At 39.0% G+C, this 144,179-nt stretch overlaps 4 protein-coding genes and 2 pseudogenes across 5 annotated transcripts; 2 read left to right on the forward strand and 4 right to left on the reverse strand.

Annotated features, from left to right (window-relative positions):
* Positions 1-3,728: 3,728 nt before the first annotated feature.
* On the reverse strand, positions 3,729-11,492 carry Psma4 (proteasome 20S subunit alpha 4). Its single transcript, XM_077799485.1, has 9 exons — positions 11,389-11,492; positions 9,850-9,875; positions 9,567-9,609; positions 8,804-8,966; positions 7,262-7,339; positions 6,730-6,818; positions 6,154-6,284; positions 5,292-5,415; positions 3,729-3,954 (listed from the first exon to the last, which is right to left on the reverse strand). The coding sequence occupies exons 2-9, from the start codon at positions 9,850-9,852 to the stop codon at positions 3,800-3,802; spliced, it is 786 nt and encodes a 261-aa protein (XP_077655611.1). The 5' UTR covers positions 9,853-9,875; positions 11,389-11,492; the 3' UTR covers positions 3,729-3,799.
* An 829-nt stretch (positions 11,493-12,321) lies between these two features.
* On the reverse strand, positions 12,322-40,679 carry Hykk (hydroxylysine kinase). 2 transcript variants are annotated; one of them, XM_026400583.2, is made up of 5 exons: positions 40,525-40,679; positions 35,860-36,210; positions 34,368-34,507; positions 26,195-26,378; positions 12,322-12,344 (listed from the first exon to the last, which is right to left on the reverse strand). In XM_026400583.2, coding segments are annotated over exons 2-5 (672 nt in total). In that variant the 5' UTR covers positions 36,206-36,210; positions 40,525-40,679; the 3' UTR covers positions 12,322-12,342. The 2 variants fall into 2 exon arrangements, with proteins under 2 accessions (XP_026256368.2, XP_026256366.2); XM_026400581.2 differs by lacking the exon at positions 12,322-12,344 and adding an exon at positions 14,304-16,171.
* LOC144255352 (acidic leucine-rich nuclear phosphoprotein 32 family member D-like) lies at positions 24,057-25,334 on the forward strand. Its single transcript, XM_077799848.1, has one exon. It carries the CDS (start codon positions 24,179-24,181, stop codon positions 24,944-24,946), a length of 768 nt encoding a protein of 255 aa, XP_077655974.1. The 5' UTR covers positions 24,057-24,178; the 3' UTR covers positions 24,947-25,334.
* A 4,706-nt stretch (positions 40,680-45,385) lies between the features above and the next one.
* Positions 45,386-98,073, reverse strand: Ireb2 (iron responsive element binding protein 2). The gene is made up of 22 exons (XM_077799685.1): positions 97,937-98,073; positions 96,466-96,555; positions 78,321-78,486; positions 76,811-76,948; positions 75,741-75,959; positions 72,396-72,465; positions 71,717-71,900; positions 70,375-70,514; positions 66,464-66,635; positions 65,155-65,252; positions 62,726-62,842; positions 60,909-61,068; positions 59,575-59,710; positions 58,221-58,305; positions 57,745-57,901; positions 56,904-57,028; positions 54,782-54,886; positions 54,546-54,688; positions 51,872-52,019; positions 51,666-51,788; positions 49,171-49,356; positions 45,386-48,448 (listed from the first exon to the last, which is right to left on the reverse strand). The coding sequence occupies exons 1-22, from the start codon at positions 97,953-97,955 to the stop codon at positions 48,338-48,340; spliced, it is 2,892 nt and encodes a 963-aa protein (XP_077655811.1). The 5' UTR covers positions 97,956-98,073; the 3' UTR covers positions 45,386-48,337.
* LOC113190941 (non-histone chromosomal protein HMG-17 pseudogene) lies at positions 88,788-89,165 on the forward strand (annotated as a pseudogene).
* A 4,003-nt stretch (positions 98,074-102,076) lies between the features above and the next one.
* Positions 102,077-102,818, reverse strand: LOC113190955 (proteasome subunit alpha type-7-like pseudogene; annotated as a pseudogene).
* Positions 102,819-144,179: the final 41,361 nt, after the last annotated feature.

The following is a 144,179-nucleotide window of genomic DNA, read 5'->3' on the forward strand; positions in this document are numbered from 1 at the left end:
GTTAAGAGCGGAAGATGTTTTACTCGACCATATATCTTCATCACCAAAAATGACCAGGAACACACCCAAGTATTCAACAAAGAAATGAATCTACTTTCGGGTTATATTTTGGTGTTTTTGTTTCCCCCGGAGTCTGGAATATTTTTGCATTGCTGCAACAAATACTTTCAAGGAACTTTCAAAGTGCTAGACTAGAAATTCCAGAGCCTCACTTATTTTCTAATTACCACAAGTAAAATTATACACAGGAATGTGATTTTTCCCCCACATGGCTTATTTTTAAAAGCATGATTTTAAAACTTAGCTCAAGATTTAAAACCTAGCTCTCTTTGGTTTCCTACTTATTCACATCAAGGTGCTTCCAAGCTGGTAGCGTCTCTGTGAAAACCTACTGAGTTTTGCCCAGATCAGAGAATGAAATGCTTGCTGTTGGTGGAGGGCCCATTTGGATGAAGATTGCTAAGGATACATTGTTTTTTTTGTTTGTTTTGTTTTTTGGTGGTGCTGGGGATTGAAAGCAGGGTCTTATGCATGTGAGGCAGGCACTCTACCAACTGAGCTATATCCCCAGCCCACTAAGGCTACATTTGGGATATGTCAGAAAATACCCTGGAAAACAAAGGGTCCTGCCATCTGGGCCAAAAGCATGCCCAGAGTAGAGGAAAATGGGATCTGGTGAGATTCTATGCTAAGCTGATAGCCCCAAAATAGGAAAAAATCCCACAAGTTACTCAGTAGCCTTTGCTCCAGGCTACCTTTTGCTATTTTTCTAGTATGAATTTATCTAAACAAAAGGGGGACTACATTGAAAATTGTCCATTGTTAGGAAATTGAAGATTTTATTTTTGTTTTTAGCTGCAGATGGACACAATACCTTTATTTTCATTTATTTATTTTTATGTGCTGCTGGGGATCACACCCAGTGCCTCACTCGTGCTAGGCAAGCACTATACCACTGAGCTACAAACTTAGCCTTTGAAGACTTATTTCTAGTGTGGCTTATTTCTACTCTGGGCTCTTATCTACTGTAGCACTCAAGATATTGTTCTAACTTTAGGAATGCAGAAGGTGTGGTCAGAATATAGAAACCCACAAGTTCTGACCTGGATGGAAAAGTGGTGTTTAGGATTTCACTCCAGCATATCAAGGGGCTCTATTTAATCATTCATGAGTTTATTTGTTGCCTAATATGTTCCTGTTTTTGTTCCCACTGGGACACAGTTGCTGAATGAAAACAAAGTCCTTCTGCAGTGTCTTGGAGAAGAGTTCATCAGGGTAAGGGGCAGAGAATGGGGGAGTAGATTGTTTCTTTAGAGAAATAGTCAGATAAGGTTACATTCAAGTGGAGACCAGAGGGGATGAGGGTGTGGAAAATACATATAACCCATGGGAAGGGCTTTCCTAAGGCAGAGGGACTGGCAAGTACATAGGTCACGTGATGAAAAGGGCTTGATGGGTTCGAGGACCACCAGAAGACTCATTTGGATGAATAGTGAGGAAGGGAGCACTTGATATGAAAGGTGACAGTGGAGCCAGAAGCTAGGATGCCTCATAAGCCAGTTGAAGAATTTAACATTTACTGAACAAGATGCGAAGAAGTCATTGGAGAGCTTTGGGCAGAGAAGTAGCACAATCTTTTTTTTTAAAAAAATATTTTTTTAGTTGTAGATGGATGTAATGCCTTTATTTTTATGTTTAGTGCTGAGGATCAAACCCAGAGCCTCACACATGCGAGGTGAGCACTCTACTACTAAGCTACAGCCCCAGCCCAGAAGTAGCACAATTTTTAACATTTAGAAAGGATTCCTCTGGCTGTTGTTGAGAATTGATTATGGGAGAGGAAGTGGAAGTAGAGAGACCAGTTAGGAGGCTGTTGCTATTGTTCAAATGAGAGACAATGGACCAGATCATCCCTGGTCCCCTTAGTGGTAAATGGCTGGATTCTGGCTATCCAGAATGGGGTCAACAGGGTTTATTGATTCACTTTTCCATCTGTCTTTAATTCCAGGTGCAACAAGATTGAGGGTCATTTAAAGATGTAGAACCGATCTTTATTTGTAGATTATATATATATTTGTGAATTTGCCTACTCTTGGAAATACTTGCAGTGCTTTTGCAGTCATTTGTGGACATATGCAGATTAGTGAAAAAGTCTGGGAAGCCTGAAGAATACATTCCTAGACGAGTCTAATAAGGCAACACTTCTAGTTTCAGCTCATACTTTTATGAGTGTTCCGACGGTCTCTCTTGTACCATATTTTTTGCATTATTGTGCCTTTTATTGGTGATTTCACAGTTTAAAATGGTCCTCACGTATTGTGCTATTATTGAGTGTTCCCAAGAACATGAAGGCTGTGCTATGCCTTATTAATACGTTCAGATATAGCTGTTGGCAGGGAATTATGCTAAAGAATCAACAGTATGTATCAAATAAGGTGTCTTAAGTAGAAACACATTAAAAAGGAATGAATTGATCAACTGATGAAAATGCTGTCACCAGTGGCTATAGAACCTATCCCAATATTTCCCTTAGGTACAACGGTTCAGTATTTGTTAATTCAGCATCTGTGGTGATTTTATAGAACATATAACTCTCAAGAACAATGAAAATCAGCTATATAAATTACAGTGAATTAATTTAGACAGTTCAAAAGTGGATCATCCAAGAGCTCAGAAATGCCTTTTAGACTGCGCAGAAAACTGCAATTACTTTTTTTTTTTTTTGACATTGATAGACTTTTATTTTATTCATTTATTTCTATGTGGTACTGAGAATCGAATGCAGTGCCTTATACACATTAGGCAAGTGCTCTACCACTGAGCCACAACCCCAGTCCCCAAAATTGCAACTATTACTCCCTAAATACACTTAGGAGCCTTTAGGCTGGAAGCCCATACATGGTAGTGTAACCACTATGGAGCAAAGGGAAGCTCACTGAACTGGTTCTCACCCAGGATGCCAATGGAATTACCCCTGGGGACTTTAAATTTAGGTATATGTAAGAATCACCTGATGTGTTTGTTAAAATGGATTACCATGCACCCCCAGACACTTTAATTCAGTAGGTCTGGATGTCAGAATTTGCATTTCTAGGTGACACTGAAGCTGTCTGTCCAGGAATTACACTTGAAATAAGACCACTCTATATCACTTGTATCAAGTCATAGAAACTTAAGTGAATGGGCTGAGCAAAGCCCAGCAATGGAACTCCCTTCAGCCAAAACAAAACTGTTCTTATCTCTTGGTTCCACTTTTCCTGTGTGGCTTTAATTTCTCCCATTCCATCTTCCATATGGCTTGGGCTATGACTCTGTGCAGTCCTAACTGCAGGATCCTATACATTCTTTCTTCATGTGTATACATCAGTGCTGGCTTTGCTCAGCGCTCTCATTCATTCTCTAACCCATCTCTGGAGACAGAAATGATGGACAGCATAAAGGGATATGCCCCACCTTTGTGAAAGGAATGTAAACCACAGCGTACATAGCCTGAGGAAGGTAAGAGCCTTATCAATCCTGTTGTTTTTAACAATTATCGCTACAGATAACTTTTTCCTTCACCATCTCCGTTCTTTTCAAGTTTTATTCCAAAAAAAAGTGTGAAATTTAAGATGTCCATAAAGAATAATCATCATTACAACAAAGTATTCAATTGAGCAGAAATGACAAAGACCCAATTCAGTATGGAATGTCCTATTTCCCCACCTGCACAAGTTTTTGAAAAAGCCTTCTCAGGTGGAAGAGTAGAACAGCCTTTACACTGAAATGGTGCCCCAAATGGGTTATAAAATCCCTGGTTCTATTTGTCCTTTTCTTTCTGTTCTTTTTCTTTCTTCTCACGCTCAGCTTTAGCTTCTTCTTCCTCATGTTTTTTGATCAACTGCTCCACTTCCTTTTGTTTGAGAACTCTGATCACCGTCTTTCCATTCTCTCTTGTAAGTGTGGCAATTTCCACTAAAAAACAAACACAAACACAAACATTTGTATCAGAGGCAGGTACACTCAGCAAATAACTTAACATATGTAAGCCTCAATTCACTACTTTACCATGTTTTATGGTTAATGATTCCTGGATACTTTTACAGGAAGAAAATACCTTTGGTCTTAATAATATTTTAATCACGATTTTTACTTAAACATCTTCCCTCTTTTAACCCATCCCAACTTTTTAGCAACCATTATGTTGTTCCCTTAGTAAAGTACAGTCATCCAGTGGCTTGAGAGGCTGAGGCAGGAGGATTGAGAGTTCAAAGACAGCCTCAACCATTTAGCAAGCCCCTAAGCAAATTACGAAGATCCTGACTCAAGATAAAATATAAAAAAAAGGCTGAGGATGTGTCTCAGTGGTTAAGCATCCCTGGTGCCAAACTAACAAAAACAAAACAAATACCAACAACAAAAAAACAGCTATTCTAGCTGGCCTGCTATTAGTTTGCTGACCAGAAAGAACCACAATCTCCTTGTTAGAACCCCTGAATGCTAAGCTGGAATCTTCAACCAATGATAACACTTTTTATGGAATTTTCAAACCTCTTTTCAAAATAACGGTATGAAAAACGGCTTCTATGGCTCTGGGCAAGGGAAACACACTGATACATATAGCGGAAAGAGTATTTGTGTAGGGGAAATTGACTAGGGCCTCTCTGAAATTAGATGACAACAGACGTCAGTCTATAGATAATGGCATTTTCTAAGAAACACAGGGAGCTAAGTGTACTACATTAAATCAATGTTAATCAACCACAATTTTGGGAAAAATTTTTATGTCATACAACTTAAGTTGAATAAAGTGAAATTATTAACATGAGTTTAACATAAGAGTTTAAAAGACCCAGAAAAATACAACAGGGTACCATGACTGATGCAAGTGCTCTATCTCTCGTAAAGTATATCATAACCCTGTAGAAATACATGTAGTTTATCACATACACACACAGAAGCATAGATATCACTACCAAGAGGTCTTGATATGATTACTATTAACTAAATTAGCATGGAGCAGGGTCTCTGAATTATGAGTACTGGGAACATTCTAGCTCAGGTCATTAAGCCCAGCATGCAGTGTGGCATTATGGCTTCAAAAGTTATCAATGCTCATTCTGATCTTTGTCAAGTCACTTAACCCTAGTCATGGCACCCCAGTGTCCTCGTTTAGGAAACAGGTATAAAGCTACCTAACTTATAATGGTGCTGCTTCTATGAATTAAGCAACAGGTAAAATGCCTAATACCAACAGCTACTCAATCAGTTCCCCTCACTCAAGCAGACAAATGAAAGAGGACATGTGTTACCTTTTTCAGCAGACAGTTTACTAACATCCATGGTCTTATTTAGCACTTTGATAGCTAAAGCAAGTGCTGACTTCAAGGTCATTTCTCCTTCTTTGTAGTCTTGTTTCAACATTGACACAGCTGCCTATAAAACAAGAATATATAGAATTTTAAGTTTTTACGTTTTTTCTTTTTTTTTTTAGGAATATGGATTGGTCTAGAAGAATGTTTGACTATTTTTTTGAGATGGGAGTCTCAAAATTTTTTTGAGGTGTTGCCTAGGCTGATCTCGAACTCCTAAAGTGATCCCATGTGCTCAGCCTCTGAAGTGCTGGGACTACAGGTGTATACCACCACACCCGGCTTAATGCCTGCCTTTTAAATGGCACTACAACCAGTATAAACAATTTGGATGGCAGGAAGGGTAGACCTGAGATGGGGTAACAAGAGAGGATACTGATGCTCTGTCAAGGGAGTTTTCTTTTTTTTTTTTAGGGGGGATCAAAGTCAGGGCCTCACACATGGTAGGTAAGTGCTCTACCGAGTTATATCCCTTGCTCCCCTAAGGGAATTTTTAATCTAGGTCCTCCGTTAACAAAGGAGTCCATCCTAGAACTTAGAGGGTAGTGAATAAAGGTATGAAAAATAATGTATCTTTATTTTCACAAATTTTAATTTAAAACTAGCATTTAATTATAAATGAAGGCAACAAACTCCAATATATTAGCAGTATCTGCAACTTTGTCACCAACAGAAATCATAGATAGCTATAACAACCTTGATGTGGTATGGAACTATCTTAAAATACTGTTCATCTTTACTTCAAAAATTATGATAGTTATTAGATCTTTTTCTAGCTTTTACACACCACAAAAATACTCACAGCGCTATTATTTCCAATGCAGGTGGCTTTCCATCCCCCATAATTTCCACTAGGATCACTTTGATAGAGTTGGAAACCATAGTGCTTATCCCAGCCAATGTACAGCAACGAAACACCAAAGGGACGTTTTCCTTTAACAAAGAAGAAAAAGCCAAACATCAACAATCTAAATTTGGTATCACTATAGTTACTAGAGCTCAGAGAATGTGGCTGAATGCTTTTCTGTGAAGTTAAGCATTCATTAACTGCTCCATGTTCTGGCTATCAGAGATAAGCTCAATCACAAATTCCACTTTTGTTTCTAGGATTTGGACATAGCCAGGAGAGGAAGTAAGGACATACACCAGTGCTGAATTTCATTATTATGTAAAAAGAATTTGTTTCCAAATTGGAAAATGTTATTTTGGACTTTCAATATATTATTAATAAAATATATAATCTACATGGTAGAAGCAGGCTTGCTCAAGATGCAGGAATTATGGACTGATGATTTTCAATTTCCTTTTACTACCTTGAAAAGGTTATTACTTATAATGTTTTAAATTTTCAGAATAACAATTCTAAAAAGTTCAGTACCTCCAAACTGTGTATAAGCTTGTTTGATATCACACAGTGCAGTAACCAACTGCTCACAAGGAATTGGCTCCTGATATTGTAATAAATACCTAGGATAAAAAGATTGGCATATTAATAGTTTTTTTTTTTTTTCTAAAACACATAAAATCTAAGGAAAATACCCTGTGGAAAAAAAATATATGCCATAGAGACAACATAATAGTCACTTATAATTTGAAGAGGAGGAGGGGGGAAACTTGTTAACATCCTATTATCTTTATAATAAATGACATTTTATAAATTTGATTTAAAAAAACTATAATTTCAGGCTGTGACTGTAGCTCAGTAGTAGAGTACCTGCCTAGCACATGTGAGGCACAGGGTTTGATCCTCAGCACAACATAAAAATAAATAAATAAAATAAAGGTATTATGGAAAAAAAACCTGTCATTTTCAATTAATAGACTTTTAGTGACTAATCTTTGCAAAAGTGAGTTTTCCTTAGAAACATTAAACTAACTTCTATATCATTAGTTATGCTATTATTCCATACCTTTGAGCAATGAGCCTCAGTTCATTAGTCAGAACATTAGCATCAGAAGTTATGCCTGCCACACTGCAAGCCATGTCCCTTGAAGGAAAAAAAAAAAAAAAGATAGTGATCTATAAGCGGGGATATTAAGAAGCACCAAGTCTTATTAGAAATCTTCCATGTTTGCTTCACAGTCTCTATGCCCTTCTGAAAAAAAACACAGAGATTTTATCTTTATAGGAGACATTTACTTGACATCATTCAACAAGAAAGTTCTCTTACCTCCCAAGGGCTGGCTTGTTGGGAGTGAGGATGAAAAAGCAAAAGGGCAGAGAAGTTCACAAACTGAAGTTCAAGGCTAGGCTCTTCCTGGAGGTACATTTTCTTTACTTTACCTATTCCCTGAGGGCTACCCTGTTACCACTGTCATTATATCTCACCATCCTGCAAGCTGCTGAGTGGGCCTAAAAAGTGGCTCTATGGAGAAATGACACTACCTCAGATAAGTGTAGCAAAAGGCCTGACCAGGTGGCTGGGGTTGTAGCTCAATGGCAGAGCACTTGCCTAGCATGTGTGAGGCACTGGTTTCAATCTTTTGTACCACATAAAAATAAAACAAACAACAAAGGCATGTTGTCCATGTACAACTACAAAAACAAAACAAAACAAAAAAAAACAGTCTGACCAGCATTTAATAGGCCCACTGCTGAAGAGAATCTTTTTAACAATCAGTTCTCCACTAATTGCAAAGTTCTGCACAACCAAATTGAATAGAGACCTCATAGGGTGTGCAAACAGTATAACTAAACTGGGCATATGCCTATAATCTCTGCAATTCAGGAGGCTGAGGCAGGAGGATCACAAGTTCAAGACTAGTCTCAGCAACTTAGCAAAACCCTGTCACAATTTTTTTTTTTTTTTTTTTTAATTTAAAAACCGTGGGAAGGTGCTGGAAATGTAGCTCAATGGCAAAGCACCCCTGGGTTTAATCCCTAGTACTGCAAAAAAAAAAAAAAAAAAAAAGAAGTAGTTAAAATACTCAAATATTCTCAGACTTCCAGGAGACCTGTTCTTTGGTAAAGATTTACTATAATTTAACAAAATCCCTCAGTAGATATTCCAAATAATACTTTGAGGATCTGCTATATACCAGATACTGTGCTAGTTCATTTCATTCATTTTAATTTGTTTTATCAGACTTCTACAACCATTCTAAAAGGCTATGAAGCCCTAAGAAATTAAATAATTGATGCAAGGTCACATTGCTTGTATGGGGTTGGAGCCTGGATTTGTTCCCAAATCTCTGTTACTACTAAACCTATACTTTTATAACTATACTATGCTGTTTTCCCACTAAATGTTTAGCTCTGTACTTTAAACAAATAACACATGGAACTGGACCTCAAAGTAGTTTCAAGCAAAATGAAGTAAAAGCACACATTTTTACAAGTAAAAATAAACTGTTAAATTCTACTAATGTCACATGAAGAACCTTTCAAAATAAGCAGATCTCATTTATGTGAGAAAGTGATGGTTAAAACTCTTCTCTAAGATCTCACTTACTCATTGAGTTTATAAATTTTTTCAGAAAAAAAGACTTCATCAAGAAGCTTGTGGATGTTGCGTCTCTCTGCTGCAAGCAAAACACCATCATTTGCTAAAATTCCCAAACAGGTTCCTGCATGTCCAATAGCTTCCATGGCATATTCAACTTGATATAAGCGACCTACAAAACACAAGCAGAGGGGCTGGGGTTGTGGCTCAGTAGTAGAGCACTTGCCTAGCACATGTGAGGCACTGGGTTCAATAAATGAATAAAATAAAAGCCCATCAACATCTAAAAAATATTAAAAAAAACAAAACCAAAACAAAACAAAAAAACAAAAACCCCACAAAACACAAGAGGAGAGAAGCCAAGACTCTCCTCTGTGTTCCTGTATACTGTTCCAAGAGAAATCAGAAATGACACTAGTAGGCTACAAGCAATGGTCCTATTTTTACTCTTCCATAATGCATATGCAATCAGGCTAGTGACCACAATTAATTCACAAGTACAAAAAGCATGAACTTAGTAATTCCAAAAATGTTTGTAGCTGGGGATGGTGGTGCATGCCTATAATCCCAGTATCTCAGGAGACTGAGGCAGAAGGATTGTGAGTTCAAAGCCAAGGCCTAACTAAGCAACTCAGTGGTTGAGTGCCCCTGGGTTCATTCTCCAGTATCAAAAAAAAAAAAAAAAAAAAAAAAATTTTGTAGAGTTTTTTTTTTCCTTAAAATTTTAACACTTAAGTCTTTACTTGAGGCAGATTAAGAAATTTCTATTTACCTTCTGGAGAAAATATAGTGGTCCTGGAGTCATATCTTCGAGACTGCAAAGGAAAAACATATAAGTGATTCCTATCTGCTGCAGGTAACCCAATTCCTCCAAGCCCACAAATCATTTTATAAAATGTATCCTGGTGCACAAAGTTCAGTGTGTGGGAAGAAGCTGTTATAAGGAATAAGTCACTATCCCATCTCTTTTTCCATTTCAATTACCACATGTAATTCTGTAAATTGAGTACAAGCTTCAACACGCAATAGTTTACTGGCATGTTTTATTAACTCACCATGGTTTCTGAACTTTATATAATTCCTGTAAAAATAAAATAGAATCATCATTAAAAAAATTCATAATTTAAAGATGCATTTTCTCACTTTCAAAATCTGTCTTATTCACTCTCTTCATTCAGCTAACATTTGTTGTGTACTTGCAAAGAGCCAGATACCATGCCAAATGCTGGAACACCAAGATATGCAATACCAATCCCTGGCAGTCAGGAAAGAGGAACAGACATTGATTATAACGTGGAAAAGGCAGTGAGAAACCTGGCTGGTGGTGCACCCCTGTAAACCCACTAGTTCAGGAGACTGAGGCAGGAGGATCGAAAGTTCAAAGCCAGCCTTAGCAACTTAGGCCCTATCTCGGGGCTGGGGCTGTAGCTCATTGGTAGAAGCACTGGGTTCTATCCTCAGCACCACATAAAAATAAATAAAGATACTGTGTCCAACTACCACAAATAAATAAATACATACATACATAAATAAATAAAGGCCGGGGATGTGATTCAGTGGTTAGGTGCCCTTGGGCTCAATCCCTGGGATAGAAAAAAGCAGAGTGAGTAGGAATCAGAATGGAGGGAAAACATTTTTTTGGAGACACTGATACAGAAAGTAAGAATAAATTAGAGATGGGGGAAGCAGAAACAAGTTGAAAACCCTCAGGTCTAAGAACAGGGAAAGGAAGAAGGGAAAGGCGTTCCTGGAAGAGGAGAAAGCATGAGCAAAGGATACCAAAGGCAGAAAGCTCAATGGGCAAGATGTAAATTGCTCAAGTTGGACACCGGGTTCTGAACTTGGGGGTGGGTATGGTAATCTTGGGCATCATTTCAATCCTCACCAAAGACAACACTGGGGTGCGTGATTTAGTAGAAAAACTAACCTCAGAATCCAAAGCCCGTATTCCCGGAATATTAGGAATTAAGACTGGAAAAGTAAGCAGGTATCTCAAGGGCCCACGTAAAAACTGAATTTTGTCTCTTAATTAAGTAGGCTCCACCGAATGATTAAGAGTCGCAAAGCCACAGGAACTGACAGGCAGTTTAGAAAGACATGAGGCTGGTGAGAGGCTGAAGGCAGGGTAACTAGTCAGGTGTGCCGTTCCAATAGGCAGGTGCATGGGAAGAGTGGTCCAGACAAGAGCAGACAGGAGGTCGCAAAGACAGAAGACCTGCCGGGGGGCGGGATCAAGATCACCGAGCCTGACGCCGGGTAAAGCACGAGTTTGAGGTCACCGGCACATCCAATAGCGCTTTCACGTACTGTACGCAGGGGACCAAAGCCGCACAGACCACTACGACCTGCCCACCTGCGCCCGGTGCCCTGCACTGTCCCGCGGCCCCGGCCCAGGGCCGGGTAACCCGACGGCGGCCGGCGGGGGCCAGTCCCGGACCAGACCGTCACCGAGGCCGAGGAGGCGGGTGCAGAGTCATCGTGCCCACAGTTCCTCAGCAGCGGCTGACGGCGGAGACCCGCTATCTTTACGCTCACAACCCCCACCCAACGGACAGCGACCAGGCTTCCGCCGACCACCGGGGACCAAGGCTCACCAGAGAGAAGACACTGAAGAGGGGAGATCTACAGAGACGGAAATAGTCTCGGGGAGAACTACCACCGTCTCACGGCGTCCGCTGCGAATATGGCCCCCGCGCGTGCGCAGAGCAGCAAGGGGCGGGGCGGTAAGGATGCGGAAGTCCTCCTGGAGGCGGGGCGAGAACTGGTGCCCAGGAGAAACTGAGATTTGCTGCAGGTCGGCTCAGGCTGGTGTCTTCCGCGGCGCTGGGGCGAATTGTGCAGCGTGGAAGGCGGGCTGGCGACCCCCGCCTAAGGATCAAGTGGAATTATAGCGGATTTCCCCTTACGCTTTGTTTTCATTTTTACTTTCTCCTCTTTACCACTGTTGGTGGACCTAGGATAAGTATTAATGTGGACTTGCTACCCACCATTCCAGCCCTTTTCCCCACAATTGTCTCAACCAAATCAGAATTTACCCTTCGTTCTGTTACGGTCCCCCTTCTAAAATCTGGTTTCCACTTTTATTATTAATATATGAACTTTTTGACATATAAAGCAAATTGTATTGGGAATCACACCTATGGGACAACTTTCACTTTCATTTTTATCTCCCCCCACCAACCTAGTTTAAAGGAGAGCCCTACCATCACCAGATATACACAGCATATCTTTGCTGAATTTGTCATGTTTTCTAGTTTATATTGTTGCCAAAATTTCAGTCCTTTTTCCTGATGCCAATCCAATGAGGAGGACATGGTTTTGAGAAAAAGGAAAAAGGTGGTTTATTGTTTTGCTAACAAAGGAGAAACCCGGGACTCTCAAAGGCAGTGATTCTGCCCATCATCAGGAACAGGGGGCTTTTTTAAAAGAGGCACTTCAAAGGCTACATTCCAGGTGTTCTCTATTGGAGTTGTGATTCATCTGTTAATTTGGGAGATGGTCATTTCTGAGATCTTCTGGTAGTATCCCCAAGGTCTGAGTTACTTCATTCCTATGGTGGGTGTGTACACAAGGACAGATTAACTCTGACTAGGATGGAGAAGAAAGGTAATCCTGTTCTCCCCTTCCCCCAAGATTAGCAGGGGGAGAGGAAGAGAATGAAACATGTCTACTTAAAGAAATAAGTTGGAGGGGCAGAGCAGCAAGGTTTATAGTCAAAGCATAAAGTGGACCATTATTACAGTACGTTCATTATCTTACACTGTTACAGTATGTTCATATCCTTTCCATCCTTTTACTTATCCAGCTTCATCCCTACTATACATGTTTAGGCTTTTGGGGGATAGTAGGTTGACTATGTAGTTATTTCAGTCCATTGGACAGGGACTTTGTCCTTTATAGGTAGGCTGTGTAAAATTATTGGTCTGGGCTTTGAAAAGGAGGTAGAAATGAGTTACATTTGGAGGTCTCTTCTGTCATCTCTATTTTTCTAACATGGTGGGGGGTAAGCCAAGGCAAAGTGGTAAAGGGAACATCCAGACAGGTGCTCCAAAAGCACCCTCAAGTGTCACAATTTATGGCACCTCTGACAGCGATGCATGCCATCTTAGTTCAGGCTGCAGAATTCAGCAAATACTGAGTGAGAGGGAGGATTTCTTAGGTCAGAAGAAAGGGTCAGTTGAAATTAAAGTGCATAAGAATGAATCTGACAAGTTTCAGTGACAGAGTAGTTCAGTATGGCCTAAATGGAGGAGAAAATATAGTAAATAAAGGACAAAAGACATTTGAGGGAAGACATTTGAGGATCACAAGTTTGAGGCCAGCTTATAGAGTCCCTTCAATGTCAGAGTCTTTTTTTTAGAGAATTTTTTAATATTTATTTTTTAGTTTTCAGTGGACACAACATCTTTATTTTTATATGGTGCTGAGGATCGAACCCAGGGCCCTGTGCATGCCAGGCAACCGTGCTACCACTTGAGCCACACCCCCAGCCCAATGTCAGAGTCTTAAAAAAAAAAAATTTTCCCCCTTCTCAGAAACAGGAGGAGAGGATAAATGTTTCAGGATGATGAGGGCTTAAGATATCCCATCCCACACATTTCTTTCACAATGCCATTGATAGTTCCCATTGACAGGGTCCATGTCACCCATCTGGGAAGCAGGATGAGCTTGTGACAATAATGGAAGTGATATCATTTGACATGAGAGTAGTTAAAAAATAACATAATTTATTTTTTTCTTTGGGGAGGGTTCTTATTAGAACCCAGACTCTATGCCATGAAGAAGCAAAGACCATCTGGAGAGGCATTTGGCCAATTGCACATGAGGTGCCAGCATTACTAGCCACATGGGTAATCATTCCTCCAGAATCACAGTTCCTAGTGATTGAGTTTCTCACAAGCATTAAAGCTCTCCCAGCCTAAGCCCCAGACATCAGGGAGCAGAAGCAAGCTATCCCAAGGTTCATCTGAATTCATGCCCCCACAGAAACAATAAGATAATAAAATTATCATTGTTTGAAGTCACTAAGTTTTTAGTTGAATTGTTACACAGCAATATATGTAACCAGAATTCTTATCTGGCATTAACTTAAAGGATGTAAGCTGGGAAACTAATGATAAGAAAACCAGACTATAAAGCTATTGCAGTCATCCTCTCTAGGATAAAAGTCTGAATAGAAAAAGACATGCAAAAGCAAGGAATGTTCCAGACATTTGGCATTGATTTCTAAATCCCAAACTGGATTTTCTCTTTGGTTGAAAAGATGAGGGCCTAGGACTTGTAGAAATGTGTACATTCTTGCACTTCATTCAATACATATTTACTGGGGATCTGCTAGGGAAAGGCATGGTGCTAGGTTCTAAAGATGATATGAACTAAATTTTATTCAATTTATGCCACTGTATTAAGATTCTCTAGAGAAATAGAACCAACAGGACAGACAGATCTGAGGGAATTTATTATGGAAAGTTACATGGGAACTTATTATTTTAAGACAGAGGCCAAGAAATCCCACCATACTCCATGTGCAAGCTGGAGAACCAGGAAAGCCAGTGGTATAATTCAGTGTGAGTCCGATGGCCTGAGAACCAGGGGAGTTGATGATATAACTTTCAGTTTGAGACCAAAGGCCTGAAAACCAGGGTGGGGGGGAGCTGTGGTATAAGTCCTGGAGTCTGAAGGCGAAGAACTTGGAATGTATATGTCCATGGGCAAGAAAAGATGGAATGCCAGCTCCAGATGAGACTGAATTCATCTTGCCTCTGCCTTTTTGTTCTATATGGGCCTCCAAATGATTAGATGATGCTTACCCACATTGGTGAGAAGAGATCTTCCTTTTTCAGTCCACTGATTCAACTGTCAATCTCTTCCAGAAATACCCTCTCAGACATACCCCAAATTAATGCTGTCTGGGTATCCCTTAACCCAGTCAAACTGATACTTAAAATTAACCATCACAGCCAATGAAGAATGTATAAACTACATGGAATTGATTGATTAGACATAAGCTAGAACAAACTCCAAATAGTAAATTATCAACATAATGCAGCATTATTTAAAAACTGAAATAGTGGTCAGCAATATTTTCACTAGGATTCAGTGAAAGAATGTTAGTAAGAGCAATCAAGAGGAAAATCTGCAGGATTTTGTTATATAACAGGATGAACACAGGACTAGGAGTAAAATCAAAGTTTCAGTCTATTTTTCTGGTCCCCAATTTCTTCAGTGGTCAGATCAGATAAAAACCACAATCCCTTAAGTTTGAGAAGCGTAAGTGCTTTCATGTGAATGATCTCATTTGTTCCTCTTAACACATGTTGGGGAAGGTAGAGGTAGGGGCTGAGATGGAGAGACCAGAGAGAAGGGAAAAAGTAGAGTATGCTCTATTGAATCCTGTAGCGATTAGGAACATAGGCTATATCAGAAAGACCTGATGTAAGCTGTGGGTCTCTTTGACTAAATTAATTCAACTTCTTAAGCCCTTATTTCCTTATCTGGAAACAGGAATTCATCATAACAATATTTCCTTCATGGACTAGTTATGAAGATTAAATGATAAAGTGCATGTAAAATACTTAGTGCTCATTAAATATTGGCTTATATTATATCTTGTTAAAAACTTAATGAGGCAGGGCCGAGTGCAGTGGTACACACCTGTAATCTCAGCTACTTGAGAGGCTGAGCAGGAGGATCACAAGTTTGAGGCCAGCTTCAGAAACTTAGCAAGACTCTCTCTTAAAAAATATAAAGGGCTGGAGATACAGCTCAGTGGTAGAGTGCCCCTGGGTTTAATTTCTGGTATCTTTTCTCTGTCTCTCTCTCTCTCACACACACACACTTCAAATGCACATAGTTAAAAGTGAACTGATCCGTTTCATCAATTCATTAACAGATCAATTCATTTTTAATTATGTAGTCACAAAGAGATCCCAGATTCATAGGACTTGGCAGTTTCAAACCAGATTTCTTCTACTGCTTTCTGGCCCATGTCAAACATTTGCTGTAAATGCTTCCACCCAGTTTTTGCAGTAATCATGAGATACTCTTTATTCTCTGGGTGTAGCTGGCAAGAGTATGCAGCCATGACAAGTGACTGACAAAATCGACTACATACAAGTAAAAACAAAGCACTCCTCTCTACAGCTGTCAGTGGGATTATACTTTCAAACCCTGCAAGAATGTGACCTCCTACTTGTATAGGATTCTTGCTTTCAATCATCATGTACATGATGGTGATTGCCACTTCAAACACATAGTAGCCATAGCTCATGTCTCCAAAGTCTAAAATCCCAGATACTTGATATACAGCATCTCCAAAGGCTGACTTGCTGGACTCTACTAAAATGTTATGGTCGTTAAGATCGCCATGATTGATACCTGAAAGTAGAAAAATCATGTAAAAACAGTTATTTAATATCCCAATTCATTCTCTTTCCATTTCTTTTTCTTAGGCAAGGCTATTCAAACAATTTGAAGAGCAGTCAGGGATAAAGGGTCAAACCCAATTTTATTGAAATAAAATAATTTTCTCTGAAAAGGACAAATGCATATAATTTTGTGCTGTCTGCATTTGCTTCTCATCTATACAAAACCAGAAGATGGAGAATGCAGTCATTGCAAATATTTGATTTTGACTGCTAGAAGAGTAAATCGAAAAAGAGTACTACTCAAAGCCAGAAAAGTTTAAAAAGAATATAAACATTTTCAAATTACTGTAGAAGGCAAGGAGTTCTAGAATGGACCAAAGAAACCTTTATCTGCATCTGGGGTTTCAAAACATTTTTTGTTTTTTATGAGGACAAGGCATTGCTGATTTCCCATTTTTTGATTACTGGAATAGATGCTGGTATTTTAAGTCAATACCTCTTAACATGGAGTCTGTGGCCAGTGCTGGCCTACAAAATGTTACTATAACATGAGATAAGAACAGAAACTGAGAGTATTTAGAAAGTTTTATAGTAATTTGGGCTAGGGTTGTGGCTCAGTAGTAGAGTGCTTGCCGAGACTATGTGAGGTACTGGGTTTGATTCTCAGCACCGTATATAAATGAATAAAATAAAGGTACATCAACAACTAAAAAAATATATTTTAAAAAATTTTATAGTATTTGACATTTAAGAGTATGATCAGTGACCTTATCTCATTGAACAGAGTGTAGATCAATTTAAGTTTTACCTAACAGGGATAGTTGGATATTGCTTGAGCTGTCAACTAATCATTCACAGTAGGACCATGTAATGCACAATGGGTTGGGGGAAAGAACCCTCAAACTTGTTGTTTACCATGTACAGTTTGAGAAGTACTGATTTAAGCCACTGACTAAGGATTAAGATAAGATTAGGGTGTCCATGAGCAGTGAACCACTGAGAAACAAACTTTATAAAGAAAATGCTAATTTCTTCTATATGATTCAGGATTGTCTAAATCATGCTTAAATTACATAGCACAGTGACTGGCACACAGAACCAATGAACATTACTATAAATCACAGATGTTAAACCACACATTTCTGAAATTTGTATCATATAATTGTTTCAAAATATATAAAGCAAAATTTGACAGAAATACAAGCAAAGATAGACAATCCACAGTCATAGTGGGATATTTTAAATATACTTTACTCAGTAATTGATAAAACAAGTGAAAGGTATAGAAAATTTAAACATGATTAACATATTTGACCTTCTGGGCATAGATATAACTCCATATTCGACAACTACAGAATATACTTTCTTTTCAAGCACATGTGATCTATTTATAAAAATTTACCAAATACCATATTATAAAGATTTAAATCTGCATCATAAAGTAAATTTCAAAGGACTGAAATCAGATAGCAGGGCTCTGTTTTATATGGTAGCCACTAACAAATATGTAGTCATTTAAATTTATTAAATTTAAATAAAATTGGGCTGGGGATGTGGCTCAGTAGTAGAGTGTCTGCCTGCCATATACAAGGCCCTGGATTTGATCCCCAGGACAAAAACAAATAAACAAACAGCAACAACAAAAGATGAAACTGAAAACTCATTTCCTTAGTTGTAGTAGCCACATTTCAAGTACTCACTTGCCACACATAATGGTTATTGTATTGGACAACAGATATAGAACTATTCTTTCACTGACTAGAATCCTACTGGACAACATTTATTAGAGTATGTTCTCTAACTACAATGAAGGGACAGCAGAAATCAATAGTAAAAAGATAAAGGTTTAGGAAAAAAAAAGTTTAGCTGGGCACAGTGGTGTATGTCTGTAATTCTAGCAACTTGGGAGGCTGAGGCAGGAGGATCATAGTTCAAGGTCAGCCTCAACAACTTAGTGAGACCCTTAGCAACTTAGCAAGACCATCTCTCAAAATAAAAAACAAAAAGGACTAAACTGGGGTGACAGCCCCTGGATTCAACCCCCAGTATTAAAAAAAGTTTATCATATTCTGGGAAAAGGATTTATAGATTCAGGTGAAAAGAAGAAATTATAAGGTGAATTACAAAATATTTTAAATTAAATGAAAATGAAAAACTATGTATCAGTACTGGGGATGTGCAGCCTGTAAGAGATTGATAGCTACATTCTCACATAAAGTGCTTCAAACAACACCCAATTAGGAATGAGAGTTCAAACTCGAAGTTGCTAGGACTTTCCTCAAATGTCTGTGCTGATGTAGGCCTCAGTTCCTAGGCTGAACTCAGCAGATTGGCCCATGAAAATTTCTATATTGAAACAGAGGAAAGGATCCATCAAAAACTAAACCTCTATTATCCTGGGCTTGGCAGCAAGAAGAGGATAGTAGGGGAAATTCTGCAATCTGAAAAGCAAACTGAAAGGTGACAATATGGAAGGAGGTGTAACATTCCAGCTCCTAAATCTAGAAATAGTAGTAAGAACCCAAAACAACTTAATAGAAGACCAAGGATCAGAATTCCCAGAAGAAGACTGTTCATAAGAAGAAAAAAAAAAAAAATGAGACCATTATAACTCATCAGCAGCTGCATAGCAGGCCATGCAAAATGGTGGAAAGAACAAAAATTTTCCAAAGAATCCAAACTGGAATGCTACATTATTAAGTCCCAGCTTGCTTTTTAAGTTTCAAGCTAACCAAAATGATGCTGGAGCCAAATTTAGTGAGCTACCTACCATCACCCAATGTTTTTCCCAAACCACCAAGACACTGGGTTCCTGTTAACTTTAATCCTTCAAACAGGGAAATAATGACATCTCAAAACTGTACTTAAAGGCCAGGCAAAAGATAACATACATGTTAAAACTTAGTTTTGTTTACAAATAGTTGTCAGTTGGTCTGTAACAAATTACAAATTTACTTGGGAATTAATCTATTTGTATGAAACTGCTAATTAATGTAAGACTATTAATCAGACTGCATCTCATTTGTTTTATGTATTGTGTGTTCTCTAATGTAATAGTAGTTATATGTGAAACTTAAAATAACTAAATAATTGTACCTGATAGTAAGTGTTCTCAATTGAATAACTTTTAAGTGAAAACCATTCAAGTTAAGGTTTGGGAAATGGTAAAGAAGTTAACTTTTTCTATTGTTTACTTGGGGAAATATAGTAATTTAAGATTCATGGATCAGTAATTTGCTTAGTGAATCAGACAGAGTAAGCATCTAGCTGAACCAAGGATTGAAAACTAGGTGGATATTTGAAGGTTTAATGACCTAGAAAGCCAAACTACTAAAGGGCCAACAACTTAATGCACTGCCAAAAGAAAACATGAATTTTTCTTAATACCTGTATTTTTAAAAATATTTTTTCAATGTTGATGGAGCTTTATTTTTATTTTATTCATTTATATGTGGTGCTGAGAATTGAACCTAGTGCCTCACACTTGCTAGGAAGTGCTCTACTACTGAGCCACAAGCCCAACCCAATAGCTGTATTTTTTAAACAGCACAGTGGTGAATGTGTAAAGAACACTTGGAGCTTATTCAAATGAGGCACAGTATACACCAATAGCCCTGTTTCTTAAACACAGTAGATAGGTGTCTGCTAACAGATGCATCAAAACCATTTCTTATAGAAATAGTGTTGAAGCTTTCAAAATACATTTTTGTATTACAATACTGCACAATCTATTTGAACAGTATTTGGCCTCATATTCTTTGCAAAGCTTAAAATTGGGAGTTGTGTTATGTGGAAATTTTAAGTATCTAGGGAAAAAGAGCCATGTAATAAATACATGTAATAAATACACATACTGTGTCATAAGTAAAGTTTATTTTGGCCATTTTCCTACAAAAATGGAGATGTTAGTATGATTTTGCTGAATGTAAGATCATGCACTGTTTTTTATACTCTGGCCTAATTTTAAAATCCAGAATTGTTTTTAAGGTTTGCCTTTATGCTAAAGTGCCGTGTATATATGTCATAATTGATTTGGTCATAAACTATATTACCCAATGTAATACATTTTGTTCTGTAACTAAAAAGGTTTAAGCTGCTAAAATATTTCCTGTTTTTATGTAAAATGCAATACAGGATTCTCTACTCTCCAGCCTATAAAACCAAAGATTCACTTTGGCTTTCACCAATTCTTATTTTTTTAAAACATTTATTTTTTAGTTGTAGTTGGACACAACACCTTTATTTCACTTGTTTATTTTTGTACGTGGTGCTGAGGATCGAACCCAGGGTCTCGCACATGCGACGTGAGTGTTCTACTGCTGAGCTACAACCCCAGCCCTCACCAATTCTTATAACCAATAAAATACAAAAAGTGTTTGGTGCCAGTGATCTTGGGTTTTTTGGTCATGAGTAAGTACAACCTCAGGGACCACTAACGCAAAAGGCATAGTCTCTTGCATAATATCTCTTACGTGTTTACCAACCTTAGGAGAAAATGCTAAATATAACAGTTAACCTAATAGCAAATTAGAAAAAAGTGTGTGGGCCAATTAAAAAAACTCTGATTGTTAATGCCCTATTTTCTAATTTGGTACCTTTTTAAAATCTACATATATTTTTAGTTGTAGATGGACACAATACCTTTTTTGTTGTTTATTTATTTTTATGTAGTACTTAGGATTGAGCCCAGTGCCTCACACATGCTAGACAAGGGCTCTACCACTGAGCTATAACCCCAGCCTTTTGGCATCTTTTTTGATGTTTATAAGCAGAATAGCTAAGTTGTATTTCTCCAAATGAACTCAGATGAAATATTACCCAAATCAAATGTTGAATACACCAAAGACAAAGCTTATGCAGTATTTATTGTATATGGTAAAAATTTGAAACATAAAATTCAAACTAACCCCCGCCCCCCCCCCCCAAAAAAAAAAGATTAAGAATGGCATATACCCAAATAAGCTGTTGAAAAAGTAGGGGGTTTAGCAATAATGTCAGAACAATTATCTTTACAATATGAAACAAACGAAAGCAATGATAAGAAACAAAATGAGGAGGATATTTTCCCTCTACTAGACCAGAAAACTAGCCTAACAAAAATGCACTTCCACGTTTTGTTCTTTAAAACAATAGGAGTAGCTGGGCAAGGTGTGCTTGTAATCCCAGCTACCTGGAAGGCTAAGGCAAGAGGATCTCAAATTCCAGGCCAACCTGGGCAATTTAGTGAGACCTTGTTTTAAAAGAAAAAAGGGCTAGGACATACCTCAGTGATAGAAGGCTTGCTTAGCATGCATGAGGTCCTTGGTTCAATCCCTGGTAACACAATCAGTCACACACACACACACACACACACATACACACACCCCTAATGAGCTAAATTTTCATCTTAAGGAATTAAAAAAAAAAAAAGCAAAATAGGCCAAGAGAAAGAAGAAAATACTAATTTTAAAATATAATAAAGAGGGTCTTCAGAAAAACTAAAAATAGATAAATCTTCATTAAGATTGATCAGGAAAACAAGAGACAGGAATCTAATAATCATTACTGAGAATAAAAAGAATCACCAAAGATCTGGCAGACTTTAAAAATAAATAATAAGGGCTGGGGATGTGGCTCAAGCGGTAGCGCGCTCGCCTCGCATGCGTGCGGCCCGGGTTCGATCCTCAGCACCACATACCAACAAAGATGTTGTGTCCGCCGAGAACTAGAAAATAAATATTAAAAAAAATAAAAAAATAAAAAATAAAAATAAATAATAAAACAATAAAATGATAAAAAAAATAAATTATGGCAATAAGTATATAAATTTGGATGAACAAATTACTAGGAAAATATAACTCCCTAAATCTGACAAAATAAGTAAAATATAAATAAAAATAGTACTATAAATATTAAAGAAATTGAATCATTTATTTAAAAATTTCCCCTATAGGAAATCCAATATCAAATGGCTTCATCATAAAATTACTTTCAAATGTTAAAAAAGAAAAAAAATCCCATCTTCCAATCTCTGAGAGGACAGAAAAACTAACTCATGTTATGAGGCTAACATAAAACCCAAAAGGGCACCTTGAGAGGAAAACTATAGGTAAATTTTACTTGTGTACCTGGATGTGAAAATCATAAATAAAATGTTTTCAAACCGAATAAGATGATAAGAAAAATGTATATCATGTCCAAGTTGGGTTTACACCAGGAATGCAATGTTGATTTAATATTAGAAATAATGGGCTGGGGATGTAGCTCAGTTGGTAGAGTGCTTGCCTCACATGCACAAGGCCCTGGGTTCAATCTCCAGTACCACCAAAAAAAAAAAAGAAAGAAAAAAGATGTTCAGGTACAATTTTGGGGCTGGGGATGTGGCTCAAGCGGTAACGTGCTCGCCTGGCATGCGCAGGGTACTGGGTTCGATCCTCAGCACCACATAAAATAAAATAAAGATGTTGTGTCCACCGAAAACTAAAAATAAATAAATATTTAAAAAATTAAAAAAAAATAGAAATAACACCAGTACAATTTTACCATATCAGAGAAAAATAATGACCATCTCAATGGATGTATAAAAATTTTTAATAAAATTCAACATGTATTCATGATATAAATTCTTTTTATTTTATTTTTTAATTTGAGACAGAGTCTCACTATATTGTCAACTGATCTTGAACTCTAAACTAATCTTTCCACCTCAGCCTCCTGAGTAGCTAGGACTACAGGCATATGCCACCATAACTGGCTCATATGCATGATACAAATTCTTAGTAAACCAGGAATAGAGGGGACTTCTTTAATCTTGTGAAGGCTATCAACAAAATAACTTATAATAATCCCCACAGGTAACAGGGAAAAACACAAAGGCGTCCAGTAAAGTAAAGCAAAGCAAAGAAATACAAGGATTGGTTTTTTTTTAAATAAAAGTATAATTATTTATAGATGATACATACAAAGAAACTTGAGGAGCATTTTGAAATAAACATTTGAACTTAAGTTGCTGAGATTAGTCTTGAACTTGCAATCCTCCTGCCTTAGCCTCCTAGGTTGCTCAGATTACAGGTGTAAATTTAAAAGAATAGAAAAAAAATGGATATTACAAAATGCTGTTTCTATATACTAGCAACAAACAGAAAGTGAAATTTAGGATAACATTTAAATTAGTATTTTAAAAAATCAAGTACCTAGTAATAAATCAAGAAAAGAAGTATAAGACCTCTCTGGAGAAATTTATAAACTTTAATATCTATTTATCTGTCTATATCTTAAATTCTAATCCATGAACACAGTCTCTCTTTTTTTTAAAAAAAAAAATATTTTCAGTTGTAGACGGGCACAGCACCTTTATTTTGTTTATTTAAGGTACTGTGGATCAAACCCAGTACCTCACACATGCAAGGCAAGCGCTCCACCACTGAGCCACAACCCCAGACCATAGTCTATTTAAGTAGAGAGACAGATAGACTATGTTCACAGATTATAATACCAGTCTTATAAAAAATAATATACACTATAATGACAATTTTCTCCAAATTTATCTAGAGACTAAATCCAAAATCTCAACAGATTTTTTAAAAAAACATGACATGCTAATTCTAATTGATATGAAATGTAAAGGACCAAAAATAGTTAAGATTCTTGTAGGAGAACAAGAATGTGGGAAGAGGGCTAAGGTTGTAGCTCAGTGATAGAGCGCTTGCCTACCATGTGTGAGGCACTGCGTTCAATCATCAGCACCACATAAAAGTAAATAAATAAAATAAAATAAAGGTATTATGTCCATCTACAACTTAAAAAAAATGCTCATTCAAAAAAAAAAAAATGTGGGTTTTTCCCTCCATGGTTTCTCTCCGCTCCCGCGAGTAACTTGGCTCCGGGGGCTCCGCTCGCCCGCCGCACGGGACCGCGCTGCTGGCCGCTGCCGCGAGCAGACCCCCTCCGAAGGCCCTTGCCGCGCAGGCCGGGACGCCTCTCCCCCCCTCCGCCCCGCCGCGGAAAGTTAAGTTTGAAGAGGGGGGACGAGGGAAACATGGACATGAAGAGGAGGATCCACCTGGAGCTGAGGAACAGGACCCCAGCAGCTGTTCGAGAACTTGTTTTGGACAATTGCAAATCAAATGATGGAAAAATTGAGGGCTTAACTGCTGACTTTGTGAACTTGGAGTTCCTCAGTTTAATAAAGGTAGGCTTGATTTCAGTTTCAAATCTCCCCAAGCTACCTAAATTGAAAAAGCTTGAGCTCAGTGACAATAGAATCTATGGAGGTCTGGATATGTTAGCAGAAAAACTTCCAAATCTCACACATCTAGATTTAAGTGGAAATAAACTGAAAGACATCAGCACCTTGGAACCTTTGAAAAAGTTGGATTGTCTGAAGAGCCTGGATCTATTTAACTGTGAAGTCACTAATCTGAATGATTACCGAGAGAGTGTGTTCAGGCTCCTGCCCCAGCTGACCTACCTGGATGGCTATGATCGAGAAGACGGGGAAGCCCCCGACTCAGATGCAGAGGTGGATGGTGTGGATGAAGAGGAGGAGGATGAAGAAGGAGAAGATGAAGAAGATGAGGAGGATGAGGATGGTGAGGAGGAAGAGTTTGATGAAGATGAAGATGAAGATGTAGAGGGGGAAGAAGATGAAGATGAAGTCAGCGGGGAGGAAGAAGAATTTGGGCATGATGGAGAAGTAGATGAAGATGAAGAAGACGAGGATGAGGATGAGGATGAAGAGGAGGAAGAAAGCGGGAAAGGTGAAAAGAGGAAGAGAGAAACAGATGATGAAGGAGAAGATGATTAAGACCCCAGATACACTGCAAAACAGAACTGTTCAGTATTGGTTGGACTGCTCATGGATTTGATAGCTGTTTAAAAAAGAAAAAAAAAAAGGTAGCTGTGATACAAACCCCAGGACGCCAGCCCACCCAAAGAGCCAAAGAATAGTTCCTGTGACATTCCGCCTTCCTCCTTTTAGTCCCTCATGGTAATCCACCACCAAGCTTGGGGACTTTGCCCCAACAAAATTGTAAGCATTGTTAGGTTTTTTGTGTAAGACTCTTGCTGTAGCATGGATAGCTGTGATTGGTGAGTCAACTGTCCGTGGCTACCAGTCACACTGAGATTGTAACAGCATTTTTACTTTCTGTACAACAAAAAAAGCTTTGTAAATAAAATCTTAACATTTTGAAAAAAAAAAAAAGTGGGAAGATATACATATTCTAACCAGGTAGGAAATCTAAAAAGTTAGATGAACATGATCAAGGAATGGGGAAGGAGGGAGGGAGGGAGAAAGTGCTGGGGAGTGATATTGGCCAAATTATATTGTTACATTGTGTGCATGTTTAAATAAAGTGTAAATAATATTATAATAATATGCATAAATATTCATTAAATTAATACTTAAATATAATTATTAATATAAAAAAAGAAATAAGGTAAAAGTATTATCACTATATGAATCACTACATAAGGCAAAAACTTTAAAAAGCCAGGAAGATATAGGAATTTCAAATTACTGGCATCATGCAGAAAATGATCAGTGCCATACACATACCTAGAAAAATTACATTCATTCAAAATATGAGGCAGGGTTCTAGTTCATGGAAAAAAAAATTAAACAAATTAAGATAGGTTGGGGGCTGAGGTTGTGCCTCAGTGGTAGGGCACTTGCCTAGCAGGTATGAGGTGCTGGGTTCAATTCTCAGCACTTCATATAAATAAATGGACAAAATAAAGGTCCATCAAGATCTAAAAAATATTTTTTAAAAAATTAAGATAGTTTGATCTTTAGGTACAATGGCACATGCCTGTAACTAGCTACTCAGGAGACTGAGTTGAGAGATTCACAAGTTCAAGAAGAGGTCAAAGCCAGCTTAGGCAACACAGCAAGACCCTGTCTCAAAATTTAAAAGGGCTGGGGATGTAGTTCAGTGGTAGAACATGTGCCTAACATGCATGAGGCCCTGTATTTGATCCCTATCACCTCAAAAAATAAATCTGACAATATAAATACTGAGAAAAACATGTACTTGATTGGGGAAATACTCACATTCTCGAAAATGACTTAATTTGGTCATTACTTCTTTCTTGAACAGCTGAATGACCTGCTCAACAATCTCCCGATTTTGATTCTGGCCCAAGGCATCCACATATTTCTCCAGAAGAGGAATGTTTTTCAGGTTCCAGATGAAGTTCTCCCGATGAAGATTACTTAACTTTGGGTGATGAAATTTCTAAATCAAAAGTAAGAAACAGCCTCTTGATAGAGCAACCACTACTGAGAGCTCCACTATGCAAGAGGACTACACCATTGTATTCTCTCATGGTCTCTGACCTACTTATTGACATTAATCCACAAAATTCATATTCATACAAAATCTCGAAGTTTTGGGAGCACATTTCTATCTCACTTGATCCTCACCACTGTGTGAAGATAGATATTCACATTGGAGACAGCTCCCAACTCTATTTTCACCCACATGAGCTGACCCTGGTCCCCTGTTACCATTCTGATTTCATCTTTCACTACTTTTATTCACTGGACTCCAACCACACTGGCTAATTGCTGCTCAGGGAACCTCACAGCCTTTGCATTTGCTGTTTCCTCTTCCTGGGATGCCTTCTTCACATATCCACATCATTAGTGTTATCATTCCTACGGGATGTTTACTCAGAAAACACCTTCTCTTCCTGACCCCTCCATTTAAAATTTTAACCATCTCTCCAATATTCTGTAGCCTTCTTCTATGGAACATCTCCCACAGGAGGCACTTTTGCCCCTTATTCAGATGGCTCTGACTGTGTTCTTCCTTTTGCTGAACTAAAATCTGATTCTCCAATACTGTCCATGCTACTGGTTCCAATTGCAATCTCTGGGGCCATTTGCAACAGGATTAGTTCTTCTTCCACAAAACTGTCCTCCAGATCTTTGAAGATAGCATCCCTGCCCCTTTGGAGTCTTCTCTTTCACAGATCAAACCTATCTGGATCCTTCAATATTTCTCATAAGATATGGTTTTAAATCTCCTTACCATCTGGTGTGTTAAATGCTACTTCGCATCACAAAAGTACTCTACAGAGTAAGCACTGAAAACACTATAGTGAGTTGTTTCATCTGAGGAGTGGGATTATAATTAGGAATGGAGATGATGGGGGAGAGGATAAATTTTCATGTTATGTTATTCAGTACTATTTGATATTTTGCCATGCATCTACATTACTTTTATTTATTTTATTTTTTGGTTATCAGGGATTGACTCAGGGGCACTCAACCACTGAGCCACATTCCCAGCCCTATTTTGTATTTTATTTAGAGACAGGGTCTCACTCCTGTGTGCCACTGCACCTAGCTGTTACTTTTATTTTTAAAGAAAGTAAAATATAACACTTTTGAGTTTCCAGTGGAGCACCACTTTACTCAGAGAAGGCTTGGAGTCAGCTTCTACAGTGGTGGCACTATTGTCCCAGGCATCCACAGGAAGCCTCTCAGTTCTGATATTATAAAGTAGTGCAGGGGCTGGGGTTGTGGCTCAGTGCTACATTGCTTGTGTAGCACGTGTGAGGCACTACGTTCGATTCTCAACACCATATGAAAAAATAAATTAAATGAAGTAGTGCAAAGAACACCGGGCTTGAGTCAGACAGATACTGGTTTCAACAGGCTCTACCACTTAGATATTGAATCTCAGTTTTCTTTTTTTTTTTTTAAAGAGAGAGTGAGCGAGGAGAGAAAGAGAGAGAGAGAGAGAGAGAGAGAGAGAGAGAGAGAGAGAGAGAGAGAATTTTTAATATTTATTTATTTTTTTAGTTCTCGGCGGACACAACATCTTTGTTGGTATGTGGTGCTGAGGATCGAACCCGGGCCGCACGCATGCCAGGTGAGCGCGCTACCGCTTGAGCCATATCCCCAGCCCTGAATCTCAGTTTTCTTTCTTTTTTTTAAATATTTTTTTTAGGTGTAGATGGACTCAATATAATGCCTTTATTTTTATGCGGTGATGAGGATCGAACCAGGATCCCGCTCGAGCTGGGCGAGCACTCTACCATTGAGCCACAATCCCAGCCCTGAATCTCAGTTTTCTTAACAATAAAATCAAGATATCTGTCATTTGTGAACTAAGACAAGAAATAAAGACCTAATACATATAGGTGCTCAATAAATGTTTGTTGAATATGAATTTTGCATCTGAGCTGGCCTGTCTTTCCTTTGCTCCTTGTACAGCAACCTGAATTCCTGACAGTTTAATCAGCATTCTATTAGTCTATCTCCTTCCCTTCATTAGTTTCCTCACTCTCTCCCCTTACCTCAGCTCCCATTTGGTCCCTTGACTTATAAATGCTTCAGTTCTGATTCCTGTAATCTGTAGAGCTCCTTTCTACTCTGGATCCTGTGGGTCTGACCAGCTGCTAGAAGCTTCAATGGCTCACCCATATCCCTACCAGAGTAGTCACAGCCTCTGCCACACCTACAGGACTGAACCACTGCACCTGTGCAGTATTATTTTTCACTGATACTGTAGTTCCTAGTACTTATAGGAAAACTGAGAATTTACCACCTGCAAATGCATGGGGAGAGGCTGGTGAGGGGATGAGCAATGGGAATAAAGTATCATAAAATGAACTGCAATATCAAGCAAAGAATGCTTTCCTTCATTCCCTCTAAAGTTTCCCTGTTCCCTATAAGACAACTTAAAATTTTTAAGTTGCACAACAGTGTAGTAGGTGGCTGACTGCACAGCAGAACTCATGTCAGCAATGATATGGTGCTATCTGCTTCTGAAAACTGTATTAGACATTTTAGGATTCAGCAGAGAAAGTTGAAACTTCAGTAGCAAAGGCATATAAATGAAGCCCACCAACAGGGTAAAAAGATCGATGCTAAAGGAGTCGGTGTAATCCTTATTGAACTACCAATGACATTCTTTACAGAAGTAGAAAAATCAATCCTAAAACTTGTATGGAACCACCACAACAACAAAAAAACTCAAGTAGCCAAAGGAATTTTGGGAGAAAAAAAAATCAAAGTTGAAGGCATCCCACTTCCTCATTTAAAGTTATATTACAAAGTTACAATAATCAAAATAGTACAGCACTGGCATAAAAGCAGAAAGACCAGTGGAAGAGAATAAAAACCTAAAAATAAATCCAAGGATATATGGCTAACTAATTTTCAACACCAAAAAAGATATAATAGGGAAAGGATGTCTCTTCAAAAAATGGTGCTGGGAAAATTAGACATCCACATGCAAAATAATGGAATTGGACCCATATATCATATACAGAAATCAATTAAAAATGAAAATATATATGTAAATGTCAGAGCTGAACCCATAAAGTTCCTGGAAGAAAACAGGGGAAAAGTTCCTTGACAATAGCCTTGACAATGACTTCTTAGATATTATACCCAAAACTCAAACTACAAAAGTAGAAATAAATATATGGGATTATATCAAATTAAAAAGTTTTTACACAGGAAAGAAAAAGATAACAAGCTGAAAAGGCAACTTACAGATTGGGAAAAAAATATTTGCAAACCATGTGTCAGATAAGGGGTTAATATTCAAGATTTATAAAAGACTCCTACAACTCATAGCAAGAAAACATACAACCAATTTTTTTAAATGCGCAAAGAACTCAAATAGATATTTGTTCAAACATGACATAAAAATGGTCAACAGGTACATGAAAAGGTGCTCACCATCACTAATCCTCAGGGAAATGCAAACCAAACCACTGTGAAACATTTCCTCCACCTGTTAGGATAGCTATTATCAAAGACAATGGATTTCACTGTTATTTAATAAATTCTGACACTGTGGGAAGAAAAAAAAAGAAGAGAAAACAAGTATTGGGAAGCTGTGGAGAAAAGGGAGCCCTTACACACTGCTGGTAGGAATGTAGATTGAGGAAGCTAAAGAAATTAAAAACAGAACTGCCCTATGAGCCAGCAATCCCTCTCCTGGGTATATGCTCAAAGGAAATAAGACCACCACCTTGTAAGGACACCTATGCTTCCATGTTCATTGTACTGTATTTAGGATTTTTGCTGAGTAGATTATAGCTGTTCTTGTCATGGCAGGAGGAATAACTATGTGAGGAGGCATATACATTAATTTGTTTTATGACAGTAACCATTTTATCATATATGTATCTTACAACTTGTTGTATACATAAATATACACAATAAAATTTATTTATTTTAAATGATTAGAAACCCGGCAGGCTGCGTGGCACATGCCTGTAGTCCTATTAGCTCAGGAGCCCGAGGCAGGAGGATTGCAAGTTCAAAGCCAGCCTCAGCAACTTAACGAGGCCCTAAGCAACTCAACAAGACCCAGTCTCTAAATAAAAAACAAAAAGGGCTGAGGATGGGGCCCAGTGGTTAAGCACCCCTGGGTTCAATCCCTGGTACAAAAGAAAAAAAATCTGTTTAGATATTAATTTTAAATAGTTCATTTAGTAGCTCAAATATCTGAAGATAACAGAATTTACTGAGCATTATAAGCATTTCAAAGGTTTTTCTAAATACCATTAATAAATGCAGAAAATCTCCTAAAATACATTCAAATAGAACTGGATATTAATATCTAAATTATACTAATATTCCCAAATGGACTTTTTTTTTTTTTTTTTTGATGGTGCTGAGGATTAAACCCAGGGACTTATGCATGCTAGGCAAGTCCTCTACCACAGAGCCACATTCCCAGCCCCTCAAACGGACATTTTAATGAATATTTACAAATGGATTTACTCAAATTTAACCGAAACTACTTCAATTAAAATGCTTAATATGTTTACCACCCAAAGCTATGCATGGCTCAGTAAAGCTTCATTGAATAAATGAACAGAGTGCAACAGAAAAAGGTCTGTCAGCTTACAAACATTTACTAAATTGTGGACTAAGTGTTCCTAGATCATGGAATAAATGGTCCCCTGAGTATATCTCTGTATGATGAGATTACTGGTAACTTGATTTTTGGGGGGTTGGGGGTACCAGATATTGAACTCGGGGGCACTTGACCACTGAGCCACATCCCCAGCCATATTTTGTATTTTATTTAGAGGCAAGGTCTCACTGACTTGCTTAGTGCTTCACTTTTGCTGAGGCTGGCTTTGAACTTGTAATCCTCCTACCTCAACCTCCCATGCCGCTGGGATTTTAAGAGTGTGCCACCGTGCCCAGCTGGTAACTTGGGTTTTCTTTGTATTTTTATTTGTTTTCTTTAAGCAATGAATCACTAAAGGGTTTTTTTAACCAGAGGAAATAAAGGTTATTTCTATTTTGAGATAATTGAATAAAAGAATACTATTTAGACTATATAACATGGACTTCGATTTCTCATCAAGAGGAGTAACAGGGACTGAGTCTAAACCCTGAACAAAATATCTGAAATACTAGCTTTTAAGTCATTTGACATTAGGCAATGAAGTACTCGGATACTTGAGAGATGAAAGACAAATGAGCTGAGTCTGACCCTGTCCTTTCCTACAGAGGACATGGTGCAGAGAAGTGAGAGCCAGGTGGAGTTCCGAGAGCTCACTGGTTTGAGGAGGTAGAGCTCAGAGTCCAGGAAGAACAAGATGGCTAGAGAATGCAGGACAGTTTACCAGAGATCAGAAAGCGCAGAGAGAGAACTCCAGAGATCTGTAGCAGGTCTCCTTGGAGAATTTGGCAATTGGTGTATGATCCACATATGAGTATGAGGAAACTGCTCAAGATCAGGGAAAGAACCACCTGAAAGAAATAGAAGGGATATGGCTTGACATACACGCAGGGCTGGAAACCTCCCAACTGGAAAAGAAAATATCACAGTCCAAAGGACAAGGTAGAGGACTGAAAAAGGTCTTGCATTAGCAGTGGGGAATAACCATTCCTAGAATAAACCCAACCCTGGTCCCACCTATAAGGTATTATAAGCAAGACTCAAGAAGATCAAACTGCTTTCAAACAACTTACTGAATCTACTCAAGGTTGGTCAGTGAACATCAAGCATAAGAAACACAAAGAAAGCTACACAAAATCTAATCCTAACCAAATGCTCAAAACTAAAGATAAAATTTTAAAAGCAGGGCTGGGGATGTGGCTCAAGTGGTAGCACGTCCATCTGGCATGCGCGAGGCACTGGGTTTGATCCTCAACACCACATGAAAATAAAAAATAAAGATATTGTGTCTACCTAAAACTAAAAAATAAATTAAAAAAAAAAGTTTTAAAAGCAGTCACACACATACACACACAAACACACGAGACACATGATGTTCAGAGGAACAATCTGACAGCAAATTTCTTGTTGAAAATAATGCAAGTAAGAAAAAAGTAGAGCAATGTCTTTAAAATACTGAAAGAAAGATGGGCATGGTGGCGCACACCTATAATGTCAGCAGCTTGAGAGGATCACAAGGAGGCAGGAGAATCACAAGCTCAAAGCCAGTCTCAGCAACTTAATGAGGTCCTAAGCAACCTGGCAAAACCCTGTCTCAAAATAAAAAAATAAAAAGTGCTGGGGATGCAGCTCAGTGGTTAAGTGCCTCTTGGTTCAATCCCTGGTAATTGCTCCCCCCTCAAAAAAAAAAAAAAAAAAAACAGAATACAAAAAGATCCTCAACCTTAAAGTGTATACCTAATAAAAATATCTTTCAAAATTATAAGTGGGGCTGAGTCTAGCTCAGTGGTAGAGTACTTGCCTCGCATGCTCATGACCTAAATTTGATCCCTAGCACCGCATATAAAAAATAATTTAACTAAAGAAGTTCATTACCTCAGACCTACACTATAAGAAATGTTAGGCTGGATTTAGTAGTGCAGGCCTGTAATCCCAGCAGCTGTGGAGTCTGAGGCAGGAGGATCGCAAGTTCAAAGTCAGCCTCAGAAATTTAGTGAGGCGCTAAGCAACTTAATGAGACCTTGCCTCTAAATAAATAAATGAAATACAATAAAGGGCTGGGATGTGGCTCAGTTCAATCCCTGATACCAAAAAAAAAAAAAAAAAAAAAGGAAAGAAAAAGAAATGTTAAAAGAGATGTGGTGTCATCATATGCCATGATTTGTCATGGACTCTTTCCTTCTGCCGGCATGTCCATCTTCCTTTTCTCTACCTGACTGATTCACATCACCAGTTCAGATGTTACTTTTCTTTTTATTTTTTTCTTGAATTCCTGCTATGTATGTATTTGACACTGCTAGACACAATGGATAAAAGATACATAAATAAAACATACACACTTTTCTTAGGAAGTTCACCGGAGTTCACTGCTTCTTATGAAGCATATGTACAGGAAGCACAGAAATGAAACAAGTAATTATAATACCATATGTGGAAGACTATTACCCGAGTGGTCCCCTATGAACTATGTCTCTTGGTTCATGCCCTTATATAGCTTCTCCAGTTGATGTTAGTATTAGCCATGTCACCTGCTTGGGCCAATGGGACATAAGCTAGCATGACTGAAGCAGAGACTTGATAAGCATGTGTAAATTGGTGCATGCCCTCTTGGAACTTTCTCTTTTAGAAGCCAGTAGCCATGCCATAAGGATGTTCCAGCCATCCTTAAGGATGAGACATCATATGACAAGAAGAGGACACATGGAGAAGAACTAAAGCTCCCCAATTGTGCTCCCAGTGGAATCCAGCTACACGAGTAACCCCCCAATCACACTAAGCAGAGAAGAGCTGCCTGGTCAACCCACAGAATCATGAGAAATAAATAATTATTGTTTTAAGTCAATAAGATCGGGGATGGTTTTTTACAGTATAACCAGAACTTAGTGAATGTTTGTTGAATAAATGAAGACATTCTGTGGTTGGGTCTGAAAAATATTTGTCGAACATATTGTTTCTATAGGACAAAACTATCAACACAAGTCATTCTAATCCATTTACAACTTAGCTACTGCTTCACACAGAGCTCCAGCAGATTATAGCTTAGTTAGATGAAAAGTTCAGGCTTCATTTTGTTAGTATAGACTATTTTCAGTGAGCAGTATAAAGAATATCATGACTTCCTAAAAATTTAGATAATTTTGCCAATATGTCATTAAAGCGAGAATCTGGGTGGAAGGAGGTATCCTTGCTCACATAAGATTAATTCATCTAAGACCCTGATCCCTACATAAGACACCTCAGGAGCCCCATATATAAAGAGAATCTGATCCTGAGCTCATTTTGAAAGTGAGATAAACAAACAGAAATCCTTTACAAACAAAATAAAACCCCAAATCTTACCTCCAGAGCCTTGTCCAATTTGGCAGCTAGCCTTCCAATTTCATATAACAGCTGGGTGCTGACAGGAATCTTAGCAATAGGTTTTCCCGGGAGGTAAGTCAGTAGCCTCACCAAGTAGCTTTTGATTTCAGTGCCACTATCTAGATGGATAGAATGATATAACCTATCAACTCTTTTTGAAAAAGTTAATTAGAAGTTGTTTGCATTGGCAATTATTACTGAAATAAAACTGCATAATAAAAAAATGTGCTAACTGAACACAGCATTCTGAGGCAGAGCTGAGTGGATTAAAGTAAGCAGGTAGAAAGACAAATCTTAACACTGGAATTGGCCATTCACATACCAACAAGCATAGCTCTAACTCTGCTAGTCTTAGCTGTAAACAGAAATTACCTAGTTTGGTAAACACATGCCCCCAAACCACACTCATTCATAAATTTACAACTGAAATATAAACAAATATATTCCTCCTGGGCACAGTGGTGCAAGCCTATAATCCCAGCTGCTTGGGAGGCTGAGGTAGGAGGATTGCCAGTTCAAAGCCAGCCTCAACAAAAGCGAGGTGCTTAGCAACTCAGTGAGACCCTGTCTCTAAATAAAATACAAAATAGGGCTGGGAATGTGGCTCAGTGGTAGGGTGCCCCTGAGTTCAATCCCTGGTACTCCCCCCACCCCCCCAAAAATGACTATTCCAGAATCACAAGGCTTTTTCAGGGGCAAATTGCAGTATAGGCTGTTTGTAATGTATTCTACAACTTCTAATCCTCAGGGGCCCTACTGGTCCTCAGTTGTTTGGAGCAATGCAAATTAAGAAAGAATAAATGAACAATCAAGAGAGAAAAAGATAGTCAAGATTTCCAACCTTAAAAAGTTCCAAGAAATTGATTTCAAGGTACTGCTTGTTGAATTAGATACTTCTTCGCATTCAGTATTGAGAGATGAAAGGGACTATGTCTCACAGATGAGGACTTGAAGCCTTGGGAATGTAAGTCATCTGCTCATGTCACATATACAGTAAAGACATAACTGGCAACATGCTGATTTCTAATCTTCTGTTTTTTCTACTATACCATAGCACCAAAATATGCAGCTAGTCTAATGAATAAAAATATTTAATTGGGATGAGGGGAGTAACTCAGTGGTAGAAGGCTTGCCTAGCATGCCTGAGGCCCTGAATTTGATCCCCAGCACTGAAACAAATAAACAAACAAACAAACAAATCTTGTGGAATACAATTTTTTAAATGTTCTACTGATTTCCCTGTAGTTATCATTCATCAGGGCCTTTCTAAGCAGAAATGCTATACCAGATCCCAGCTCTTACCACTGGGAGACCCAATTTCCACTGTGCAGCTTCCCCCAACCACTAGAAAAAATAACCACATCTATGCTTAGAATTATGATCCTGATTTTGATACTGTATTTCTACCTGTAGCCAAAATGCAGTAATGGGCCTGGAGAAGGGACATGCTGGCAAATTGGTCATCTCTTACCTATAGACATAAGAGAGGTTGTGTTGTCTCCTTTAGTGCGACACACAGAGGCCGTTGGAAATCCAGCTGCTTTCAGAAACATGATGATGTGATTCTGCACTTCAATCAGGTCTGGATTTTTGCTGGCTTCTGTGTTGCTTATTTTGAGAACATATTCAATTGGGCAATCTGCAGTATCTTTAATTTTTGAAATGTGAACGTGAAAGTTTTGGTCATCATAACTGGGAAGTGGCTGGATCTTAGAAACTTTTAACCCAAATACCGATTCAACTACTGCAGAGGCTTGTACCTCAGTGAAAGTTGGTTTGGCAAGAGCCTGTAATTGCTCATCATCTCCACTTGACATTACGTCTGGGGTAAAAACAAGAACCAGAAAGGGGATATAAACATAAGGATATTTATTTAGATGATTACTTCTTTTGATTATTAATTAAAGTTTTAAAAAATCATATCAGTGCATGACATCAAGAAGTAGATGTTTTGGCAGTTGATTAAAACCCTTGTACCATAAATTATTTTCAAACTTACCTTCTAAACTGAATAAGGACAGAACATAAGACAGGAAAGCCCCTTGATATCATCCAGTTCAATCTCTCTCCTCTCACCAACTTTACAGGAGAAATTTAGGTGACTTGCCCAAGTTACATAGTCAATTTCAGTAAGAAGTCAACTCTCCAGACTGTTGACCAATGATCATGAAATCTTTACTACATTACCACCAGTCTTGGGCTAAAAGTTAAATTCAAGCACAGCAATCTTTTCTAGTCACAGTTTGTTATAAGAGTCAACATCTGACTTATTTCACATACTTCAAATATTAAAAAAAAATGGGGACCAATGTACATTATGTAAGGCCTTCTGAAAGATGAGAGTAAGGGGCTTTGTAACATCTATTTATGGAGTCACAGATTTACTAAACAAAAAGTGTAAACACAATTCTGAATAAGTTAGATGGCATTAATTAACAAAAGAATAGAATGCCAGAGGAAAAAACTTGAATTAACCAAGTACAAACCCAGATGACTGAGTGGTTGAAATTAAATTGTAAAGAAAACGTTTTCTATGGCCAAGAGGAATAAAGACTTAAGATAAAAATTAAGGCCAATTACAGAAAATAAATTTATGTCTGAATTTATGATCTATGAAGTGAGTATCTGTCAAAAGTATGGCGGAAAAATTGAGAGGGAAGAGAAATTACTATGATCTAAGGAAGATATTGTTGAGAAGATGGATTTCAATTGAGTTTTTTAATATGATTTGAGATAGGGTGGGGAAGACTATTTTCTCAGTGTTGGCAATTCCATCCTCAGCTACACATACCTGGCATCTTTCCTGAGCATCCAGATATATGTGAAGGGTAGTGTAGGACTTCTGAAAATCCTTAGGAACAAAATATTTAAGGTTCTTACAATTTTACCTTCCTTTTTTCCCAAAATAGTTCAATTCCAATCTTTCCTTCCTACTAAGTTGCCAATGATTGATAACATCTTGGGGTGAGTTGCATTTTAGGATGTAGTTTGTGTGTGCATGTATATGTGGTACTGGGGATTGAACCCAGGGGTACCACTGAGCTACATGCCCAGCCTTTTTTATTATTTGAGACAGGGTCTCACTAAGTTGTTGAGGCTGGGTCTCCAACTTGCTATCCATCTGCTTCAGCCTCCTAAGTAGCTAGGAATACAGGCATGTGTCATCGTGCCTGGCTACAGGGAATTTTTTGTGAAGAAAATGTTCTATATCTTACTTAAAAAAATATTTTTTAGTTGTAGTTGGACACAATACCTTTATTTTATTCATTTATTTTTATGTGGTGCTGAGGATAGAACCCAGTGCCTCACACGTGCCAGGCGGGCGCTCTACTGCTGAGCTACAATCCCAGCCCCTCTATATCTTACTTTTTATTTTTATTTTTTTTTTATTTTTAACATCACTGGGGACCAAACCCACAATGGTAGGCAAGTGTTCTACCACTGAACTACACCCCCAGCCCTATATCTTGACTAGGCTTTCATTACATGAGTGCATATATTTGTCAAACCTCCACTTAAAGCTTAAATAAATGTAAGTTCTGTCAAGTTAATGTAAGCTTAAGTAAATGTAAACTGTCAATGAAAGCTTTACCTTAAAAAAAAAAAAAAAAAAGGTTAGCCCTTGTTAGAGATACGTTAGGACAAGGAAGGGTGTATCTTAGGACTTCCTGATAACTCCCAAAATCAAACTGTAAGAAACGGCACCACACTACCAATGGAAGATACCACATGACACAAATAACCAGAGAGGTTCCGCTTTATTACAAAAGGCTGTGGGTTTATATAGACCTAAGGAGAGGTGGCAGGTCTGAGGTAGATAATGGGTCACCGGTTTATTGGCAAGCTCTTCTATATGTCAGTTCCAGAGCCCAAAAAGTTAATTCTTATTGGGGCTAAGGCTTCCCACCCGCAGGACTTGAACATTGGCGTTGACGGGAACGTTTCGTGCCAGTGAAAGAAAAAAGAGGAGAAAGAGGGTCGTTAGGCGCCATGTTGGGGTTTTTCTCTGGGGTGCTGCTGCCGTTATGTTTTCCCAACACAAACCATATGTCCATTAATGTCTAATCACTTCAGCTCTATCACAGCTTACTCTACTGAGGGGAAGGAGATAAAACTCAGGGATGTGTCCTAGGGTTCTTGTACATAACTCTCTCCTAACCTCAGGACCAAGACTATAGCCTGACATTGAAGCGATAAGATGGGTATAAATCTCAAATGCTAACCACCCAGCAATGGCCTTCGGCAAAGAAATTCCTCCCACCTCTAAACCTGCATTCCCCCTGTAGCACTGGTTGATTTTCTTTTCCTGTTATTGCATTCTTGACAATCACTTCTGTGCTTACTTTTCTTTTCTTTTCTTTTTTTTTTAGAGAGAGAGAGAGAGAGAGAGAGAGAGAATTTTTTAAAAAATATTTATTTTTTAGTTTTCAGCAGACACAACATCTTTATTTGTATGTGGTGCTGAGGATCGAACCCAGCGCCACGCCCGTCTGTATACTAAAAAGTTGTTGAGTTGAAAAAATAAGTCATATTTTAGGTCAGTGATAGAACACTTGCCTAGCATGTGTGAGACACTAGGTTGGATTCTCAGCACCACATAATAAAATAAAGATAGTGTGTCCATCTACAACCAAAAAATATTTTTAAAAAGTCATATTTTGGGGCTGGGGATGTGGCTCAAGCGGTAGCGCCCTCGCCTGGCATGCGTGCGGCCCGGGTTCGAGCCTCAGCACCACATACCAACAAAGATGTTGTGTCCGCCGAGAACTAAAAAATAAATATTAAAAAAAAAATTCTCTCTCTCCCTCTCTCACTCTCTCTCCTCTCTCACTCTCTCTTTAAAAAAAAAAAAGTCATATTTTATCTCTAGCTCTGCTACCTAACCTTTGAAACTTTGGACTAGCCACAAATTTTCTCAAGGTCCTTTCTAGCTTTAACATTCTTATGCTGCTAAAATTCTTCCTGAGATTAAATTTCCCCTTTTTCTTGTATGCAAAAGACTCCAAAATCATGGAACCAATTCCAATCTGCTTCTCCAGTTCTTTTTATTTGAGACAGGGTCTTGCTAAGTTGCTGATGCTGGCCTTGAACTTCTGGTTCTCCTGCCTCAGCTGCCCAAGTAGCTGGAATTACAGGCATGTAATACCAGGACTGTCTGTCTTAACCAAATGTGCCCTGTGTGTGGAGAAGAAGGAAGGGGTTTCCAATCCTATAAGTTGTTGGTCTTTATTTCCTACCAACAATACTTTTGCTTAGCTCCTGAAAAATCAAGTGTTTTCCAGTCCAAGGTTTGTGCCAGAATCTCACAATCTTTGACCCACAACCTGGACCTTAATCTGGACCTTAATCTCTCTACTTTGTGCAAGGTATACCACACAAAAAACAAAAGTCAATCTTCATTCTTTTCTCTCCCTCCCTTCCAAAGTGATACAAAGTCCAATGAACTCTAACACGTCTTATGAATACCTTTCTTCTGCAACCCTTTCTGCTGTGTCCTGCTATCACTGGAGAGCATGGACTGTATCCCAAACATCTAGCTGGGTGCCTTATTTAATATTAAATAATGAATCAGGGGTTGCCTTTACTCCACAGGCTCACAGGCTGTATACCTTCAAGGGAATCAAGAAACAGTAAAGCAGGGATTCTATAGACTTTTAATTTTTTCAAAGATAATAATAATGCGCTACTGGGTGCTCTGGGGGGTCTCGCTGCTAATAAGACAGAGCAGTGGCTCACCGGGATACAGAGGGGCTGCTGACCCAAGAGGCAGGAAACTAGGTGAGGAGGAGGTAGTAAAAGTTAGGCTCACAGCGTTAATATATAAGCAAGGTCCACAGGAGCATTAGAAATGGTTTCCAGCGTGCACCTTCCTAGTGCTGGAATCACCACCCGGGTCTCAAGAGGGATGGCCCCGCGGGCTTCTCAGGTGCCACGCTTTGGTTCTGGGATATCAGCTCTGCCTCTGCGTTCCCAAGAGGTCCAGCCACAGAGCACGGTGACTTGCCACCACTCATGTAGCGAGTATGAGGTGGAGCAGGGTCCTGGAGGAGTCCCAGGAACAGGACTCCCCGCCCCAGACTGGCAGCGAGCCGGCCTGTTCTCGGAGATACCCTCTCCAGGAGTACCCGGGGCTCACCTTTGCTTTCCCCACCTCTGCTCACTACCACGATTCGACGTCCAGAGGTGGACCCACTCTCCGCAGCCCAGTGCTCCAGCTGCTGCAGCAAGACCAGGTGAGGTCCGAGTTGCAGCGTTTCGGCCCGCCCCTCTTCTACGCCCTGTAAGCCCCGACTTTTGATTGGCTCCTCCCTCCAACCCTCGCCGCGCAGTCAGTGCAGACTACTAGAAGGCAAAGGTTGCATGGGCGCGCCAGGACTTGGCTTGGCCCCGCCCCTGAAGGGGCGAGCAGAAATTCAGATATCTGCCTTCTGATTGGCTCATTGAAATCTGCCTCGCCTTCTCTTGGTGAGTACCCCAATCAGAATCTGTCTATCTTATTACGTAATTGGAGCCTTGTTTCTGATTGGCCCCCTGAGGTTCCACCCGCCAGTGTGTCAGCCATTTGCCAGGCTTTTGGTCCTTGAGTGCACTTTTCAGTTCCGCCTTGTCGGTGGAGTATCTGCGTGAACTTCAACCGTCAGCATTCCAAATGTTTGGATAGAGCTCTGTACTCGTTTATTTTACTCACACCCCTTCCCGTTCTCACAGGAAGCAAGTATCTTGGAGGCCACCTTCGGAAAACAAGGCCCGAGGTAGATTCGAGTCCATCCTGGCCTCAGGAACTGCAGGAGGTCCAGAGTTGAGCCTGACTGCATTCCACTAGGTCTCTGACTTTCTCGGGATACTGAAATTTTCGAACCAAATGGTCTTATTTATTGAATAAGCCGACACACTAAGCCTCTAGGGGCACAGAGCCTCAAAGGATTTTGGTCATCCAACTTCCAGTTTCGGCTCTTGCCACAGCACAGAATTTTCTGCTCTCCTCCCAAGCCATTTAACTCAGTATAGTAGATGGTGAGGGAGAGGGAAAGCCTCCTTAATAAGCTTCCTAGGGGGTTGGCATCACAATAACTCAGGATGTGATGAACGACTCGTTTACATTGAGAAATAGAACTGGTAATTGGGTCAGAATCCTTATTTATGTAGTGCAATCAGTGAAAGTCTGCAGAGACTACAAGATTTTCAGGAGGCTGCCTGAGACTCATGGAATAACAGGTTAGTGGGATAATCCTAACTGCGAAGCGCATAAGGCTCTGATAGCTTGATGTCTTTCTCCAGCCAAGCAGGACTTCTCTAATAGGTCAGAACTTTCTAGTGGAAGCGCTCTGGATGTCTGTCCACCCTTGCTTGCACGTGGGTCTCTATTTTGTTTTGTACCCGCCCTTCTCACCCTATCTCCCACACACTTTGTGTCAGGATTTAGCGTGCTCAGGTTACCTATAGCCACCCTGATTGATTTGGATGTTTCCCAGACTTCTGTCAACTGTTGAATGATGACTCTTTTCCCTTTAGATATAGTTCGTTATCTGCTTCACTTCTAATCTTCAAGTAGCAAGGCTTTTTGCAGCCCCAGGGGGAGTCCCACTCCTTCCAATTGTCAAAAAGTAATTTTTCGGATTATCAGAATTAAAATCCTAGGGGCTGGGGTTGTGGCTCAGTGGTAGAGTGCTCGCCTAGCATGGTTGAGGCACTGGGTTCTATCCTCGGCACCACATAAAAATAAAATATAGTGTCCACCTAAAACGAAAAAAATAAATATTAAGAAAAATCCTATTGGCCAGCTGGGGTTGTAGCTAAGTGGTAGAGCACCTGCCTAGCATGTCTGAGGCACTGGGTTTGATCCTCAGCACCACATATACATAAAAAAAATTTGACAACTTAAAAAAAAAATCCTATTGGCCCTCTTAGACCACTCTGCATGCTCAACACTTGGAGCACCTGAACTCTGTCCACCTTCTCTTGCTATTTCTATTGGTCTGTTTTCTTTCTGTACTCCTTTTGGGATCGAAGAATGGCAATGAGGATTTAATTGGGAAATTGAGAATCTGAGAGACGGGACTTCTAGATCTACAATTGCTTTCTTTGGTATGAGCCCATTTCCATTCTCTGGACCTTCTTTAGAAATATGTTCTTTGTAACTTGCCCTTTTCACTTTGTTAACATTCTCATTTTAAAGAATATCCTCATACATAAATCTTTTGTGCATTTTTAATTGTCTTAAAGCTGTTAGGCTTCAATGGGATTCTAAGAGAATTCTAAGAGAACACTTTCAAGCCTTTTAAAAAATATTATTTTAGTTATACATGGGCACAATACCTTTATTTATTTAATTTTATGTGGTGCTGAGGATGGAACCCAGGGCCTCACACATGCTAGGGAAGCACTCCATCACTAAGCCAAACCATAGCCCTCAAGGCTTTTATGCAGCAAAATCATGTTTTGCCTCAATAATATCAGCATTGGGTATCATGATTAAAAAGTTCCACCAATCTAAGACATTTTGTTAACATTTTTCCTCTACCCTAACCACAGGGTCACTTCAAGTAGAGGTTCTCAGTGAGTTCAGTAATCAATACTTGGAAGCCAGGCACTGTGGTGCACATTCATAACAGGAGGCTGAGGTAGGAGAACCACAACATTGATGCCAGCCTAAGGAACTTAGTGAGACCCAAAATAATAAGTAAAAAGGGCTGAGGATATAGCTCAATGGTAGAGCACCCCTGGATTCAATTCTCAGTATTGAAGGAAAAAAAATGTGGGGCGGGGGGGGGGTAATGAAAAGAAGTAAACAGTTTGTAGCAAGATTATAGAAATGATTTTATATTACAAAACAATTTTATATTATAAAATAATGGGGACTATAGCTCAGTGATAGAGTGAATGTTTAGCATATGTGAGTCTCTCTGGTTCAATTCCCAGCACCCAAACAAAACAATTTCTATACAATAGTTGTGTAGCTTTGCATTTCCATTATATACTGCAAGATGTTCACCATGCAAACACAAAATTCAGTAACAACACATTTCACATTATAAGAGCAACTTTTCTATTACATCTACACCTGCTTTTGCAATAGATGGTTCATTTTTCAAATATGGTAATGAGGTGCTTATTTGATGGCGACGTCTAAAAAAAAATGCATCCTTAGGCAGGTTCATTGTGTGAACACCAATGTACTTACACAAATTAAAATAGCTAAGTCACTAGGTGATACAATCTCACAGGACCATTGTCATTTACATAGCTTACTGTTGATGGAAATCTCCTTTTGTGGCATATATCTATATGCTGAATGCAGGCTGGGGACTGAACCCAAGGGTGTTGTACCACTAAGCTACATTCCCAGCTCTTTTTACTTTGAGACAGGGCCTTGCTAAGTTGCTGAGGCTGGCCTCAAACTTGTGATCTCCTCAGACTCCCAAGTTGCTGGGATTACAGGTATATGCCACAACACTCGACTAAACACAAGCTTTATGGTCTAATATTTTGGAGAACTTAAGCCAAACAGCTCATATCAAAACAATAAATCTGCATGAAAACTAAATTAATTTAAAAGCAAAATTAATATCAAGTGAAAACTAAGTCAAATACATACAACACTAATGATACTGTAAGTCTCCTTCCAAGACTGGATATTCAAACTATCAGCATACGCCCAGGCTGGCCGTAGCCTTTGTATTGCAAACATCTTAGAAAATTTGTTAGAATCCTTAGAAAACTTGAATTTGACCATTTTGGTTTATGAATGCCAAATTTTGATAAATAAGCTTTAATCACTCATTTAGGTTGCTGGTAAGAGTGTGAGAAAGGACTATTCTTTTAGATCAGCGGGGAGCTGGCCATATTTACAAAATATTATTTTAGGGTCGAGATGTAGTTCTGGCTCTGAGCTGCTGACTTGTGGCAGAGGGAGTAAGTGGCACCATTAGCTGGTCTTAAAGTAACAGGGCCCCAAAATACCATTCCTCTATCCTGCATCCAGAAAAGGTTCTCTCTGAGCTGGGTATATTGTTCAATAGTAGAGCTGCTTGCCTAGCATGACTGAGGCCCTGGGTCAAAAAATCCTGTTTTGGCAAAACAAAACCAACCTAGTTTCTCCTAAAATACATAATTCATAGCATGAGACCTCCAAATTTGTCCTGAACGTTAAATTAACTCCATAATAAAAGACCCATGGTATGGAGATTATATAGATGCAATTTGTTAAGGGTTCAGTCTACCTAAATATAGATTTCATTTTTAGTTGTACAAAAGATGCACAGACACATCAGGGAGAAGTAGAATCAGTGGGTATGAACTACAAGGAGACTTCAACTAAACGTTTTTTTAACCATCAAAACTTCAGAGAATAGCATGGATTGCCTAGCACAGTAGGCAGTCTCCACTTCTTGACAGTTAAAAGGCTGCCCAATTAAGAGATGTTATTTGTATAAAGGATCCCGAGATTAGTCTTTTCAGCTCTACACTAATTAAAAAAAAATCTATGTATCTGTTAGAACACTCCTGGAATCAAATTCAACTTAAGATTAGCCTACCCCTATTTCAAATGTTTACCTTGATTTTCATTCATATTTGCCCTAGAGTGGAAGGGACAACTAGAGATAAGGACTCATGAGAATGACTGTGGTTTACATCTGGCAGTTGTGTTGGGAATAGCTGTCTCAACATTTAGATAACATATTTGAAGAGAAATTTTTAGATTGCAACAAATTTCTTTTTCTTTTCTTTTTGGATACTGGAGATTGAACTCAAGGGTGTTCTACTACTGATCTACATCCCCATGCCTTTTAAAAAATTGTTTAAAAATTCTGAGGCAGGGTCTCAAGTTGTTGAGGCTGACCTCAAATTTGTGATCCTTCTGCCTCAGCCTCTGGAGTAACTGAGATATACACATGCACGATCATGCCTAGCATGTCTTTTTTTTTTTTTTTTTTTAGGCATAGTGTTTTATTTTCAATTACTACAAATTACTTTATAATGAGTCAAATGTGATAATACAATTTTCTTTATTAAAAATAATTTACAGCATCAGTAACATATACACAATTGTCATCAACTGAACTTTGCCTCCGATATATTTCTATACAATACTTAACATTATTGAACTTAAAACTGTTATACTGTTTTGTTGGCTTTTAAATAATAGACAATGATTTATAGATACATGAGATATATGGTTCCATAGCCACATATTGTGTGTAAAATTGATAGAAACATCAGCACTGTCACCCGTTAGGGGGAAAAAAATCAAAACAAAAAAACACTAAGAAAGCCAAAGTCCATCCCCTTCCCCCCCCCACTTTTTATACTCCAAATCAAACTAAGATAAGGCCAACAACATACAGTATCCTAGTATCTTTTCCTAAACCTAAAGAAAAAAAAAAAAAAGGTGTCCTTTAATTCAACCATAGAAAAATGGCAGTCAAATAATTTCTCCTCATCCTGTCACTCATCACTGTGAAGACAAAATGCACACAATGTTACCCATGACTCCAATTTAGCTCTTAGCTTTATAGCGTTTAGTACAATTACCAGTGAAAATCCAAGTAACCTGGTGAAAGGGTTTCTGCTACCTCTCATTCAAGTGTTAGCATGAAGATAAAACAGGATATAACAACAACTGTCACCCTGGGAACTTTTTAAGTATAAATAACAATGGCAATTCAGTGGCTGGATGACACTTTCACTCATTTAATAGGACTAGCAAAACCCAAAGGTATGAAAATGGCGATAGTATGTAGCATAAAGTTTTTAAAGATTAAAAAAAAAATGCTGCTGTTGGTTAATAACTTTTGAAATTATACTTAAGTTTACAATACTGATTTGCTTTCTTGTACGCCTATTACACTTCTTTTACACAATATTTTTTTGGTAACATGAAATTACTTATATAGTCAACAAAAGAGGTACATAAAATAATAAAAACCAATAGATGCCACATTTTTGCAGCATTTGGCTAATGGCAGAATCATATCCACGCTAGTATTTCTGACTCCGCCCCCACTTAAAACCATGCTTATCAAGCCCTATGGTTCATTGTACATAAGCAAGAGTTAAACTTGATCTTGTTCCTGAAATACAAGATATGCTTGTATCATTATTGGACTAGGTAGACTGGATATGCCAATGTTTTAATTAATAGCCAGCTAGCTTTATCATCAACTCTTGGATCAGCTGTTGTCGATGTACATAACTCTTCCCATCGACCATAGACTATGCCTTAAAAATTTATGTTTTCCCTCTCACACAATCTGGAATTACTAGTTCAAAGCATGTAACAGATATTTTAACATTCAACTTGTAAATTCTCCATTCTTAACTCATGTTTTTCAGTAAATCAAAAACACATGCACTGACATATATAGCATATATCAAGAACACAATATGACTTGAAAATACCAAGAAAAATGTTTATAAAAAATTAAATAAACAAGGGAAGTTGTTTTGTCAAAATCTAGCTCAACTTATTGACTAAATATATATTTGCAAAATATTTTCAAAAGACTGTGTGATTGATTCTGTGCAAAGTTCTCAGTGGTCTTCACCTACTCGTTTGAGCATTATAGCTTAAAATCAGTAATGTTTTATTCTGTGCAACATAAGCTAATTCTGAAATGCAACTTAACTAGGTCATATGAAGATCTTCATGTGAAAAAAAAATCATTACAATTAACTTTTTGCTGCTAAGCTTAATTTCTTAATTTAAAAAAAGGTGCAGGATTTTCTGAAAATAATTATCCAACCTTTTTTAAAAAGTTACCAAATAACCTTGTTGACAGAATATTTGATGTGATATGGTAAACGTGCATACTGAGAATATTTAATACTCAGACAGCAACAACTTAATCATGGTCCACTTTGGTTAAAACCAAACAAACCATAACAAAATTAATAGAATCATACATCCCAAGTAAATAATGATTTGAAATGACACAAAGTCAACTTAAAAAATTAAGAAGTATTAACATTTTAAAAATGCTTAGGGGTGAGCACCCATATAATTTAGGGTGGATAATTTAAAAGTCTAGAGGAAATCAAGCTAGAGTTTAATGATTCAAGTTCTCTTTAGCATCCATAAAATGAATGTGGAATGTCAGTTGGTGATATCTACAGTAGGTAACAGAAGTAAGAGTATCACATAAGATGAGCAAAAATGATCTCATCCAATTAATGTAATGTCATCTGAAGCTTGCTGGAGGGGCACAGTGGCAAATTACTGAAAAATTAAGGGCTGCATCAAGGTAATTCATATTTTCACTGTAAATACAGTGTGCCACATAATCATTTATATTCTGCAGTGGTCCATCTTCAGATGTGGAGAAAACTTTGGCTGGATAGAATGATTTCATGTGGGGTGGATTCTATTCCTTGTTGTTAGACTGAGACAAAGGATAAACCTGGCTTATATTACAAAGTAGGAATGCCAATTGTGTCCAGCTCAATTCTGAAAAGGAATTACTACACTTAAAAAGTCCATTAATAAATCAGATTTCCAATATCCACTATTTTAGAGTCTACTTTGGTTTCTCTCATTTCAATCTGCTACTCTTAAACCAACAAACAGTAGTACAGTTTTATAGGTGCAAAACTAAACAAACAACTTCAGGAAATTACTCATATAAGAATCTTTTAACACAAGTTTAAATTCTGCCTTTATTTACAAAATGGTCTGAGATAAAATATTCGCACCCCCCAAACCCATACTTACAGATCTCTTCCACAACACACTCCACACATTGATTTTAGCAATGTTAATAGCACCATTCGTATATTATTTAAAATCAAGAAGATTTCATTTCAGTCACTACGTTGATTCATAATCATTTACATCCATGGATGAAATAAGTGAGTATACTGGGACTATCTGCAGCTCCATGGCAAGGATTCCTGGGTCCAGCACAAAAGGTTTGCAGTTACCAGTTATCAAAGACATCCACGGTGAGTAGATACTATGAGAATTTTCGTGCCACAAAGTTTAATAATCCTCCATGTTTGTACAATGTTATTTCCACGTCATTTTCAAAGGAAGCCATCACGCTGAATACTTTTCCAGTACTTGTCTTTAAACAAAGAAAAACATCTAATGTGAGTGGTAAAATCTTCAAAGTGTTACTTAGTAGTAGTTAAGATCATTTGTCTTCAGGTTCAATGACTACGTGGTACATTTTGTCTGACTGTCCTGGTTCTAATTTCATAAATTCAGACTGCCTAAAATCCTTTTGTTGCTTGAAAAACACCTGACTATCTGACTACAGGCTTCACAGTCAAGTAGAAAAACAGGTATTTTCATTACTAATTCTAAATGACAAGTATCACACTACCGAGAACACTAAATCAAATGATTTAGGTTTTAACTTGTGAAAATTCCTACTCATTATCAATATTCATTTTACACCAAGTTATTCATTGCATGTAATGTCTACTACTCTGCCTTTTCCCCTTTAGAGGTAAAATTCCATTCTAACCCGAACTTCTGCATTTTGGGTTAAAGTTAGATCAAGAGAGAAAGCTGAAAAAATAGGAAGAAGTTGGCACATGTAACTGGAAGTCAAGATTTCCCTCCATGTCTTTTATCTAAACTAAGCACTCAGTTCCTTTCTACTTTTCTCCAGAGACCATAAACTGTATTTACCCATTTTAAGAATGTAGGAAACAGTCATCTTAAACTAGGACTTATGTACACTAACTGACAGTACGCTATTTATAACTCTTTCCATATTCAATTTACAACCATTTACTTGAGTATACGGTGCAATAATATATTTGAAAATTTTAGAAATACCTTTATGTTTAATGTAATTCCAGGAGATAGTTCTTCAGGAAATGTTAAAGAAAATGTTTCTCTGCCAGAGAGACCCAAGGAATCTGCATTTTCTCCTGGAAGGAACTGAAGTGGAGCTATGCCAATTCCAATCAAATGATCTTTGTGTATTTTTTCATAACTTTCAGCCAAAACAGCTTTCACACCCTGTAACAAATGTACATTGTTATTTCCTCCAATCATTTCTAAAAGGTGATTTATTGAGCATTTTAAAATAAAAATATCTACTTGGAACTTTTTGTACATACTTTTGACCTAATACCCTATACTGAGGTCAATGTTGTTGTATCAAAGTTAATTGTTGGGCTGGGGATATAGCTCAGTTGGTAGAGTGCTTGCCTTGCATGCATAAGGCCCTGGGTTCTAATCCCCAGCACCAAAAAAAAAAAAAAAAAAAAAGGAAAAGGTCAAAGTTAATTGTAGCAGTTCCCTGTTAGCCAAGCACAGTGGCACATGCCTGTGATCCAGCTGCATGGGAGGCTGAGACAAGAGGATCACAAGTTCAAAGCCAGCTTCAGCGAGCCACTAAGCAACTCTTGTCTCTAATAAAGTATGAAATAGGGCTGGGGATGTGGATAAATAGTTGAGTGCCTCTGAGTTCAATGGCTGGTACTTGCCCCCTATTTCCCTTTTTTAAAAGGTCCCTGTTGTTCTGCCTACCCCTGCCACTTCAGGGTTAAGCATTGACAGCCTACCATATAGGAAGAGCTCAGGGAGTTACTCACATAAGAATTTTTAAGAAAAGTTCATATTTTGCCTTTATTTACAGAAGACAGGTGGCTACTCTGACATCATGTAGACTCCTAAGGAGGATTTCTGTTTAAACATGATGGATCTAACATGTTCACTAACATTCTCTCTGGAAATGCCATTTAAATAATGATCTAAACTCATAGCAACAAAGGGAATGAGAAAATTCTATAAATATTTAGAAAACAGAAATAGGCAACTGATTTATCAGATAGTGTTGATACTGAAGCATGATGAAATTAGAGAGTGATCTCAATAAAGTCAGTCTGTAAACAGGGCTCAAGGAAGTCTTGAGACTAGAGATATATGGAACTTTCAGAACATTGAGGTACAAAAAGCAGTACAATCCCTAGCTCAATCCCCAGTCTGATAAAAGTAAAATGTTTAATCTTTGGAGAAAATGAATTAGGGAGGCTCTATAATTTTTTTCCATTATTGTCTAAGGAGCCTCTTAAGATTTTCCCCCTTAATGACAACTTCCTCCATCTTTCCCCCATTCCTTTCAAAATCTTAATACTGCAAACATTCTGTGTATTTGTTTATGTACTATGTTTATCTGTACTTTACATAAAAACAGCATTTTTTTAAAAATGTTTTTAACCACCTATGAAGCAATTTTCACCCCTTGGGAGGACTCATCCCTGCTAAGAACACGTGAGTACAGGGGAAGGCTGGCCTGAGAAAGCCAGATGGAGATTAAGCTGATGTCTGCATTCTGAATTAAGTCTCTTTCCTTGAATAAACTGAATGGCCTCAAACAGATAATGACATATAGGCTTCTGAATGACAAAGTTAGTTTATCATCCAATGTAAGACCTACTAATAGACAAAATCCAGATCATACCCAGTTTTTAAATGTCTATCTGACTGGAGAGCCAGAATCACCTACTACATCAGGGAAGCCTTCAACATAAAAAATAAGACAAAAAAATTTTTTTTTTAGAATAAAAGGAACCTACACCTGTAATACTTAAAGATAAAATAATCTGGTTTATTCCTACAATTCCTTAGAGTGTTTACATTTTAAGGAAGAGATTAAAGATTCAAAAAGAATGAAGTATAAATAATAGGCTATGAAGACTGCACTTTGGCCAGCTGTTTTACAATTACAGCTATAAAAAGAAGCACTTTCAAATATGAAATGGCAGCAAGCACACGTCACATAATGATTATCTCCAGCAAAGTGCTTACTTGCCCTGCAACAAAGAAGCCATCTAAATAAAAATGTCTTCCAAGCAGATAGCCAGGCACCATCATCTCATATTTGAGGGGGAGGACTGGTGTGTGAGAGAGAGAGAATACGGTTTATACATGTATTCTCATGCAAGGATGAGAGAGAGAGAGAAATTTGATCTACTACCTCTGAGTCTCTTAACCTTTGATAGAGCAAATCAGTGAAAATTAAATGAAAAGTAGGAAAGTACAAATATCAATAGGTATAAATAATTATTATATGGCCATAGTTTAAGACAGGATCTCCTTTCCCTCTGTCATACTGACTTTCTCACATAGGATGTAGGTTTAATAAAAATCAAAGTATTTAATACAACTAGATGAGTACAAAATATGATCTGAAATCACTGAAAAGAAACCCATCAACATGAGGTCACCCAAATAAGCTAAATAAACTCTGGCGGATGTTACTGACAAAGGGGAATATTAAAATTTATTTTAAGCTTATGAAAATAAATTTTAAAAATCAGTACCAGTAAATATGGTCCTTTGGCAGCCCAGTCTCTCGAATTTCCTGAACCATACTTCTTTCCTGCTAAAATAATCAGTGGGATACCTTCTTTCTGGTACAGCTCTGCAGCTTCAAATACATCTAGCTGTAGATTAAATAGACACAAACTCTTTAATACAAATTTTGATTTTGTGAGCAACTGCCTCAATACTTTGTATATATCCTTACCGTTTGTCCCGATGGAAAATGAACTGTTTTGGGAGCTGGTTTTCCAATAAACTTATTAAAAAGCTTGATATTTGCAAAAGTGCCTCTTGTCATCACAGCATCATTACCTCTTCGGGCTCCGTAAGAATTGAATTCACGAGGGGTAAGGCTACAAAAAGATTATAAAAGTCAGTTTTTACTCCAATGGAAAATAACCAAGCATTACTGAAATGTGAAACTTAATTCAAAAAAAAAATTTTTAATTGTGGAAAAACTCAAGCAACTACAAAAATAGAGAAAACAGAACAGTGAGATATCTATGAGCCTAACACCAACCTATAATAAACAATTCATAGATTCCTTTTTCCTCTATAATCACACCTAGTAAATTAATTTTTAGCAAAACTCTATTATATTCTAACTGTATGTTCCAATGTTTCTCTAAAAAACATATGGCTTCTTTTAAAATATGCTATCCTTGGGGCTGGGGTTGAGAAAGAAAGAGAGAAAGAGAGAGAGAGAGAGAGAGAGAGAGAGAGAGAGAGAGAGAGAGAGGAAAAAAAGAGAAAGAAGTTACGTCCATCTACACTTAAAAAAAAATGCCATCCTTAAGCCTCATTAAAAAAAAAAAACAAACTCAAAATAATTTTTAAAAATATCAGATAGCCAGACAATAGTCAAATGTCCTTGATTTTTCCCCAACTTTTTTTTAAAAAACAGCACTGGGAATCAACCCAGGCTCTTATGCACGTGAGGCAAGTGCTTTACCACTGAGCCACAACCCAGCCCTCCATACTATTTTAAGTTGGTTTGTTCAAATCAGCATGTAAGTACAGTTTACAAACGTATTCAGTTGATTTCAAGTCTGTTATAATTTATATGTTCCCTCCCTGCCAACTCCTTCCTTGTATTTTATCTAAAGAAACTAGATCATTTGCTATATAGTTTTCTGTATCTAGACTATGTTGACTGTAACCCAATGGTATCATATAACATGTTTTTCTGTCCTCTTATTTCTTGTAAACCAGATGTCATCAGATCCAGTGACTCAATAAGATTTAGGTTTTTTAATTTTTGGAAACAATGCTTCATAGGTTATATGTACTTTGGTTGGGAGGCACACTATATCCAATTGTTGTCTTTTCCTGGAATGTTATCAGTGACTGATCATCATTGTATAGATTGACTAGAAAACACAATGATACTAAATTCAATCATTCCTTCTTCATTTTTTAGCTGAAAACATTTATAAAGTCAAACTCCCTATTAGCAGAGAACACTTGTGCATGCCTGTAATCCCAGCAACTAGGGAGGTTGAGGTAGGAGGATCACAAGTTTGAAAAAGCCTCAGCAACTTAGCAAGACCCTGTTTCCAAAAAAAGGGGGGGGGCAGGAGAGAAAGAATAAAGGACTGGGTTGTAGCTCAGTGTAAAGCACTCTTGAGCTCAATCTCCAGTACCAAAAAAAGTAAAATTAAATAAAATTTTTAAAAAATCAACAACCAAAAAACCCTCCACAATGTGGGTGTTAGGGATGTTTACTTTTATCTATATAAATGACTTTTTTAAAAAGATAAATAACTGGACAAAAGTACTTCAACAACAACTTTTATCTGCCTCTCATTTGGTTCAGGATGGGAGTGGTAGAGATTTAGGTGTCTTTTTAGAAAATTCTGATGATAACTACTAATTTAAATGTACTTAAGAATTCATAATACATTTTAAAAGTGTGAAACCGAGTTTTTTTTTTTGTTTTCTTTTGCAGTGCTGGAAGATTAAAGATTAAGTAATTTGTAACCACTCTGTAATAAAAGCAATGTATTATTATTACAGGTCAAACCAAGTTATATAGCCCTTATTTTTATCAGATATTTCAATTAAAAAAAACTACTTGAACAATTTGAATTGTTCAAGCATCATACAAGCATCCAAAAGCTAATCAGAAACCAGTACTACAAAGTTTACTTTTAGCAAAACTGTCCCTAATGGCAAAAAAGTTGTATAATAGAGTAACTTACATCATTATCATATAGAAATGAAATAAAATCTTCCGGTTTTAGATCTGTATTTCCTGTATAAATGGCCTTTACATTCAAATGTATTGTTTCTATAAAATTTTAGGATCAAGAAGTTATCTTTTGGGGCTGGGGTTATGGCTCAGCAGTAGAACACTCCCCTATCGCGTGCAAGGCCCTGGGTTCAATCCTCAGCACCACATAAAAATAAATAAAATAAAGGTATTGTGTCCAACTACAACTAAAAATAAATAAATAAATAGATAAAGAAGTTGTCTTTTGATTTAATAACCATCAACCCTAGCCTAATGAATGTACATTTTATAGCTCATAAAACACCCATTTATTGTACTGCAATAATGGGAAGCTGGTTAGAACCAAATGATTAGGCCTCAACTGGTAGGTTAAACGAAGCTGACACTTCAACAAAGTAGCTCTGAAAAAGAAATATCTTGTTTATCAGTTGTTTATTTAGACTGTATGGACCTAATTTAAAATAGCAATTTCAATTTCTAAAATTATAAGCAAAGACTGGTGTAAAGGTTTCCCCCAGTTCTTAAGTCACAGATACTAACAATTACCTAAGAAAAATATTTACTTACTGGATAAAAGAACACAGCATAAGCCTCTTTATCAATAAAAAGAAGGTAAACAAAAACACCCAAAACCATGTATACATACCCTCTATTTGTCAAATACTTAGCGGCAGCACTACTCCTAGCAATACTCCCAGCAGGTGATATATGATCTGTTGTAACAGCATCTCCCAAATATAATAAGACGTGGGCATTTTCAATAGGCTGCAGTGCAACTGGTTCTTTGGTCTACAAGGTATAAAAGTTCAAAGCATTTAATATTTCACAAGATTTTTTAGTCTATAACAATCTTTAAAAAGATCAAACAAAAACAGTACTTACAAGTTTATCAAAAAATGAAGGACATCTGATATAGGTAGACTTTAAGTCCCATGGAAACAAAACTGAGTCTGGTGCTTCTAAAGAATTCCACCGCTTATTTCCTATCTGTGAATATAGTTTGGGTTGATTAACAAAACAAAGATAAAAGTCAGAAAGTGACTTAGGAAAATGTTCAAGGGATTAATGTAATACTTAGGTCAGTTGAAAAAGAGGGGGGAATAAAAAGCCTTATCTATTTAGAAAGCTAACATAGTACATTCTATAAAATCATGACATTTTTGACAGAATGAATAAAGACTGTCAAATTCCAACCCACCAGGTTCTCCAGAATACATTAATAATTAAGTTTCAACTTAACTGAACAAAAAGACTTTATAGAGTCCCCCCAAAGCTTAAGAATTAATAAAGATCTACACATGTTGCAAAAGAGAGATTAAATGTGCTGTTAATCTATAGGAATGTTATCACAAAGAAAAACTTCCACATTTTTAGAATATATTTGTCCCCTATCACTGCCTACTGGTCTTGCCTTTAAACTATATCCAAAGTCTCACCATTTCTTACCACTTCCACTGCTACCTCAAAGATCCATTCCATCAACACTTTTTATACCTTGTATTACCTTCATCTGGTCTTTCTGATTCTATCCTCCTTACCCAACTCTCCCCACAAAATATTTTCACTATGATATCGAAGTGATCCTCTGTTCAAAACCTCCCCCATTGCTCTTCTTCTTAAGAGTCAAAGGCTCTTCTTCTAATGACCTAAAATTCCTTAGGTGATCTGGAGCTTCATCTTCCCACTGACATCATATCCTATACCATCCTTCCTATTCTTTATGCCCTAGTCACACTGTACTCACCACAGTTCCCTTCGTAAGGCTTTTACACTTTTCCTCTACCTGAAAAGTCTTTATCTTTGTTCAGTTATGTGGCAGATTCATTTTCTTTCTTCAAAGCTTTGCTTAAATGTTAGCTTTTCAGTCATCCTCCTATATAACACTGTATTCTATTTCCCAAATTTGAAGAACTGATTCTCTTTGATGTTTTTCTAATAGATCTTATTTTTAACACAATGTACAAATTACCTAATTATTTTCTTTACAGTTTACTGTCTGCCTCATGAGAATTTTGCTTTGTTCACTATGTATTCCAACCACCTAGAAGAGTACCTGACACATAGTAAGGCCCCAACAAATATTTGCTGACTGTTTGTTTCTGCCTTCATTCATATTGTTTATAAATTTTTGTGTATCTGAATTTGCTTACAGGTGATAAAAACATCTCTGAAAAGGCACTTTAAAAAGACATCACTGGGGCTGGGGATGTGGCTCAAGCGGTAGCGTGTTCGCCTGGCATGCATGCGGCCCAGGTTCAATCCTCAGCACCACATACAAAAACAAAGATGTTGTGTCCGCCGATAACTAAAAAAAAATAAATATTAAAATTCTCTCTCTCTCCCTCAAAAAAAAAAAAAAAAAAAAAAAAGACATCACTGGTGTTCTAGAAAGGTAAAGTAAATGGCTAGGGAATTGGTGAAAGCAAGATTTGCTCTTCTTTTGATTTCTGAGCCATCTGAATGGGAGTGACAAACAAGGGCAGTTTCTATGAAGTGTGCCCACATTCAGGATACCAAATGTTAAGTGGCCACCACATATTTCTAATAAGTAAATAAAATCGATTCTCTCCCAGGCACTGTCTTTGTAATTAATAATTTCAGATAGAAAGTGGCCATATAACTCATTAAAAACTGTGTACTCCAATAACATAATAATTATTATTATTTGTGTGTGTGTGTGTGTGTGTGTGTGTGTGTGTGTGCGCGCGCGCGCGCCAGGAATTGAACCGAGGCAAAAACCAATGAGCCACATCCCCAGCATTTTTATGTTTTATTTAGAAACAGAGTCGTCTCACTAAGTTGCTTAGGGCCTCACTAAATTTCCAAAGTTGGCTTTGAACTTGTGATCCTCCTGCCTCAGCCTCCTGAGCTGCTGGGATTACAGACACTTGCGCCACCATATCTGGCTAATTTAAATTTTTATTCTAGCCAGAAAGTAAGATTCATGAAATAAAAGAATACTGTGACTGTATCAAACTATTTCAGAAACAAACAAGACTCTTACCTCTATCTTCTCTTTTAGTGCTTTAAACATGGATAATATAACATGTTCTTCCTCCACCTGATGAACTTCTTCTCGACTAGGCCAGATGTCATGTAGATAAATGTTCTTGCCAGTAGGGTCGGTACCTGGTTAAAAAATTTTAACATGTTTCTTCTTTAAAAACAAACAACAACAACAACTACCTTAAATGTTCATGTCTTTTCAAAGACATTATCACAGAAACTAAGGAAATAACAACAACAACAACTTTAAATGTTCATGTCTTTTTCAAAGACATTATCACAGAAACTAAGGAAATAACTCAGCAACAGGGTGCTTCAGTCTTAAGCAGCTGAAAGGACTAATGACTTGTATATTTTACATTTCTTCACATGAACACAGAAATTATTGATATCTCTTTTTTTTTTATTGTTGGTCGTTCAAAACGTTACATAGTTCTTAATACATCATATTTCACAGTTTGATTCAAGTGGGTTATGAACTCCCAATTTTACCCCGTATACAGATTGCTGTATCACATCAGTTACCCTTCCATTTATTGACAATGCCTTTCTAGTGTCTGATGTATTCTGCTGTCTGTCCTATTCTCTACTATCCCCCCTCCCCTCCCCTCTCCTCCCCTTTTCTCTCTCTACCCCTTCTACTGTAAATCATTTCTTCCATTTGTATTGTCTTGTCTTACCCCTCCTTTCCTCTTATATGTCATTGAACACAGAAATTATTAACTATATGTTTTAAGTCTTTATGAAATCAAAGAATGGAAGTACACTAAACATTTCAAAAATATCTTCTAAGGGGAAAACACACACACACACACACACACTCAGAAAGGAAAACATACCTAAAGGCTCTGTTTGGAAATCTATATTCACTGTGCCAGCTATGGCATAAGCCACCACCAAGGGTGGAGAGGCAAGATAATTGGCACGAACACAATCACAAAGTCGACCTTCAAAATTTTTGTTTCCAGATAAAACTCCACAGGTAACCAAATCTCCCTGGGGGGGGGGGGGATTGCACAAATGAATACATTCAAGAGCTAATACAAACTTGGATAATCATATAAGCAATCTTTAATATTACAGACTGAGCAAGAAAATAAAAAACATCACAAATTTTATAAATCCTGCAAATAAACTAATTCTTTATAGGAACTATTTTAAAAACCTAGAAACAGTTCTTTGAATTGTTTTAAATTCACAGGTTACTCTTCCCAAAAGGTTACAGAAATATAATAATATATATTTTCTATAATTTAATAACAAAATAATTTTTTAAAAAACCCACTAAGATATCTTGCCAATACACATATATTACCTGTTTTACTGCATTTAAAACCACTTCTGATAATGGCGCTGTATTTCCCACACATGTTGAACAACCATAGCCAACTATTTCAAATCTGCATTTTAAAAAAAATGAAACATGAGTAGATAGCATATCACATTTGCAAAGAAAGGACAAGTCTTATCTTTCATTTCCATTACTATTTTTTAAATCTTTTTAAGTTGTCGACAGAACTTTATTTAATTAATTTATTTAAATGTGGTGCTGAGAAGCAAACCCAGTACACCTCACACATGTTAGGCAGGTGCTCCACCACTGAGCTATAGTCCCAGCTCCTCATTTCCATTATTGCAATAAGATTATTCAAAATGATATTCATGACACATAGATTAAACGTCATCAATATATTAATTTCACAACATTTGAGCAATCAAGTTTAATTCTCATGTTTATCTGTAGTGAATGCAAACTTTTGAAGGACCCTGATACTTTGAGCATTCCCTATCAGGTCAACAGAATCTATCACGCTACATGAAAAAATTTCTCAAATACCACTTGGTATAATATAAATTTTAAAATATTTGTTTTGTACTTACATCCAACATGTTTGCTTAAACTGTATCAAGACAATCTGGTTACAGCAATTTCACCAAAGCCCCCCCCCCCTCAGAAATAAAATAAGGCACTCTGTTATGAATAAATCTTTTAATTCTTAACCAAGTAAGCTAGAGAAGGGTACCTGTCAATAATTCCAAGATGATATAGCTAAAAGATTATGAGCATAATACTTGTAAGTTACTTGTAAATTAAAATAATACTTGTAAATTACAAAAACATCTAAAATTTATCAGGCTTTCAAAGGAACTGATAATTTATATAAGATAGTATGTTTCAAAATATACAGAAAACACAACTAGCATCAATTAGTTTTTTGATAAAAAATGTAAATGTTTATTTTCACCAAATTTCAGGGACAATTCAATCTATGTTCTGTAGACCAAATAACCTTACAAAACCTCATTTATTTACTGATTAATAAACACAATCTCTAAGATTTTATTCAACTGTATACAAATCATGGAAATTACATAGTACTATATACACTGTCACTATTAACTTGGTTTTTACTTGTCTTTTCTTTCCAACTAAGTATCCTGAAGCTGAGTGATTACATGTTCTACTTCTAAATAGCCAGCACAGTTCACTGCTCATCAGAAATGCCCTGTTTGCTGAGTTTCAAGGCATCAGAGATTGTGTAGTTATGGCAAAGTAACAAGTAGAACTATAGCATATTTTTTTCTATCTTCTCTTTGTATATGAAAAGCCCTAATAAGCAGCTTCAATACCTATTAAACACCAATGTCAATATAAAACTGTCACTTACCCAAGCTTACTAAGATATGGTAATACTCCACTTGAACTGAGGTAATGTGTAACCATCCCACTGCCTGGAGATAAACTTGTTCTAATATAAGGTTTAACATAGAGACCAGCTTCAACAGCCTTTTTAGCCAAAAGACCTGCAAAGTGAACAAACAATGATGTATTTATTAATGGGAGTGTTTTCTCTTTTGTTTTAGAGTAGGAAGCAAGAAAGAATTTAATTAGCAGATTAGACTCAAATTCTATTTGGAGTAAAAACCCAAACAAATTCATATTCACTTTGTTCATTTTATTCTACTGACTTGCTCATTTAAAACAAATGATAAGTTATAATAGATATACTAGCTGTTATATTGTAAATTATTAAGCTATGGGTTGACACCACAGTATCATGCACACAAACAAAAATAAAAGGATATACACATATAAGAGGTATGAGTAAATAAAATCTTTTGTTGTTTTAACAAGTGGGGATTAAATCTGGGGACACTTTATTACTAAGCTATGTCCCCAGCTTTTTAAAAAGTTATTAATTTCCAGATAGGGTCTTGCTAAGTTGTTGAGGCTGGCTTCAATCATGCAATCCTCTTGCCACCTCCTGAATTGCTGGGATTACAGGCATGTGCTACTGCCTCCACCTAAAATGAACCTTTTTTTGTTATTGCTTTTTGTTTTTAGTATTGGAGACTGAACCCAAGAATGTTTTACACTAAGCTACATCCCCAACCCTTTTTATTTTTTATTGTGAGACAAGGTCTTACTAAGTTGCTGAGGGTCTCATTACATTGCTGAGAATGGCCTTGGACTTGGATTCTTCTGCCTCAGCCTTCCAAATTGCAGGCATTAGTTTTGTGCCACCATACCCAGCTAAATGAGCCATGTTTAAATACTGTCATCATAATAAATTCAGGGTAATTTAATATTTACTCTACATGGTTTTATACAACTAAAGAACTGTTCTAATGTATATATAAATTGATTTCATTTACAATCCTTGTCAATAATCTTTTACTTCCTTTATAACTCTCAATGGAATCCTCCTTACTGGGATAATAAAATTCTTGTAGAAAACCAAGAAACACCAATTATACTTCTAAATTAACTGAAGAAACAGACCTATGACTACAAGTAATAGGTATGTAAGTTACAATTTTTTAAAAATTACCTTTCTGTAATAAAACAAAATTAACAGTATAAATCAAACTCAGGCTCCTTAGGACCTAATTAAGATCTGAGAAACTCTCAATATCAAACAGAGACTGATATCCATGACTACAACAGAAAAACAAAAAACAATTTTAGGACAAGAAAACATGGTTATAAACCACAACCTACCTGCAGCAAGCATGACAGATGGATTGCAATTATTGGTACAACTGATTACTGCAGCAATAACCACTGATCCATGAGACAGCTTATATTCACTTCCTTCATAATGAATAGAGATGGTATCATTTTGTTTTTCAGCTGCAATTTGGAAGCCTTTAAATCCAACCTATATGGATTTGCACATAAATATAAGCTAAACATAATGGATTTGTATAGAAAAAAAAAAGATTGGCAGAAAGTACAGACACTTGACATCTGATGATTTAACATTCAAAGTTCTATTTATAACTGACACTGAGAGTCCATAACATTCAGTAGTTATAATTCAGCTGAAGTGTGATTTGAATAATCATGATATAAATTTGGTGGTTTTTATAAGCAAAAACTGAGCTTGGATTGTAGCTCAGTGGTAGAGCACTTGTGTAGCATGTGTGAGGCACTGGATGTGACTCTTAGCACTGCATATAAATAAACAAATTAAATAAAAAGGTCCAAGGAACTAAAGAAATTTTTTAAAATTAAATAAAAAATAAAAAAACTTATCTACTAAACGAATCCATCCAACTACCCAGAACCCAGATTTTTTTTTTTTTTTTAAACTGGGGATTGAGCCCAGGGGCATTTAACCACTAAGCCACATCCCCAGTCCTTTTTTTTTGTATTTTATTTAGAGACTGGGTCTCAATAAGTTGCTTAGGGCTTGCTAAATTACTGAGGCTGGCTTTTATCTTGTGATCCTCGTACCTCAGCCTCCCCAGCCACTGGGATTACAGGCATCCACCACCACACCAGCCAAAATCCAGATCTTAATTGGCTTTGTTTTTGTCTATTCATTCTTTCTTACAGTAATTCTCAAGAAATGGTACAAATTCTTTCTATTCTGAAGATCTGCTCTAAAATGACCCTGTGTATGAGTGCAAGAGATGAAACAAGATTGGCTATGAGCCAGTAATTGTTGAAGGTGGGTGACACATACACAGTAACTCATTACACTATTTTATTTCTGTATAAGTTTAACATTTTCCAAATAAAAAGTGAAGAAATCATGAAGAGAAAGGCTCTGAAGCTGGCCACAGTGCTCCATACCTGTAATCCCAGCTATTTGGTAGGATGGGGCAGGAGGATCCCAAGTTTGAGGCCAGTTTTAGCAACTGAGACCCTGTCTCAATATAAAATATAAAAAGACTAGGGGATGTAGCTCAGTGGCAGACCATCCCTAGGTTTAATCCCCAGTACCATAAAAAGAAAAGAAGAAAAAAAAAAAAAGAGTCTCTGAAAAGAAAACCAACTCATAGTTCAGAGGAAAACCAGACTAACACCATGGTTCTCAGAAAATACAACACCCCCCCCCAAAGCCAAAGGAATCAATTGTTATTCAATTATATTTTATCAGATTTTATGTGAGTAATGTCACAGAAGAGTGATGTTATCCTAGTCTGGGAAGTCACAAAATTCTTGAACAGTACAGTTTAATAAACTTTCTCTGATGATGTACATATTCAGTATCTGTGCAGTTCAAGCCAAGAGCCACAGCCACATGCAGCTATTTAGCACCTGAAATGAGACAATATTATGACTAACTTAAAATTTAATTTAAATAGACAGCCTCTGATCCTCACAGTGGAACCAGGAATAAGCTCACCAAATAACTGAGCTGCACAATGGACAGAAAGAAAAATAGAGTGCTGCTGATATGGGCCATAATATATATATAACAAATATAGCAGAAGAGTGATTTTATGGATCAATCCCATAAACTTGTTGGTTCTTCACTGCTTAGCATAAAGCATGTTGATGGATATAACAACAATTAAGTAATTTACCTTTTCATTTAAGCAAGCTTGAAAATCACTTTTCATGTCTGTCACAGCAACTCTATCCTGAGGTCTTTTTGGACCACTGACAGATGGAACTATTGAATTCAGATTAATCTGGATCACCTTGGAAAACAAAAGAGGAAGAGAAGGAATTAGGAGAAGAAATCCTAAGTACAGATTCCAATTCAAGCATTACTTTCTATTGAGAGCCACAGCTGAAGGGGCCCCAGCAAACTTCCAGCTGCCAGCTGATGATTGGCTCACAGCGGCCCCAGCAAACTTCTAGCTGCCAACTGATTGGCTCCTCTGTGGTGATGCTCATTGGGCTGTTTCCCCGCCCTTTCAGACCACAGAGCTGCTCATTGGGGGACTTTTTTTGGCTCTGCCCACTTGACCCAGCCAATCAGCCTCAAGAGCAGGAGGAGTGGGGGAGGTGGAGAGGCTTGTGGGAAGCCGGTGGTGGCAGTTGGGCTCTGAGGATTTTCCTGAGGAGCTGTGTGGTTTGGTGTGTGTGTTCTAAAAATAAAGTCGTTTCTTTTGACAAGTGGCTCCTGAATTGTGCCCAGGCAGACTACGGCAACTTTCTGAAGCAGAATGAGTACATTCACATTCATTTATCATTTAACATAATTTGCTTTAATGGTGAAACACTCTCCTAGAAATAAAGACTTTAAGACAAACTTTTTTAAATTTATGAAATATAACTTGATAAGATTAAGCAGATCAGTGCAAATCAAACTCCCACAACACCAAATCATGTAATCTACATGAAATCTGTGGGTCTCCTAAAGTTTTCTCTCCTCAAACATAAACACTGTTGTAACATATGCCTGATGATAAAGTAGACGCCCATGCCAGCTATCCCATACTGCCTCAGAACTCTAAATTCACACTTGGTTTGTTCTGAGATCATGGAGGTAGGTAATTCTTATTAACACATTTCTCCTCTATCAGCTTCCATGAGGTAAAATTTGTCAATAAAGGGTGCTGTAGGAATACACAGCAGAGAAGAGGGTTTTCTCCACCTGGTTTCAAAGGGTCTTTTATTCTTTGGTTAAAAAATCATTATTGGGGTTAGGTGTGGTAGTGCACACCTATAAACTCAGCAACTCAGGAGGCTGTGGCAGGAGGTTTACAAGTTTGAGGCCAGCCTCAGCAACTTAATGAGGCCCTATCTCAAAATAAAAAATAAAAGAGCTAGAACTATAGGTCAGTGGTAAAATTCCCTGGGTTAAATACCTAATATCAGTGTATAAGGCAAGTACTCTACCACTGAGCCACAGCAACAGCCCCTGGTCAGTTTTTTTAATTGCCATATTTTTTTCCATTTTATTCTACCGTCTCAAGTTTTCCATTTAATTTTTCTTATTCTTTCCATTTTTTTTTAAATGTGGACAAAACATTAGATTCAACATAGGTCAAAAAAATCAGAAATTAATCAGAGAAGTTAACACAAATTCAATTCCAATGATTCTACATTAGCCTTCAAGAAAATTTACTAGCCCAGTGTGGTGGCACACGCCTGTAATCTCAGCGGCTTGGGAGGCTGAGGAAGGAGGATCATGAGTTCAAAGCAGCCTCAGCAATGGTGAGTTGCTTAGTAACTCAGTAAGACCTTGTCTCTAAATAAAAATTTTTAAAAAGAGCCAGGGATATGGCTTAGTGGTTGAGTTCCTCTGAGTTCAATTCCAGCACCCTGTCCCTTCACCCCACAAAAGAATATTTACTATGCCAAGCACTATTCTAGAAGCTGAGAAAACAATACCAAAGTTCTTGTCCTTGTGGAACTTATTTATTTGTATTCTAATGGAAAGCCCTACAAAGAAATATATATATTAAGAGTTCATATTGGGTGGGGACATGCTAAGATAAATAAAGCTAAGAAAATGGATTTTCCTGTTTAAAAAAATAAATAAAAGCTTAACAGTCAACAAAATGCTTGATAACACCAACTCTTTAGAGATCCTCAATACACTCTATTTTTATTTTGAGTTACTAGATTGAGCCTAGGACCTCACTTATGCTAGGCATAAGTGAGCTACCACTGAGCTACAATCCCAGTCTCCTTAATTCACTCTTTAGAAATAAATTTTAATAAGTTTTATTTCTGAATATGAATTCTATGTATTTAAACAGATGATACTTGCTTAGATTGTATGACAGCTTTAAAACTAACATTTAGGACCATATAACAATGTTCCTCTATAACAAAGGAATAGTCAGTTATAAACCAGCAATAGAAAATCTACAGAAAATTATTAAAATTCTATGAGCTAGACATCATATTTTAGAGATTAGGTAACAGAGACAAAAAGGCTAAATAAATTGTCCATGGTTGTTCAGCTAATAAGTTTTAGAGCTAGGACCTGAACCCAAGTGGCCAGGTACCACAATTTATGCTTCTAATAATGACTGGGTGAGTTATCTGCATATACCTGGGAATATTCAGGTTCTGAAGAATTCTGGTTATTTTGAAACAACTTCACAGCTTTAAGGTACGTCTCCATTGACTTGAGTTTGGCTTTGTCAAAACCTAAAAGGAAGAAACAAGAACAAAATCTAGTAAGGAAATCAAATCTTAAAGAGTAAGGATGTGAAATTCCAATGCCAAGCAAGAAACAAACACAGTGTAATACTTCTCTTGTTCTTACCTCTGAGAAGCCACATTTGAGAAAGCCCAGATTATATGAAGATACCACAGAGGCACATGTAGGCACATCTGAAAGCTCTAGCTTAGTCCCCAGCACACAACCATTCATTGTTAGATGTGTGAGAAAACAGGCCTTCAGGACTCTAGGCCCTAGCTTTCAAATCTCATAGTTCAAGCCCCAGATATGAAGCAGAGAAAAGCTCTCTCACTATGCCCTGTCTGAATGACTGATCTACTGAAACTATAAGGCAATAAATGATTATTGTTAGTTTAAGCAACTGAATTTTAGGGCAATGTGCTATACACAACAAAATATGACTAACATCTTAATTCAGATTAATATAAAGTAATGAGGCACCTCTAATCATTTCTCTCTTGAAGTTCTTCTACCAACTAAATTCCAGATATGAGAAAGTTTTGCATTTTACAGGGAACATTCCTGCTAAGATATCATATGATTTGTCATTCACTTTGCCATTTGATTCACTCACGTATAATAATGTGCCCTCAAACTCAAGAATATAGTAATATATCCCCCTCTAATCAAACATATCTTCGATTAAAGATAAGTAGCTCAGCAATAATTTCCGCATAAAAGGAAAAATAAGAAGAGATCTACTTTTTAAAGAATAGAAGCCTTATGAAATATCAATATATTCTGGTTGTGAATAGTCAAGAGATTTGGAACCTGTAACTCTATGTGTTGCTTTTGGCAAAACTGGTGCTTCCTATTCTCTGGAAAGAACTCTGCCCCAAATGCTTGTCTGGTGGCTCTTCTACTCTGCCTACAGAATGAAATATCTGTGAATATGCTCAAGCCTGGTTTCCATTAAAGTGAAATCTCTGATCCCTGTGGAATCCATTATCATGGGGGAAACATGAGAATTAGTGGTTTGAATAATTCCTTTAAGTTGCTGTCAATGGATCATGGGGGCTAGTTTTTAAGGACAGAACACTCTTTATAGACATATGATACAGTTAAAAAGCCACTGTTTCAAGACGATTTCAGAAATATTAAATACAAAATATTAAATATAAATATTATCAGAAAGATACAGTGGAAATCTAACATGTTCATTCTTATATACTCTTACCTGTATGTTCTAAATGTTTTAATGTCACATTGTCAACAGGGAAAAAGCTGAGGATAGCACCATATTCTGGACACATGTTGGCTATTGTAGTTCGATCTACGATAGATAATTGTGAAACTCCACTTCCAAAAAACTCAACAAACTTTCCAGCTACTCCTACTTGCCTGAGGTGCTATAAAAAGGAGTACAAACACACAAAAAAAAATCAGAAATGGCAAGATTAGCAAGGATTTCCTGAAAACTATAAAATCTAATATTTAACCAATACTATTGATATTGAAAGAACCAGATCCCTTGATATTCACATGAAACAAACTCATTCTGGTTTTTAGGTATTTTAAGATTTAATTGGACCATTAATTAAAAAATGGTCCAATGTCAGCCAGGCATGGAGGCACAAATTTGTAATCCCAGCGGCTCAGGAGGCTGAGGCAGGAGGATCTTGAGTCCAAAGCCAGTCTCAACAACTTAGTGAGGCCCCGAGCAACTCAGCAAGATCCTGTCTCCAAATAAAAAATACAAAAAAGGGCTGGGGGATGTGGCTCAGTGGTTAAGCAGGCCTGGATTCACTCCTCAGTACCCCAAAAAACCAATGCCATTGTTAGTCACAGTCAAAAGGGCTTAAAACTCAAGACGGCTACAATTCACAGGTTAAATGCCTTTGAAATCTGGATACAACATGGACTCTAATGTATGCCTGTTGAGCCTTTATTCTTTCCTTTTTATGTGGTACTTGGTATTGAATCCAGGGCGTCACACATACTAGGCAAACCTTCTACACTTAGCTACTTCTCCAGACATTTTTTATTTTGAGTCAGGGTCTTGCAAAGTTGCCCAGGCTGATCTTATTTTTATGCGGACACAACATCTTTGTTTGTATGTGGTGCTGAGGATCAAATCCGGGCCGCACGCATGCCAGGCAAGCGTGCTACCGCTTGAGCCACATCCCCAGCCCTGCTCAGGCTGACCTTGAACTTCAGATCTTTCTGCCTCAGCCTCCCAAAAAGCTGAAATTACAGGCGTAAGTGTTTTTTTCTTTTATAGCAGCACAAAAAATAAAGGTGCTTCTTGCCACTGAAGGCACTTTAGATTTAATAAAATAATGATTGTATATTTAGGTTAAAATTACACACTAGCTACAAAAATTCTTTGAATTACAACTACGGATCCAAATATTCCATTTTGATAGGATTTAACATGTGGTTTCAAACTTAATTCCTTCTAAAATCATTCTTCATTAGTATCAAGTAAGCAAAACAACTATTCTTTTCAAAATTGTAAAGTGATCTCAGGCTGGCAGGGAAACAAGGTCTAGGGAGGTGACTAAGACTGAAACAATCTTCAACCTATGAATGTTAAATCCTAACATTTAACAGGCACTCAAGATCACTTAATCCGCATGCTTTTTATTTTTTTATTTTTTATTTTTTTATATTTATTTTTTAGTTCTCGGTGGACACAACATCTTTGTTGGTATGTGTGGTGCTGAGGATCGAACCCGGGCCGCACGCATGCCAGGCGATCGAGCTACTGCTTGAGCCACATCTCCAGCCCCGCATGCTTTTTAAATAGATGTAGAAACTTGCTGGGCACAGAAGCAAAAGCCAGTAAACCCAGAGACTTGGGAGGCTGAGGCAGCAGAATTGCAGATTCAAGGCCAGGCTCAACAACTTGGCAAGACCCTTTCTCAAAATAAAAAATAAAAATGGCTGGGAGAGCCAGGGTTGTGGCTCAGTGGTAGAGCACTTGCCTAGCATGTGGAAGGCACTGGGTTCAATCCTCAGCACTGCATAAAAATAAATAAATAAAAATAACGGTATTGTGTGTCCATAAACAACGACAATAACAACAACAAAAAACAAAGAACAGCCAGAGTTCCCTCCCTTGGAGCTCTTCCTGTATGGTGGGAGCCTTTAAAAACAAAACAAAACAAAACAAAAACCTCCCTCAAAGAAAGATGTTCCTCTGTATTCATTGTTATACGTCTAAGTGAAATACTGATGAGAGAGAGATACTAAGGCAAATCCTATCTTTGTCAAATTAATTAGGTATTACAATATGTATTTTAGAAAATAGATATGATTAATTCTATAAAGATCATGAATAAAACAGAACCTAAAAAGAGAAATAACATTCAATAAATGTAAACATACACAGATTAAATAGATTAAATTTAAATTTTACATTAAATTTACATTTTTTGATGTATTGTATAGAAACTGTTTCTCTGAGCTTTTAAAATATTGGATGCATGATGCTTAAGAGTTTTAGTAAATAAGAAGTTGTAATTCTTCGACCTAAATTTCTAGTTTTCACTAACTTATTAAGTCCCATTTTTTAAAAGTGATTACACCTGGAAAATGTTCCACATAAAATTCTAATATGGATCCCAGCTTAACAAATTCTATATAATACATCAAAAAATGTTTATCAAAAAATTAAAGTAGATTAAATTTCTCTAACAATAAGCTAAAATGTCAAACACACAGATAATAATATTGTTAAGGAAAAAAAACAGCCAGAGGATGGTCTAAAAACAACATTAATTTTCAAGATATCTGAAGAATTAATTTCTCTAAAAGTAAGATTTTCCTTTTTTCTTTTAGGAATAATCCTTCAATTCTCAATTTAACATCTTGATCTTTGGTACCCTACACTGAATCAATCATTTCCTTAAGATGCCAATTTTTTTTTTTCCCTAATTAGAGAAGAAGGATCAATACCAAATGTTGAGAGGAAGGCATTATCATCTCCTCACCCTGTGGAGCTTCCTGAAAGTCTTCAATAATTTAACCAGAAATGCTAAGAAGCTGGGATCCATATTAGAATTTTATGTGGAACATTTTCCAGGTGTAATCACTTTTTAAAAATGGGACTTAATAAGTTAGTGAAAACTAGAAATTTAGGTCGAAGAATTACAACTTCTTATTTACTAAAACTCTTAAGCATCATGCATCTAATATTTTAAAAGCTCAGAGAAACAGTTTCTTAGTAACCAGTTTCTTTGGTTACTAAGAATTGAACCCAGGGGCACTTTACCACTGAGCTACATCTCCAGTCTTTTTGTTTTTTATTTTGAGACATATTATTGTTAAATTGCTGAGGCTGGCCTCAAACTTAGTATTCTTTTGCCTCAGCCTCCTGAGATGGTGGGATTTCAGGACTATATCACCAGCCCAGTAACAGGACTTATTTTTGAAAACATTACCTAGTAAAGTAATGGTTTCTGAAGGGTAAATAATTCAATTAAATATTAAGGGGATACAGACTTTTCCTAAATATGATATTTTAAAAATTCATGTAGTCAAGAAGTATTTAATTGAGGCAATAATTAATAATGGTTGAGAGCATGGACTGGAGAACTCGATTGCCTGGATCAGAATTCTTGTTCTACTACTTAACCCTTTTGGCCTTAGGAACCTTTGTTAAGTGAGCTTCATGTGTCTTAGTTTTCTCAAATTAAGATGATATAACAGTACCTATCTCAACAACTAGTAGATGAAGAAAGGAAGAAAGGGGAGGAAAAGGGAGGGTGAATATGATTAAGTATGATAATATACATGTATGAAATGTCACAAGGAAACTCATTAATCTGTATTATTAATGAGTTAATCTTTATAATAAAAATAGTATTTATTTAAAATAAAAACATTTATTTCCTGGTCTTATAATGAGGACTAAATGAGATAGTATGTCAAATAAATAATGACTATTTTTTGTACTTACTACTACAAATTAAATGTTACATGTCTGTTTTTATTACTATAATGACAACTACCATGATGTGGTTAATAATGTAAAATCTAAGGTTAGAGGGATTAACCAAAATCTCTGGTCTTGTGGGACTCCTCCACTTATGAAAAAATAAAGTCCCCTAAGTCATAAAGGTGCTACATACAACTCTAACTTACCTTTGTAATGCCAAGAACAACATCTATGGATGTAACAAAAGGGTTGGATGATCCAGTTAACTCACATCCAACCACCTCGGGTAAAGTAAGAGAAACAGGCAAACCAAGCATAACGGCTTCTGTTTCAATGCCTCCAACTCCTAGTGATAAGAATAGGTTTATTAGTAGAGTATATTTAAAGATGAAGTTTGCTCTGTAACACTTAAATCTCCACGTGTTTCACAAGCTTGACTTACACAGTACTTTACAGAACACTGCTACACTGCTGTTACTGTGGACTTGAACCTTTGACTGTCTCAAAAAAATAACTCCATGCATATGGTTTAAAGAAGTGATGTTTTTGCCTTTATATTAAATTTAATATTTAGTATTTATGCTATGCACACAGTACTATGCTCAAGGCACAGATATGAATACAACTCATATCATCCCGTCAATGTTAAGAAAAGCAATCTAATGAAAAAGAAAAAAAAATCAACCATTGTAACACCCTATAAAAGAATAAGTACAGAGTAGGGCATTCTTAATTCAGTGAGAGGAGTTAAGGCTTTCAGGAAACAATAGAGCTCAATCTTAAAGTAAGATTTAATAGTAGCCATATTTCAGCAATAAAAGGGGTGGTCACCAAAGTCATTAGGTATGGAACAGCACAACCCATTCAGGGTAATAAATAACTAGTCTCAAAACATAAAATAAACAGCTGGGTATGGTGGCACACATCTGTAATCCCAGCAGTTTGGGAGGCTGGGGCAGGAGGATCATGAGTTCAAAGTCAGCCTCAGCAAAAAAGCAAGGTGTAAGCAGCTCAGTGAAACCCCGTCTCTAAATAAAATAACAAAATAGGGCTGAGGATGTGGTTCAGTGGTCGAGTGACCTTGGTACCCCCAAAATAAAAATAAAATAAATAGTCTCTAAGATGGGTGCAGGTGAATGGTCAAAAGGGCAACAGGTTGTGAAGGGCTTGAATAAAATGCCATTAAGGAATCTAGATTTATAAAGGCAACCAGGAGAAGCTGCTGAAGAACTTTAAATAAGGATTAACAAGTCTAGCTACATCAACACTGCCACACTGCCCCTTCACCACCTCCTCATCATCACTGCAATTACTTCCCAAATGGTAGTACTGTGCTGGCCCTGTGCAATTTTTTCACAAATCCTCTTTTTACCACACAATTGATAAACTCCCTGAATTTAGATGTTTTTGTTGTTGCTGCTGCTATAATTGATATTAAAAAAAAAAAAAACAGAGCCTCAAGCTATGAAGACCAGCTATTTGTTCTTTGATAATGTTACTAACAGCTCTTCCCAAAAGGAAATTAAATGTATTTGGTAATTTACTTACCCCACCCAAGAATCCCCAAACCATTCACCATGGTTATATGAGAATCTGTGCCAACTACACTGTCTGGGAAAAGCAGATCCTTTTCTTCAAATACCACTCTCGACAAATATTCTAAGTTTACTTGATGAGCCATTCCAGTTCCAGGAGGGATGACAGCCACATTCTTAAAAACTCTTGAACTCCACTATGTTTTGTTTAGATTCAAGAAATACAAATATTAGTATATCATATGAGCTTATATTCATAATCAAGATATAAATAGATACTTAAATATGCTCACCAATATTCAAAAGGCCAATTCAAAGTTTACAGTACATATTAAAAAAATGCAAAATCTGAACCTAAACACATTCATTTTGTAAATTATTAAAACCAAATTAAGTCAAAGAAAATGTTCAAATATTCCAGATATGTAGTAGTATTTAACTGTGTTCCAAAGATTTTAGGGAAAAGAGTTTGGGAAGGCCCAAGGTATATACAAGGAATCCCAAGCCAGTGCTTCATCTTCTTTTTAATATACTGGGGTATCCAATAGGATTTTACAATTTTATTGTTTTGGTAGGAACAAAACAGTTCTAGTATCATAAAAATCTTTTAAAACCACTTGTCCACATATAAAAATTGTACTTATCAATATTTTATAAATGTCAACACAAAAACTTCTTCAAATCATTTATACCTTGAAAAACTGAAGCCTCTCTCGATTTCTGCCAAATTCTACTTCTTGATTTTTAAATACTGTTTCAGGTCTAAAAGCAAGAAAAGCTGGTATTAGGTGCATATATTATAAGAAAGAGTTACTTTGTTTCTAAGTCTTTATTCTTATGCATACTTATGCAAACATTAAAAATTACCCATGGAAGAACCACTTACTAAACTTCTCAAAATTTCTTTAACAAAGAAATTAACACACTAGACAGCTATAGAAAGGAGTCAAGTGTTTAAAACTATACTTAAAATACAGTATTATGAGAGACTTGTCTAGATCATAATAAAAATATAACAGTAAGTACTGTTGGGTTTCCAATGCAAACAGAAGGGTAGCAGCTTACTCAACAATAAACACAAACATTCTCACCTACCTGGCTCAGTGCCAGTTAAATGGTGAGATAAATGTTGACAATGACAACACCTGAACATCATTTCATAGTTTAAAATAGAGCTTTCAGAAAAAACCTTTTATTCATCTCATCCAAAATGAAAGGCTCTATTCTTCAGTAGCAATTTAATGTACATGTATTATAAATATAGTTTACACAAGTTATTTAAACTAAAAGACAAAAAAATTACCTCTGAGTAACTGTAGTAATGTTTAGCAAAGTATTTTTATCTAATAGATTTTTTAGAAGATTTCAAGCTGCTTTGCTTATTTTGATCATCAGCTGCTAATTGTTAACTAGAATACCAATATAATTTAAAGTATACATGTCCTCCAGGATCCAGATGATAAAGAGTTGTTTAATTGTCAACTTTTTTTTTTTAACATGTATTTTTTTAAGTTACAGTTGGGCATAATACCCTTACTCCATTTGTAAGCACATGCTAGGTGAACTCTATCGCTAAGCCACAACCCCAGCCCCATAATTGTCAACTTTTTTTTTGCAAAGATTATTTTAATAATTCATGGCTGAGTGATCACTTGAAACTACACTACATCTTAAGATATTTCTTAGGACCTCGGGGAACACAGCTTTCTAGGGCTACTCCAAGTATTTCACCTTTCCACAGCACTATGGAACAAAGTGCCATAAAAACATTTATTAGCTCGTAACCTCAATTCAAACTGACAAGTGGTTTCAAGTGCTAAATGTTAAATTCTCACCTTTACCCTTCAATTTCTTAGTTGAACCTATAATTAATACTTCACTGATGCATAAAAAAACACAAAAGAGTTACTATTTCCACACACCCAGCCACTACTATATAATACTTTGCAATTTAGAGTCAAAATTGAGGGAAAATGATACACCTGGTTAGATTTTTAGTAAGGTCTGGGGATATAGCTCAGTAGCAGAATGCTTGCCTAATATGCATCAGAGCCTGGGTTCAATCCCTGGCACCAACAAAACAAACAAAAAACCAATGATTTTGAATCAATAAATCTTCCTTTTCAGAAAGTTAACTTCTATATATGTAGCATTAATCTTTTTTTTTTTTTTAAGTTGTAGATGGATACAATACCTTTTTATTTATTTTTATGAAGTGCTGAAGATCAAACCCAGGGCCTCACATGGGCTAGGCAAGTGCTCTACCCCTGAGCCACACGCCAGCCCTGGCATTAATCTTAAAAGTCAACATGATTTTAACAATCAGGGCAAGTAAGTAGCAGGAATAAAGAGTGATTACATAAAACTACCATAATTTCACAGGGAAGGACTCATAGATTATGGTGACTTCTTAGGAAGAGCACATGAAATTACTGTAACCTGAGGCTTTATAAAAATGTTGAACCCAAAATTTTTGAACTGGATAGAACTTGAAGAATCCAATTGAGGGGCAAACAAACTAATATATTATTTGGCACTCAAAATATGTGTGAGTGGACATTTTTCTTAGTTATTCTAAATGTTATTTTTTTTAAAACAGGAAGTATAATTTTTTACTAAATTAAAAAAATTCTGATAGCCTATTAATAATGGGATAAACAGTAGAACTCTCTTAAAACTAAGAATAAAAATTTGGAAACTTTTTAGTACATAAAAATTCAACTCAAAGAACTTCTTATTTTGAAAAATTATTAGGAAACTAACTAAATCCTAAGAACAGGATTCTTTTCTAGGCATGTTTACTACTTTCAATGATACCATACAGGAAAATATTTCCCTAAAAGAGCTCATTAGGTTTATAACATATGTGATAATAGTCATATTCTAATATAAAACTCTGGATGCAGCATGAAAAAAAAACCCTGAAATCCTCTGTGGGGGGGAGGAGCTAAATATAGAAGATTCTAAAAAAGATACGAATGATGAATGAACATATCAATGGTACAAATTCATTAATACAAGAAATTCAATTTAAAATGAGATCCCATTTTCTATCTACATTAGTCAGAAAAGTGATACATAGGGCTGGGGATATAGCTCAGTGGTAGAGCATTTCCCTATCTAATTTCTAGCACTCGAACGTGCACACACACACAAATTCATGGCTAAATGGCTGAATCTTATTATTATTATTATTATTTTTGGTACTGGTGATTGAACCCAGGGACGCTTAACCACCGAGCCACATTCCCAGCCCTTTTTTATATTTTATTTAGAGATAGGATCTAAGTTGCTTTTGGCCCTGACTAAATTGCTCAATTTGGCTTCAAATTTGTGACCTCCTGTCTCAACCTTCTGAGGAGTCACTTCCTGGGTTGAGGATATAGCTCAGTAGTAGAATGCTTGTATACTGTAGGACCCTAGGTTCAATCCCCAGGACAGGAAAAAAACATTTTTTTTTGATGGGGTGGGGGGTGAGGGATGAAGGTTACTCAGGATTGGACCCAGGGGCACTTAATCACTGAGCATCATATCCCCAGCCCTTTTTTATATTTTATTTAGAGACAGGGTTTATGTTGCTTTAGGCCCTCACTAAATTGTTAAGTCGGCTTCAAACTTGTGACCTCCTGTCTCAACCTCCTGAGCCAGTGGGATGACAGGCATGGGCCACCACACCTGGCTTTTATTTTTTATTTTGAGACAGGGTCTTGCTAAGTTATCAAGGGTCTTACAAAATTATTTAAACTCCTTGAACTTGCAATCCTCCTGCCTCAGCCTCCCTAGTCACTGGGATTACAGGAATGCACTACCACACCCAGCTAGAGACTAACAATTTAATTTAAACTTTGCTTCTTTCAGTACAATAGAAATGAAATACAGCACATAAATGCAGACACAATATAATAGCAATTGGGTGGGAAAATAAAAGTGATTTTTTTAACTGAAAAATATCTAGCACTAAAAAATATTAACAATATTTATTATTGTTAATAAAAATTAACTGGCAGTAATAAATATTAACAAAAACATTCTCATACTCAGGCACTGGTTGCAAATGAAAAGGACATAGGATGGGTGTATTCTCAATCTGTGAAGAAAATGTTCCTGAGTTTCGGCCTAGTTCTCCAGAATCGCAGGATCCTCGGCAGGTAGTCTGGCCTCTGCAGGGAAGCTTCTTAGGCTGCACTTTAAGTGGAGAAAGCTTTCCTATTTTCTGTAGGTCACCACCTCCAGGATTTGGCGCATTCTGTATTGCACTATTATCCCCAAAAGGAAACAAAACCATTTAGAAGTAACAGAAATTTAGCTCTTCAAAAAGTGCATGCTATCTGAAGTAAGGGAATGATGTTTGAAGGCTAACACTTATTGTTTAACTCAAGTTTTAAAAGCAAATTTCAGATAAATTATTTTCATTTATAATATATATTTATGGAGATAAAAACTAATTCTAAGTGCCCCATATAGTCATTTTTATATATACCAATTTAAATAACTTGCTAGCAAGTGCCAATATAGTTCTTTTTAACAACTGAGAAGCACAGAGCCAATAGTTTTAATAATAGAGTGTAAAAACTCTCACGGGTTATAATAAATTGCAATATTATACTGCTACTGCAAGGAATGTAAAAGACTAATGCATGAGAACAGAAATATGGTTTCTTGTTTGCCCTTGGTCAAAGGAGCCTTATAAATATTATATTATGTAAATATTCCACTTATTTCAGTGGAAAGAAAGAGCTTTAGTAAGCTCAATGCTTTTAAATCACCAATTAAAGACAAATCTTTACATTCTCTCTGAAAGGTAAATAGGTTAAAAAACAAAAAGTGAAAACTTAATTCAGACGTTCACTCAAAAAAAAAAAAAGATGATTGTAAGCTTGTATATTTTTATCAAATATGGCAGAAAAAATACACAAACATGAAAATAGTTTTAAACTATGAGTACAGAAAATTTCACCAATTCATAAAGTTTCCACAAGTTTTCCTTTAATATACTAGTCAATACTAAATGGAGCATGCTTTACTCTGGCATAAACTGCTTTCCCAGATATTTTATACTTCCACAAAACTTGCATGACTGTCTTTATAAATATCTGTATTAAAGTACCATTTACTGAAGTCAATTTGTAAAGAATGGTCAACTGTGAGATCTGTCGGACAGGCAGGATGGACTTTTTTAGGATCACCTCCAAGAGTTTTCACTGCCTCCCTCATAGCAGCAAAATCCACCATTGCCGGTATTCCACTTTAAAAAAAAAAAAAAAAAAGAAGAATGATCAAATTACAATTCTAATTTTTAAATAAAATGTTTAATAATAATTAACATGTACTTATTCATTTTTATTTTTAAAAAGTATCCTTTATTAGTATTTATTTTTGAAAATATACTCATTATCCAATTTAGCTGTCCCATGGTTTAATGAGAATTAACATTATTATCTGAGAACTTGAGTGCTTAGGGACAAAAGAGGCAAAAATAAGAGATGATTTTTGGAGGTGCCTGTGGAATTCTTTTCTTCCTCCAATTTTTTGACAGCCCCTCCCTTTTCCCTGGCTCTAGCCCCTTTGTCCTATGGTTCCCTCTTATAATCTCAAAGCTATCCACAATAACTGCCCCCCCCAATAAGTTTTGCTTATATTCATCCATCCATAATATCCAGGCAACTATGTAACAAGCATGTACTAAATGCCTTCACTGTAATAGATATCATGAGAATGAGGTCAAATAATAGTTTTGGCTCTTAAAGAATTAATAGGGAAGATAAAGCAATGATTACAGAATAGAAGCATATGTGAGGTAACACAGATCAGACGTAGGTGTTAGGTGGGTGGGCAAAGGGGATGTTCTAGCAAAATCCTAGGCCCCTTTGAAATTTAGCTCCAGGAACATTATTCCAATAAATAATTCTTGGGACACCTCAGACCATGCAAGGTCTTTCAGGCTAAAGACATCAGATTTTATTCTAAGTGTGATGGAAATCAAGTGGTACCTGGAGGAATGACATAACCTGATTAACATTTTTAATGAAGTCACTCCATATACCATGTAAAGAACCAACTATAGGCTGCAAGTGTGGGGGCAAGTATACCAGATAAGAGACTACTGTATAGTAGTCCAGGTAAAAGAAAATGGGGCTAGAACCAGGATAACAGTGATGGATAGGTAGAAAATATTTGGACACAGGATATATTTTAAAGGTAGCAATGACAGAATTTGCTGACAAGACTAGTGATAGGGTGCAAGGAAGGAGAGGAATCAGAGCTAATCCTAGATTAGAAGCCTAAAAAAACTGGGAGTCTATGGTAGCATTTACTACAAGAGAGAAGACGTAGAAAGGGATAGGTGATATGGACAGTCAAGAAATCAAGTTCTAGATATGTTAAGTTTGAGAAACCTACTAGCTACATAGAGATGACAAGCAGGTAGTTAAGGAAAAGCAGTTTTGGAATAAATGGCATGAGAAATATGTGCCTGATTTTTATTACATTGGCTTCAGCTTGGAAAGGGAAACTTTTATAAACTTCATAATTAAAAATAAATCCATACATCAGGAAATCTGAATTTTAAAAGGGAACATTCTAAAAATTCATTCACATAAAATGAACCAATGACTCACGTAAAATCTTGAAGAAGAACACGGGCAGGGAAAAAGGGCACTTCAACAATGTTTTGTTTGGTTTTCCAGTCTAAAATGTTCATAACATCTTCCTTTTTCATTAAAAAGCCATCACAATTTCGTACAGCAGCCTCCAACAGAACCCGTATTGAGTAAGGCAGAACATCTGATTCAAGAGAAAATATTATTATTAATAAGAGAATAATCATATGTATATAATGCAAAAATTACAACAGCAAAAAGATACAAAGACATTAATGCAATGTTTTCTCAATTTAAAAATTCACTTTTTAGTCTAACAAACACAGAATCTAATATCATTCATGTTAACTATGACTTTCCTATGCATAACCCCAAGGTCCAAGGCCATGAAAAAGCAAAGACAAAAATTTTCATATAAGACTTGCATTGATTTGGGCATATCACACTATAATCATGACAAATAAAAACTTCCTCTTCAGGAAAGACAAGAAAAAAAAATAAAAAGCACCAAATATAGATTAAATACCTATTGCAGAAAAAAAAAGTCTGAAAGTTTATAATAAATTTAGAATACTTCAAATCAAAAGCAGTCCAAGTTTAAAAGTAAATCAGGATGCCGGGTGAGAAAAAAGTCATTTTATGAAAACTTTCATTCACTCTTGATTACCAGTCTAAAGATATAATAGAGAATTCAGTATTGTTAAATTTTCAATCATATTAAATTCTCACATCAGATTTGGCCACACAATTAGAATTTAAAAGGAAGAGTGAATGAATGTGAGTGGTTGAAAATATCATGGCTGTCCACACAATAGATTATCCTACAGCTGTTTAAAGGATTCATCTCCAGAATACACTATTAAGAGAAAATGTGGGGCAAAATTGTGTTTATAACACATTCTACCTATCCTTACAAAAGGTTAAAAAATATAGATATGTGTAATATATACATATACACACAAATATATGTATACACATTATAACATATACTAAGTATACAATTTGAAAATATTTACTACTGCCAGGATTATACCTGTAATCCCAGTTATGCAGAAGGACTTCAAGTTTGAGGCCAGCATACACAACATAGTGAGACCCTGTCTCAAAAAATCAAAGGGGCCAAGGATGTAGCTCAGTGGTAGAGTTCCCCTGGGTTCAATCCTCAGTACAGAAAAAAAAAATTACTATAGAAAAATAATTTTTAAAAAACATATACACATATGTATATTGATATATATGTGTCATATATATATAATATATACATGCTGAGCATCCTTAATTCAAAAATCTGAAATTCATAATGCTTCAAAATTTTTTTTATTTTCCTCCATTGATAAGTATGAAAATATTCCAAAATCTCCAAAACTCCAACATTGAAAAACACTTCTGGTCCCAACTGTTTTGGTATGAGTAAATGATAGACAAGTTTAAAGTCAGAGAAGTTAAGGAAAAAACATAACAAAACTCTGAGCTTGAAGCATAGCTCAGTGGCAAAGTAAATGCCTAGCAAGTGTGAGCCCTAAATTCAATTCCTAGCACTAATATATAAATACATAAATAAAAATAAAAACTCTTGTAGGGCGTGGTGGCTCACATCTGTAACCCCAGCAATGCAGGAGGAGGCTAAGGCAGGAGTACTGAAGTTTGAAGCCAGTCTGAGCAATTTAATGAGACCCTAAGCAACTTATAATGAGACCTATCTCAAAATAAAAAGGACTAGGGATACAGCTCAATGATAAAAGCACCCCTAGGTTCAATCCCTAGTACCAAATAAACAAACAAATATCCATACATTTTAATGAGAAATGTATGAATTCGTGATTTATTTTTCTCTTTCTAAATGTTTTCCTAGCTCTATTCACAGAAAATGCCTAGGACAAAGACAACACAATAGTAATGAATTCCTAGTACCTTAACCTGTTATTTCTAAAAACTATTTCTCATTTTTAAAACAGTTCCTTAGAAAAATGGCTGATTCTATCTGGAGAAGAAAATGTACAAACTGAGCCTGGAACATCTTGTGTTGGAAATAAAAGACTAATAGGGATATTAATGGATCAATTTGATTCAAAATGAATAATGACTGCTATTCACTGAAACGTATCAACTATATAAATAGGCCTTGGTTTATAATGACTCTCAAAAAACACTCTTCCATCAATCACCAATGGAAATTGCTAAGGCATAAACTCATTATTCTGAAAACTGATAAAGGGGACCAAAAAAAAAAAAAAATCAATCATTAATCTTGTCTCCTCTGATTTCAAGTAACTAAGAGTTAAAAAAGAAAGTTCTCCATTTAGAGAGTTACAGCTAATAAATGCAGAAGGAATAATATAATTAGAAAATACACCACAACACCTAATAAAATATCAGATCTAGGGGCTGTGGCTGTGGCTCAGTAGTAGAGTCCTTGCCTAGCATGGATGAGGCCCTGGGTTCAATCCTCAGCACCACATAAATGTAAAATACAGATACTGTGTACCTAAAACTTAAGAATAAACATTAAAAAAAAAAAAGAAATATCAGATCTAGACAATGATCATAAAGCTAAAATCATTAGGTTATATGCAGATGGCAGTGGAACTTATAATGGACAGATCAAGCTGATAACACCTATTTCTCTTAGCATCACCCATTATATTTCCTCCTGATGAAGCAGAAAATACAAGTGGCACTAGGAAGTATTATTACAAAACTAAGTACTGTCCATAAATAAGCCCACATATAATCAAATCTCTAGCTTCAACTTCTAGTTAATAAGAAATACGGGGTGGGGGCGGGTGTTGTGGCTCAGAGGTTGAGTGCTCGCCTAGCATGTGTGAGGTACTGGGTTCAATCCTCAGCACCACATAAAAATACTGTGTCCACCTATTTAAAAAAAATAAGAAACATGGGAGAGAGTAGAACAGTAAAATGAAACTAAATGTGGCAGTTATACACCATGGAGTATTACGCAGCTCTAAAAAATGACAAATTCATGGAATTTGCAGGGAAATGGATGGCACTAGAGCAGATTATGCTTAGTGAAGCCAGCCAATCCCTAAAAAACAAATACCAAATGTCTTCTTTGATATAATGAGAGCAACTAAGAATAGAGCAGGGAGGAAGAGCAGGAAGAAAAGATTGATATTAAACAGAGACACGAGATGGGAGGGAAAGAGAGAAAAGGGGAATTGCATGGAAATGGAAAGAGACCCTCATTGTTATAAAAAACTACATAAAAGAGGTTGTGAGGGGAATTGGAAGAAAAAACAAGGAGAGAAATGAATTACAGTAGATGGGATAGAGAGAGAAGATGGGAGGGGAGGGGAGGGGGGATAGTAGAGGATAGGAAAGGTAGCAGAATACAACAGTTACTAATAGGGCATTATGTAAAAAGGTGAATGTGTAACTGATGTGATTCTGCAATCTGTATTTGGGGTAAAAATGGGAGTTCATAACTCACTTGAAACTAATGTCTGAAATATGATAATGTCAAGAGCCTTGTAAGGTTTTGAACAACCAATAAAAAAATAAATAATTAAAAAAAAAAAAGAACATGGTATATTCTACAGGAAATAACGTGGCTTCTTCAACAAAAAGTAGTAAAGAAAAGGGGGAAAAGAGGACTATTACAAACTAAAAAAGACTTTAGAGACATAGCAATCAAGTGTTATGTGTGGACACTATTTGGACACTGTCTGTACAAACCAAATATTTTTGATACCAGGAATCGAACCCAGGGGTGCTTAACTGCTGAGCCACATTCCCAGCCCCTTCTTTTTTTTTTAAGCAGGTGGGCGCTGCCCCACTGTCACCCTGCCCTTCTTTTATTCTTTAATTTTCGGTGGATACAACATCTTTGTTGGTATGTGGTGCTGAGGATCAAACCCAGGCCACACGCATGCCAGGTGAGCGCGCTACCGCTTGAGCCACATCCCCAGCCCAAGCAGCCCCTTCTTTTTAAAATATTTTATTTTGAGACAGAATCTCCTTAAATTGCTTAGAGCTTCTCTAAGTTGCTGAGGCTGGCTTTAAACCCATGATCCTCCTACCTCAATTACAATTTGATTTGTGCAAGCCACCATGCCCGGCTTGCACAAACCAAATGTAAAAATATATTAAGACAACCAGAGAAAAGTTCTTGCTTACTAGATTTAGATTATATTAAGAAATTACTTAATCTTGTTATGCATAATAATGACGATTTATTTTTTCAATGCATATCAGATATGCATACTGACGAATATTTATAGGTTAAGAAAACGGCATAATATTTGAAAAAAAAATTGGGTGAAATGTTGATACCTGGCTGATAAATACATGGTGGGTTACTAATGAGTCTCTCCTTGCTTTTTTTCCCCATTAAGAAAAAATTTATTGCCAGTGCAGTGGCATACACCTGTAATCCCAGCAACTTGGAGCTGAGACAGTTCGAGGCCAGCCTCAGCAATTTAGCAATGTCCTGTCTCAAAATTTAAAAAAGGGCTGGGAATGTAGCTCAACGTAAGGCACTCCTGGGTTCAATCTCCAGTACCAAAAAACCAGAAAATATTTGACTTTTCTGCTATGTTTTAACATTACGTGCACAAATCAGACATGGTTAACAGTTCTTAGGAAGTTATCGAGCTATTAAAAAATTCAGACCATAAATAAGTAAACAAAGTAAATACAAACAGTAGCAGGTCTTATAAGGGAAGTGAGTAGGATTCAGTAATAGAAGATAGTAGAGGGGATTTTACCCAATACCAACATTCCTCACTACAATGCTACATTTGTTACAAGTGATGAACCTGTATGAATATATCAGTGACCAAAACCCACGGTTTATATTAGGGTTCACACTTAAGTGTTATATCTCCCTGCTTTTATGTTTGAAAATATTCTTACACAAATGAAAGACTATTAAAGTTGTAAATGAAGAGAAAAATAAAACTACAGAATCAGAAACACTAGATGCAAAGCCTGTATTTGCTATTTACTACATAGAAGTGATCTTTAGAAAATGACTAAGTTGATGCATTTTCTCAAATTGGGAATGCTACCTACTTAACAGAGATGTGAAGAACTATCTTTCTCACCTTATCTATTTACTTAGCCACATACCTACCTACCCATCCATCCATCCATTTTTTGTGGTACTGGGGAATAATCCCAGGGCACTCTACTACTGAGCCATATTTAAGTCTCACTAAGTTGCCAAGGTTGGACATGAACTTGCTATCCTCCTGCCTTAGCCTCCTGAGTTGCTGGAATTACAGGTGTATCGGTTAGCTGCACCCAGCTAACAGATCTAATATGTATAAAATACCCAAATTATGACAAACAGTAAGTACTTAACAAATATTAATTTTGATCCTTTTCTCAAATCAGAAATAGTAATATCCCTCAAAACAGAGGGAATTAGAGGGGAAAATATTTTTAATAAAACATTCTGAGAAAATAAGAAAAATATTATCAAAGAAATTAGTACATGATTAACTTTTTAATTTGGTTAATTATACTGAGAGTCTCAGGAATATTTTTCTTTACATGGCATACACCTGTAATCCCAAACCTGGGAGGCTGAGGCAAGAGAATGGCAAGCTCCTGGCCAGCCTTAGCAACTTAGTGAGATCCTATTTGAAAATTTTAAAAAGGGGGTGGGGTAGGGATGTAGCTCAGTAGCAGAGCACCTCAGGGTTCAATCCCTAGCACCACAAAAAGAAAGTATTTTAAAGAAAGCATGTCATCAGATTTCTAGTTTAACATGGCAAATTATCATTACTTTCTTCTGAAACCCACGAAGTAGTTACAGCAATGTTGTAAAACAACAAGAACAAAAAGGAAAAAAGCAAAACCAACACAATTTTGGAAAACAAAGTACATGGATAAGTGGTAACAGAATAAGCAGAATAGAGAAAGCTGTAACTTAAATATCTACATGGGGACAGACAATCCAAAACAAAGACTAGGTATCTGGATTGCCTAAGCTTTCTTAGGGAAGTTAGAATACAATGAAGCAATGCCTTTAAAATTCCAATAGAAAACAATTTCCAGACCAGAAATTTACACACTGGCAAACTACTAAATAATCAGGTAAAGTCTCAAAAATCTACTTCCCAGGCAACCCTTCTAAGGAAACTTCTGGAGGATATGCTCTATAAAACAAAACAGTAAACAAAATTAGAAAAATCATGAAATCTAGGAAAAAGTCTCCAACATAGGACCAAGAGCAAAGACTCTTTAAAGACCCAATTGCTGTGCAAGTCACAGTGTAATCAGTTTCAAATGGAGCAAAAGATAAAAAAGTCCAGAGGTGATGCTGCCAATAAAACAAACAAAAAAAAATGATTGATTTCCTGATTATAACCAACAGGAGTTCAGTTCTCTTGAACAATTTGGAAATAAATTATTGATAAGAATACTAAAAACGAAGCAAACAAAAAAGATCATTAATTACAGGGAAAATACAAAATTGTATGAGAAATGTGCAACAGTGACTACATGGACTGGCTGAAAATTATTTACAGTGATAATAAATTACAATGAGGGCTGGGGATGTGGCTCAAGCGGTAGCGCGCTCGCCTGGCATGCGTGCGACCCGGGTTCGATCCTCAGCACCACATACCAACAAAGATGTTGTGTCCGCCGAGAACTAAAAAATAAATATTAAAAAATTTCTCTCTCTCTCTCTCTCTCCCTCTCTCTTAAAAATAAATAAATAAATAAATAAATAAATTACAATGAGATGCATGAATATATGTAGAAGTATCAAATCCTCATTTTCCATAGCAGAAATTCACTATAATCTGAAATAGAAAAATAAAAGAATTAGCAGCATAACCAAAGACGGACTGCTATTTTGGGTATAATCTTTGTGAGGGTTTTAAATTATATTATTTGAAGATTAAAAAGCAATTACCAAATAGTGCTATGAGAAAAATGAACCACAAATGTTAACTAGACACTTTTTCACAAAGAAGCACTGCCACAAATTTGTCTAATTTCAAAATCACGACAGAGACTTATTGCAAGGAAAGATGCAACCAAACAAAATTTCATATTTCATCCCGTGGAAGTCAGTCTCTGATATTATGATATCATTAATGTTGGCCTTCTGATATTCATGCTGCCATGAAATCTGTTCTGAATCAGTTCTGCTAGTGTGACCAACAATGTATAGCAGAGATGAGAGTGTATGATTTTCAAGACCAGGACATTTTTTCCGCTTCAGTCTTCCTCTCTTACTTGCTCTGGGGAAGCCAGCAGATGCCTGTTTTGAAACAATTAAGTAGTCCTTAGGAGACACCCATATGGGGAAGAACTGGGGCCTCTCCATCATCAATGAACACCAACACCTGCCAGCCATGTGCTTGAGCCCTCAGAAGCAGGTTCTCTACCTTTGTCTAGCCTTCAGGTGAATGCAGCCTCAGAACATTTGGCTGTAACCTCATTAAAGACCCTGAGCCAGAACTCCTCAAGTAAGTCATTCTGAAATCCCTAATGTATAGAGACTATGAGAGATAATAAATGCCTATTATTGCATTAAACTACAAAGCTTTTGGTTTGTTATCTTCTTCTTCTGCTGTTATTTATTTAGGACCTACTAAGAAACAGGTGCTTTATATCAGCTTATGTACTTTTTTTTTTTTTGGTACTGGGAATTAAACTCAGGGGACCCAGGGGTGCTTAACCACTGAGCCACATTCCCAGCTAGATTTATTTATTTATTTATTGAGACAGGTTCTTGCTGAGTTTCTTAGGGCCTTGCTAAATTGCTGAGGCTGGTTTTGAATTTGTGATCCTCCTGCCTCAGCCTCCTGAGTCGCTGGGATTACAGGCATATGCCACCATCCGCAGCAATCTCATGTAATTCTTAGAGTAAACCCATAGAATTTTTCAGTAGAAGAGCTATATAGTAAAGAGAAAACTAGCTGTGAGAGAATGGACACAGATGCTCTGGTTTGTTTTTTAGCAATATTAATCCCCCACCCCCGATTCTGGAACAGCTATAAAGTTCAAGGAAGGCCCTTAATCCCTTTCTTCCTCCTCATTCTCCCCACACCACCCCATATACTCTCCTGTTCCAATATACCATCTTAAAGTTCCCTAAACTTCTAAACCTTCCCAATTCCCACTCTCATATCTGTTCTTCAATACCACAAGGACTTAAATTTCCTTTCAGTCAACACCTGCTTGTATGTACCTTCCATACATACGTATATAGTTCTATATGGCTCAATTTCTTAGTTCCCCAAATCCTATTTAACTTGCCTCTTTGTTTCAACCTATCTGCCCAAGGGGGGGGGGGGGGGGACACATCAAACCCAGGTTGTTGTTTTTTTTTTTTTTCCAGTTGGTCTACTCCATATCACTTCCCTATTCAAGAACTGTTCTTTAAAAAAAAAAAAAAAAAAAAGACTTTACTAAGCCAGGTGGTATAGTGCATGCCTGTAATATCAGCAACGCAGAAAGCTGAGAAAGGATCCCAAGTTAGAGGCCAGCCTTGGCAACTTAAGGAGACCCTGTCTCAAAATTTAAAAATTATTTAGAAAAAAAAAAGGTGGGGGGGGGAGATGGAGCTCAGTAATAGGGCATGCTTTAGCATGGGGGGAAAAAAGGGAAACAATGCCTTTATTGAGGTAATTATTATCTTGTATTGAAATACTATCATCTTGTAGTTCACCCTTTCCAAGTTTACAATTTAATGGTTTTTAGTAAATCTGCCAAGTTGTGCAACCAGCATCATGAATCAGTTTTAAAGCATTTTCATCAAGCCAGCAGTTCCCTTACACCCATTTACTGGTAATCCTCGTCCTCTCCTCTCCAATCCCAGGAACCACTAATCTGCTCCATCTGCCTTTTGGACATTTCATATAAATGGAATCATACAATAAGGACTCCTGTATCTGGCTTTTCTCATTTTGTTCATTCATACTGTTGCATGACTATAGTTAATTTCTCTTTGTTATGAAAGTATTCCATCACATACCAATTCTGCATATCCATGCACCTACTAAAAAGATATTTAGGTGTTTCCAATTTTCAGTTATTAGGAATAATGCTGCTAAAACCATCAGCTTGCAAATTTGTGTGGATTGGTGTTTTCCCTTCTCTTGAATAAATACCTTAGAATGAAATTGCTGAGTTATATGGCAAATTTATGTGTAACATTTTTGTTTGTTTTCCTTTTTCATAGTGCTGGGAGCCAAACTCAGGGTCTTGCCCAGGCTAGACAAGTGCTTGACCACTGAGCCATCCCTTAAATTTTTAAGAAACTGCTAAATTGTTTTCAAAAATGGAAGCACCATTTTATATTTCCACCAGCAATGTAGTATGAGAGTTTACATTTTTCCATATCCTCTCCAACATTTGTTACTATCTTTTATATAATACCCATTCTAGAGAGTTATGAAATGGCAATTCAATATAGTAGTACCATGTAAAGGAGGAGAAAGGGGGATGGGGAAACTCTAAAAAATGCATAACTATAACCCGAGTTGAGTCCTCACTATTCACCCAGAATCCTACTTTTTCTGATCTACTTATTTTCCAACACTCCACAACAGTTATTTCCTATCTTCATTCACTCTCCTTAAAACAGTCTCTACTTACCTTCTATAGGAACTAGAGTGTTTCCTATCTCTTAGATTAACAGAAACCAATAGTTCCTACTTGGGCTTCCTCCTATATACCCACAAATCTTGCTGTCTGTGGATTTACCCTTTCCCCAGTTAAGAAGGGAGATACAGAAATCCTCCTATTAAATGCCAACTTCTCTCTAGAAGCTCTGCATCCCATTTCCACTGACCATTTTAAGACCACAGTCGTCAATCATCACCTTCTTTTTTTGCCATTTACTGTTTAACTGGATTCTTCCCATCAAGATTTATAGTCTGTAGCCCTAGTTTAACAAAAAGATTCCAGAAATGCCATCTTCAAATTTTGAACCAAGTTTTTTGAAAGAATTATCCATATTCCCAAGTGTACTGTTCTACCTTCCATTCATTCCTCAGCCCACATCAATCTGATTTACATCCTTAAAACACCAACAAAGGAGGGTCTCAGTAGAGTCCTAATATCCTTTCCACAATATTCAACAAGGCTAACAATTTCCTCCTTAAAGTGGACTTTTTCTACTGGCTTCTACAACACCCTTCTTTGAAGACCATTTTTACATGTCTCATCTTACATTTCTGCATGACTTGCAAATAGAGGCAATAACTGCCTTTGTTTCAGACTGTATTCTCAAAGTTTTCTGCAGTGATTAACTTCAGAAGATAATGTCTCCCTCTGCAGCAAAGGGCAGATAAGATTACTGTCCATTATAAAATATTTGGGTTCCCTAAGTCACAGTTCCTTTTCTGTAACCACTGCATGTATACGTGTTGCCTGGCTGTCTTCAACATCACCCTGGGAGCAGTGTGAAGAAGAGGAGGCGAGAACGACCCCCGGACCGACCAAAGCTGCGCGCCACTGCATCCCCGTGTCCAGCGCCTGCGTCCTGCTGCCGTCGCCACCATGCCCAAGAGAAAGGCTGAAGGGGATGCTAAAGAAGATAAAGCCAAGGTGAAAGACGAACCACAGAGAAGATCTGCAAGGTTGTCTGCCAAACCTGCTCCTCCAAAGCCAGAGCCCAAGCCTAAAAAGGCCCCTGCAAAGAGGGGAGAGAAGGCACCCAAAGGGAAAAAGGAAAAAGCTGATACTGGCAAGGATGGGAATAACCCTGCAGAAAATGGAGATGCCAAAACAGACCAGGCACAGAAAGCTGAAGGTGCTGGAGATGCCAAGTGAAGTGTGTGCGTTTTTGATAACTGTGTACTTCTGGTGACTGTACAGTTTGAAATACTATTTTTTATCAAGTTTTATAAAAATGCAGAATTTTGTTTTACTTTTTTTTTTTTTAAGCTATGTTGTTAGCACACAGAACACTTCATTGTTGATTTGGGGGGGGATGAGCATATGTCACTAGTAGAATGTCTCCAAAGCTGGATTGCTGTGGGGGAAAACACCTTTCCCTTCTTGTTTTGAGAGACTTCCTCTTTGTTCCCAAGAGGAAGGGATTCCCTGATGTTGGCACACATAGTCACCTTGGCACAAATGCCTTGTGCTATGGAAAAACTCAAACTCATCTGTATGTCCTCCTGTCCCTCGCTGCCATTGTCATAGACTTAATTCCCCTAAACTCAGACCTATTAGAACCTGATTCCCAACGACTGGTGTGTGTGTGGGGCAATCTGGACTTTCCAGTGACGTCATTGAGAATAGTGTCCCTCAGAAGAGCAGCAGTTTCTTTTCTAGATTGTGGATCTTCAGATTAATAATTTTTGCCATTTTCCTTTCATTTCCTGAAAGTCAGGGTTGGCTTACGAAAAGTTGTTAAACAACATGCTAACAGGTTTTTATAAGCATAGGCTTTGAAATCACAGATTTTTGTTCATGTTTCTCTGCTACCATATAAAAGTGGCAAAAGCCTTCAAGAAATAGTGTTATCGTTTAGAGTTCAAACTGAGACCTTGGCCATGTGGATAAGAGAACTGACAGAACTGGATACAGTAAATACTCATTAAATTCTAGCAGTTTTATTACTGCTACTAAGCTGGGAAACAGAATGGTATTGAGGGGAAAAGTGTTGGTCTTGAAATCAAAAGGTTTCCTCTCTTAGAAGAAATCACTCATGGAAAATATAGGTTATTAAAAACTGAGCCAAGTGCGGTGCCACACACCTGTAATCCCAGCAGCTCACAAGGCTGAGGCAGGAGGATCATGAGTTCAAAGCCAGCCTCAGCAAAAGCAAATGGCTAAGCAACTCAGTGAGGACTCTGTCTCTAAATCAAATACAAAATAGGGCTGGGGATGTGGTTCAGAAGTAGGGTGCACTCCTAGAATGCATGAGGCCCTGGGTTCAATTCACCAATAGCAACAATAAAAGCAGCAAGGGCTAGGAAGTAGGCTTTTGGAGGAAGTCGGAAACACTCAAAAGACTGGAGTCATGCTCTGCACCTGCCAAAGGCCTTCAAGAAATAGTGGTATCTTTTAGAGTTCAGACTGAGAAAGGCTGGTGGCTAGGACAAGAACTAGATGGAATAGGCATAGGATAAACCTAGAAAACCTTATTCAAGGTCAAGGTCCAGAAGAAAAGATGAGAAAACTGTTAGAAAGTCTTGTAGTCCAACCAGACCCTGGCAGCAGTGTTAGCTCACTCCTTTGTCTGACTAGAATCAAAGTACTGTTTCTAAGTTGAACTGGGCAAGATGGATTGACTTCCAATAAGCTCTGAAACTGGTGTCTCTGTGTGTTTAATATATTACCAGTGATAGTTTAAGAAGGTAGTAACAGATTTCATGCTTAAGAGTTTTTGCTTACTAAGGCTTATAAAACAAGAAAAGTAATCTCACTTTATTGATGAAGGTGCAGAAACACATTCTCTTCTCATTCATTACTGATGACATACAAACCAGCATCACTAAATAACACAACAGATATACACCCTAGTGCCTCTTCAAACTGCTGTTGTGAAAGGGACAGTCCTCAGTGTCCTGTCGTCTGTCTCCTTGGCTACCACTGAAGTAAAAGCCAATACCACGGCAGGTCAATAACCAAAAGCCTCATATGAAACGTCATACACTAGACAACTAGATTCATCTCTCATGATTTGTAATGAGGATAGACTGAATCAGAAAGATGTTAAGAGCTAAGGTCCAATGAGAAACTCATTTGGAGCCTTGGCAGAGGGCAGAAATCTAAAGTCCCTGCGAGAAAAAATAAAGAGTTAACTCAATTCTGGTCCTTTCTTAAGATAGCCACTTTCATTGGCCTGGGAGGTCTGTATCATCACAATCATTCTTCACTTGAGTTAGTGGGTATCTCTTCTTCACAATCAAAAAGCAGACAAGACTCTTGGGCAAAATATGCTATGGTGAGTGTATGGCTGTACATGATATGTAGAATACTGTTAGGAAAAGGTAATCCTTAGAAAGTTACATACTATGTAAACACATTATAATTAAATTGTTTCATTGCTTAACCAACCCACAGCCCTTTCTAGAGCCCAACAGAAAAGATCAGAAAACAGGACTTGTGTCCCTTCCAACTAGCGTTGGACCACAACAGAAACCAACCAAATCTAATCAATATAGGTTAAAACAACAGGCAAAAATGACACCTACAGGTACATTCTTAACTGGTTGATAAACTAGTCATAACGAAGAATGAATGGTCAGGAGTGGTTATACTGGGAATTAATATCAAAGTAAGTAAAGTGAGCTATGGAGACAGAAGATTAGGGTAGAAGTAAAAGACACAGGGATAAAGACACCAGATAGCCTTCAAGTGACAAACAGAACAATAGCCTCTGGCTCAGAAATTCTGATCCCGAAGAAGCCTGTTTTCTTTTGTTGTCTTTGGATGTCTGGAAACTGCAGCATCTTTTTTACTTGAGTGTTTGCTTCTTATAGTCCAGGGTAAAGACTGGAATAGAAAGTATTGTAAAGGCAAAAAATAAAAGTGTGATGGGGGATGGAAGGAAGAGCACACTTCTAACTAACAATCCTATATCTTCTATATAATAATAAACTTGCCCCCCAAAATAAAAATATTAGGGGATGAGGATATGTGCATGTACATCACACTATTGTTTATATGCGTGCGCGCACACACACACACACACACACACACAGACATATATTAGTCTTATTTATAGAGAAAAGTTGGTAACAATCTCAACATTCAAAATTCTGTTAACCTAATCATGATGTATTCATAATGGCAAGATTATGCAGCCATTAGAAGCTATAGAGAAGCACAGATATCCTCTTCTACCTGAACCATGCGCCCTGACTCAGAAACCAAATAGAGAGGGCATGGGATAGTTGTTTTCAATAACCTGGAAAGATGTTTGTGATGTTAGGCTTTAAAAAAAAAGTTACAATATATACTGTATTTTCATTAAAAGTAGCGCTTAAATATATTTGTATATACACACTTTCCATTCTGTCTGTAATGTTCACTTCTGTTTGTGACTCTTATAAGCAATAAAAACTCGAAAATATTAAATGCAGATTTTCAAAGATTACAGGGTATGATATGGATGCCAAGTCCTGACTCTATTTTAGGACTGAGGGGTATTGTGATTAAGAAAGCAAGCAGTCGGGAAGGAAAAAAGAAAGGGTAAATGAGATGACCTGAGATTATGAAGGAGGGGACATGGGGCTTTATACCAGCTAAAAGTCTTACTGCCCAGTAACAGTCACTCTCTAAAATTAACATTTTATTCTAGCCAATCTCTCCAATGTCTTCCCCCTAACATATTCACTCATTTTCCCATAATGCATTCATTCTAATTCTCTATGGTTGACATCCTTCATCATGCCTTTGTTCAATAGCAATTCCATTCTCAGTTCCTTCAAAAAGCAGACTATTCTAGACAACAGGGATTGCTCCCTGCCTTGAAAATAGGAACACTGTCAAATTCAGGGGTCTACCTAAGAGTCATTCAAAAATCTCTACACTTCTAGTTATGCACTAGAGTGCCAAATAGGCAGCTCCAAGAGCATAAAAAAAGCACTTACCTATGAGGGAAATCACACAAGATTAAAATGTAATGAATGTCTATGACGTGTCCCCTTCCATACCTTAAATATAAATCTAGGAGGCAAAAGAATAAAATGGCAGCACAAAAAGCAGAAATCAAATGATTTGTGTTGCATTTTGTCTAAAGACAGATTAAAAAAGGGCAATTGGGGGCTGGAGTCATAGCACAAGTGGTAGAGCACTTGCCTAGTATGTGTGAGGCATTGAGTTCAATTCTCAGCACCACATATAAATAAATGAAATAAAGGTCCACTGACAACTAAAAACATATTTTTAAAGAAATTAATTTTAAAAAGAAAAGGAAAAAAAAGGGCAGTCAGGTGGTGCTTACTATAATTCCAGCAATTTGGGAGGCTGAGGGCTGAGGAAGGATGATGGTAAGTTCAAGGCCAGCCTAATCAACTTAGCAAGAGACCCTGTCTCAAAACTAAGAGGCTTCGAGTACAGCTCAGTAGCAGAGCATCCCTGGATCCAATCCCCAGTTCTGGGGGTGGGGGTTGGGGATAAAAAAAGGAATTATGTTAGTGAGGCAAATAATACCTCACTTACCACTCATTCTTGACCACTTCTCCCTTTCTGAATCATAAAAGTAAGCTAAAACACTCTACCACTCACTGTGTGTACACATATATATTTGGCAATACTGGGGATTAAACCCAGGGCCTTGCACATGCTAGGCAAGTACTCTCTACCAATGAGGTACATCCCCCACTCCAATTCAGCTTTCTTGAAGCTAAGAGTGGTCACTGACATTTTGGTGAAACAGATAAAAGCCCCTGAGGAGGGATTTCCTTTCTATTTTGCCATTCCAGGTGCCTGGAATATGAACATAATGTCTGGAGGTTGGAGGTGCAACAGCTATTCTGTAACCAAAAAATGACAGGAAAATGGAAAGTAGAACCCTAGATCCTTGCAGGGAACATACTACACAGTCCAATCTGCCCATCTCCAGACTTCTGGTATGTCAGGAAAACTCCTATTTGGTTTTTTTTTTGGCTTTCTCCTTCCTTTTTTTTTTTTTTTTTTTTTTTCCCCACTAGCAATTGAACCTAGGGGCACTTTACCACTTAAGACAAACTGGCTTGGAATCCTCCCACCTCAGCCTCCCAAGTTGCTGGGATTATAGACATGCGCCAACACACCTGGCACAAACTCCTATTTGTTAATGTCACTTGCACTGCAGGTTTTCATTTCTGTGAAGCTGTGGGCATTCCTACATGGAACTTAGAACAGTGGTTCTCAACTATCTTTCTTCCTCAACAAATATGAGGACAGAAAACATACCCTTTACTAAGTTACTCATTATAGCTCTGATTCTCAACTTGGCAGACATCAGAAGGTGAAAAAGGGCAGAGAACACGGTGACCCTGAATCTTGGTGACTACCAAAGCAGTATCTTCCTATTATAAGCACATGTCTGTGAAACCAATCTGGTCCCTCTAAACAAGCAATAAGGATTTTTTGTGCTGATGCTAAGCAAAAGACTTCTCACCCAGAAGCTGTTTTTTTTTTCCAAAGTCAATTCTTCTTTCAAATTTTATTTCCTCTAAGTAATGACTAAGAAATCACTTAAGTAACTATTAATAAACCTCTGCTAACAACTACTCTACAAAAAAAAACTGGGTACTGATTTCACAGAAATAAAAACCAAGTTTGCTTCAGAAGCATTTATATTATATTTATCATGGTTATAATAAAAACTCTGGTAACTCTGGGATTACATTATATATAGATGGCTCATGTACAATTATATACAGGTGCCCATGAGAGAACATTTCCCACAAGAGACCATTTAATATTTATCTTACTAATCAATCCCTTTCAGTGCATTTTACTATTGTTTTTTATTCCCTACATTTGAGAAATACAGGCTATCTTCAAGTGGGCACATTTCCACAAACCAGCCACAGAAATTATTCCTACTAAATTTTAAAGGCACTTTTATATATATTCTATTATGCTGTAAAATTTGGATTAAAAAAAATTTCCAGACAAGAATCACTAGATATTTTTGAGAAGAAGATAAAAGACCTTTCCCGTGTAAAATAATTAGGGTTTTTCAAAACTGATGTAGGCTAGATGCTCTGGTGCACACCTGTAATTCCAGCAACTCAGAAGACTGAGGCAGGAGGGTCACAATTTCAAGGCCAACCTCAGTAACTTAGGGATACCCTGACTCAAAATAAAAAATACTGGAGTCAGTGGTAAAGTGCTCATGTTCAATCCCTGGTACTACAAAAAACAAACTAAGCTAATGCAAAGTCTTCATCAGTAAAGGAAAAAAATACATGTAAGTGAAAGACACAAGGCACTAAGAAAACAACCAACCTCTCTTAACATATCAATATAAGCTACTGCAACTACATATATAAAGTAATTGCTTTCATTTGGGTGAACTATTTATTTTTAAAAGGCAATCTAATTCTAAAACAGGGATTTTCTAAGATATGCTAAAATATCTAAATCTTCTCATAATGCACAAAAAAGTACTGCACATGGAAGTCTAGAATATTTAAGTTTATCAAAATCTACAGGAAAAACACAAGAATAATCCTCCTTATTAAACAAGAGGGGATGGGCTAGGGATATAGCTCAGTCGGTAGAGTGCTTGCCTCACATGCACAAAGCCCTGGGTTTAATCCCCAGCACCCCCCCCCAAAAAAAAAAAAACCAAGAGGGGAATAAACAAGATTAAAGAAAATCTCACTCCAAAACTGACTGTGATAGGTTTCACATTCATCATCGCATGCATATTTCACTGAAAAGTTCAAAAATAAGGATACAGTAGCACATGCCTATTAATTCCAGCAACTTGGGATGCCAGGGCAGGACAGAGGATTTCAAGTTCAAGGCCAGCCTCAGCAACTTAGTGAGGCACTAAGCAACTCTGTGAGACCCTATCTCAAAATAAAATTTTAAAAAGGGCTAGAGATGTGGCTCAGTGGTTAAACACCCCTGAGTTCAATCCCTGGTACCAAAAAAATAAAAATAAATATATATATATATATTTTTCACAAATAATAATCACTCTTTCAATGGGTTTTCCCTTCACTGGCTTGGCTGAAAGTCAATAAACTCAAGACTTCCACCCACTGAGAGATAAGCCAAGTTCATTCTTCTGAGATGCCAGTGAAAGGTTTGACCCCTGATGAAGAGTATGTATATGTCTACCAAGTGTTGATGTACAGGTCAGAACAAAACTATTTCCATACTGGAGAATAACTCAAATTCATGGGTTCAGTTGATGATTCCTATTGAAAGGATGGCATAAAGAATAACTGGAGGAGCTGTTCACTTGAGAAAGTAAAATATATATTTAATCACTACAGAACATTAATAGGTTTACTAAGTTAAAAAAAAAAAAAGTTCCTTAGAGTTTCCTTAGAGAAAAATTTTATCACTTTTTTAAACGAGAAAATAAGGTATAAGCTTGTATCACCGCCAAACAAAAGTTGTTCCAAGAGGAATTTTTAAAAGATATAAATATGTGTAGGTATAGCTGTTTCAACATGGTGGAAATAAATTTAAAATTTTTCAGCTCAGCTTGACAAATGCACTTTAATTATTAGAAATTAAATAAACCAGAAAAAATGTAAGTCAACATTACCATACTTGGTGCCTCCAAGTTTAGGTACATTGAAGAACTTCTTACTTGAATTGTCATTTAATGTTTCAATAAGGTACTCAAAGGCATATCCTGGGGGAGATAAAAAACTTTCATTAAAAATAGCTACAAAGTAAAATTACCTGGATATTAGTTTTGCCCAACAGAATCTTCTGCATTGTTCAATAAGGCAGTTATTAGCCACAGGTGGCTACCACTCACTTGAAATGTGGCTACAGAAGCTGAGAAAATGGAATTTTTAACTTTTAAGTCACACATGGCTAATGTCCACCATACTGGACAGTATAATTTTAAACCATGACTCTTTTTCAAGCAAAATCTGGTAAGACAATTCACTCCTAAAATGTGTTTGAGAATGCCTGGAAAGAATAAGAATGACTTACCCGGTTTATAGGCACGTTTTAGAAAGACATGTCCTAAAAATTGTGTAAATTCAAGATAGAACAATTTGAGAACACAACTGTTAGAATTATTTTTTAAAAACTTAAAGATTTTTTATTGCACATTCAACAACAGACAAAACCAAAACAACAACAAAAAAAACTTCTCATAAGACATTCTAGGTCTTAAGGATTAAGATAAAACTGAACAACAAAACACTGAGGTAAACTAGCATATTCTCCCTAACGGTCCTTCTGGTTTGGCTGCAATTTAAGCTGAACCTCATGGTCAAAGACCTATAAACCTCACTGGTATACGCCCCAGGTCCAAATGTTCTCCAGGGAAGTGGCAGGGAGGCAGCCTTGAGGTTGAAAAGAACCTTTAGATCTTTTTATGAAGACACTGCAGTGGGTGGGTAGGACCCTCAACACAGTTAGGGCCACCGTCCAAAATGAAGAGAGATAAGCACAACCCACTTTCAGGATGGCTCGTGTTTTCCTCTTTTTGTACAGGGAGGTGGACGTGGGAGGAGACTCATAGCTGCAATCAATGATCAGAAAACAGGATGACTACGGTTCAGCCTTCACTGCCCCTCATTCTGCTTCCAGAGACAAGAGGAAAGAGCTCGAGGCTGGGCAGTGGGCTAGACAACAAGATAGGTGGACCCAAACAAGGAGACAAGGACCCCAAGCCCCATTTCTCACAAGTGGGGGGCGGGTAGGGGAAGATGGTGGGCCTCTCTCTCCCTGCACCTAGTGTCACTAACTAGGGCTAGGAGGCCGCAGGCACAAAGCGGCGACCACCAGGATGAGGTAGGTGCGGGTCACAGCCGGAGGCAAGGCCTATGGCCCGACAGAAAACCCGCTAGGAGAGTGGGGGCGGGGAGGCCTGCCTTCCGCGGCCTCCGCGCAGAGTGCGGCCCAGCAGACAGGCCCCGAGGGGAGCACGAACTGAGAGCCCTGAGGGCTCCGGGCGCCGGCCGGGCGACTGTAGGCGAGAGAATCAAGGAACACGGCGCCCGGGCAGCGCGTGTCTCCAGCAGCTAGACCCAAGTCGGCGGCCCGAAACTGACCTGCACTTGGGGCGTCCATCGCCGGAGACCATATTATCCCTGCGGGGAGGGGGCCGGCGGGGGAAGGAAGGGGAGGCCGGGCCGGGAAGAGGGGGAGGAAGACAGGCGGACTGGCAAGGGAGGAAGGAAGGAAGCAGTCTCGCGCAAACACCGCGAGAGCCGCAGAGCTGGCCCCGGGTCGGCGCTCGCGGGATTTGCCGCTTTACTCCCGCGAGATCTTCAGCCTGGAAACAAAGAGAAAGGCTGGAGCTTAGCCCGTAGGAGACTTCTTGCGCCGTCGCCGCTGTTCTCGCGAGTGGGGGCGGAGCTCTGGTAGGCAGTACCGTAGGCGTCTGTAGCTGCGCCGGGGTTACCTAGTGTGGCCTTGAGGGTTCGTTGGTGGGTTCTGAAGTCGAGTGGCTTGTGGCTTCCTAAGGGGTGTCTTTGGCAGTGGCTAATGGAAATCGGAACTCCTGGGGAAACAGCGTAAAGAGAACCACTTAACATTAAACACTTAACATTAAACAGTAATATGAAGATGGCCAGACTGATCCGGCACATAGGAGGCGCTCATATTAAATGAATTTTTCCTTACGTTCCTGTAGCGTCAACCTCTTCCTTTCCGCCGACTCCAGCAGCGGTGGATCCTTCTAGTCTACCCGTCGATCCCAGCTCTTATAATCCCTGCATTTTACCCTACCTATCTCCTTATCTCCCCGTGGTAGCCAGCTTCCCAGAAAGCCTTGCCTATACTTGCCCTTCTCCCACTCTATCCCTCTCCAATCTGGCTTTCACTGCCAGAAATGTTTTTGCTCAAGGTCAGTAGTAACTTGACTTGTTAATCTCATTTCTTAATCCTTATTCTACCTTCATTGAAACATGCGTTTTCATCAGTTTCTGTGACTCCAGGCTTTTTTCTCTTCTTTTTCTTACCCATAAAAGTGCTTCGTCTTAGTCCTCTTTGCAGGCCCCATCTTTGGCCCATCCATTAAATATAGTGGACCTTAAATAACTCAGGGCTCCTCCCTTGCTCCTTCTCTCACTTCATTTTCCCTGGCCTATCTCATTCCCCCTTTCACTTCAATTTATATTAATATGTTGATGCTTCGTAGCCTACCTGTAACAACCCCATCTCCTAATCCAGAGGTACTTGCAACTGTTGGGTACTTCCAACATTCCACAGGCATCTGGATGCAAAATCTCCAAAACAGAACTCCTCATTTCCCCCTAAAATTCATTATTTCTTTTGTATTGTTGTATCTTTTGCATTGCTATCCACCCAGTTGCCCAGGCCAGAAACTGGCACATTAACCTGGACACCTTCACACTTTTCCTTTAATCATTGACCCACGTGCTGTCAACCAAGCCCCAGTTTCCTCTATTTATTCACGTTTCTAGAGAGTTCCCTTGCTACCCACTCACGTCTAGACAGCTGTGACAATCTTCTCCTCAAAAGACCGTAGCACATTAGTACTCATAATCTCCATTTTCATGATAGACTAAACCTCAGAAGGGATTAAAGGTAATCCTGCAAACTAATTTACCGTATCCAACTCAGCTACCAAGTGACTGACTATAAAAATAGGAACTCAATTCAAATGGATATACAAGGTCACATGCTTAACTTGGACTTTTGTGATCTGGTATGTCATGCCTATTGTTCATACCTTACACCCTGAACACCTGAACACCCTTACACCTTCAACCCTGAACACCTTAAGGCAGAGTGATCTCTATCCCCTCTGGAACACCTTATTTACTGTTCCCTCTTGGAACATTCTGCTGTGCACTATTGGACTAACCCCTACTCATTCTTAAGAAGTTCACGCTCAGTCCATTTATTCCTATAGGAAATCTTCACTAACTACCACCCAGTCTGATCTGGGAACATGATAAAATGCTTCCCTAGCATTCTTTATTAAAGCACTTAATTGTACTTGATTGTAATTGCCCATTTATTGTATTGCCCATGTCTCAAGTGCTTTTAGCTGCATACAAGAGAGTACCCAACTAACAGTGTCTTAAACAACACAGACCTATAATTATCTCACTTAAGGAAGTCCACAATAGGCAGTTTCATAATTGGTACTGAATAGATATTTGGGGAACTATTTATAGAGAAGTATACTGAGCCTTGAGGGAAGCACCATAAACCTGGCATGTGCCAAATCTTCAGCATCACGTGTAAATAAATAAAAAATAAAGGTACATCAACAACTAAAATAAAATATTTTAAAAAAACACCTAGGTTCATGCCTTACGTTGGACCTATGCAGTTGGTTTTTGTTCCTCAGGCTGTGTTCCTCATCTCATAGTTGCAAGATGACTATAGCAGAATGTCATCCTTCCAAAAGCAGGAAATAAGTGATACAGAAGCCCTCTTTTTATCAAAAACATTTTTTTCCTCAAGATCTTAAACAGATTTCTCATTGACCAGAAATTAGACTGGTATATCTCCACCTTATTAAACCAACACCTCTTCTTTATGACAAATATTTTGTAATGTCCCTTTTACTATCTGGCATGAAATTCACAAGTAATATAGTCTACACACAACAATAAAATAACCAATGCCTTAAATGCAATATAAAGGAGAAGAAAAGGAAAGTAATTTATTAGAAAATAATATATATCATGTAGATGCATAGGTATGTCTGTGTTAGATGACATAAAGGAGTATGTATACTTATAATGAATGAATGTGGACTTACAGAATATAATATTCAACTGAATATAGTCAACATTTTTGTTTACATTTGACATTTCAAAATAAAGAATGTATACATTATAGCATGCACAATTAGTTATTAAGAATGCATAATGTATGTATATATAGTATATGTACATACAAACCATCAATAGCCAGCTTACATGGAGACTAATAAAAAATGTTGTATTTATAAAAATATTGGAAGTGTTGTAGCTGTGAATGTAATTTTTCTAAAATAGTGAATAACTCTTGGTAGTGTTATAGAACAAAATAAGCTGGGAGCTGTGGCACACACCTGTAATCCCAGCGGCAAAGGAGGCTGAGGCAGGAGGATCATGAGTTCAAAGCCAGCTTCATCAACGTAGTGAAACCCTGTCTCAAAAATAAGAAAGGGCTGGGTGATTTAATGCATTCCATTATTGTCATGTATATAAGAAATAAAAATAAATAAATAAGAAAGAAAGGGCTGGGGATATGGCTCAGTGGTTAAGCTCCTCTGGGTTCAATCCCTGGTACCAAAACAAACAAACAAAAAACCCAGAAGAAAATAAAATACAACCTTCTCACTTTTTCCAGAGTAGTTGTATCTATCTCTGGAAAATTATTAAAACCACAAACAAGTAGTTTAGTTTTTATTTGTAAATGGGGTTAAGTTTTAGTCTCATATAAACAATTCTGTTGTTTTTTATATGTTTATGTGTGTGTTTACCTACCTGAATATCTGACAGATGTTCAATGGGGGATCTTGTCTGTTTCTTTGCTGTACAATTTCTGTCTTATAAAATACAGACAATCTAATAACAATCATTAAATGCCAAAAATGTCCTCACGATGTCAACCAAAATCACCCTACCATTTTCCCCAAGTCCTGCTTACATTGAGAAACACTGAAACTTAGATCAATTATGATATGTCCCCTGTGGCTGGACTCATTGCTTGCATAAAAAAATGTATTGAGATTTAATTCTTATTTTAACTGAGAGTGAATACTCAAAACTTCACCCAAATTACTCATTTCTTAAAATCATTTTTTCTTAATTGAATCTGTTTATCTGAAGAAAACCAACACATTGAACAAGTTATAATATATAGTCCCTGGCTTACATGGAATTATGACTGCTTTCAACAATTACTGGAGTCTGTTTTCAAAAAAAGTCTAAACTGCATTTGATTATGTAACAAACTGAAGACAACCACAAAATTGGCATTTTTAAAGTAGTCCATATACCCAGTACTAAAGGTAATCCTGCAAACTAACTTATTTTTTCTAACTCTTCCCTAAGTAATTCCATCAACATTTTTGTTTACATTTGACATTTCAAAATAAAGACAATACATACATTATAGCATGCACAATTAGTTATTAAGAATGCAAATGTATGTATATATAGTATATGTACATACAAGCAGTATAGCAAAACATTAAAAGTTCCCAGTACTCATCCTAAGAATTAGGCATTCTTCTTTGATTTTTTTCTTCTCTGTTTCTTCCTTTCCCTTTTCTGTTTAAGTTACTTGTAATTAAATTTCTTTAACACTAAACATTGATTTCTTATTATAGCCAGTTCAATGTTTTTTTTCCACCAGACTGGACAACTTTTAGCAAAACTCTTATTGCTAATTTGATAACTTCATTGTCATCTCCTATAGCATCTTCTGTGTGATTGTTTTCTAGAAATTCTGGGACCGTTTTAGCACTTGGGCCTATTGCATTTACTTTCTATGCATTGTAAGTACCAGAGGGATCTGTCTGATATAATCTTAGGAATACCATCATTATCAAAACCTACAATTAAGGCAGAGATATTAAAAGGCTTTTTTCTATTGGTCTGAGTATATTTCTGCTTTAAAGTTGCTATGAAGTGAGTTATATATTATTCTACAGTGACAGGGTCCTCAATTGTAAGCTTATGGCTCTGGCACTCAACCCAGGCTCTGTTTATTACAACTCTACCATCAGCAGTCAGTCCTCCAAAAACCATGCAGATGTGATCATCAAGCGCACAAATTTTCCTCACAGTTCTTTTAAGCTGGGCAACATTTTTTTTTTCCTACTCCAAGCACATCTATATTGGTGCTTTGAATTCCAACCACAGTGGATTATTTCTTCAGTGCTTCCTGGGCATATTCCATCTGGAAAAGTTGTCCATCTGGAGAGAAGACAGTGATTGCCTTGTTGTACTGAGATACCATCCATAGGACCAATATTCCAGCGAGCCTAAGATTCTACTGGAGCTGAAGCTGGCTGGGAATAGCTTATACTACCATATGCTAACACCCAGAAACCTTAATTCTTATACCATAAAATTCACCCGATTTAATCCTATTTATTTTGTAATACTTGCATGCAGTTTATGAAATAATAAAGGCCCCATATATTCACCACCCAGTTTTCCTTTGTGTAACATAGTACAACATCCAAATAAGGAAACTGACATTGATATAATCCTTCCACCTATTCCAACTTCAGCAGTTTTATATGCATTCCTTTGTAGCACACACTCACATTTAGTTCATCTGCATAGACTGACCTCCACCACAGCAAGACACAGAACATTTCCAAGGATCATTCATGTTGCCTTTTTATAAAATCTACTTTCCTCCTAGGCTGCCACTTCCTTATCTCCTACTCTCCACCTTAATCTATTCTACATTTTAATACACAAACAGAATCATATGTTATGTTTTCATAACACATTTTTTTCAATTTACATTCCCAGTGAGATTTTTTTTAAATCCCATTTTTAGATCAGTGTCCTGGGCAATGCCCAGGCTGGTTCATCTTTTCTTTTTTAATTAACATTTTTATTTTGGAAAATTTCAAAGGTACAGAAAAATCACAAGATAATTATAACAATCTCTCCTCTATACCCAGATTTATTTATTTACTGTTAGCATTTTAATCACATTTGCTTTATCTCTCCCTATAGATTATATATAGCACAGCAAGGTCCTCATTAGTTCTTTTTCTAAATTTTTTTGAAGGAAATGTTAGCGATTAATGACCTTTCAACCCTACTTCATGGTGTATCTCCTAACATCGGGACAGTCTCTTAAATAATTACAGTACAATAATCAAATTCAGGAAACTTAACATTGATACAATACAATTTATATTCATATTTTATTAATTCAAATCATCAGATCTTATGAATTTGAATAATTTCTATACTCAAACACTGATATAATTTAAAAGTTTATGTTCAAATTTTGCCAGTTATCCCAATATCACTTTTTCCTAGAAACTTTTTTCCCACCGTAGAACCCAATCCAGAATCTAGCATTGCATTTAGATGTCATGTCTATTGAGTCTGCTATAACTGGAACATTTCCTGCTTTTAATTTGATACACAGCATTGACATTTTTGAAGCATAATGGCCATTTCCTTTGCAGAAATGTCCTTCAATTTGGGCATGCCTAAATATTTCTTCATGCTTAAACTTACACTATACATTTTTGGCAGGAATGCTACATAAGTGATATTTTGTTCTTTTTATTGCACAGTATCAGGAGGCACCTGATTTTACTTAGTTCTCTTTTTGGTAACTAGGTCATTTCTTAACCTAAATCTAGAGCAGGATTTTAATTCAGGTCTTCAGGACTCTAAAGTCATGTTTTACCTATCCACAGCTCTGCATTTAGATGTGGTCTCAGGTATTACAAGGTGTATAGTTGGAGGCTCCCACTACCTTTAGACTCCTAGTATGATCTCTCAGTAGCTAATCCCTAAATCCTGCTATGTTCTACCAAGATACATTTTAGTTCTCACTGAGAAAGCCTGTTTAGTTATTGACGGTTCAAAAATAAATATCACATCTTAAAAAATCAAAACCACGATAAACAAGAATGCCTGTCCACTCTATGGCTTACCTTTGAAGCCACTGATGAGCCTGATCATGGGGTAACATGAGAGCATTGGCCACCAGCCCTTAGCATGTGAAATCAAAGGGAACCATTATACATCCAAAGCAGGTAACTGTAAGTTCTGCACATCTATTCAAGAGAAATACAGATAGAAATTTTTGTCTTTTCACCAATAAGAGTAGACAAAACATTAAAAGTTTTTAGAAAGTCACTTAAATCTCTACTACCAGCAGGTAGTTACAAATGTTGATGTAATCTTGGCGTGGTGGTACATGCCTTTAATACAAGTTACTCTCCGGAGGCTGAGGCAGGAGGATTGCAAGTTCAAAGCTAGCCTCAGCAATATAGCGAGGCCCAAAGCAACTTAGCAAGACTCTGTTTCAAAATAAAAAGGGCTGGGGATGTGGCTCAGTGGTTAAGAGTCCTTGGGTTTAATCCCTGATTAAAAAAAAAAAAAAGTCTATGTAGACATATAGTGCAGAACACTGTCCTCAGAACTGTGTTAAGATAGAAAATAAATAGAAAAAGCCTTATTCCTTGCTTCCTCTTCCTCTTCCTCTTCCCCTTCCCCTTCCCCTTCCCCTTCCTCCTCCTTCTCCTCCTCCTCCTCCTCCTCCTCTTCTTCCTCCTCCTCCTCCTCCTCCTCCTCCTCCTCCTCCTCCTCCTCCTCCTCCTCCTTCACTGGGGATTGAATTCAGGGTGATTTACCACGGAGCTATAGCTCCATTCTTTCTATTTTCTATTTTGAGCCAAGGTCTCAAAATTGTTGAGAGTCTTGCTAAAGTGCTTTAATCCCAAATCACTGGGATTAAAGGCATAGGCCATCATGCCTTGCCGTTATTGCTCTTTCTGAGGGAAAGGATGGAAATAGGAAATACCATCAGTAAAATGATATAGGAACATAAATTTCACAAATACTGTTTGCGTTGAATTGTACCCCCCTCCCCATTCATGTATTAAAGTCCTAACCTCTCAGGATCTGTGTATATGACCTTATTTGGAAATAAGGTGATTAGTTAAGATGAGGTCATACTGGAGTAGTCTGGTCCTAATCTGATGACTGGTTCCTTATGAGAAAACAGGCACATAGACACAGAGGGAGGTAGCCACGTGAAGAAACAAAACACAGAGAGAACACCATGATCCTGAAGGCAGAAATTGGGGTAATGCCTCTACAAGCCAAGGAGAGAGGCCTGGAACAAAATCCTTCCCACAGCCCTCAGAGGAACCAACCCTGCCAATACTGTAATTTCTGGCTTGCAGCCTCTAGAACTGTGAGACGGTAAATTTTTGTTTATGTTACCCAGTTTGTAGTACTTTGTTATGGCAGCTCCAGGTTACCAATACAAACACCTTCTGGGAACATGCAAGGTGGAGCAGAGAGAGTAAGGGGGAGTCAGGAGACCTGGATCAATGCCAGCTCTGCCCCAAATTTGCCGTGTGGCCATGACCAAATGCATGAATGGATCAGGCTTCTGCTGTGAAATTACTCAGTGGAAGTAAATCTTGTAAGTTCAGGAATGATTTTATATAGTCTACGATTGCATATTTCTATTTTTCAAGCATATTCCTTTTGTCCATCCCTCTCATCAGAGATGATTATGGCGTCCTATCAAATTAGAATTCACAAATGTCTCTTGGTTTCATCTCCTTTACTGATACCTTAATTTAAGTTCTGATCATTTCCCACCTGGACCACCATATTCAATTAAACCCTATTAAATTGGTTTTGATCTTTAAAAAATGGTGATTGTCAAGTTAGATGTAATGTTTTGAACGACCAACATTAAAAAAAATGGTGATTGTATGTGCTTCAATGTAATATTCATTTCCTAATTGATCTCCCTCTTCCTGCTTGCCTACCTCTCACCATTGCTCCAATCACCCTTTACAACCTCACCAGGTTATTCTTTCTCAAAGGCAAATCTGATCATGTTTGCTTAAAATCCTTCAAAGTCTCCCGACATTGCCTTCAAAGAAATCAGACTTCAGCATCTGAGGCCTATCTGGGACTGAACTTTGCCTATCTTTCACTCTTTTTTGAAATAAACCTCATTCCTACCCAATACTGGACCCAAACAGAATAAGCTTCTCACTGCCTCAAGCTTCACGTTCACTAGCTAACTCCTGGCTGTCACTGGGAAACAGAAGCTCTTTTTGTTGTTGTTACTAGGGATTGAACCCAAGGGTGCTTAACCACTGAGTCACATCCCCAGTCCTTTTAGAAAATTATTTATTTAGGTACTGGGGATTGAACCCAGGAGGACTTTGTCACTGAACTATATCCCTAACCCTTTGCCTCTTTTATTTTGAGGTAGGGTCTTGCTAAATTGCTGAGGCTGGCTTTGAACTTGTGATCCTCCTGCCTCAGGCTTCCGCATGGCTGGGGTTACAGGCATGTACTACTATGCCCAGTCAACAGCAGCTCCTCTTGATATAATTTTGCTGCTCTCCTCCTTTCCCCACACCCAAATGCGCTCCCTCTTTCTTCCCTTCAAAGCCACCTAGGCTTCCGCTTTCCTCTTAGAACACTTAGTGCATTGTGCTGAAATTCCTGATTTTTCTGTTCATTCACTAAACTGAGAGCTCCCTGAACACAGGCACTAAGTTTTCACTTACCTCCCTAGCATATGGCAGTTGCTCCAGAAAGTCTTGTTAAATCAATGAATGGATGAAAAAAATTAAAACAAACAAACAAAAAAATGTAATCCCGCATGCAAGAATTTCCAGATCTATATAATAGGCAAATTAGATATAAACTATTTTAATTATGAAATGATTCATCTTTCAAAAATAATTTTCTACAGCTGGATACAGTGGCATATGTCTATAATTCCAGCTTCTCAGAAGGCTGAAGCAGGAGGATCACAAGTTCAAGGTAACTTAGAGAAACCTTGTCTCAAATTTTAAAATAAAAAGAGCCAAGTATATATCTCAGTGGTAGAGTGCTACTAAATTGAACCTATAGCACTGAAAAAAAGTAAAAATAAGTTAAAAAGAACTTTTTCTACAGGAATTCTATAAATAGCAAGGTATCCTTGAAAACATGTCTTGAATTTAAAAATTCAATATATGAAAACTTGACCCCTGTCAAGTGACTGGGTTGGACACTTTGCTTGGTTCAACCACCAAACCTACATACCAGAACAGTGAGAAGAATGAGACCTGTCCTTCAGGAACTCATAAAAATATGTCAGTATAAGTGGTAATAAAAATAATAATAGCTAACACCTGCTGAACTTTTGTTAAATGAGATAATATTATGCAAAACACTTAAATCCTCAAAGCTGTATTGTACCAGTTAGGATGCTTTCACCTCCAAATTAAAAAAAAATGAATGCAACTCCAACTGGCTTAAATACATGCCACTGATGTTACCAACCAAGGTACAGTCAGCCCTCGTTGAATTGAAAATATTTGAGGAAAAAAGGCTTCCGTATGCAACATGAACAGGCTTTTTTTTTCCTTTTTCTTTTAATTATTCCCTGGTCAGGATCTTTGTGAATATTTGATATCAAATTTCCTGTGTCTTCTGCCCAAATACTCTCAATTTTCTTTGGGCAATTCAACCCTTCTCTAATTCCCATTCACTGGACCACCATTGGACCAGTAATTGGTTCAGGAATTGGAGTAATAATTTACTTAGAAGCAACAAATCATGACAAAACTTTCTGGAGCTTCTAAGAAAGGGAAGCTTTCCTTTCTCCTCTGCACATAATAGGAGTGAGGTTTTGACATCTAGAACTGCTGCAGCCATGTTGCACCACAGCAGTGAGTCTGGAGCTGTGGAGTCCACTTTGTGGTAACAGAATAAAGCCAAGACTGTCGACAACAGAGACAAGGCAAAGAAATGCTGGATTCTTGGTGTCATTCTTTTCGCTTCCGAATGAAGCTGAGCTGTTCTCTACTAGAACTTGTTCTTGTTATGAGAGCCAATAAATCCCCCTTATAGTGTTAAATAAAATTTATAGGATGCCATTAGCTTGGGCTCTGTGCCAGGCCAAACAGACCAAATCAAAATGGAGTTACTCATGCTGATGTTTCCACACCATCAAGCCAAAACCAATCTTTCTGACCTTCCAAGAAATCAGGAGAGAGAGAGAGAGAGAGAGAGAGAGAGAGAGAGAGAGAGAGAGATATGATAGCCAAATCCCCAAACTGTCATTTTTTGGTTATCATGATAAGGAAGCCCCGATGCTTTAATTTTACAAAGAAAGCAGTTCTGAAACAACCAATCCACACTTTGCTCTCTGTTTTTGCTTTCTTCAGCCCTTTTGTGCCTATAAAGCCTAGTTCATCTGCTCAGCTCATCAAAACAGTCTATTTTTTTTGAGAGACAGAGAGAGAGAAAGAGAATTTATATATATATATATATATATATATATATATATATATATATATATATATATTTAGTTTTCGGTGGACACAATATCTTTATTTTTATGTGGTGCTGAGGATCGAACCCAGCGCCCCGTGCATGCCAGGCCAGCCCGTTACCACTTGAGCCACATCCCCTGCCCCACTCAATCTATTTTAAAGAAGGAGCTATTTCCCAATTTTAGAATCACAAATAAGGCCAATTAGATCTTTAAATGTGTTGCGATTTTGTGTTTCGACAATAGTTTAAGTCATCTTAAGCTTTTGCAATTTTTTTAATCAAAAGAATCTAACTGATATTGCTATCTACTAGCTATGCAATTTGGGGCAAATTACTTAACTCTCTGAGCTGCAGTTTCCTTCAACTGTTAAGTGGGGTCAATAAACACTGCCTACTTGGATTATTATTAATAATAATTTTATTTTTAATTTTTTTGGCACTGGGGTGCTTTACCACTGAGCTACATCCGCAGCCCTTCGTATTTTTTTTTTATTCTGAGACAGGTTTTCATTAAATTGCTTAGAGTTTTGCTAAATTGCTAAGGCTGGCCTTGGTTTGTGATCCTCCTATCTCAGTCTCCTAAACCACTGAGATTACAAGTGTGTGCCTCCATGACCAGCTGCCTACTTGAATTATTGTGCTAATTCAATGCATGTGAAGGGTTATAGTAGTGCCCAATTGTGTGTATAACAAATTATCACAAATTTAGTGGCTTAAAACAGCATGATTTTATTATCTTATAGTTCTGAAGATCAGAAATTTGAAACAGGTCTCACTAGACTGAAACTAAGATATCAGCAAGGCCACAGTTCCCCTCTGAGGCTCTAGGGGAGAATCTATTTTCTGGCCTTTCCAGTTTCTGGAAGCTTCTCTCATTCCATGGCTTGTACTTCCCATCCTTCTTCAAAGCCATCAATGATATCACCCAGATTTCTGCCTCTGTCATCACATCCCTTTCTCTGACTCCTTGTCTCCCTCTTTCACTAATAAGGAAACCTGTGACGCAATGGAGCCTACTCAGATAGCCCAGGATAATCTCTGCCTCTCAGGGTTAGCTGATTAGCAATCTTTTTCTTCCATCTGCAGACTTAATCCCCTTGCCATTTAACCTAACATATTCACAGGTTGTGGGGACAAAGACAGGGACATCTTTGGAGAAGTGGGAGGAGTTATTTTGCCTCCCACGGGGTGTATCCTAGTATGGACTTGTACTTCATGCTCTATTAATCATTTTCATTGCCTCTGAAATGAGATGTAGACTACTTCACCCCACGTGATGAGAATGGAAGAAGGTTTTTTGGAGAAAACAATGTCTGAACAGAGTCCATTTTAAAATAACGCCTGCCATTGGTTGAAGAGCTCAGACACTGTCCAGTTTGTATAACCTATTTGCAATCCTCATAATAATCTTGAAGATAAATATGATTATTAGCCCTATTGTACAGATACAAAAACTGAGGTTCAGAGATGTGGAAAATATAGTCCCTTGTTAGCACTTATTAGTTGGTGGAATTAGAAGTCAGTTTTAATGAGAGCAAAAGAAAACAATAGGTCTAAAATGTGGGGCACCATAAAGAAGGCAGGCTCAGAAGGGGCCTTGTGTTGTGGATTCCCATATGGCCAAAGGATTGTGCCAGGGGGCCAAGAAAGATATTTGGAAAGAAAGTGTACAAGAATCTGGAAGAAATTTGGGATGATGTGGAAGCTATAATCCATTTAATTTACAGATTTTATAAATACTTTGAAGTGTCAGAACAAGAAAGAATATGTGAACCACCTAGCTTAATGTTTTATATATGGGCCCCATTATGAGTTATGTTTTATATATAACTCCCATTATGAGTTATGGAATGAGATAGTAGCAGAGCAGAAATGGGAGACCAGATTCTGGGCCCCAGCCCCACACCCTCTCTGGAATGCAGGCAGCTACCCAGGTTCTGAACAAGGTGAACCCTGGGAGAAGTTCTGCATTCTCAGTTCTATGAGAGATATTCCCTCCTCTCCTGCAGACCAGCAGTTTGTGCCCAGAAAATACAGGAGTTACAGTGTTGGCTGCTGTTAGACACAGTGGCCTCTTGGGGGCAGCAGCATGAGGCAGTGTCTCAGAGAGAGCTACAGATGGAGGCTATAAGAACCATATCTAGCCTCTGTTCCAGTGGTAGTGAAGCACTCAGGGAATGATAAAGAAATGAAGTTCCCAACTGAACTGTCTCACATGATAATGAAAACAGGATTTGTTAAATTTTATTTTATTTTTTACACTTAAGACACTCAAATGGTCCTTTCAGAGCAATCATCCTATTAGGTTAGATAAATATCTATTCTGAAGAGGCTTCCCACACTCAAAACATTACAGTCACTCTTTTTTTTTTTTTTTTTTTTGTCAGAAGGGCCTTCAGAGCTGAGGATGAACCAAAAGGATCAGGCTCGAAGTACTGTTCATTTAAAGCCCATAAGATTAAAATCTGAATTTCCCCTGTCTCCTAAAAAATTCTACTCTCCCCCCACTAAGATATATCATCCTAAAATCAGGCATGGTGGTGCACTCAGGAGGCTGAGGTGGGAGGATCTCTTGATTCCAGGAGATCAAGAGCAGCCTGGGTAACATAGCAAGACTTCATCTTGAGGGGATATGTTTGCGCGTGGTCCTAGTCACCATCCCCTCTGTCCTGGGTTGCAGCAAACAAACTAGTCTGAACATAACCAACAAAAGAATTCTGTTACAGTGGAAGCCAGCTCACATCATCCTCGGCTCAGAGCTCCACACTGGCTCCTGTCTCCCTCAATGTAAAGCTCAAGCCCTCACCAGGACTTCCAAACTGAGCTGCCCCTTCCTCTGTGACCTCATCTCTGACATACCCCTTGCTCACTCTGCACTAGCCTCATTCTTGGCTCTTTGCAGCTCCCTGAGCACCAAGCGCAGTCCATTCTCCAAGCCTTTGCACTCTGCTAGGAATGCTCCTCCCAGCCCCCAACATGGGCTTGCTCCTTCACTTTCTCTGGGTATCTGCTCTAATTTGCCCTGCTCAAGCATGCTTTCTCCGGACACCAAACATATATGGTGAACCCAATGCTCCTTATACACATTATTCTATTTTATTCCTCTCAGCAGCACTTACTATGATCTAACATGCTAAGCATTTAACTCCGTTATCGTCTATCTCCAACTAGAATCTGGACTCCTTGAGGGCAATAACTTGGTTGTTTTGTTCACTATTGTATCCCGGTGCCTAGAATCGGTACACTATAGGTGCTCCATAAATATTTATTGAATAGGTGCATAAATCAAGTCGCCCAAAGACAAGTTCAAAGAAAGACTTGTCTCTCTGAAGCTCAAGTGGAGAATATTAGAGGGAAAACATCTCTATTGGTTTTGGTGACACTGGCCTTTCTGACTTAAATGCAAGGGCACTTAAATGTTCAAAGAGGAAAGGTTCTTCTTTGTTGAGCGTGTGCCTACTTTGTTGGCAGAAGTGAGGGTGGAAAATTGTTTAAGTTCAGCAAAAGCAGAAGCCAGATGACTGGGCTTCCTGCAGCCAAGAGCCTCACAGCTCTAGAGAAGAAGTCTCATACCTGGGGCAGTTGTCACATAACCTCGTGTTTTTCCATTCTTAGTTTTAGGACTTGGAATACCTTTGTGTATTGTTAAAGCAAGAAGCCTTGTTTCTGAAAATGTGATGGCTTGGTCCTGGCATGTAGAGACCTCTGGAGGTCAACAAAGAGTTTCATGGAAGGAATTGAAGTTGAACTCCTAGGTCATTTAGCTCAGAGCCTGCCACATCCTTCTCCTCTGATCGAGCTCCCTCCCACGGCCTATCTTCGTCAGGATTATGCCTGGCTTCCTGACTGGCACTCCACCTGCACCCCTCTGCCCTGCTGGGTTTCCAGAGGCACCAATTTTAATTACAGTCACTTTCCTGTCCAACACCTCCAGCCCATGCACAAAAGGCCAAAGTCCAATCTCTCTAGCCTGATATTTGAGCCATCTGGCATTTGACTCCAGGGCACCTGTTTCCATTCTTGTTAATGTCTCACCTTCCTTTATCTTCCGGGTCATCTGACCTAGTCATCTAATAGGTCCTGAGCTTCTCCCCAGGCACTTAGGTTTCAGCTGTCTCTATGACAGAATGCCACCCCCATTCTCTCTGGCTATGCAAGCCACATATTTTGGTTTTTCTGAAATCTTCTCAATCTTCCATACCTCAGTGGCATGGCTTCTCTCTCGACACAGATGATATCATTATCTGAGCCTACCTGTAGCTCTTCTTGAAGACCCAGGGAAGAGCTCCTTCAGTTCAGGAAGGGCTGAGCAGGAGGGCGGTTAGGTTGGAAGGACTCAGCAGGGCTACAGGGGACCCTTCAGCACCAATGCTTCACACCAGTCTCATCTCTGGAACCCCTCCCCAACCTTTTGGCCTTTGGCCTTTCTAAGCCCCACCCTTCATATCCCACCTGCTCCCTATATCAAGGATTGTGTTCTGTTGTTGGCATTGCCCTTCCAGCCCCTCTTCTCTTCATGGAGCTCAATCTTTCACAGTATGAACATCTGTCTCCCAACACTGGATATATCTATAGCATTGAACATTTTGTATTTTTCAAAAGCACAAAACCCAAGCACAAGCCCACTACTGTGTCTAGTGCTTAGCTAAAGAAGCTGCTACTTGTCCCAACTGGAAGAAAAATGATGTCTTGATCCTTACTGAAAGATATTATCATACAGTGTGTATGCAACCTAAAGGATTTTCAAGAGTCATTTTGACTAAATAGAATTTCTACTTTAAGTGCTAACTCTAGAACCTTCCTCAATATATGGTGAAATTCCATTATGTTTATTTCTGAGATAAGTACAGATTTCATTTGGACAAAGTATGATCTACATAGGTAGAGACCTTTGCCCAAATGATCTCCTGAGTCCCAGGATGCCTTCCTCTGCAGGGGGGGGAGTCCATCTTGAAGAATTCAAGCTGTGGATCTGAGCTCTGTGTCAGAGCTGGGGGCTGGCTCCAGGATGCAACAGTCTTCTGATCCTTAGGTCTGAGAATCATAGAAAATGACTCATCAGACAGCATGAAGAAGAAGAGGGCAGGTGAAATTCAGCTTCTCTGTGATTTTTGAGGCAGGAATCTGATTGTGAGATTACATGAATTGCATGGGGACATGGGCATCTCTTTTTCTGGCATAGAATAGGATAGAGGTAGCATAATTCTGGAGCAGTCAGGTGAAGACTGTCTCCTGATTGTCACATAAATAATAGTTCCCTTGGTAGCCCAGTTCTGCAGTGTATTTTGTAAATTGTTCTCATAAGCTCAACCTGGACAGGCGTCTTTGAGCTCTTCATATCAACCATGGATCAATTTCAAAAGATAAAACCCACTTTAGTTAATTTAAGCAGGAAAATGTTTCACTACAGGGGCGCGAGGGACCTTCCTTGATAGAAGAGCTGAAAAAAACAACTAGAGGTAGAGGTTGCATGACTGACCCCCTAAATCCCCAAGGGAGCTGCTTCATGGGTCATCAGGAAGCCCCTGGCCCCAGAACCACACCATTGCTGCCACAACCCTCTGTACTGAGAAACTGTGACTCCATTTTTGAAAATAAATAATTAACAGCAGCTTCTACCTCAAGGCCTGTCCTAAGGAAGGGGGCATGACCCTTGTCCTTGGAAAAACTCACAGAGCCTTTCTAGGCATATACCCACCCTGCTGAATTGTTTGTTTGCAAATAACAGGAGAGATCTGTGGCGCCAGGTGTCCAACTCAGTTAGGCTAGATGAGGACCCATCGCAACCCCTAGCAACTACCAATCAGCATGAGCCAGGGAAAATACCTGGGATGCCAGATGACCCCCCAGTAGTTTATGGTGGTCGACAACATGTTGGGAAACAATGTAGTTTAGCACATACACCCCTGGTGGCTTAAACCAATCAGTTCAAAGGAATCCCCCTCTTGTACTAACCAATCATCCCTACCCAACTTGTTCCTGCCAGTGAATGTGCTAATCAATGTTAAGAGTTGTTGTTTGATTTTCCCCGGAGTATGGACTGATTTGCTGTGTGATGTTGTGATGCATAGAGTATCCCCCAAAACATATAAAATCTCACTGAACAAAGGACTGGAACTCATTCCCTGGGACCGCTGTGTCGGAACGGTTGTGAGTCCAGGCTCAAGCTTGCAATAAAGATTCTTGTGTGATTGCATCAGATTCGGCTCCTGGTCTATTGGGGTCCCACAAATCTGGCATTACAGTACCACAAGTCTCCATGATTAGCAAATTGTCAATAATCAGAATGTGAATTAATCAGCTTTCTGACACTGTGAAAAAATATCTGAGATAAATTAAAAGGAGGAAAGATTTATTTTGGATCACTGTCTCAGAGGTTTCAGTCTATGATCACTTAGCTTTTTTGCCTTTGGGCCCCTGGCAAGAGAGTACATCAAGGCAGGAGAAAACAGCTCACCTCCCAGCAGCCAGGAAGCAAAGAAAATGAGGAAGGGGCCAGGGTCCCAATATCCCCTTCAAGGACACATCCCCAGTGACTAACTTCCTTCTACTAGGACCTACCTCCACTACCCCTCAGCCATACCACCCGCTGAGGACCAAGCCTTCAACGCATGGCCTTTGGGGAACATTGATGATTCAAACCATAATAGGATGCCACCATAATCCAACACCACAACCAAGGCTCTAGCTGCAGGCTCACTCTGTACCTGCTACAGGCTCTATGAGCTAATGCTTCTAGCTCTGCTTCTTGGTGTCAGAAAGTTAGCAATTGAACATTGGCATTTCTGCAACAGCCACTAAAAATTAGCAGACCTGGAAGAAGTGTGGCTTCCTCCTCCCCTTCACTTTCCATAAAAGCTCCTCTGATCAGCTAAACCTAATCACACTGAGAATCCTGCCATAAGGAGGAGAGAGAGCCAGGTATGATGGTTCATGCCTATAATCCCAGCAACTCAGGAGGCTGAAGCAATTCAAATTTCATCACAAGTTCAAAGCCAGCCTCAGCAATTTAGTGAGATCCTGCCTCCAAAAAAAAAAAAAAAAGGATTGAAGAAGCAGTTAACCACCCCAGGTTCAAATCCCAGTACCGAGAAAGGGAGGAGAATTTTAGCTTTCCAGTTTCTTGAGTGGAGGAAGGGACACAACAGAGAAGGTGAAACTGATGCTAAGCACCAATCCACCATTATATACTCATTTCTGTTACCATTAATTGGAGGAGACTCAGATGTTTATGAACCAAGAACCCTGGCCAGCGCAGGTTCAGTCTCGCAGGGAGTTCACCACATCTAGAAGATGCCTATACCAACATGTGACTACTACAAAAAAGTTTCCTTTCATTCTGAGCTGAAACCCATGATCATCTGGCTTCCACCTGTCCCAGCCTTACTTTCTTGGACCAAACAGAATCTTGTGTCTCGGGTATGATAGAAGAAATAAAGATAGGTAGAAAGGAAACAATTGGGAGGAAAGAGGGACTGTAGCTTTAAATCTAAAACTCAAAAAGTACCCTCACCTTCACTCCTCAGGTCCAATAAAACTTGGAGTACTGTAAATCTGGTTAATTAGTGCTTCAGAATGTATTTTTAAACTAATTAAAAGAAGCCTAGATGCTGGGCACGGTGGTGCACGCCTGTAATCCCAGCGCTCAGGAGGCTGAGGCAGGACTGTGAGTTCAAAGCCAGCCTCAGCAACTTAGCAAAATCCTGTCTCAAAATGAAAAATGAAAAGGGCTGGGGATGTGGCTCAGTGGATAAGCACCCGTGGATTCAATCTCTAGTACCAAAAGAAAAAAAAAAAGAATTGAACTCATTAGGCCTATGCCACCCACTTACACTTCTCATGATCACATTTACAAAGTGTCCTTTAAAAGAAAAAGTCTAAGGGGCTGGGATTGTGGCTCAGAGGTAGAGTGACCGGCTAGCATACTTGAGGCACTAGGTTCAATCCTCAGCACCTCATAAAAATAAAATAAAGATGTTGTGTCCGCCTCTACCTTAAAATTAAATATTTAAAAAAAAGAAAAAGAAAAAGCCTGAGATCCCCTAAAACGTATCTCTACTCCCTCTCCCTCTGAATGGATGTCCTGCTATATTGTTTGCTTTCCTGAATAAATCTCTGCTTGTCCTCTTTTGACACATCCTGAAATTCCTTTATGTGGTGTCAGTCAGGAATCTGCCAGGGCTGAGTTGAGGTCCCCTTTTCCCTTCTGGGGGATCTCCTCATCCATTGACATTTCCATTTATTTGCACTTTAGAGATCTGAGGATGGTGTTTTAGAAACTGATGCTCCCAAAACTGTGCTGAGCAGGAAGCCCTGGCTCCAAGGAAAGACGTTGAGGAAGCCAAGCACCCATATAAAAGTGAGAGAGCCCAGGAATAAGGAGACAGCAGGGGCTGTCACTGTCACCCACTGAGAGAAGAATATATTCAGAGTGTCTTAGTGAAGGCAAAAACCACAGCCAATTCGTAACTCCCAGGCCACTGAGAGGCTGTGGAAACCAATTAATTCCAAATGTATTATATACAGTGTGCTAAATTGGTCACCAGAGGGAGTCTAGATATAATAGGATCTTTGGCCAGAACCATCATTAGAACAGTTTATATTTGGAGAGCTTTTTCCTCCTTCTTTCATCAGAAGGGCTCCCAGCACCTTGCCACCACCTGTCTCATTAACGAACACAGGACCTCAGTGTGCCAGGCAGGTGGCCAGTCTCATTATCCCACTTTTTAAAGAAGGGCACCTAGAGGTCAAGTGACTTTTTTTCACATCATTCTAATTAAAACCTTCTGTAGCTGTTATTTGCAAGTTCATAGGCTCCTTAAAAGCTTTGTCAGTGGTTTCAAAAGCCTAATTCACTTACTGACTGTTTTGACACTCCCATTAAGGAGTAAAAAATAAATGGAAAAGGGTAGTTTTGTCCTTATTTTGGTTATGTTTGAAGGTCAAGAATTTAGTTTAAAAGGAAGAAAGAAAATTACCTCTGAGGCAAGATTTATTTATTCACAATACTTCTGGTTTCCTACTTTGACTAAATATTACTGAATATACAAAGACTGAGAACTTGACCCCAAGACCCACAGCCTAGCTGGGAAGGACCATCAGGGTGGCCCAGAGGAAGATAAACCATTTCTGGCTTGAGTAATATGGAAATGCTTCACAAAGAGATGGCAAAGGACAGGAAAAACAAAACAAAGCAAGCACTGGGCATCTACTCCCTCCTGTGGGGCATCCGGAGGACCTGGCCAAGGAGTCCTGGATGCCCAGATGGGTCTGGTGCCTGCTCTGTCCCCAGACTTCCAGCAAACGCTGGTGCAGCCCACTACCTTTCCACAAATATTATTTTGGCTTACACTAGTATGAGTCTAAGGTTGTTAAAGAGACTTTCTGGGCAAAAGCAAAGAGTGAAGAATCCTGGAGGAAAGGAGGACCAAGTGTTTCAGGGAGCTGGGTAGAGCAGAAGATTGGCAGTGCAAGCAAAGCCTGAGCTTTTGCATTATCTTAATGTAGTTTGTTTTAAGTGGCAAGCATACTTTTTTTTTCCTCTCCTCAGTACTAGGGATTGAATCCAGGGGTGCTCTATCACTGCACTACACCCTCAGCCCTTTTTATTTTTAATTTTGAGACAGGGCCTCTCTAAATTGCTTAGGGCCTTGCTGAGTTGCTGAAGCTGACTTTGAACTTGTGATGCTTCTGCCTCAGCCTCCTGAGTAGCTGGGAATACAGGTGCACATTGCTGTGCCCAGCACAGACACACATTTTAAAAGTATACTGCTACTATATAAAATGCTATCTTTCAAGGGCAATGGGCAGAGGACACACAAGATTTTCTGTATCTGTTTTGCAATTTTCTTTGAGCCTATAATTATTTTAAAATAAAGTTGTTGGTTTTTTAATGTATTGCTATTTACTTGGCCACTGAAGACTGGTGTCTGAATTCCCACCTCCTATAAGGTGTGGGGTTGGGGAAGGTTCAACAGTCAGGGAAAGGAAAGGGCCAAGTGGGGGGGGGGGCTGAGCCAAAACTACCCTGGAGGGGAAGGTTCAACAGTCAGGGAAAGGAAAGGGCCAAGTGCGGGGGGGGGGGGGGGGGGGGCATAAGCTGAGCCAAAACTACCCTGGAGGGCTTGAGGGGGGGGCGGGGGGGGGGGCTATGGGCAGGTCAGGAAGTGGGGGAAGTCCGGGAGCCTAGGGCAAGGATCAAGTTAGCTAAGTGTACAAGGCATTCAGAACCTGGGAGGAGGGAGGGAAAAGGGAAGGGAGGGAGGGAAAAAAGAAGGAAAGAAGGGCAGAATGGAGCATGAAAGCTGCCTCCTGGGTCTACTGCTGTCTGAAGTTAAAAGTGCCTGGCACTGGGCTGGGGATGTGGCTCAAGCGGTAGCGCGCTCGCCTGGCATGCGTGCGGCCCGGGTTGGATCCTCAGCACCACATACAAAAAAAACAAAGATGTTGTGTCTGCCGATAACTAAAAAATAAATATATTAAAATTCTCTCTCTCTCTCTCTCTCCCTCTCTCACTCTCTCTTTAAAAAAAAAAAAAGTGCCTGGCACGTTTTGGCCCCCTGGCATGTGTTGACCCCAGCTGAAGAGGGCCAGGGGAGAGGTGAAGGCACAAAGATCATTTCTCCGTTCCTTTGGGCTGCTGTAACAAAAATACAGTAAACTGCATGGCTTAAACAATAGGAATCCAATTCTCACAGTCCTGAAGGATGGGAAGTCCAAGATCAAGGTAGATTCCAGGGAGGGCCTGCATTCCAGTTCATAGATGGCACCTTCTAACTGTGTGCTCACATGACAGAAAGGACTAGGCAGCCCTCTGGTGATTCTTTAATAAGGGCATTAATCTCAGCCTTTTTTTTTCTTTCAGTGCTGGGGAATGAGCCTTACACATGCTGTACCACCGGGCCACATCCCTGGCCCTACTGGCCTCATTCTTCAGGGCACTTCCCTCGTGACCTGATCACCTGCCAAAGGCCCCACCTCCCACATGACCCATCAGTGGTGATTAAGTTTCAATGGGTAGATTCTGGAGCTGCACAAATATTGGCACAGCAGATAGGAAGAGCAAGAAATGGGTAAATGGGAGAAGAGCAAATCTTTGTCACTTTCTGGCTGTGTAACAGATACTGAGTCAATGGTCATATGTGGATTTCACTTAATCCTCACATAACTCAGTGACAGATGGCATCATCTTCAGTTTATAGCTGGAGAAAGGAAGCTCAAAGAGGCAAAATGACATCTTAGGCCATACAATTAACAGGTGGCAAAGTTGGTATGAATGAGCAGGTCTGTTGGCTCCAAACCAGTGTCCCAGTGCCCCAGTTCCCCCCTCAACTCTAGTGGCACAGACTGTTCACAACATTCTGGCCTTATTTTGAATTACATCTGCATATCAGAGAAAACATTCAGCCTTCATTTTGGGGGGATTGGCTTATTTTGCTTAGCATGATAGTCTCTAGCTCTATCCATTTACCAGAAAATGCCAAAATTTCATTCTTCTAGAAGGCTGAGTAATTTTCCATTGTGTATATATATCACATGTTTTTATCCATTCATCTGTTGAAGGACATCTAGGTTGGTTCCATAGTTGAGCAATTGTGAGATGAGCTGCTATAAACATTGATATGGCTGCCCATATCTTTTTCTACCATTTATTGTTAGGAATTCTGATCTTTACCAATCTCGGGGTAGTTTTTTTTTTTTTTTTAATCAGCTTTATTGAGGAGCTAGGAATGGAGCTCAGTGCTAAAGTACTAGCCTATCACCTGTGAGTCCCTGCGTTCAATCCATAGCAACACACACACACACACAATCAGCTTTGTTGAGGTATAGTTTACATATGATACCCAAGATAGTTTTGACTCTATCCTGCTTGGTTTCTTACCTTAGTACAAATTCCCTCTTTGTGCAAGGCAGTCATGTGCCCTCTCTATCCCCACTAAGATCTCAGCCCCACTTGGATCTTTACTGATTTTAAGCCTCAGACACTTTCCTATTCATGGCTTTACATGTACACCACCTGTCTGATGCCCACACAGTTCTATGAGATGACTATATCACCACCCTAGGGACGGGGAGGCAGAGGACACACCAGCCAGTGGGAATGCTGAGTTTAAATTGAGGTTGTTTCAAGTCCACACCCCATAATCTTCTGACTTCCTCACTCAGACTAGTTGGAGTCAGACCACCAGTACTTACCTCCCAGCTCTGCCATCAATTGCTGTGAGACATGAGAAACTCCCTTTCTCTTTCCAGGTCTCTGCAATGAATGGTCAGAATTGCCAACTTCCATGAATTGGGTGGAGAACAGGGCAGGAAGTAATCTAAGACTCTCTGGACCCCAGTCTTCTATTCTGGTCAGAGTGAACAGAGAAGCAGAAGAAAAGCAAATTCTTGCTCCCTGAAACACAGACAGTATTTCTCCAGGCACTCCCGGGCCCTGAGCTGGGGGGGGGGGGTTGCAGAGAGAGTTCCCCATTTCAAGCATTTATCCAACATATGCAGGGCAGGCCTGCCTCATCAAGAGGCTTCCCTTATCCCAGGAACAAATTACAAAGGCAGGTGGAAGTCGTTATCCTTGTTGGGAGGAACAGGAACTTGCCCAGAGGCCTTGAAAGATGATGAGAATGAAAACCAGATTTCACAGGGTTATGGGAGAAAGGAAACTAGAGTTCCCACTTGGTTATAGAAATGGGGGTGCACATTTTTCAGAAGGGGAAAAATGAAGCATAGAGAGTCAAGTGACTTGCTCAAGGTCACACAAGCTTTAAGATCTGAACACAGGGGCTGGGGTTGTGGCTCAGCGGTAGTGCACTCGCCTAGCATGAGCGAGGCCCTGGATTCAATCCTCAGCACCACATAAAAATAAATAAATAAAATAATGGTATTGTTTCCAACTACAACTAAAAAGTAAAAAGTAAAAGTTAAAAAAAAAATGTGAACATAGATCTCTGGAATTCCTGGTGCAAGGCTCAGCATCTCCCGTACCTTCTGCAGTGGGCCAATCTGCCTTACCCATAACCCACGTGACAGAAAATTGGGGAAGTCCGTGCTGCTGGAAAGGAGGCAGTCAGTTGGAGTTAAGTCTTGATGACACTAATAGGATTCATCTGCTGAGCTTCCTAATTTAATTGGGCTTTTATTATTTGCACATTGATGATGCTGTTGCATATATTACCTTTGGATATTTGGCTAAAACGACTCTGTTTTTGCTCCACAATTTCATGGAATCTGCAGAGTTGGAAATCTATAAAGGGATACATGGAAAATTCCAAAGGTATGTTTCAGCCTGGGAACACATTTTTTTTATCCAAACTTTATGAAACATCTCCATTCTTTTAAGCCCTTCTCAGCTATCACAGCACATGAACTTTATTTCCTTAGGGAAGCTCAGACATGGTTCTCCATGCTGATTGCAATTTTGGCTGTGCTCTGACACTGTGCTGGGGATAGTCTGTGGTGTTGAGAAATGGGGGAAGGCAGTGATAAGGAAAGACCAGCCTACACATTGCTGAAGATGGTTATCTCAGCCAACTTTTGTCATTAGTATCCCTGTCCTGGGTTACCCCAACCCCACTCAGAAAAAAGAATATAGTCTTTTTTTTTTTTTTTTTGTACTGGGGATTGAACCCAGGGGCACTTTATTACTGAGTTATATCTCCAGCCCTTTCTGATTTTTATTTTGAGACAAGGTCTCATTAAATTACTGAGGTTGGCCTCAAACTTCCAATCCTCCTGTCTCAGTCTCATTGGGACTACAGACATGTACTACTGTACCTGGCAAGATACAGGCTTTGATTGTAGTGCTAAACTAGGATGCAAAAGGCTTTGGATTCCAAATAAATTGGATTTGAGTCCCAGCTCTGCCTATTAGCTGTTGCCTTTGGGTAAATTCACCTGAGTCTCTGTTCATTAACAAAGTATGAACAATTATATAGGGCTGTTGAAAGATTAAATGAGATAACACATAGTGACTAGTTCATTATAGGGATTCAGTGAATGGTAGTGAATATGATTATTAAAGATGGTTCATCAAATATGACATCATCAGTTGCAGGGCACCATCATTTTATGTACTAATAAAACAGAGACACATTGTGATTAAACTAATTAAACTATGGTATAAGTCTTTCTTATCATGTAGGATAAGGAGAGTTCATGAAAGAGCTCTTGCAGACTTAGACATCAATGCTTATTAATATGTCATGTGCATAAAATATACATATGTAAAAGGAAATGTAAAGAAAATGAATGCATTTCAGAATGGTGCATGAATTACTTTTTGAGTTAGCATCACTAATAATCCTATTTTCCACATAACATTGTCCTCCAACTATCAATGGAATTCATGATTCATCTTTTTTTTTTTTTTTTTTTGTACAAGGGAATGAACCCAGTAGTAATTAACCACTGAGTCATATCCCCAGTGCTTTTTTTTTTTTTAAGTTATAGATGGAGACACAATAGTTTTATTTATTTATTTATTTATTTTTTGGTGGAGCTGAGGATCAAACCCTGTGTCTCACATATGCTAGGCAAGCATTCCACCACAACCCCAGCCCCTCCCAGCCTTTTTTTTTTTTTTTTTACAGAGACAGAGTCTCGCTAAGTTGCTTAGGGCCTCCATAAGTTGTTGAGACTGGCTTCAAATTCACAATCCTCCTGCCTCAGCCTCTTGAGCCCTGGGATGACAGGCATGCACCACCACGCTTGGCAGTGATTCCCCATTTCTCAAAAAGGATCTTTCCCTGCTGTCTTCAGGCTTTCCTCCCAAGCCACTGATACCCTTAAGTTTGATAGATGACCACATACTAACCATAATTGTAAGATGTATTGAGTTCCAAGATATCAAAATGTAAATAAATAAAATTGGATGTTTTAGAATTGCTAAAATATGATATGATGGTGTTACAATCAGACGTGAAGTGCACTGTGTAAGTGTATTTGAGGATTTTTAATGAATAATTATTAAAACTTTAAAGTTTGTGAAGAATCTACTTAAAGAATTAGGGTCTTCATTATCCTCATTCTCATGGCAGTTACTGTCACATACTATTATTTCTAGTACACTTGTGTAACATTCTCCAGGTGCCATTCATAGACAAAAATGCTGAACATGAATTATTAACACACTAAACTCACAAAAGTCACATGAGGTAGGTATAATAATGACCCTCATTTTACAGAGGAGGAAGCTGAAGTACAGAAAGGTAAAGTAACTTGCCCGAGGTCATGCAGCTAGTCCGTTTCTAGAGTCTTTTTTCTTTAATAATTTTTAGTTGTTGATGGGCCTTTATTATTTATTTATTTATATGTGGTGCTAAGGATTGAACCCAGTGCCTCACACATGATAGGCAAGCGCCCTACCACTGAGCCCCAGTCCCAGCCCCAGAGTCTTTTTTCTTAACTACTACACCAGGGTGTCTCAACTTTGGTGTTACTGACATTTGAGGCAGGTGGATTTTTGTTGTAGGGGTTATCCCATACCTTTTACAATGTTCAGCAGCATCTCTGACCTCTACTTGTTATCCTGGGTTAAAAACCAAAATATCTCTAGACATTGCTGAATGTTTTCTGGGAGTGGGGGTGGGCGAATCATGTTAATTGAGAACCACTGCATTATGTCCCCTCTGGGGAAACCAGATCCCAAGTCCAGCTCCAGGGTGTGAAGTTCAAGTCAGAAATGATGCGAATAACCTAAGTTTTGGTCATGTGGCTGGTCGGCCTCAGGTGGCCTGTAGGAAGTTAGTGGCTATATCAGTGTTTGAGGGGCTCAAGTGATCCAGGGTTCAGGAAACAGGTGAGGCCAAGAGCATCTGGAAGATGTATCAGATGTGTCTGACATGATAGGCTTATAGAGAAAGTGACTTTCCTTTGTCCCTCAAACCCATCTCACTCCTCTTGTCCCTCTTCAGGGACAATTACTATCATGAATATATTATGCATCTTTTCATTCTGTTTCTTAGCTCTTACCTTTATACATGCATAGATATCTATGATAAATATATAGAACTGGTTTTTCTAATTAAAATAATCAAATTAGGATTTGATTTTTGTAGTATACAATATTTTTCTGTGTTCACTTAATAGTACATTTTAAGATTTATTCATAATGATACATACACCTTTTTTCCCCAGATATTTTGTTGGTGCATTATAATTGTACATAATGGTGGAATTTGTTGGTATACATTCTACATGCATACAATATGACAATAATTCAGCCAATATCACTCCCCAGCACTTCCCCCACCCTCCCCTTCTCCCACTCGCTGGTCCTTTTAGCATTTTTAAAAATCCTTTTTGGTTCTGGGATTGAACCCAGGGCTTTATGCATGTTGAGCACATGCTCTACCCCAGAGCTACACAGCCAGCCTCATTATAGAATATTTTACCTAGCCATTTTCCTATTGGTGGATGTGTGAGTTGTTTCCAGTTTTGCATAATTACTAACATCCTGCTGTGAGATCCTTGAATATGCACACGTGGAACTTCTCTTGACATTATACTGAAAGATGGAATTGCAAGCTTGTAGGCAATGCAATTGAAAATGAAATGTTCCATTTCATAAGATACTGCCAAATTATTCCCTACTGGGTCTACATCAATTTATCCATGTGTTCTCTCACTAGTAATATACAAAGTTAGCCTTTTGTACTCTCTTTCCAATATTGTCTTTCTTTAAAATTTTTGCCAATCAAGGGAATCTATTCCATTGGGGTGGGTCAAGGATGTGAATAAACATCGTCCATCATGTGTGTCTCAGAGGGCAAAAGGCTGAAAGTCACCCAGTCTGTGAGAACTGTCATGTTTGACCACAGACATTATCCGGAGGTTTAAAAGTTGATGGATTGCTCAACAACTCCTCCGAGTAATTCACCTTAGCCAGTGAAACAAACTGCTCTTAAAACAAAGCAGTCATCAAATTCACTGCTGTGATGAAAGGACTTCCCCACGGACCTCATAAATGTGGTCTCAAGTCTGCCAAGCAGGTCGCTGTGCATGTTCCTTGGTGACGCATTAACATCAAGCCTGGAGGTCTTCCCTCCATTTCACAAGGCTCTGCGTGTGGGCAGGGTGGACTGAGAGCCAGAGCTCCAGTACTCCCCACTTCCCAGTGCCTGACCAAGAACTGGTAAGGCAGACAGGTGAGGGTCTGCTTCTCAGTCTATTGGGGGTAAAGCCTGGGTTTGCCTGGCCACACTGCCTCTAGAGATGAAGTCAGCCTGTCTCAGCCCCCTTCTGCCCCGGGAATACTTCCTGGCCTAGGCCTTTCAGACCTTCCTGGATCACCTATTCCCTCCCAGTTATGCATCTCCCCACCTCCAGAGTCTAGGGTGTTAAGAAAACATAGCCGGCACTCCTATCCTATTGCCTGGGGTCTTGGCAGCTGGGATCGCATCTGAACAACAGAGTTGACCCTTTCCTTGGAGATAAGGGAGGTTAGGATGAGGAACAGCCTACGCAAGGACTTGGGAGGTCTTTGAACACTACCAAGTGCCACGGTACCAGGTTAAGTGGGAGGTAATGTGACTGAGTGTAGGAGGCTGTTCCATAGCTTTGTCTCCGTTACTTACCTAGCTGAGTCATTTCAGGAAGTCTCCACTTCTGTCTGGGCCTCTGTTTCCCCAGCTCTGACATTAGAGCATTGGACTATATTGGCACATCCAAAACTGTACACTACAGAAGTCTCAAAACATTCTGTGAAAAAGGGGTCCTGTTGTGCATTTAGTCTGGAAACACTGAATGTGAAAAGTATTACCCGGGTATCAGATCGAAAGGCAGCAATAAATGTTCTGAGACGTTTTACTGGAAAGAAATTTAGTGTTTGTTTCCTAAACATCTTTGGATTTGGAACTCCTTTTCCTGTTGCATGAATGATACATCTCTGAAATCAGGAATGTTTCTTGTAATTGATGTATCTTAGAGTCTCTAAAATTTGGCTTAATAGTAGCTAACCATGTTGGGTGACAATTAAATGCTGGTGCAAAGTATTTAATTTAATAAATCCGAATTTATCTAATTTAGTATTTTATTCATTTTTTCCAGTAATCCTGCAAATTATGGACTGTTGGGTACAGAGCAGGCTGAACTGTGTTGTCTGCAGGGCAGGCTGAACAGATGTTGGCTGCAAGATAGCCCACGCACTCAAACCCCCCTCTATCCGGTCCTTTATCACCTGTTTGTGTCAAGTCCCGCTCAAGGCTGAGCACTCAACCCCCCTTGGGCCAACAAGGCAGCTTGCAGACCCAGAGGCCCCATTAGAGTTGGGCTATAAAAACTCCCTCCTGCCAGGCCCCCCTCTCTCTTGCTCTTTCTCTCTTGCTCTCTCTCTCTCTCTTGCTCTCTGTCTCTCTCCTTGCTCTTGCTCTCTCTCTCTGTTCATCTCTTCTCTTCTTTCTCTCTCTCTTTCTTTCTTCTTTCTTTTCTCTTTGTTGCACTGCTGCAATAAAGATCTTTTGGTTGCTCTGAGTGTTGTGGTCACTTTCCTTTCATGGACTATTATAATTTCTACTTTGTAAATGAGGAAACTAAGACACAGGTTAAGAAACCCATCCAGGATAATACCACTGATAAATGGTGAAGCTGGGACTTAAGCCCTGATAGTTGAACTCTTTTTGTTTTTTATTTTGAGACAGGTTCCTCCTTAATTTCCCAGACTTGTCTTGAACTTGCGATCCTCTTCCCTCAGGTTCCCAAATTTCTGGGATTACAGTCATGTGTCACCAGGCCCAGCCTGAAGCTGAATTCTTGAACAGTTTATGTTGACCTCTCAGGTCTCTTTGGAATCTAATCCGAGACACAGTGACCATAAATGACAAAAGGCAAGGTCGTCAAAGGCCTTTTGAAAATACCATGTCTGGCAATTATCAAGAATACAAGCAATAATAAATGTTGCCAAGGATGAGGGGGAAAAGTACATTCAAATATTGCTGGTGGGACTGCAAATGGGTGCAACCACTCTATAAAGCCGTATGGAGATTCCTCAGAAAACTTGGAATGGAACCACCATTTGACCCAGTTATCCCACTCCTTGGCATATACCCAAAGTACTTAAAGTCAACATACTATAGTGACATGGCCACATCAATGTTTATAGTAGCTCAATTCACAATAGTCAAGCTATGGAACCAACTTAGGAGCCCTTAAACAGATGAATGGATATATATTCCATATACACAATGGAATATTACTCAGCTTTAAAGAAGAATGAAATTATGGCATTTGCAGGTAAATGGATGAAACTGGAGACTGTCATGCTAAGTGAAATAAGCCAATCACAAAAAACCAAAGGATGAATGTTTTCTCTGACATGTGGATGCTAACACATAATAAGGGGGCAGGGAGAAGAGAAGTGCATTGGATTAGACAAAGGGAGAGGGGATCAGAATAGGAAAGACAGTAGAATGAATTGAACATAACTTTACTATGTTCATATATGAATACAGAACCAGTGTAACTCTACATCATGTACAACCATAAGAATGGGAAGTTAGACTCCATGTATGTATAATATGTCAAAATACATTCTACTGTCATATATAACTAGAAATAATGAGAGAGAGAGAGAGAGAAAGTACCATGTTACCAGATGCAGTGACACATGCCTGCAATCCCAGTAGAGGCTGAGGCAGGAGGTTCACAAGTTCAAGGCCAGCCTTAGCAACTTAGTGAGACCCTGTTTCAAAATAAAAAAAGGGGCTGGGGATGTAACTCAAAGGTAAAATGGCCTGGGTTCAGTATTAGAGAAAGAAAAAGAAAGGAAAGAAGGAAGAAAGGATGGAAGGTAAGGAGGAAGAGAGAGAGAGAGAGAGAGAGAGAGAGAGAGAGAGAGAGAGAGAGAGAGAAAGAGAACCAGTTTGAAAAAGTTATATCCAGTTAGAAAAAGCTGAGAGAGAGAGAGAGAGAGAGAGAGAGAGAGAGAGAGAGAGAGAGAGAGAGAGAACCAGTTTGAAAAAGTTATATCCAGTTAGAAAAAGCTGATTCATAATTGGGCAGAACCCTATTCTGGCACTGGGATTAGAAGCCCCTCAGTGCCTCCAGGGTTGGGTGAGGAGCAAGGGTGGAGAGTGGCAGTGGAAAGGATCAGTCAGACAGGTACAGAAGCACAGCGACCTGGATCTGTCCTTCCAGCACAGGTCAGGGGGGAACCCATTCCCTGACCCACCTAGAAATAAGGCCTGAGCCCCAGATTTGGATCCCACTCTGAAGTTCGCAAACCTTTTCCCCATCCTTACAATCCTCAGGAGAGGGGGGATTAGGCAATTTAGGGGAGAGTCAGTGATTTGGGAGAGAGATAAATGGGATCTCAGAAGACTAGGGAGCAACCTGTGATGAAGTCCTTCTGGGCATGGTGTCAACCTCCAGCCTCCTCTCCTGTCAATTAAGCTTCCCTGGTTGACAGATTGCCAGGAAGGGGATTCATGATACTTGAGTCCCTTTTAGAGGATTGTCTTTAGGCAGATAAGGGAGCTTCAGCGACCACCCTTTCTAGCATTTTCTGTTCTCTCAGTGCCCTCCCTGAGTTTGAAGTCCAAAGCAGCTATTTTGGGAGGCATTTTGTGAACTTCTTCAATGACTGTTGCAAGATCACATACTTTTCTTTCTGTCTGTCACTCTCTTGTGTCCTTCTCCAACCTTGTGCTTCCTCCCTCACTGGTTTCCTAATATCCTGCTTCCTAAAAATCATCCAAAACTAATTTCTGTTGAAGTATCTTTGACTGTTCCTCGTGTGCGGGGGATATGCTTCATTTCAAGGGAAAGATGCACTTATAATCAGGCATGTTTCTTCAGCTGTCAAACGTATAGCAATCCTGGGGGATTCTTGTTAAAAATGCAGCATCTGATTTGGTAAGTGTGGGTGGAGCCTGAGATTCTTGCATTGCAAGTTCCCAAATGATCCTGGAGGTGCCGGTTTGTATAATATTCAAGATCTGCACTATGAGCAACAAAAATATTTAGGTTTGATGGACTACATGGGGTCAGGATTTCTGGACTCCTTCAATACCACTTTTTTTGGGGGGAGCACCATGGATTGAACCCAGGGCTGCTTAACCATTGAGCCACATCCCCAGCCCTTTTTATATTTTATTTAGAGATAGGGTCTCACTGAATTGCTTAGGGCCTCATTAAATTGCTGAGGCTGGCTTTGAACTTGCCATCCTCCTTCCTGCCTCAGCCTCCCAAGCCACTGGGATTACAAGCCTGCACCACAATGCCTGCTTTAATGCCATCTTTTGGGAAGGTACTTAACTTCTAGCGTCAGTTTCTCCATCTGCAGAATAGTAAATGCTTGTTAGTAGTTAGTAAATATCCAAGTATTAGTAAACACCTAAAATAGTGGTACCTACCTAATGGAATTGTTAAAAGGATCAAATGAAAAAAATTCATACAGGGTACTTAGTCCAGAGCCTGGCACATAGGAAATCTTCACTAAATGTTAATTAGTTCTTATTGTCAAAGGGAATGGAAAGGCTGGTCTAGTAGAAACCCAAGCACCAGGAAGCAGGCAGGGAGGTAGGGAAGGAAGCCAGTTCCTTCTGATATCATGAAGGTAAAGACATTCTTATTTGGGCCTCAGAGCCGTTCGAGGGAAGCTCCCCTCCTAACATTCATCAATGCCTCCCTTCTGGTTTCCCTGGAAAGAATGGGAATCCCAGGTCTTGCTGGGAAATGTGAAGTCAGGCCACAGGTCCAGCCTCCCCCACCCCGGCAGCTCTGTCTTCCCAGGAGTGTCCTTTGTGCGTTTTTCACTTGCTTGCAGCCACACTCGGCTGCTTCTCCTTAAATCATCTTCACATCACAGGGTGTTGGGAGCCTGCCTGCCTCTCTGGGGCTCCAGCTGTCTCCTGTGGAATATGAATAGTGCCTGTAGGGCTGTTTGTCTTGTTGCCCTTGCAATCTGCCTTCTGCGCGACGTCTAGGTTGGGCATGTTTGCAGGCTTGATGAAGCCATTATTTTTCTTGGTGACATTTTCTGGGAGCAGTCTGGATTCATGCAGAGCTGAGGATTCATGCTTGTGTCTGGAACTGTGTGGCCCACACAGTGCCCATTGTCATCTGTGTCTATTTGTCCCTGGCGTTAGATAATGACCTACTCACATTCAGACCAAAGAATCTCAGGGCACTGAAGCCCAGGTGTGGCCCTTGTCAAACTGAAAGGTACATGGAAACCCTCTGAGATCTTGTTAAACTAAAAATTTAGTAGGGGATAGCCCTGAGATTCTGCATTTTTAACAAACATTCAGGTAATTGGATGGCGCTGGTCCACAGACCACACTTTCAGTAGCTAAGTAGTTCTCAAACTACACACATTGAATTACCTGCAAGTTTTGTTAATTTTGTTAACTGATTACTGGGTCCCCACCCCCCAGAGTATCTGATTGGAAGGTCTAGGGTGGGGCTTGATAATTTTCATTTCTAAGTTTTCTGGTGATACCAATGTTGCTGCTGATCCTGGGACCACACTTAGAGAACCAGTGTCCCAGTTTCCCAACCTTTCATTCACCTTTATTACTATTCCTTGAGACCTCTGGTTTTAATGGGTAACCACAATTTAGTCCTGCTGAGCACTTCTTGTCTGTCATTTCTATAGCTGGCAACACCCTGACTTAGTCGATAACCCTCTTGCATTCTTTATGGCCTCTGTTTTGAACTGGTCACTTGCCATGCTTCTCTTTCCGGAGGCATGCTAGCCTCAATTTCCCACTTCTGGCCTCTTCTGGTTCTTTCAGCCTGAGCCCAACATGACATATTCCCCCTTAGTCTTTGCCTCACTACTCTGCCACAGCCACACTCCCTCCTCTGGCTGCCCTGTGCAAATGGTCCACTTCTGTCTGCACCTTGCCCTAGGGCTCTTCCTCTTTTCCTGGATCTTCTAGGGTCATGAGGCAGCTGCAGGGGCCTGGCACACAAGGCTGTCCCAAGGGAAGCAGAAATCATGGTACTAATTAAACCAACATGGACAGGAGGCCCCGGAATTCAGGCGTTGGCCCTATCCCATATCCTCCATCCAGAGCCTCTCAGGGGCTGGAATGAGTTGGTTTGATCTTCTGAATTGATGCAATTAACAAGATGGTTGTGAAATGCTTTGTTAACTGGACTGGTTTCTGGGCATGGCCCAAGGCTAGACAGGACTCTGGCCGCCTTCCATACCCCTAGCCCTGCCTGCTCCCTTGAGCCTTACCACAGCCAGTGATCCTTAGGTCCCCAGGGCTAGTATGTTATTTCCAACTACCCTAAACTCCTCTGCTTCCCCTAAAGAACCTAGTGACTTTTCCCTGCCAGCTCCACCTCGGTAAAACTTTCTTTCTTACAAACTGGCCTCTCTGGCATGGAAATCTTTTGTTTGCAATAGAGCAGAAAAGATGAGACTTTTCTGGGCCTTGCCTGCCATCATTAAGTGATGGTCTGAGGGGCGGGGGGGGGGGGTGGGCATATCTCTCTGACTAAGAATCTTTGGCCTCAAAGATGTAATTTTATCTCTCTTCCTTGTCATGGGTCCCCAAGTTCTTCACCATCTTAGGAAGCTCCTGTCTCAACTGTTCCAAGCCATATTCCCTGAGCACAGCACACTGTGAGGGCAAAGGTTTGGTATCAGACTGCCTCTACCACTTTCCAGCTGTTGTGACCTTGGGCAAGTGACTTTACCTCTCCCAGCCACTGTTGCCTTGTCAGTAAATTAAGAAACATATTCCCCATCAAGGGACAGTTTGGGGAGTGAGAGAATGTGGTCAATTATCCAGCACAGTGACTAGTATATTGGGTCTCACTGTTCACCCAACCCACCCAGCACTTCCTAGGGGCAGGGTATCAAACAGCTCAACTCTTTAGACAAGAAACAATGCAGGGGTGATTCTAAGCTGGCTTGGTTCTTTCCTGGCTCCCACTTGAGAATGGCAGGGTGGACTAACTCGCAAGAAACCTGAGGCCTAAGTCCAGCCCAGTCCTTTCCAGACTGAGTGACCCGAGGCAACTCAACTTCTATCTCTCTGCCTATAAATGGGACAGCTTAATTGTGAAACTCTAATCTTCTCCACAGCCATGATTTTAAGATAGAGAAGATCCATACGCAAGTCAGGGAATGGAAGGTGGCACTTAAATGAACGTGTCAAGTTGCTGGAGCCTCCTTAATCCCTGCCTCTTGGTGAATGTTAAAAACCAAGACCCAATTCCTTATACCCTAGGGTTGCCCTTCAGCGTTCCCACCTGGTCTCAGAAGTCTAGACCCTTCCCTTCTGAACGGGGCTGCTGCCAGTCTTGTTTTTCCTTTCTCATCCCAGGTTAATTTCCTGATGAGCCTGACACGTCGAACCACATGTGGTCCAGCAGTGAAAGTTCCTGGGCCTGTAGGTGGTCCCTCCCCAGTGGGCTTGTAATCACTTCCCAGATTCCAAAGCCTCATTATATGAAATCCAAGCTGGAAGCCCCATCCTGGTCTGCCTTTCCCATCTTGGCTGTCAGCGGGTGCTTGGATTGTTTACAACTGTCTTGTGGGGAGATGGGAGGGTGAAGGCTCAGGAAGGTCTGTTTTCAGCAACCCCCTCCTTTCCTGCTTAATGCTGGTCCTACTGGAGTCTTAGATCTGAGAGCCTGGGATCTCTCTCTGGTGCATTAGCTGCAGGCCCACCAGCCTCCCTGGACTCAGGGTTGTAGCATCTGCCTGGGGCTGAACCCTCCCATTAGGGGTAGGAGCTGTGGCCCAAAAAGTGGGGATCGTCATGGAAAAACTATTTTCCAGCTGGTTCACAACATCAGAATTGAACTTGAAATGGGTCTAGACATCCCTCTACCATTCCTTCCATTTTCTTCCATAAAGGTTTGAACACCTCCTATAAACCGAGGGGCAAGGTGCTATAGAGGCTTCAAAATATAATTACACATTAGTCCTGCTCTTAAGGTATGCAAACTGTTGACAGAAGCACCTCTCCATCCTTTTCCCAGGCTGGCCTGGGAATTGCCAACTTGCAATCCACCTGTCTCAGCATCCCAAGTAGCTGGGATTATAGCCACCTGCCACCATGTCTGGCTTGGCTTCCAGTCATTCTTTCATGTGTTGGATAAGCAACCTGTCACTGGCTCCTCCTCTCCCTTGTTTCTCAGGCACAACTGGATGTTTCTGAGGGAACAGGGAATACTGAGACCAAAGAGATTCTGGTTCCTTCCCGAGACTGGTGCAAACGGGATATTGAGATGGAAAGACGTGGCCCCTGCCTTGGGGTTGCACAGGGCCTGGTACAATAACCACAACAACCAATATATGTGAAACAGATTCCGGTCAGTGCTTTTAGAAGGCAGAAAAGTGGGAGTTCATAAGAAGGAAGGATCCTCCCAACTTGAGCACCCCTGAAGGTTTCCTGGAGGTCATGAATTGTGCCTGGGAAAACGAGTGGATTCTACAGTGGGAAATAGAAAGGAGGGAATCATAGGTACAGGCATGTGTGAGAAAATCCATGGAAAGATTGGAAAATGAAGGATGTGCTCAGGGAACAATCATTAGAAATCAACCAGAAGAGTCTCCTCCTTCTACTGAATAGCTATGTGGTCTTGTTTAAGACACTTAACTTCTCTGGGCTTTATTGCTTTGTGAACACAATGGGGAAAAGACAGAAACCTCCTGGGAAATCTTCTTCTTCCTTCCTTCCTTTCCTTTGGCAGTGAACAAGACAATGTCCTTGCCCTTGTGGAGTAGGGAGAAAGAGAGTAAAGAATAGGACAGATAGTGCTAAACGCCTTTGAGAAAAAGTAGCTAGGGAAAGAAGTAGAAAACAGGGAGGGGTAGGATAACAATTTAAGACAGATGACCAGGAAAGGCCTCATGGATAAAATAGCATCCATCAATTGTGAAGGAGATGAAGAAGGCAGCAATGTGATTATTTAGGTGAAGAACTGTCTTCCCAACGCAGGATGGCAAGTGCAAAGACCTGAGGGGGTTGCAAGCTATGTGTGTCCAAAGTCCAGGAAGGAGGGCAGTGTGGCTAGACTGGAGAGGAGTATATAAAACTGGACCTCTTTCTGCCAGGTTAAATTCCACTGCATAATCAAATAGCTTGGTTGGGTTGGTTAACGGGAAGTACTTTCAGTGCTGGCAGCAGCAGCTGACAGAGAGCCTGGGAAACCAGGTTGCAGTGGTCACCTGGGCTAGTTGGCTGTGAAGAAAGCATCCTTCCTGACACACTGACTGGAGGGACTCACAGGAGCCCCTGCCCTCAACTCAGAAGACTTTGCGGTTCTCATTGAGTGTATTAGGATACAGCATGGAGCAGGCCCTGCACTGCAGCTCAGGCCTCCAGCACTAACACGGCCACCAGACTCACTCTGTGTTGGGTCCCCAGTAAGGAGGTAACACAATATGAGAAGGGAACTTTTTTTTTTTTTTTTTTTTGGTACTGGGGATTGAACTCAGGGGCACTCGACCACTGAGCCACATCCCCAGCCCTATTTTATATTTTTTTTTAGAGACAGGGTCTCACTGAGTTGCTTAGCACCTGGCTTTTCCTGAGGCTGGCTTTGAACTTGCGTTCCTCCTGCCTCAGCCTCCTGAGCCTCTGGGATTACAGGCATGCGCTACCGCACCCAGCAGGAGAAAACATCTGATACCCTAACCGGGTCTCCTTTCTCCAATCTCCATCATTTCTTTTGGTCCCTGGCATGGGAGGCAATTTCTTCCCCCATTACACTAGTCAAAACATTCCTCTCTTGCTATTTGAGGGAAGAAAAGGCAAAGTCCTAGGAACAAAAGAGTCATTTTGGTTCTTTAGTCACAGATGTCTGGGGGTGGGGTGGGGGCCTGGAGATATTTATGGGACTGAGGATGAGGATGAGGCGGTGGGGTTTTCAGCTCCCTAGAGAATAATGGAGATTATGATTGGGAGGTAGGAGAGAAGGCAGAGGAAAGTGAAAACTGTGGGTGCCGGGGTCGGTGGAAGGACTTTGTGCTCTGCCCCCTCCTGGTCAAGTGCCCAGTGTGAACCGGGAAGCAGGTGTATCTGTGGGGCTCCCAGAAAGCCTCCCCAAGCTCCTGGGTGAAGCTCGATGCTGGCGCCCTCTCAGTGTTTCTGTAGCTCAAGAATGGCTTGGGTGTGAACCCTGCGTCCTAGGACCCCAGTGAACCCAGCGCACTGGGGACAGGGGAGGTCAAGGTCAAACTGGGTGCTGAGAGGAATAAATATTTACCAAGTAAAATGTTTATTATAAAGCACTTCACTTGAATTAAATTGTTTGGTCCTCACCACAACCCGGTAAGGTAGGTCCTTTATTCTCCCCATTTCATAGACGGGGAAACTGAAGCTGTTATAAGATTAAATAATTTACTCAAGGTCCCAGGACCATAAAGAAGCATGGCTGGGATTTGAAGTCTGCCTCCAGAATCTGTTCTCTTTGCAGAATCTCAACTCTTAATGTTCCCCACACTTGTTTTCCATAAACCTCCCCAGAATTTAGGTACAATCCCAGATAAAAGAGTAAGGAAAAATTCCAAATTGGCTGAGATTAAATTTCTACCACCCTCTAGAATAGGGCTCACTAGGGAAATTTCTTTCAGTTTTCAATTAATGCACAGTGTATGGACTCACATTCTTCCTGTTAAGATAACTGCCCAATACTGACGCATGGTTATTATTGTCTCTGCCCCTCCCCCAGTCACTGCCATCAAGCCATCTATGCTGGGCCACATTGGGATACTGAGCCACCACACCTAGCCTAACGACAAAAATACACCCATAGTTGGGACTATGACTTCCTCTTCTATGGTAGAAGTATCCTGGGTCCCAGGTTGAGCCATTCCAAGTGGATGAAGTTGGGCACTTTCGACTGACTCCCTTGGGAGGCTCCTTTGGATTGGCTGGAGACGCAGATCACCCCATTCATTCATCCTATCAAGCCTGCAGTTCTACCCTCATCTGGAAAGAATGAAATCAGAACAGCAAAGACCATGGTCCCCTAATGCAAACCATTTGCATAGTCAGGAGGCAAACGGGATGTGATTCACATGGACATTCCAGCTTTTCTTTCAAGAGACCAGTGGTTGGTGTGGAGAGGGTGCCACGTTTTGTAGAAAAGGGACCTTCCAGGCCAGATTGGATTCATTCTCCCATAACTGACCCTGGACCTTCTTGGGAATCTGGGTATGCTCAACTCTTGGTTCCCTGCAGATGTGCTGTGTACATGCATTTAAGAGGTCAGCGGTTTTAGAAATTCTAATTTGGACAAGTTTGACCACCACCTAATTTCTTACAGGTCATGATCCAAGATGCAATGGTAGACTTTATACACCAAAGGACACTGGAGGGAAACTCAACTTTTATTCCTGTTTCAGTAGATCAAAAGCTACTTGAGGTTACAGAAGTTTTTACATTGTTTGACTTCCATGAGGTTACAGTGTCCCTGGGAGGTGAATGCACATAGTTATATAGTTGTGTTGTTTGTTTTGAGAAAGCAAGTTTTATTTTGTGGTTTGAATCACAATTAAAATTTTGAACAATACATAAAAATAAACAGAATTGAAAAAAGTTTTTGAAAGCTATCTTTAAAATGCTATACTCTTGCCGGGCGCAGTGGCACATCTATCAGGATTAACTTGATTCTTTGGGGTGGATGGCATCAGACTTGCAAGTAAGTTTACAGACCTAAGGGCTGTTGTTGCACTCTGAATTAGCAGAGCCCTGGCCTGAAGGTGGTTCCCAGTCCAGTCCCTCATTGCCTTAACTGGGACAACAGACCCCACTCAGACAGCAAGCTGCTCTAGTCCTTGGGGCCCTTCCAGCCTGCTGGGCCATGAACTCTGAGGGTGGAGACACAGGCTCCCTGGCCTCCTGGTTATGGTTGTATGCTTCTCGGTTATGCGATTTCTAGAGCCGGCCACATGCACACCAACTGCACTTTGGGAAATCGCCCCAGGTCCTGGTTCACAGCATTGCCGGGAAAATGACAGCTCTGGGTCCACATGAAAGGCATTCTTGGAAAATGTCTCTCCACCCTCCCTCCTTCCCCAGCTGGAGAACTTTCTGCTGTGAATTGTTGCAGCAATTGCAGGCCTCAGATTAGTTTGAGAGGAGGGAGCTGGGTTTCATTTTTTTATTGTTCCAATGTGTGTGGAATCAACTCAATTCTCTAGCAATTTCCCTTCTCCCCATCTCTTTGTGGAATGAAGATGCTCAGAGAAGTGGAAGCACTAGACAGAGGTCCTTAGTTTCCCTGGATTTTCCTCTGCAAAGCTTCCCTGCCACATTCCAGACCCTCTAATATATACAGAGTGGGGTGGAGGTGGGGGAACTGCGGGTTAGGGTGTAAGCTTCCCCCTGCATTGAATCACTGGGAAATACACAAAGAGACAGCCAAAAAAAAAAGGGACTGTTCCATGCTCCTGACCAAGTTCAGGAACAATAGCCATGGCCATTATTGACCAAAATGCTCCCACAGAGATGGACATGAGGAAAAGGAAAAATGCAACTTCATTTATTATTATTTTTTGATGCTGGCAATTGAGCCCAGGGGTGCTTTACCACTGAGTTACATCCTCAGCCTTTTTATTTTTTATTTTGGGACAACAGGGTTTTGTTAAGTTGCTGAGGACCTTGCTAAATTGCTGAGGCTGGTCTCAAACTTGCAATCCTCCTGCCTCAGCCTCACATGTCACTAGGATCACAGACCTGTGCCACTCCACCTGGTGAAAAGTACAACTTTAACCTGAGGACTTCATGTGATATATATATATATATTTGTAGATGACAGTAATTCTATTTTATTTATTTATTTTTATGTGTGCTGAGGATTGAACCCAGTGCCTCACACGAGCTAGGCAAGTGCTGTACCACTGAGCCACAGCCCCAGTCTTTCAGGTGCTCTTAATGTCATGTTGTATTTATGCATTTGCTCCTGGGTGGATTTTTGTCTTTCCCGAGCAGCACTAAGGGGACCGGGAATCATAACACAGTACACTTTGGGTTTATCTTCCCAAGAACTCCAGCTCTGGGGAGTAGCATTCTCCAGTTAACATTTCCATGATGGTGGTAATGTTCCACCTCTGAGCTGTCGATGACAATAGTTACCAGCCACCTGTGGCTACTGAGCACCTGAAATGTGGCTAGTGCAAGTGAGGAACTGCATTTTTAAATTTCACTTAGTTAGCTAAGTGAATTTCAGTGACATGTGTGTGGTCAGTGGCTATCATATTGGACATTGCAATAGTTCTAGAACAGTGCTACTCGGAATGTGGTCCAGTGACCAGCAGTACCAGGATCACCTGAGAGCTTATTAGAACTAAGCTCCAGTCCAGGCCTTTTGAATCAGATTCCTTTTAACGAGCTCCCCAGATGATTCACGTGCACATTAACATTTGAGAAGGAGCCAAGAACAAAGGAGCTGGAGGTAAAGGGAAGAAGGGGAAAAAAAAAAAAAGGTTAGTAGATTGGAACAGCCATCCCAAGGTCTCTGTACCCTTCACATGGAATACCCTCAGCTCCCATTTACGGCATAAGAACCCATACCTTGGACCCCATGCTAACAGTTTTGATTGCAATGTTTTCTTTTGAGCCTGCAGCAATAGAGAAAAGCACTACAGGCACAATTAGAACCATCTCTGCCACCGGTAATGCAGCTTGTTCCACCCCCACAAAGTGCTCTGTGAGTGGAGATGCTGATTACCACCGCCTTTTCCATAGGGGAGCACTGGAGCATCTCTCTCTCCCAGGATCACGCTAGAATCTCTTTGCTGGAATTCTGCAAGCCAGGCAGCGTTCCAGAATTTAATTTTTAAATACATGTCAGAGTCTGGTGTAATGAAACCCATGCTGCATACCGATGAAATTTAATGTTGAAGCTGAATAATAAAATGTTTTATTTATGGGCAAATTTTACGTCTCCCTATAGGGAGATAAGTTAGTGAGCAAGCCCTTCCCACTTCTCCTGGGTCTGATGTGAAGCCAGCTCTTCCCCGACGCTGCAGGGAAATCCGGGGGGGGGGGGGGGGGGGGGGAGGGGAGGAATGGAGCCTGGGAGAGGAGGCTTTATATTTACTAGCCTGTGGTACCACATTGCTGAATGGACGGCGATTCTCCTGGGTTTTGGGAGTTGAGGACAGAGAGCAGAAACTCCACAGGACCACCTTTCGAGCTCCACAAAGTCTCAGAGTAGTGCAGTGGGTTTGACGGGGAGGCTGCATTTAAGAAGTCTAGTTAACTCTAGAGAGACGGCAGGTACTCCCAGACCTCATCTTCTAAGCTTGCTCTTTCATTTCAAGAATCAATCAGCAAACATTGATTGAGCTCATATTAGGTGTCAGACACCGTTTTAGATGCTGGGGTTAAAAATGTAGGGATCTCGTCCTCATGAAGCTTGCGTTCCAGTGGGGTGTGGACACAGACACATGTAAATTTCAGGAACTCAGTAGGGTTGTAAAGAAAATAAAATAGGGGGCTGGGGTTGTGGCTCAGCGGTAGAGTGCTCGCCTCGCATGTGTGAGACCCTGGGTTCGATCCTCAGCACCACATAAAAATAAATAAGTGAAGTAAAGGTATTGTGTCCAACTACAACTAAAAAATAAATATATATATTTTAAAAAAAGATAAAATAGGTAGAGAGGGATGCCAGTGATCAGAGAGCGCTTAGAGAAAGGGACTTTTTTTTGTTTTTTGGTACTAGGATTAGACCCAGGGGTGCTTTACCATGAAGCCATATCCCCAGCACTTTTTATTTTTTATTCTGAGACAGAGTCTTGCTAAGCTGCTTAGGGCCTCCCTTAGTTGCTGAGGCTGGCCTAGAACTTGCAAGCCTCCTGCCTTGCCCTCTGGAGTCACTGGGATTACAGGTGTGTGCCATCTGTGTCAAGTGGAGGATGGCATATTTGAGTTGAGTCCTAAAGGTCTGGGGGAAGGTCATTCCAAGGTTAAGGACCAGCATGGGCCAAGAGCATTTATGATTGTAGTCTCCAGGGGATTCAAGTAGGAGGCTGTAGAGGGAGAGGGGTACTTAACATGCAGGACCACAGGAAGGGGCAAAGTGGGAAGCCATTGGAAGTCTTGTGTCTCAAGCACAGAAGCCTTGTCAAAAGTCATCCTGACTGCCTCGTGGAGAAATAACTGTGACAATGGTTGGGGGAGGACAGATGGGAGCTGGGAGACAGAGAATGGCTGTTATGTTATAGGTGGGCAATGATGAAGCTGGGTAGGGGGTAACAATGAAGGCGTAAGAAGTAGTTGGATTCAGGATATGTCCCAAAAAGGAGCTGACAGTTCTGTCTCACAGATTGGATGCTTGTATGAGGGTGGAGCTCCATTGTCTGAGCAAATGGGTGACTGGCACTGTCATCAATATTTCTCCAATTTTTCCCCCCAGGACTGGGGATGAGCTACATCTCAGCCCTTTTTATTTTATTTTATTTAAATTACCATCCTCTTGTCTCACCTCCAAAGTAGCTTTTGGTTTTTTGGTTTTTGGTACCGGGGATTGAACTCGGGGCACTCAACCACTGAGCCTCATCCCCAGCCCTATTTTGTATTTTATTTAGAGACAGGGTCTCACTGAGTTGCTTAGCACCTCACTTTTGCTTTGAACTTGCGATCCTCCTCCCTCAGCCCCCTGAGCTGCTGAGATTATGAACTGCCCAGCTCCGGTCACTCGTTCTTACTCCATACTCCCTCAGCCCACATCCAAACTTCACCAAGCCCCGACTTTCCACCTTGCCCTAGCCCTCCTCCCATCCCCACAGACACTCTTTTTGTCTGGGGCAGCCACTGTTGCATTCCAAACCATCCTGCACACTTCAACCTGAATGACTGTCCTGTATAAATATGGCCACCTGACACTTCTTAAATATCTCTGATTCGTACAGTCTTCAAGATAAAGTCCAAATTCCACAACATGGAATTCGGAGTTCTCCGCCCACCTCTCTTTCTACCACTGTACAGATCCTGCCATGCCTGCTGCCCTCCCCTTCCTTGTGTCTGTTGAAATGCCTGCACTTCTGCTTGCCATGTCCTTTCCCCTCCAATCCTTTAGGAGCTTGGTTCTGTGAGGCCTCCCTGACCCATCCCACTGTTGGTGTGGTTCTCCACCATCTCTCTCTCTTTCTTTCTTTCTTTTTTAAAATTCTTACAATGCTGGGGATTGAACCCAGGACTTCAGGCATGTAGGCAAGTGCTCTACCACTGAGTCATACTCCCAGCCTGAACCTGCATCTCCATTCCACTGTGTACCTACTCTTGTTCTCTGGCCCAGCTGTGTGCCCTCAGGAGACTATGGGCCAGGCTCAGTGTGGGTATTTTCAAACATCGACTATCATAATCTCCAACATGGACTCAAGGAAGAAGATCTGGTATTACCCTCATTTTTTCGGCCAAAGCACTGGGGACCCAAGGCTGCTGAGTTACATGGCAAGAAAATGCTAGAAGCAGGATTAGAACCTTGGTTCATCTGCCCCCAAGATTGCCATTCTTAGAATGCATGCCCTGCTTATGCATAAGGAGAGCCTGAGGGGTGTGGCTGGCAGAGCAGTGTATCCTACATGAGGGGGTAGGCCACCCAGGCTGCTTGGCCCCTGGTCCTTGGGACAGTTGGGAGCAGGCAACACTTTGAAGTTGGAGAAGACAGGGCCTCCCTTTCTCGATACCCTATTACAACATGGTGCAGGCCTTCCCCACCCCTGTCTCTGATGATCTCAAAGCTGGGAGTGAATTTATTTATTTATTTATTGTTGATGAATAATAATTGTGCTTAATAGCAGGATTCATTGTGACATAGCCACTCATGCGTATATCATAATTTGGTCAATTTCATCTCCCAGTACCTTCCTTCCTTCCTCCTGATCCCTTCCATTTTCTATTTTCTTTTTTTTCCCCTCTCACTTATGAGAGGACACTTATGACTCTTGACTTTCTGAGTCTGGTTTATTTCACTTTACATGATGCTCTCCAGTTCCATCCGTTTTCCTGCAAATTACATAATTTCATTCTTCTGTTACGTCTGGGTAGAACTCCATTGTGTATATATGCCACATTTTCTTTATCCATTCATCCATTGATGGACACCTAAACTGGTTCCACAGTTTAGCTCTAGTGAATTGTGCTGCTGTAAAAATTGATGCATATGCAGGTTATAGTACGCTTTATGATAAATACCAAGGAATGGCCCAGTTGGGTCAGATGGTTGTTCCATTCCTAGACTTTTGAGGAACCTCTGTACTGATTTCCACAGTGGTTGTACTAATTTACAGTCCTATGAACAGTAAATGTTCCTTTTTCTCTGCATTTTTGCCAGCATTTATTATTATTCATATTCTTTTTTAAAACCTTTTTTTGGTACTAGGGATTGAACTCAGGGGTGCTTAAACACTGAGCCACAGCCTCAGCCCTTTTTAAAAATTTTTAAATTTAAAGACAGGGTCTTGCTGAGTTGCTTAGGGCCTTGCTAAGTTGCTGAGGCTGGCTTTGGTTTTGCAACCCTCCTGCCTCAGCCTCCTGAGCTGTTGGGATTATAGGCAGGTATCACTGCACTCAGCTCCCATCTTCTACAGAAATCTTACCAGTTGGGGCTGGGGGAGCAACTCAGTTCTAGAGTGCTTGCCTAGCACATGCAAGGCTCTGAATTCAATCCTAGCACTAAAAAATAAGAAAGGAAGGAGGAAAGAGAGTAAAGGAGGGAGGAGGAAAGGAAGAGAGAGAGGGAGAAAGAAAGAGAGACAAACAGAAAGAAAGAATGCATGTGCTGCTACCTCTTCTAAGTACTAATCAGATTGGACCCATCTGGGTAATCTGATAATCTCCCCATCCGAAGATCATTAATGGAATCACTGACATCTCAAAGCCTCTTTTCCAAATAAAGTCACATTCACATGGTCTTGGGTGTGGACATTTTGGGAGGCATGATCCAGTCTACCAGAGTCACCATGCCCCCCAGTCTCTGCCATCCAAGGCATCACCTCTGCTAAGAGAGACTAACAGTGTTCTGTGACTGTGGGGAGTTTTACAAACCTCCCGAACTAGGGTTTTGTGCTGAAAACAGTAAATATAGTTGGGATCAAAGAGTTGGGAGGAAGAACAGAGAAGCAGCTCTGGGTGGTCCACAAGCAAGCAGGAACATGTGCAGTGACCACACAGCCAGGTCACCGTGACTGCTCTTTAGTAGCAGTCTTCCCTCTGGGCTGCAGCTTCATTTACTGTTGAAATCAAGTTGTTAAAAACAAAAAAGCATTCCTCTCTACTGCATTTTATTATTTCCATAGATAATAGGAACTAGTTAAGATTGTTGTAGTGATGTCCCCATTAGGTAATTAGAGTCTAAGAGCTCCACAAAACCCATTAAAGAACAAGCAGAAGGTTTG

The sequence above is a fragment of the Urocitellus parryii genome, chromosome 6 (genome assembly GCF_045843805.1).
Source record: "Urocitellus parryii isolate mUroPar1 chromosome 6, mUroPar1.hap1, whole genome shotgun sequence".
NCBI lineage: Eukaryota > Metazoa > Chordata > Mammalia > Rodentia > Sciuridae > Urocitellus > Urocitellus parryii.

What these genes read in the sequence shown, in the direction of transcription:
- Psma4 (XM_077799485.1), bottom strand. An exon ending in AAAATTTATAAACTCAATGA is followed by an intron (nt 7,340 to 8,803) that starts GTAAGTGAGATC and finishes TTTTCCTTCAAG; the next exon opens with GGACATGGCTTGCAGTGTGG. An exon ending in GCATTGGAAATAATAGCGCT is followed by an intron (nt 5,416 to 6,153) that starts GTGAGTATTTTT and finishes CTTGTTTTATAG; the next exon opens with GCAGCTGTGTCAATGTTGAA.
- LOC144255352 (XM_077799848.1), top strand. Translation starts at nt 24,179, where the DNA reads ATGGACATGAAGAGGAGGATCCACCTGGAGCTGAGGAACAGGACCCCA.
- Hykk (XM_026400581.2), bottom strand. Translation starts at nt 36,205, where the DNA reads ATGTCAAGTGGAGATGATGAGCAATTACAGGCTCTTGCCAAACCAACT. An exon ending in AACCTCTCTTATGTCTATAG is followed by an intron (nt 34,508 to 35,859) that starts GTAAGAGATGAC and finishes CTATCCATCTAG; the next exon opens with ATAGTGGCACTGAAATCAAA. An exon ending in AATTGGACAAGGCTCTGGAG is followed by an intron (nt 26,379 to 34,367) that starts GTAAGATTTGGG and finishes CTTTTGATTTAG; the next exon opens with AAATTTCATCACCCAAAGTT.
- Ireb2 (XM_077799685.1), bottom strand. An exon ending in TTGTTCTTGGCATTACAAAG is followed by an intron (nt 66,636 to 70,374) that starts GTAAGTTAGAGT and finishes TCCTTTTTATAG; the next exon opens with CACCTCAGGCAAGTAGGAGT. An exon ending in AAAACATTTAGAACATACAG is followed by an intron (nt 65,253 to 66,463) that starts GTAAGAGTATAT and finishes TCTTCCTTTTAG; the next exon opens with GTTTTGACAAAGCCAAACTC.